This window comes from Phocoena phocoena, chromosome 19 (assembly GCF_963924675.1).
Source record: "Phocoena phocoena chromosome 19, mPhoPho1.1, whole genome shotgun sequence".
Classification (NCBI taxonomy): Eukaryota; Metazoa; Chordata; class Mammalia; order Artiodactyla; family Phocoenidae; genus Phocoena; species Phocoena phocoena.
The window spans coordinates 4247165-4391343 of record NC_089237.1 but is presented as its reverse complement, the minus strand read 5'-3'; positions in this window follow the sequence as shown (position 1 = coordinate 4391343).

Below are 144179 nucleotides of genomic sequence, written 5' to 3'. Positions count from 1 at the left end.
CCTTATATACCTTGCCAGTTAGATGTTTTACCTTGTGACACCCTCTTTCAGCATGCAATTTCTTGCAGTATTCAAGGACTGCAAATGTGTACTGCAGTCTCCACACCATGCCTGTGAGACATGGCTCCGAGCAGTTTCCTACAGGGAATAAACTTTCATTTTTCACCGCATTAAATTTTATAAGTTTCAAGCGAATGGAAAATGGATTTTATTATTTTTTCTCTCTCTCTCTTTCTCTTTTTTTGCCACAAATGTTTTATGGCTGCAAAAACAGAATTTGTGGTTTCAACTGTTCAAGTTTGATGCAGAAAAGCTATGGAACCTCTTATGTAACCTGATGGCCTGAATAATTATCAAAATATTTTGCTTTCCACCCTTTCTAAGCTTTAGCAGCAGAAAAAAAAAATAGTGTATGAAACCTTTTGACCACAAAATAATGAGAAATCCCCTTTTACAAGATCTTCTCTTATACCTAAACACTAAAGGTGCTGTAATTGGGGGAAGGCCGGTGCTCCAGCAGCTGCGCCTGCGTTCCTGCTCTTATCAGGTGCTACCTTTTGCAAGGAAGAAAACAGAGCCTATGAGAAGAAAAGCCAGAGTTAAGAGTAAAGAAAAGAAGTGGAATATGGAGATCCAGAGCCATATGGAATCTTATACCTTCTGAATCCAGATATCATGTTATGCTGATCTAAACATGGGGTATAAGAAGTGTGTGTGTGTGTGTGTGTGTGTGTGTGTGTTTCTTTTGGATTAAATCAAATACCATTTCTCAGTGTTTACTGAGAACAGAATGTCCTCTTAGTTGATTCAATATAGTATCACCTCGGACATCATTTCAATAGAGATGAGCTTCACTTTGTGAAATCTGGGATCCAGAACATTATGCTGGTGAATCAGATTCTTATAATGAATTCTGTAATTTATATATACACATATAAATTATAGTATATATATATACACATATATAATTAAAAAATTATGGTTCTATTTCTTTAACTTCAGAAGTTTTAAAGTTGCTTTTTTTCCTAAATTTATTTATTAGTTATTTTTGGCTGCTTTGGGTCTTTGTTGTCGTGTGTGGGCTTTCTCTAGTTGTGGTGAGCGGGGGGCTGCTCTTTGTCGCGGTGCGCGGGCTTCTCATTGTGGTGGCTTCTCTTGCTGTGGAGCATGGGCTTTAGGCGCGCGGGCTTCAGTAGTTGTGGCTCGTGGGCTCAGTAGTCGTGGCTCACGGGCTCTAGAGCGCAGGCTCAGTAGTTGTGGTGCACGGGCTTATTTGCTCTGCAGCATGTGGGATCCTCCCGAACCAGGGATCAAACCCGTGTCCCCTGCATTGGAAGGTGCATTCTTAACCACTGTGCCACCAGGGAAGTCCCTAAAGTGGGTTTTAAATGAGTAGTAGTTGTCAGTCTGTATTATTCATGTTTCCTTGCAGTAATATTTCTTCATGAAGTTGAAGATCCACATATGTCAACGTGAACTGTAAAGAGTCCTGCTGTAAAATAGATAACATCCCCCACTCCCCAAAATGAAAGAAAAATTATCTGTTTTATCTATTTCAGTTTTGATTATTTTCCCCTTGGTCACATTCATATATTCATAAATGCCTTTTTTAGCATGATATGCTGCTTAGGGAAAGAAAAAAATATCTAGCTTACTTTACTTGTAACCAGAAAACACTAACTTATTTGCCATTAACTTTCCCACAGTGTTACATAATATAGCAGGTGTGTGCAAAGTGTAAACGTTATTTGTAAATGCTCTTGCTGCATTTATCATTAGAATATAGGGTCCGTGAGAGCAGGGACATTGTCTGTCCTTTTCTAAGACTTTAGCTGTGGTCTGCTGTCATGCTACCATGCTGGTATGCAGTAGAAACTCAAGAAATCTGTTTGCTGAATGATTGAATGAACCAACCAAGCTCTACTTCTAATAAATGGCATATGTTTAGCAGATACCAGCTCATTTTTGTGACCCAGAGACTGAGGGGCAATAATAAAGTGCCTGTCTTTAAATTTATCAGATACTATAGGGATATGGGGTTTCAGTAGGAGAAATGACACCTAATTTTAATTCTAAAGATAGTATTACCAGTTATTCGAACTTTAGAAGTCTGTTTCCTGATGAAGTGTGTACCCACTTAATGGAGTGTCTTCTTAAAAGAGATGGTGTAAGGGAAACATCTATATCAGATTTGGGATAAAATATAAATATATAATATTATCTTAAGAATCATATAAATCCACTAAATTTGATCTAGCTGTAGTCCTAAAGAGGATTAATGGAAGAACAAATGATATTAGAATTGACAATCACTACCAAAGATTTAGCTATGACCCAAGACCTTGCAAAAGTGGCTCTTTGCAAAGCCTCTGCACGGTTTTTAATGGATAAGGTCAGGCTTTTGAGTCTGACAGACATGGTGTGGATTAGAAACTTCATTTACTAAATGAAGGATATCTAAACTTGAATAAGTTGATTAATATCTCTGTGCTTCAAACTCCCCACCTAGAAAGTGATGAGAGTATCTCCCGTTTTGGGGACTTATGAGCGTATGGAGTGATATAGTTTATCAAGTGGAGAGATTTTAGTCTTTTTTTAAAAAATTTATTTAATTTATTTATTTTTGGCTGTGTTGGGTCTTCGTTGCTGTGCACGGGCTTTCTCTAGTTGTGGTGAGTAGGGGCTACTCTTCATTGCGGTGCACGGGCTTCTCATCGCGGTGGCTTCTCTTGTTGAGGAGCACGGGCTCTAGGTGCGTGGGCTTCAGTAGTTGTGGCTCGCAGGCACTAGAGCGCAGGCTCAGTAGTTGTGGCACACGGACTTAGTCGCTGTGTGTCATGTGGGATCTTCCCGGACCAGGGATCGAACCCGTGTCCCCTGCATTGGCAGGTGGATCCTTAACCACTGTACCACCAGGGAAGCCCCAAGTGGAGAGATTTTAAATGGTAGGCTCTGAAGTCGGGTCACCTGGGTTCATATTCTGGCCTGGTTACTTGGTAAATGTGAGCAAGTTATCCGATTTCTCAGTGCCTCAGTTAAGGACAGTTTTGAGGGGACTGAGTTAATGAAAAAAAAGTACTTAGCATTTCCTGCAACATGGTATAGGTTGAATAAATTTCAGTCACTGTTATTATCATGATTGTTATGTTATCACCTATTACATGGAAGCTATTTTGACCTTTCTGCTAAGCCATTCAGAAGAGGCAAGTCCATTTGGAGAAGATGAATAATGGTTGTTTTGTTTTATTTGTTTTTGAAGAGATGCTTTATCATACTTAGAAAATTATTCTAATGAGGGAATTGGTTTACTTTCATGGTAGTTTCCAAAAAGGAAGGCTCCTTTCAATACTGAGTCTTGCTACATTACAGCCAGGGAAACTTCAAGTAGGGAATGGTACTGTACTGGAAAATTCTCTTTCTTCCTATTGGATTAACCCCATGTCCATCAAATGTGAACTCTAGTGATTAGCCATCCATGCTGCTTGGTTACTAACAGTCCTTCTATTCAGGGTGTATTGAGTTTGGGGGCTGATGGAGTTTCCTTTTCAAATCAACTCTTTTGGAAATCCTTCCTAATGGAACTTTGTTCCTATGGCCAAAGAACAATGCAGCCAAACAAGCCATCAGCTGGCGTGAAAGAGATGGCAATGCTAAAAGGCATACCTCATTCTGAGGAAAATTAACCTCCCAATTTTGCTCAGTAATTGATTCCATCTGACTGAGGAGTTTCAGTCTCGATTGTGACTGTCATTTGGATAGCTGGGAAGCGAAAGCCTGTAATTACAGTCAGGCAACCCTGTTATCAGAGCCCGGGAGGGCGTTCATCTCTTCCTACCCTGGGTGATCACAGGTGAGGCTGGACAGGGAGGGAAGAAGGAGAGAGGGGAAAGAGCCCCTAAGGCAACTGCGACCCTGGAGCAAAGGTCAGAGGTCTTTGGGAGTCCTCTTGAGTTTTCCTGAGATGAACATGAAGAGGCTAGAGCTTCCTGCTTGCTGCAGATTTTTCTTTCCAGGGAGATGCTTTGCCTGGAGATAGCTAATAAAGCCCTGGGACTGTTATGACTAATAGGTAGTGGGGAGAATCATAGCGATGCCATCTATAATATGCCATTAGCAGCTGCATAAATAATTTTATTTTGTTCAGATGAGATTTGTGAACTGACAGTATGAGCACTGAATTTTACAGAACACAGTAAATGAGGTAAATTAAAAATTGGATTTGTTCTCACCTTCCACATGTGTGTAAAGTGAATATTGTTGAAACTTCTAAGCGTTGTTTGTCATGATTAGACTAAGTGCAGTATCACTGTGGTTTGTCAGTATAAATGCTTGTTTTATTAAGGACTGAGAGGAGGCTAGTAAAAGCGGAATTACCTGTTTGAAAAATGTGTCTAGTGGGATGGAGAGGCATGCATATCAGCAATTTTTCTACAGCTAGGACCCTTTAGTAATGGAAGTAAGGCCCTTGAGTAATAGTTCCAATGTAAGGTTTCAAGTATCAGAACACGTGAAACTTGTACACTACCTTATTCATTTGCTTCTTTGATGAACAGAGACTTTTGAAAGAGAATTGGCACTGTTCTTTATACACCTACAAGTAATCCCAGAGAAATTAAAATGGTGGCCTTCATTAACTTCATACAACTCTAAGAAATAGGTTTCACTGAAGCTACTTTTACTATTGTGAATAGATTGGCTGCCTTGGCAGACTAAATCCTAGTGGCTAGAGAAGAATAACTCTTTTGATACTATTAACCTAATTGCAAATACAGACTATGTCTATAGTTATTATTAATATTTATACCTAATATGTGCATATTATTTTACAGTTGACAAAGCACATATATTGCTGGTATCATTTAAATATACTTTGTTATTGGTGTGAAATTGAAGGGTATGGTTAGATCAATGCAATTAAAATTAATTTCTTAGTTACCTACAAGGTGACAGATATGTCTTTGGAGATCCAAAGCTTTCACGAATGGCAGAAGTTTGTAAGAAGGTATAAATTTATAGTATGAATGTGCTCAGAGAGAACAATGTATGATAAAGATACATTTTTTTTAATGGTCAATTTCATGGAGGAAAGAGAACTTAAGCTTTGTCTTAAGAGACTCAAACATTGGTTGGTCTTCTGAATATTAATTCCATATATAAAGAATACTCTTCCACTTAAATATCATTCCAGATCCTCCAAAAAATTTTTTTTGGATTCCTAGTGTATGATGGATGAACCTATGTGAAGAACATAGTGAAAAAAATTTGCTTAATTTTTTCCAGGTAGCAGCTTAAGAAAAAATAAAATGCATAGGCTCTTTCATACTGTCTCTTTAGGAAAGCACAAGACTCCTGTCGAGGTTTAAAAAATGAAAAATAAAATGTAAGCCTTCATCTCCTTTCATTACAGAAACCAAAAGATTGCTGTTAATCTTGACTTTGGGAAGAGTAAACAAAACGTATTTCTTACATCAGAAGTATAAAGGTAGTGTGTGTGTTAGCTACTATGTGTCAACACACAAATACTTCTGGTATTAACCTAATTTCTTTTGCTCAATAGATTTATTTGTTAAAAATGAGAGACAGGGAGAGAAAGGGAGAATGATACTTAATTTTCAGAATTGCTCTGAGTGTTAAATGAGGATATATATGGTTTGATGTGTAAAACATTCTGTAGCTGTAAACATAACATTTCTCATATCTTTTTATTGTTCATGCTGTATGAATAGACTACATGTTGGATCAAGAGACCATGCTTTATTTAACCAATCCAGGACTGCCGTTAGGTTGAAACCAACTTTTACTATTACAAACTAGGTTGAATATATTAACCTAACCCATTGTTTTCAGTATTTCCTCATGACCGCTGTTTTATCTTCTGAAAATAAAGGCTGCTGGTCATTGGAGAAGGCCCAGGTAAACAGCCTACATGGCTATTTTCCATTTTACTAAAGGGAGTTGGAAGGGAAAGTAGGCCAGAAAGCCACCGCGTGGGTACAGGGGCAATCTAATTATTGAGGTCGGGCAGCTCATTGCTAGGACCCCTGGAAGGCTGAGGGGCTGGAGTATGGAAAAATCCCAATTAGATGATTAATTTAGGTTCTGGGTGTGCTTTTAGCCTATGGCCATGGAGTTGGGCAAAGAAACAATTACGTCTCCAATTACCATGCTGGGCTGATTAATTTTTAATTGAGTCTTGTTAAAAGCATGGAAAATTGTGACACATATCACTTGGAGAAATGGTCCTGAATCAGTGGGAGCCACTCTTCTCCCTGCAGGAACCTACAGATGTAACCAGAAAGGAAAGTGATTCAGATAGAGCCCGGAGGCAGGGGTCAGCAGTGATGCAGAGAGAACTCAGCTACCTTGGAGAGAAAGCTGGGCTTCAAAATAGTGTCAGAGGGATGGCCAGTTCTCCTTCTTGCCCCATACAGCCAGGCTGCCCCTGCAGGGGCCTTGCGGTACAGCCAACTCTTCTTTTCACTGCCTGAAATCTCATCGCTGAACGATAGTGACTGCAACTTCTTTAAATCTCATCGCTGTCTAGAAAATCCAGGTTAGACAGGAGCCCTAGTTCTTTATGTTTCTTTGGCTCTGCGTAGTTTGTGGAGAGAGAGAGAGGATGAAAGGGGGGGGGGAGTGAAAGAGAGGAGGGGGGAGAGAGAGAGAGAGAGAGAGAGAGAGAGAGATAGAGGGAGAGAGGGGAGAGAATGTCTCATCCTCAGTGAATATTATAGCTGGAAATTTGGGTCTAGGTTGAGAAATTGAGTATTGGGGGAGAATTGCAAAGGTAGCAGGAAATGACTTTAAGGGGAATGTAGATTTATACCAGGATGCAGCAAACCAGAAAGAGTCCTCATGTGGCATCCTGGAGTTTTTGAGTTTTCTGAGGTTTTATGGAGGTAGAACCATTAGTGAGCGGGAGCTCATCTGCAATGAGCATCAATTTGCTGAAGGTATTTCACGGCACCTTTTATAGATACCAAGCGTTCCTGGTTACTTGGAAATCTCAGGGATTAAAGAGTGTCTGTGAATAGACTCAGAAGCCGAAATTCTTTACACTGATCTACCATATACAATTTCATCTAAATTAATGGGCATTATTTCCTTATTAGGTGATTTAAATCTCTGATTAGCATTTTTAATTTGGTATCAAGGAGATACACCCTTCCAAGCCAGGGATCAAGCCAGCGGTCCAGTAGAAATTACAGAAGCATGTGAAGCAGCCACAGTGTAGCACACACAAGGTGTCTGAAATGTTACTAATGATAAAGTGCTGACGCTGGTAAATTAGAGTATTGTTTAAGAGCGTTCACTCCCTTCTCTCCCTTTCATGGGGATGTTGCACTGCCAAGGAAATTGATTGGGGGCGTGGCCATGTGGCTTTTCAGCTTCACGGTGGCGAGAGTGTGCTTCTCCACGCTTTTATTCAAGCTCAGTCACTGACTTGCTTTGGTGCGTAGGATTAGTAGAAACGGCATGGTTTACTCGTATGGTTGGGGTTTGTTCTCTTGCTCCTCTGCCACTGCCGTGAGATGATCTTGCCCTGGCTAGACCCCTACTCCATGTGGAGTGAGAGACATGGGGAGAAGATCCAGACTTAACCTGCTTCTCAGGCTGCCCAGCTGAACTCAGCCTCGAGCTCAGCCTAGACACTCGACTCCCAGCCCACCAGCAGATACGTGAGCAAGAATAAATATTTGCCAATATACACCGCTAAGCTTTTTTTTTTCCTTTTTTTCTTTTTGCGGTACGCGGGCCTCTCACTGCTGTGGCCTCCCCCGCCGCGGAGCACAGGCTCCGGACGCGCAGGCTTAGTGGCCATGGCCCACGGGCCCAGCCGCTTCGCGGCATGTAGGATCTTCCCAGACCGGGGCACGAACCCGCGTCCCCTGCATCGGCAGGCGGAGTCCCAACCACTGCGCCACCAGGGAAGCCCACTGCTAAGCTTCTGAGGTAGTTTGTTCTGCAGGGTTTCCGTACAGACAAGTGGTATACTAATGAAAACAGTACTAGATGTATGACAGTTGTACAGCCCACGTTAGAATGCATCTCTGGTTTTATAGTCAAATAATATGGGCTTTAATCATTTAAAGAAAGTGTCTCTGCATTTTCTTTTTTTGTGAGCTAATTTGCTTGAAGCTGGGGATTGCCTTGTGTCCTTGGACAAGTCACTTGCGCCTCTCTACATCTGTTTTTCCATTTGAGGACGAAAGATATTGTCACCTACTTTTCCCCAGAGGTCATAAATTAACAGTTGAAAAACTCCTTGAGATCTTCCATGAAAGGTGCAATTTAAGCAGAAGCATGCCTATTATTTATTTTTATTATCCATTTCAAAATTGAATACTTAGGGCTTCCCTGGTGGCGCAGTGGTTGAGAGGAGTCCGCCTGCCGATGCAGGGGACACGGGTTTGTGCCCCGGTCTGAGAAGATCCCATATGCCGTGGAGCGGCTGGGCCTGTGAGCCATGGCTGCTGAGCCTGTGCGTCCAGAGCCTGTGCTCCGCAACGGGAGAGGCCACAGCAGTGAGAGGCCCGCGTACCTCAAAAAAAAAAAGGAAAATCGAATACTTAGAGCAAATAGATTTTCCAGCCACCAAAAAGGAAGTCTCTTCTATGCCACAACGTATTATGTATTGGGCACTCTCCAACTATAGACTATATTTCCCATTTCTGGCACTAATTTAGTTGTTTATGGGTCTGTAAATGTATTCCATTTCTCCTGGGGCTTCTGAGTACCTATAAGAGTCTAATATTTTGGAACAGTAAATGATGCCTTGAGCAAAGTATAAAATAGGGGAACAAGAAAGACAGGGAGAGAGTTGGGTAACAAGGGAGATACTTTAAAAAATAAAATAATTTTAAACTCCCAGAATTACTCTGCACTGTAGTCTAATTTGTGATTATTGTCTCCCTCATGTTACAAATTATCACTTTTATATTGAGCTTCTACTGAGTGCTCAGTACAAAACTATTTGTGAAAGAGGATATAATCATACAAATAGCTCACACAAGTCTTCAGTCTGTGCCAGGCACTGTGCTGGGTGCTTTTTAATAAGTATCAATTTATTTCTCTCACTAGCCTGATGAGATAGGCACTATTATTATGCTTATTTTAGATACTCAGAGAGGCTAAATGACTTGTCCAAGATCACGCAGATGTGGGTAGAATCAGTGTCTGAATCTAGGTTCTTCATTCATGGAGTAAACCTAAGCTCTTCACCATCATGCTGTACTTCACAGTGGCTGATGTGGTTCTTGTTCACAACCTTTGAGGGTGATGAGACCAATGTAAAAATAGCATAAGATATTTTAGCATCTATAATGAAAATCATTGCGATGCCCTCAACAGGACTGTAGGGAACGAGTGGCGTGGGGGAATACGGAAATCAAAGCCTGGTTTGACGTTTCCAGTTCATCTGCAGCTTTTGTTTACTTTTGCAATCCCCGTTCTAACGCTGACGTAGCTAATCAAGTTTTTAGTCTAAACACAACTAAAACAGCTCTTTCTTGATAGACTCTATGGAATTTTCTACTCAGTAATGTACAATAGAATGATTACTTAATTATTGTTCTCACTCATAAAGACTCATTGTTTATAATTTGAAAGATGGTTAGCATTATGAAGACTAGTTGAACGAGCAAACCTATACTAACATAAAGTTCAGAATCGGAGGGAAAACCATGGATGAGGGACTGTTTCTAACTTGGATTCCTGCACGGGGCCCTAGTCTATGTCAAGCCATGAAAGCTAGTCTCTTTCTAGGAACTGGAAAATTCAAGTGGCATTTTCAAAAACATCTCCACGTTGTTGAAATCCCCAAGTGGAGGAGTAACATTTTCATCACCCTCATCTATCCAATAAAATTTTTGATTTGAAGGGAGAAGAAGTTGCTTCTAGGCGTGGAGCTTCCAACATACTCAGGAATAATTCAACTAATTCTGAACTTGGCTTCTTTAACAATGTGCCCTGGAGGCTCAGGACACTATTAACTATTCTTCTAGTTTTCAGGGACTGGGCTGAGGCCAACAGGCTCAGGCTTCCTGTCAGGGTGTGAAGTTCTAGCTTTGTCAGTATATTCAATTGTGGTATGTACCACTTCACGTTAAAAAAAGGGAGACTCGTTTTGAGGAGACATTTTAAATTCTCCTATCAATCAGCCATTTATTAGTTACCATCTCTACACTAGATGTATAAAGAAATAGGGGCCTCGACCCCTCCTTGATGTTGGTCTCAACATTCAAGTCATTCAAAGCAGGTTTTCCAAGGTCGGTTAAGCTGTGGCCTGATGTGGGCTTGCAGAGGCAGTGTGAGAGGATGGTTGAAGCTGGGGGTCTCTTCCTTCCTGAGCTTAATCCTGTCTCTGCCACTTGCTAGCTATGTGATTTTGGGCAAGTTACTCAACTTCTCTGGGACAGTTTCTTCAGTTATATAACCTGGGTATAATACCAAAGTGTGTTTTTTGGGGGGATATAATAAATCATTGAGCACACAGAAAGTGGACAATGCATTCTATCTATCTATCTATCTATCTATCTATCTATCTATATCTATCCATCCATCCATCCATTCATATTCCTGTTGTGCTCATCATCAACCTTTTATCAAAATAAGTGCTTGAAGAAGGTTGTGCTTAGACTGGAAGATCAATGTACCACCAAGAGAGTTGTTCAACCCATCACAGAGCATCTCAATTTTTATAAATTCTTCCCAACATTAAGGAATACATATTATATTAACATAACTCTATATATGAGAGAACATCTTTTGAGAGTCTAGAGGTTTACTTTATGGCTCTATAGGGAAGAGGGGCAGAGAATATGTATGATGCAAAAAGAAAGCTGTATGTTTTCTTCTCTCTCACTTCCTTCTGCTAACCGGATCTTAAGTTGATTTTTAGATCATTCAGTGCAAGAATCAAATGCAAGGATCCTCCCTGTACTACGCCTTGCAGGTGTGGCCCAGCCTTCACTGAACACCCAATGGGGAGCTTAATATCCATCTTACATGGGAGGCTTATGCCCAGCTTCAAGCATGACAGAGTCTTCCCTGTGTTAAGCCCACATCTCTCTCACAGCATCTTCCTTTCAGTCTCAATTCTGTGCTCCATGGCCACAAAGAACCAGTTACTTCCTTAAAGAAAACCCAACGTCTCATAACTAATGGCAAATGTGGCTCTTGAGAAAGAAGACTTATTTATGTTTCTGCAGAAAGTAATAAGGGTACGTAGCCAGATTTCTTTACCAGACACCTTAGTAAATTGTGCCTTCCAAGGGCAGACAGCTAAATCTCTTGGTCGAGGCCAGGTGGCGTTGGTGCCACAGTGGAAACCACACGTTTCACTGAAAGGGGTGATCTAATGAGTTTATTTCTCTGCCTGGGTTCTAGCGACAGGGCCCTTGAGTGACTTCATTGCAATCAGTATTGCTGACTAATGCCTGTATCAACACCTACGCCACCACGACCGGAGCTTCGGTGATTTTACGTTTAGTTTGATTTCTCCAGACAGAACTTTTCCACATCATTGGAACTAATTGAGGTAATGGAGAAATTATTCCGGTGCCAGAACACTCTGACTTTCTTTTGCCCACTTCCCCCCTTGGTATTGAAAGACAGCAATGCTCAGTCTTTCTTTAGTGTTTCTTTACAGCAAAAAGGGGGAGTGGGTCACGTTGCCCTTGCACCCAGCCTGCTCTTGGACAATTAAGGCTGGAAAACACACCCTGAGCTCCATCTTTGCTTCCCAAGGCTGCGCACTCCAGCACTGTCGCCATGCCATACTCCTGAGCTGCTTCTCAGGGGAGATTTGGGAATCCCTCCTCTTGTTATCCAAACTGGCCACAAGAAATCTCCCCATACTTGCTAAAACAACTAGCAGATGGAAGCAAACATTTATGAGAGCGTACTCCACCTTAATGATATGCATTGTCTGCCAATGTTTATAGTGTCTCGGAGGGAGTTTGGAGGTAAGACCGAGCTGGCTGAAATATGGTTTTGATTATAGGGATTTGTATCAAAGGTGGAATGGTGCTTTTTACCAACTCCCCATCCCCCTGCTTCACGTCCTTTACTCAAGAAGGTTGACCAAACCATTCTTTAGAGAGCGTGACGTACTGGAAAATCCCTGGGTTTGCCCCATGTCAACAGTTAGGGGCTCAGTAAGCATTTGGGGTTTAATGTTGGTAGACCACAGCGAACCTCTCCACTGAGGGGCCTGTCTGGTTTGGATTTAGGGAGCTCCTTGGCAGTGTGGGAGGGTAGAGTGGCCTTTCAACAGTTCACAGAGTCCCCTGCTTGGCACGTGAAATGTTGGTTCATCTGCAGGGTTGGCAGGGCAATTAAAGATGAGTAGGAAGTGTGCATATTTATTTGAGGTTGGAGGAAAGAATCTAATAAATTCTGAATAATAATAACTGTAAGAATAATATTTAGCTTTTGCCTGTTACTCCCCTATCCCTTTTTTCTGCTTTTATCCTTCTGTCTCCAGTTGTTAGTCTTCCACATCTTCCCTTAGCGATCTGTCCACCGGAGGCGGGTCGAAGAAATGATGCGATTTTTGAGCAACAGATTGCGAAATGTATCTGAGTTACTACTGGCTAGCAGCTCTGGTCAGTGTTTGGGAAGCAGTGGCCATTAGAGCTCGGAACTGAAATGGGTGTTTTGTGTTACTTGCTGATTTTATTTCTCCACATCACCTCTGACCCCTTTGGCAAAGTTAATTGAGAGTTGGCCTTTTTCAAATTGACTGCAGGAAATTGACCTTTGTGTTCACGCTGTGTTAGGAAAGGCCTGGTTGAAGAGCAAATCAGGAGGCAAAATGGGAGTGATCTGGCCTTACAGTCATGCTCCAGCACCACGTGAAATGACCACCGATTCCTTGGTGCGAGCCCATAGGCAATGGTGCCCGCAGAGTTGTTTCCCCACAGAATCAAACCATCAATCAGAAAATCCCGTTTTAATTTGCAATATACTCTGATGGCTCAAAAATGCAACAGTCTGTAAGTAGCTTTTAAAATAACCTTTATTATGCTTATCCTGCTTTAACTGAAGCCTGTTTCCTCAGTTTTTAATCACTGGTAGAGATAGCCCTTGAGGGCAAATATTTTTTCTTTTTTTAACTTATTTTATATTGGAGTATAGTTGATTAACAACGTTGTGAGAGTTTCAGATATTCAGCAAAGTGATTTGGTTATACATATACGTGTATCTATTCGTTTTCAATTTTTTTTCCCATTTAGGTGGTTACATAATACTGAGCAGAGTTCCCTGTGTTATACAACAGGTCCTTGTTGGTTATCCCTTTTAAATATAGCAGTGTGTACGTGTCAATCCCAAACTCCCTAACTATCCCTCCTTCTCACCCTGAGCCCACTTTTTTAGACTCTAACCCTAGTGGTTGTCTGACAGGTAAGCATATCTGTTACTCTGGGGAGATTAGGAAAACAATGCATCCATTTTGACCTCAACAATCCCGGCTTGGAAATCTGACTCTACCACTCATTCTCTGAGTTATTTTAGGAAAAGTATATAAAGCCCTGACTCAATGCTTCATCTGTAAAATGAGGAAATTTGCAAGAAATAAGATTGTGTGAGGATTAAATGAGTATTTTAAAGAAATTAGTACCTAGATTCTTAATACCTGCACTTCTTACTCCGTGTCATATGCCTCTTCTGTGGCCTGGGGATCCAGTGGCAAAGGAAGTAGACAGTGGCCTACCTCCTGAAGGTTATTACACCCTTTGGGGGCTGGTAGTTTCCTTACGCTTTCTGGAGACAATGAAGAATCTTGGTTAAACTAGCAGTATTTGAAATGCAATGGGAAATGAATTGTTATTTTTAACTAGAAAGCCAGCATGTGAAATGGCTCCCTAAGTCTCACAGCTGGATTAAATAATTCTGGGTCAGAAGCTAGATTTTATGGTCTGGTGGTGAGGTCAGGCTGAGCTTGCAGGCAGGGTGTCTGATTCACTGTTTGATCCCAGACAGGGGTCTGCTATATCTATCTCTTGTCTTGAATTTTGTTTGTTTTGTTTGTTTTACCTGTAAAATTAGTATAGCGATACTTTTTTTAACCTCGTAGTAATATAAATACAAAATCAGATAAAATATGTGAAGGTGGCATACAAAGAAGTATATTCTTAAGTTTATTCTAATTTTATTAGTGAACCAAGGTGTGGAGACTCTCCATTCCAGCGACGTAATTATATTGATAAATTATTTGAAACAGAACAAAACAACACCAGGCAGTCCTGGAGGAGTCTTTAAATTTAAATAACAGCGATCCAAAATAGATCTCGTGTGGAGACAGAATGAGTGCTTTCCTATGAAAAGCACTTGGAGAGAGGGACAGGGAAGGAGAATTCAGTGTAAAGCCTATAGTGAGGTCACTAAGTGCCTTGTGGAGACAGAGAAGGCTTGAGGACACACGGAGAAGCCTAGACCTGGGCTGGAGCCACAGCTCTTCCACTTCTATTGTGTCAGTTAGCTATTGATGTGTAACAAACTGCTCCAACCTAAGTGTCTTAAAATAACAACGACTGAATATGGGTCAGTGGGGCAGTTCTGCTGGTTTTGGCCAGTTCACCTGATCTTGGCTGGGTTTGCTCTGGAGTCTATGTCAGAGAACAAGTCAGCCAGCGTCTAGCTGGTCTAGGATGGCCTCACTCCACGTCTGATGTTTAAGGGTCAGCTGGCTGTTGGCTGGGGTGATGGACGTGGCTGGGATGCTGTCTCTCTCTCATCCAGCGCTCTGGCCTGTCCTTATTGATGTGACAGAGGGTGGACTGCAAAGTGAGAATAGAGGTGTCTGATGCATCTCCAAGCCCAGGCTCTGAACAGCCGGCCACCACATCACATCTTCCACATTCTCATGGCCAAAGAAAGTCACAAGACCAGCTGAGATGCAGGAGGTGGGGAAACAGACTCCTTGATGCGAGGGGCTTAAAAGTCACACGGCAAAGGGTGTGAGTATAGAGAGGGATGGAGAAATGAGTTGTTTCTGTAATTACCACACTAGTCTGTGCACTTGGGCTTGCTCCTTTTCTACTCTGAGGGTAGTAAGGACCTCATAGGACTGTGGTGAGGATTAGAGACGCCTGTGAAACCCCAGCTATTGTGTAAAAGCTAGTGGTAGATACTACAAATGGTGGCCATGATTATCTTCCCCTTTATTTTTAGTTGCACAAGACTGACATTTTTGGTAATATATATCACTGCAGAATAAATAAAGATACATATACAATAACATTTATATGACTTATAATATAAAATAAAATACATATAAAAATAAGCCAGAAAATAAATCACCGAAATCTCACTTGTCCAGCTCTAAGCGCTGTAAACATGCAGGCAACTTAAACATTTCTCACTATTAGCTGTCACTTTTCATATTGGCTTGCATAGATTGCTCTCGCACATGTGACACTTGTAGGTCAGGCTGTCTTTCCCTATAACTGGCAGGTAACTGCAGTGCCTAAAACTGCACTCTTTATCTGCCCCTCTGCCTCTGTCCTAAGCCATGAGGACGCATCTGCCCACTGACTACAAGCCTCATTTGTTTACCCATCATTTCCTTTGTCTGTTTGCTAATAGATCCACCTTTACCTGTAACTCAGGCCTCTCGGACCCCCACATTCCAGTCGCTAATCCACTCTGTGGCTGGTGCCACAGTCAGTTTCAGTTCTGCTGCTCAGATCATTTCCGCGCTTCTGGTCGCCTTCGGGAGCCATCTGGGTGGGCTTCTTGGCACGAGGAGCCTCCACCTCCTGCTTCTTTCCAGTCTTATTTTCATTCACTCATTGACTCTGTGCTTCAGTCTCTTTACGCCAAACAGTGCAGACCGTCTGAAACACACTGTGATCCTTCTGCCTGGAAGCTGCTTGCGCCTCATGTTCATGGCCAGTCCCTTCTCGTTCTTTAAGGTTTAGCTTGATTATTGTATTATCTGTTACAAGTAAGCCTCAAAATGAGGCTTCTTGGATATGCGCCCAATCTATTACAGCACTTCTTATATATTTATATAAGTGCTGGTTTACATATTTTTATATTTCTGTTGCTAGGCCGTGCATTTATCGAGTGAGGGGACGGAGTCATGGTCATTCAGTCCCTAAACAAGCACTCGCCAAGTCCCTCCTGCACAGGAGCATGGCATCTGAGAGTGAAAATAAAGTCAGTGGGTGGGGGAGTGATGGGCAGATCTTCCCATCCAGCCTCCAGGGGCTCCGCAGCAGCAGCACAGAGGATGAGCGTTAAAATTGCTGTTTGAAGCCACAGAAGAGAAGGAAGTTGGTTCTCCCACACGGGTGCAATGATGCCTTTTCCTTGTGATATTCTTCTGTCTCTTGGGGTTTATGGGGAACATAAATGAGAGCTCAGCCTTAGTCTCAGCAAGGACTCAGCAAATAAACGATAAGACCTGAGGAATGGTAGATACCCCGAGAAAGCCATGCAGTCAATGTCCTATCTAACCCATTCTGACTCTTTGAAATATGAGTTATTACCCGAGATGCAAATTGTGAATGGATATAGGGAAAAGATCTGGTGAAGAAATGCAAATGAAAATATTCACCTCCTTTGAAAATAAACAGTTTTGGAATAGACACCACTCAATGATGACAAGGCTGCTGTGAGAATGGTTATTTCACACATCATTTGAGGGTGTGAATTAGAGCACTTTGACACCAGGTACGGGTTTCCTTAAGTGTTATAACTACAAGTCAGCATCTCCATCTAAGAGCCTATAATAAAGAACGCATAAAATATGCAGACAGCAATGTATGTTCAAATAGCATATTTATGTGAGATTATACAATGGATTTAGTCATGAAAATAGTAATAAAACCTATGACGTTTAAAGTAAAAATAGTACACAAGATATATATGTATATATGTGTGTATGTTTATCTGTCTAGATATATCAATGTCAATATATCTAGATATAGCAACTTTAATATTAATTATCTATCTATCTAGGGAAAGAAACAGGAAGGGGAAAAATAAATAGGTTATGTATATATGCTTATATATGACTTAAATAATTATATTTTATTTTTAATATGTTTTAAATGTTTCACATAGAGAAAGTATTATTTTAATGTAAGAAAGTAGCTAGTAATCAGTGTAAAAGATAATTGAAGAAAGAGACACTATTATATAAACTAATATATTCTGTCTTTCATGCTCAGATGTGGGGACTATAGGACTACATTTATACATTTTTTAAAAGTTAATTGATTTATTTTTGCCTGCGTTCGGTTTTCATTGCTGCGCACGGGCTTCCTCTAGTTGCGGCGAGTGGGGGCTACTCTTCATTGCGGTGCACGGGCTTCTCATTGCGGTGGCTTCTCTTGTTGCGGAGCGCGGGCTCTAGGCGTGCAGGTTTCAGTAGTTGTGGCTCGCGGGCTCTAGAGTGCAGGCTCAGTAGTTGTGGCACACAGGCTTCGTTGCTCTGCAGCATGTGGGATCTTCCTGGACCAGGGCTCGAACTTGTGTCCCCTGCGTTGGCGGGAGGGCTCTTAACCACTGCACCACCAGGGAAGTCCTATATATTTTTTTAGCATGGCTACTTTTATGCATAATAAGTTGCTAAATGGCCCTTTGGATGCTTTTTATTTAGGAAAAATAATATTGCTACTGCCTCCTTCCATGGAGAAAGCTCCAGAAGAGCATTAAAAAAAGGCAAGTATTAGAAACAAATGATGTAGTTTTCTTTTAGAAACAAAACCTGTGTTTAGAATCCAAAAGTAATGTAATCGCTCTGGAAACTATTATCGTAAGTAATTCCATGTCGACTAGTTCACGCTCCCAAGTCTCCAGGACGTGGTAAAGTCTAGCAGAAACAAAGATTTGGACAGGAGTGAGAATAATCTTAGATTCTCAGCCCCATCCATGCCCCTGAGTAAGTCACACGTGAGCGGTGACAGAACAGTCTTGACAGCCTTGAACTTCTCTTAAATGTAGGCTTTTTCCATGACCTCTGGGTCCGCCCACCCTTACTCTGACTTCCCAGTTGTTCCCATTTTGGAGCACTCTACGTTTGGAGGAGTTGCCTTTTGGTCAGAATCCACTTCTACTGTTTCCCATTTTCTTAATAATGCGCCTTCTTCCTGTGGCTCATTTGAAACCCTCAGGCTCCAGTGGGTCTGAGGAAAGGACTGGGTGTTTGTGGACTAAGTGGAGGGGGCAAAGTGCGAGCCTGGCGTGTGTGCCAGCCCCTCTCTGTGGAACGTTCTGGCCGTGGTGGCCATCCAGATGGAGCCTCCCTTGGGGATTCCTCCATTTCTCCGTGCTGAGATGAAAAAGGGTGGGATAAATGGCTGACATGTCGCAGTGGCCTCTTGGGCTAACTGGTTGTGTGCTCCTTCACAGCCCATTACCCACCTACCTAAGAATAATACCAGCGAGAGCCTTCAGTATATTGCCTGGGATACTCTGTCCTTCCCAGTTTTGTTCCTCATATACTTAGTTGCCACTCTTGGTTGAGCTAAGCTCAGTGTGACCCCCTGAAGACAAGATGGAATTTGGATCCGAGCACACCTGGGTGGGATGTTAACTCTGCCACTCAGCAGCCTGTTGCTGAACCAAACTCGGGTCCGCTTGCCCGTGCGCAGTAAGGCCAATCAACTGGCACTGCGTGTGGAGAAGGAAGGTGCAGTGTTTATTGCAGGGCACCAAGCGAGGAGTCCAGGGCGGCCAGTGCTCAAAACACCCGAACTTCCTGATGGGTGTCAGGAAAGCATTTTTAAAGGCCAGGTGAGGGGAGAACATCGCGGAGTATGTGATCAGCTTGTGCACGGTTCTCTGCTTGGCTGACGGTGAGGGAACAGGGCCATGTTGCAGGGGTTATAACATCATCAGTCCTTAGGCTCCAAGAGGCCTGGGGGCTGTGGGGCTTATGGTCATCTAGTAGTTAACATCTTCCATTGGAGTGGGTTTTAGCATCTGTCAAACAACTCAGGAATGCGCATCAGACACTGTATCTAGGTACTACTGAGAGGAGCTAAAGCAGAGGATATGGGGGAGGGGCCTGTCCCCTGGAGGGGCCCTGCTCGTTTGCAACCAGATGACCCTGAGCATTCTGTAAAATGGGAATAAAAATGCCTACTTTCTCTGGTATTCCTGGCTTTTCAAGCCCAGGCGGCTCATCTACGCACCAGATCCCAGTAGTGGGCCTCCAGTGAGGCTCCAGTGCTGGAAAATAGATAGAATTTCTGCAACTCCTTCTCTCCTGACTAATGGCGCATCAGCTCCTCTTGGCTTCTTGTTAAAAGCCCAGTGGTGGCTTCTGAAGAGTTTACAGGCAAGTTGTCACATCTCTGATTCTCGTTTGATTCCGTTCTCCATCTTGTGACCAGTATTGAGCCATTTAACACAGACCGGCCTGATCACGCCATTCTCCTGCCTGAAACCCTCTTGGGTCTCTCCTCTGGTCCAGCTCTCTCATCCTGTTATTCAAGACCCTTCATGCTCTTTCTTTATCTTCTGACCACACATGCTTCACTCCAGGGAGGGTGAACAATCTGAGGTGACCCCTAATCATTAGGCTATTGTTAGGGGAACCACTGACCAAAACTGCCTGCCCTGGCCAGACCTGGTAGTAACCAGGCCATCTTACACGAGTCCTCTTACAACAGGAAGTCCTGGTAAGGAACGCAGACCTAACAAGCTACCACCAACTGGAAGAATTCGGGAAAGGTCAAAAGGAGAGAGGAGTTGCCAGTCCGTATGTCCTGCCAACCTCCCAGAATCCTTCCCGCTGGAATCCACCTCGGCTGAGCGACGCACGTGCCACCAGGAAGGACCCTGCGTCAGAGTGATTGGCCAGAGCCAACCCGGAAGCTAACCCCATCACCATAAAACCCGAGACCGCGAGCCACATGGCAGAGCCGTTCTCCTGGGTTCCCTTACCCCGCTGGCTCTCCACCTGGGTGCCCCTTCCCATTAAAGTCTCTTGCTTTGTCAGCACGTGTGTCTCCTTGGACCGTTCATTTCCGAGTATTAGTCAAGAGCCCGCTCTCGGGTCCTGAAAGGGGCCTCCGTTCCTGCAACATTATCACTGCCGAAAATAAAGTACCATGGCCGGAGTCTATTTATCCTCCAGACACACCTGGAATGTCTCCTGCTGGACCTACCTCAAACCTCATCCCCTGTTCCCAGATCCCTGCACCTCCCTCCTGGGTAAGGTTTTCTCCTTCTTTGTATTCCGAATTTGGAGACACATCCTACTGTCTGGAGCCTATCAAGCGTGGGATCTTTGCCTAAGAAATCTGATTCCTTGGTCAAGGTGAAAATTCTGAGACTCTTAGGCGAGCTAAGTCTTTCATTCATATTCTGTTCTTTGTATTCCCAATTCATTACAATGTCAGGTATTATGCAAACTTTCCCATGTTTCTCTGTCTTGAGGCAAGTGTTCATAACCACCTGGATGATCTCAGACCCATGGGCTGGTGTACAAGGACCTCTCCTGGGGATGGGGGCTGAGGGGGGCACAGCAGCACCTGAGATCTTGTAGTTGTGATTTTAGGGAGCGAAGGGTGTTAAGTGAAGGTCCGCCTTCCTTTATTCTTTCATTTCCAATGGAAGTTATAGGCCCGTGGTGACACTGAATCCCAACACTTCTTTACCTCATTGAGGTCACCAATGAGCAAGTCATACTTTCTTCTATTTTCTTCCTTCTAGATCAGAGGTATAAGCTGCAGGCCACCTACTCCTGTTGCCTGTTATAGAGCAGCGTGTGAATTAAGGATGATGTTTACGTTTTTCAATAATGGAGAAACATCAAAAGAAGAATGATATTTTAGACGTGAAAGTTAGTGGAAATGCTATGGCTGCTTGTGCATAATGGCAGAGCTGAGTAGCTATGACAGGGACGGTAAGGTCAGCAAAGTCAGTTATTTCCTCTTTGGCCCTTTACAGAAGAAGCTTTTTGTTCTAGGAAGCTTATTCCTTGGGCTCTAGTTTGCGTTGTGCTGTTTTATGATCCCAGAGTTTGGGACATGCCTGGCACATAGCAGGTCCTCAGTAAAGACTGGATGAACATATGAATGAATGAATACGTGGATGAGAGGTGGTTGAACTAACTTGTATTCCAGTATCCATTCTGATTTTAACATTCTGTAACTCTAAAACACACTGGAGGTCACTAGCTTCTGAACGTTTTTTCTTGCATGCAGTCGTTTTATATTTAGATTCTGATCTCCGTGAGCATTATTTTGGAAAAGGAGAATTATGAAATATGATTAGCACCTCTTCAACAATTTATCCTTTTTCTAGTTGCTATTTTTTAACTAGTATATTTTCTCTTTGTTTGATAAACAAAGTAAATAAGGCAAGATAAAGCAGCTTCAATCTACTAGCAAATGAAAGAAGCTAAGTTATTCAAGATGGTAGGAAATGGGGTGGGAGGGAGGAATGAAAGTTGGGGATGGAGTAGCAGATATTTTTAGGATCTGTCACTGTTTTAATAGCTCTGCTGTTATCACTTCAGAAAGGTCCACATTTGGGACCATTTACAGCTAATGGACATGTGTTGAGAGGTGTATGCAGGATGATACGTCATGCAAAAGTGAAAGCTGAATGTTTGATTTTGCCTGACCAGAATGTGGACCGAAAGGGAGAGTCTATGCCAGTTCCTTTAAGCGCCTCTCCTCATAGCTAACAGGTGTCCCAAGTTCATTTTGGGTGTTTCTACGTATACCAAGATTGTTCCTTTGAAAAGGAGTTTGCCGAGAATGAGAGGTCAAGATGCTGTTTTAAATCACTCAGGTTCTACAGGGTCCAAGACTTGGCCTCAAAGAAAGCCACTGTCCTTTCAGCTCCAACATTTAGACAGCCTTCCTCCAGATTCCCGGTCTCATGATTTGGGTTCATCTAGTTCTTGCACGTAAATTCTCATGTCTCTAACAAGTGCCTGAAATCTGAGAATTCCTTATTCTAGTTTCTGCTTTCCAGTGAAATTATTTCTCTGGATATGCTTGTGATTTAACTACTTGTGATGAAAAGAACTCAGAGGATCACCCAGGGAGTTCCGTGAATATCTCCAACTTTGTTCCTTTCATAGACTGTATTGGTAATACTGACAGCTTACTGTTCTCATGCATATTTTGGGCACTGCTCTAAGAGCTTTTCATGTACTAACCCATTTACTCCTCGGGACAACCCATGACATAGACGTAGAAACAGAAGCACTGGTAACTTGTCCAGTAGTTCGTTTACAGATTTTTAAAGATTGCACATCTGTGTTCTGCCAGGCGCTGTTCTAGGCACTTGGGATATCCTTCATAAGCAAAACACACATGACCACCTGCCCTTGTGGAGTGTATGTTCTCTTAGCTAATGTCACAGAGCCGGTAAAGGGGCAGAGGCAGGGTTTGAACTGGGCACTTAAGACCACTGCAGGATAATGCCACTCACAATTCATCTCCATCTTCCCCTTTTGACTCTCTGCTTGACTCCAACACATGCTCGTGTTTCAGCTCCCTCCCAAGTTCTGCGCTATCCTGGTTTGATGCCATCTAATTTATTTTAACTCTTGTAAGGCTCAGTTGCCAAAATTGATTTTTCTATCAATGGATTTATCTCCCTTCTCTCTTCATAACCAGATTTTTCTTTCTTTCCTAATTACTGTAAGTCATCAGAGGCAAAGAACGAAAGCAAAGGGTTACAGATGAATGCAGGTGAGGGTAGGGCTGGGGCACGGAATTGCCCTCATTTATTCGTCCTCCCCCTCCTTGATGACGTTGTCCGCCTCATTCTCACGCCTTTACGCTGGTCCAAGGCAAATGTGCGCTAAGATCCGTGTTCGCAGCCTTGTTCTAGACCCTGCCCTGCTTCCCCATAGGGCTTCCCTGCCAGTCCTCTGCTCATCCAGGGTTGGCCTTTAGTTCTGCCTCTCCTCTGATTGGGGAGTTTGCATGTATTTCTGATGAGCTCCTATCACTTACATCCCTTCAAGAACAGTGGATTCAGAACTGGGGTTACAGAACAACCATAAGTCTCAGCTTGCCTGTTTTACTTTTGTTGTTCTAGCATGATCATATATTGCACCCTTTCACTCTCACAAGCATCCCATTTTGATAAGTTCAAATGGTATCATAACTATAGGTCATACCTTTCCCTGTCTCAGGATGCCCAGAATGATATAGCGCACCCCAGGAGTTCCTGGGTCCCCAGCAGTGGCTTACAGTGTTGCAACTCATCCTGAGAGGGAACTGGAAAAATGCCCCCTTAATCATTTGGATCCACCATTTCTCCATTCAGAGAATAGAAGTAAATCACATTTTCTCCCCTTTTTCTTCATACATATGTTGCTATAATGAAGCTTGTGCATTTTCAAGAGATTTTACCCATATCTTTCCTCTGTCTCTTTGCTGAAAATTCCATCATTTTTGGCATCTATATTAAAGATAAAAAGTGAGAAATGAGGGCAAGGGAACATAAACTCTGTATACAGTCACTTAGAAGTTTTTGTAAAAGTTTGAAGGGAAATGTTATTGAAATTATTGTGTAAAATGAGTCTTTTTTTTTTTTTTTTAAGCTGGTGATTTCATTTGTCTTTGTGAACCCAGCAACTGATAGGTGCTCATGATTTTCAGGGAAAAGATTTTAAGATCATTGGAGTATAAACAAAAGGTCAAGCCAAAGCTATATTCTAACAATAAATAACTTTTAGAGATTTATTGAGATTTATCTGCATCCAAGGAGATGCCTCAGGGACACTTCTTAGGGTGGATCAGCCTGAATTTGTCTCTGCTTAACTTCTAACTAGCAGTGCAACTATAAACACGATGCTTAAATTTTGAGTGTGAGTCCTAATCCATTAATTTGGCACGCACAGACTACGATGAGATGTCTGTCATGTAGCTTTAACTATCTCAGCATAGGTTTTTTTAATTTAAAATTTTTTTAAATTTATTTTTTAAAAAATTCTTGGTTGCATTGGGGCTTCATTGCTGAGTGCGGGCTTTCTCTAGTTGTGTCAAGCGGGGGGCTACTCTTCCTTGTGGTGCGTGGGCTTCTCATTGTGGTTGCTTCTCCTGTTGTGAAGCACGGGCTCTAGGTGCGCAGGCTTCAGTAGTTGTGGCATGCAGGCTTCAGTAGTTGTGGCTCGCTGGCTCAGTAGTTGTGGTACATGAGTTTAGTTGCTCCACGGCATGTGGGATCTTCCCAGACCAGGGCTCAAACCCGTATCCCCTGCATTGGCAGGTGGATTCTTAACCACTGCGCCACCAGGGAAGTCCCTTAGCATAGGGTTTGATATTGTGTGTGTGTGTGTGTGGGGGGGGGTATGTGAGTGAGCTGAACTTACATCCTATATACTGTTATTTTAGTCAGAGAGCCACACCCAAAGATGGTTGATGGAAATATATCAGAAAATTCAAATCCAGATGTGATTCCAGATGTAGATTTTATAAGCAGGTTGGTGGCACAAATCTTTGCTCAATACCAGACTTTAGCTAATTACCAACCTGTCTGTAAATGAGTAGTTTGTTAATTAGTGTCAAGGCTGTTTGGAAGGGATGTTGATTTAGAGCATTAGGTTAAAATATTTTAGAGACCTCCGTACTCTGCCGGTTAGAGGGTGTAAGAATCCAGCAAGGGCTTAGCTTTTACATCGTGGGTTGACAACCAAGGTTTAATATTTAGAACGCCTTACGTCCAGTCCTTGGCTTTGAGCAGGGTTTCTCAACCTCGGTACTACTGACATTTGGGGCTGGATAATTCTTTGTCTTGGGGGGTGTCCTCTGCCTTGTAATGTTTAGTAATATCCTTGGTCTTTATTCACTAGATGCCAGTAGAAACTCTCTTTCTTCCCCTTCTGTTTTGTCAACCCATGATGTCTCCAGACATTGAAAAATGTCTGCTGGTTGGGCGGGGGGGCGTGGGCGGGTGGGGGGCAAAATCGCCCCGGTTGAGAAAGACTAGTTTAGAGGATACGGTGACTTGGGACCAACTATAAGGACAAGAAAGTTCTGACAATGGGTAATCATCACGTCCATCTTGAGTAAAGCTTTCACAGAAGATGGATCCAGATCCCTTAAAGGACAGAGCCCTGAGGTGTCTTTGGGCTCCCAGAACAGGTCCTCTGAGCTTTTTTGTGCCTACTTTCTAATAAATGTTTGCATTCATATATACATGTTAACGGGGAAAACAGATTTGGTCTGCCACTTGGTTTGATTATAACGGGTTAATGAGTTTGTGGGGGAAATAATTAAACCTCTTCCACCTTGAACTTCTTGGTGCTTACCATTGTCTTCCATAACGAACCTAAGAATTGTGACCACACTGCCTCCGGTCAGGTCTCAGCAAGGCGGACAGTGGCAAGTAACTGATTTGGTTGATACGAAGAGTTGGTCAGAACCCTTCAGCATGAAGTTCTAGGCTCCCAGGGATAAGAAAGCAGGACACAGGGATATCCAAAAGGGAATGGAGACGCCTTCCCCCACCCTCCTCCCCCTCAGCACACACCTACTTGGGTCTCCTTTTATCACCGATTTGTCTAGAGATGCCCTGAACCATCTTGTAATGGCTTTTTCTGTCCAAGCCACTTGTTACTGTCTGAGACGCACAGAAAGGAACAGTCCTACAGAAGCACTTTTTTGCTGAGTTGAAAAGTCTTCAGTTATCTGACTGTAGGTTTCAAGAAGATACAAGGTTGAGACTTCTCTGCCGGCGCCCATGTGCCGCCTGCCCCCCCGCCACCCCCCAGAGTCTCTGTGGCAGAAATCTGGAGTTCATCCACAGCTTCCTACATAATGAAACTGAATGCATGCTCATCATAAAATAAAATGGCCATCTGCGGTTTTGAAGCACCGCGGGGACTTTATACAGACCCCTAAACTAAATTCAAATCGCCCAGTACTTGCTTAGCTCCGTCTTCCTGGAATCCTCCATGGGAGCTGCTTCTGCCCTCCAATAACTTGGCAGGGCAGTGGGGTTCTGCTTTTCTGAGCAGAGAGACCCCCAGCCCAGCGCCTCTTTGCAAATCATTCCCTTTCGCATCAGCTCCACCAGGTGGCTCTCAGCAGAGAGGACCACCACTGTCCCGTGGCCCCCGGGGGCTCTGCGGCTCTCCCGAGGGGAAAGTTAATGATTTCATTGTGTCTATGTGGGATACTTAATGAATGGGCCTGAATAATTCAAGACAGGATGTCAGGGAAGAGGACACAGCCGACACCTGGGCAGGACAAAGATTTCTTTGGCTGCTTCAGGGGCGGGGGAGGGGATGCGCAGTCTTCATTTTACCATATTGTGTTCCCAGCTGCAAACAGTCCAAACGACAGGGACAGGCTCTTTCTTTTTTGAGGAGACAACTGTGGCTGTCTGGATGTGTGTGTGTGTGTGTGTGTGTGTGTGTGCGCACGAGAGTGTGCGTGTGCGTGTGTGTCTCTCTGTGTGTTTCCTTGCCAAGGCAAATTCAGATGGTAAATCTGGCACTTTAAAAAAGACACTGGTCTTGTATCCCCCTTTACGCAACCTCAGACTTGGGTCTGAAAAAAATATCAAGCAAACTACATTCTTCTCCAAAGTTTTATAATAATGATAATAAAATGGTCCCCTACCAAGTTCAAAGAGGCTTTTCAGCTGGATACTGGGACGGGATCTTTGCAGAGGGGAGAGTAGGGATCCACTGAAATTCTGCTGCTTTACGAGGAGATGGGAGTAGTAAAGTCAGATGCCTGGCTCACCGGAGATAACCCTGGAACTGAAATTACCCGGTGACAGCGCCCTGGCTTTTTGCAGCTGGGGTGTTACATTTCTTTTTTAAGGGGCTGTGGATTTGATAGCTCCTGAGAGTTAATTATTTTGCTTTTCTTCTGTTAAATCTCAGAAAGTAATGAGATGAAGAACTGAAGTCAGTTCTGCCGATAATTTCCAGGAATTTATCTTGGGGGGAGAGATCACAGTGATTATTTCAATACTCAAAAGAAAAGATGACCATCCATATAGACCTAGGGTCTCTCTAACTTTATAACCCATGCCTCCCCAACAAGTTCTACTTTCCATCTTCAGATCGTTTATCTTAAGACAGTCACTGGTACCATGTAGTTAGCCAAATGGAAGTCCTGGACATTCTCCCCAGTAATATGTACGATACACATGTTCAAAGTGCATACAATTTCATGGAGCTCACAGACTCCCTGAAGAACCATCGCCCAGTTCCCCAGATCTCTTGGTGACTCTGGTCTCTATAAAATAAAATTTGTCCTGGGGGAAAGATGATGCCATACTGTCAATGACCATCAACTGACAGTGACTATGATTTCAAGAAGAAATCCACACCACTGGACCACTTAAAAAATTATTTGACTCTAGGAAACGCTTGAAGGACAATTTCATATCTCTCTAGCGGTCCTACAGAGGTTGGATACAGGGGACGATGGGACAATAGGAACTGGAGGCCAGGATGCAGGGACACTCCATTCTCAGGATTCTGTGCATACAGAAACTTCTCCTAAAGTGATGCTGTTCTTATTTCTGTTCATCAGCTGCCAGCCTTTCAGGTGCCTCAGAATCAGTACGCGGTGTCTTCTGTGGTCTGCTTCGTTTGGACGTAACATCCAGAAAAACAAAGAACCTTCATTTTAAAACTCGAGATTAAATATGGAAGTCTCGTTCTTTTAGAAAACTACTACATTGCAAATCTTCTGGCACCTTAGCACTTATGTCCCGTGTCAATTAGAAAAATGTGACAGTCAGTCATAAAGTGGCTTTATGACCACAGGGACCTTAGAAATGATTGAGTTCCTCCCTCCCGTTGGACAGATGAGCAAGTGGAGACACAGGCAGGAGAGGAGGACAGTGTCCTGCCCGAGTCCCTTACTGGGTTGGTGCCAAAGCTAAACATCCAGTGCCAGTCTCTCAGTTGGCACTTCCCCACGCTGCCGCCATTCTGGGCATTACCCCATCAACTTAAATGATTCAAATGCTCCAGCTTTAAATAAGCCCTCGTGATTTTTTTAAAAAAGAAAAAAAAAACCAACTAAAATCAGACTAACTTTCCATGACTCACTTTTCCAAAATGTTTTGTATCACTGTATCATGTACAAGGCAAAGGTACGAGCTGTAGCCAAGATTCTCCAAGGCAGAGAGCGCATTAGGGAAACCCTGATACAGAAGAATCGGTTGCAGAGTCTGTTTTAGTAAATGGTTGTTTATAAGTTCCATGTTTAAGAGAAAGAAAAAATTAAGACTTCATGCAAGCCCCGGAACAAAAGTTGATATTTCCAGTGAAGCAAGAAAGCAGGGACTTTTTAAAAATGGGAGTGTGTGGGGTGGGGGCGGGGCGGGGGGCAGTGGGAGGAAGGAAAGCTATTCTTAACGGTATATTGTTTTCAGAGCTCTACCAATTAGCAAACGTCTCTTATAAAAGGAAGAAAGAGGGAAGGAATTTCATGCACTGAAATAGCCCCAGTCAGCTGCAAATGCTCCAGGCTTCTGCTGCAAGGCTTTCATCCCCCCTCCATAACCCTGGCCATTACATCAGTCCAAGTGCATCCTGGGGGCTATTGTCATGCTGATGAGACTGGATTCTCCCACTGCCCCAGGAGACATTCCCACCACAGACTGGCTCTGGGGCTCATTCAAGCTGCGCTGAATTGCCCTGGAGAATAAAAGATGCAGCCTTAATTAACTACTGCGCTCAGCTCCCAATCACAGCTTGATTGTTGTGCTGGCTGCACTTTCTGCTGAAGAGGAAATGCCAGGGCTCCTCATGCAGGCCCAGTGCTGGGAAGTAGGGCTCTCCTTAGGGAGCTGCAGTTGGGTTCTGTCTTGTTTTGAAAATAAAATATCGCAGGGTCTTATATCTCTGGTGTCCTGTTTTTCGGAAAGAAACAAACCTCAGTGTCTATTGTTATTTCCCTGCACAGCCCCTGGGATCCACTCACTGCATGCATCTCCCAGTGAAGGGTCTTTCCATGCTTTTTGTAACTCTGGCAGAGAACTCAACTTTATTCTTAGCATGGTCTTTATTTCATTTTAATAGTTTCTTTTGATGCTGATACTGGGTAAAACACAAGATTCCGACTTTTTTAACCTATTAAATTTGGGATGAGATCTGTTTCTTTGCAAACTCTTTACCAAGAGGTTGGGTGGGAAGGCAATGCAATGGTAACATCTTTCGACTCTGTGGCATCTCACCTTTAATATCCCATAAAATCATAGCTTTAAGTTGACGGTGTAATGCTCAGAATGGCGGCAGCGTGGGGAAGTGCCAACTGAGAGACTGGCACTGGATGTTTAGCTTTGGCATCAACCCAGTAAGGGACTCGGGCAGGACACTGTCCTCCTCTCCTGCCTGTGTCTCCACTTGCTCATCTGTCCAACGGGAGGGAGGAACTCAATCATTTCTAAGGTCCCTGTGGTCAAAAAGCCACTTTATGACTGACTGTCACATTTTTCTAATTGACACGGGACATAAGTGCTAAGGTGCCAGAAGATTTGCAATGTAGTAGTTTTCTAAAAGAACGAGACTTCCATATTTAATCTCGAGTTTTAAAATGAAGGTTCTTTATTTTTCTGGATGTTACGTCCAAACGAAGCAGACCACAGAAGACACCGCGTACTGATTCTGAGGCACCTGAAAGGCTGGCAGCTGATGAACAGAAATAAGAACAGCATCACTTTAGGAGAAGTTTCTGTATGCACAGAATCCTGAGAATGGAGTGGCCCTGCATCCTGGCCTCCAGTTCCTATTGTCCCATCGTCCCCTGTATCCAACCTCTGTAGGACCGCTAGAGAGATACGAAATTGTCCTTCACGCGTTTCCTAGAGTCAAATAATTTTTTAAGTGGTCCAGTGGTGTGGATTTCTTCTTGAAATCATAGTCACTGTCAGTTGATGGTCATTGACAGTATGGCACCATCTTTCCCCCAGGACAAATTTTATTTTTATAGAGACCAGAGTCACCAAGAGATCTGGGGAACTGGGCGATGGTTCTTCAGGGAGTCTGTGAGCTCCATGAAATTGTATGCACTTTGAACATGTGTATCGTACATATTACTGGGGAGAATGTCCAGGACTTCCATTTGGCTAACTAGATGGTACCAGTGACTGTCTTAAGATAAACGATCTGAAGATGGAAAGTAGAACTTGTTGGGGAGGCATGGGTTATAAAGTTAGAGAGACCCTAGGTCTATATGGATGGTCATCTCTTCTTTTGAGTATTGAAATAATCACTGTGATCTCTCCCCCCAAGATATTCAGGTGAAGTTTTGGGGAGGTCAGAGGTTATGATGTGTTTTTGCCACTTAACCATCAGTCTAGAAGAATCCATTTGCAGGGCTGCTGTCAAGGGCCATTTGTTCCCTTTTGAGTATTTTGGCTACTATGGAACCTGCTTCTAGCCAGTAAATGGTCCCATCTTGTCATTCAGCCTGCAAGACTTCCCGTGGTTGTGGTCAAATAAGAGAAACCCTAGCACATTCCCTGTTCAGGGCTTAATTTTAAATAAAATAACAAAACATGTAACAAACAACTCAGCATAAAATAATTTTTAGCATAATGGATCAAATGGATTAAAAAATGATATAAAATTAGACCAGAACTTTAAGAAGTTCTGGGTATAACTAGGTGCTTTAGTCACTAATCTTGAACTAATTAAGCTTGACTGTCTTATAAGCTCGAGTAAAGTTATTTATTTCCCTCATCAAGAATCTTTATAACCCAAGACAAAAGTTTTTTTCTGAGTTTTAATACTTTAACAGTTTTACCAGGCATTAAACCATGCAGAGTTTCTATTCACATTTCTAACAATAGAGATTTAACTGTTTATGTTTAACAAAAAATAAGCATAGCATATCAAGCTATACACTTTGGAATCACACAAACCTCTCTTCTAGTTATAGCTCAGTCTCTGTGTAGCCTTGGGGAAGCTAATTATTGTCTCAGATCCTAAAGTTTGTCCTCTCTAAATTGGGTATAATGATACCTACCTTAAGAGATTGTTGTGAGGATTGAATGGCGTAAGATGTGAGAAAGTATCATTTTGAGTGTGGACTGGACATCAAGTAGGTGACCTGTAAGCACCAAGTCATTTTTCTGCCCTCTCCTGTGCTCCCACAATGTGCATTTTCTAGACCGCTGATTCCCTTCTCTCTTGTGTCCACTCTATTCATAGACAGAAGCAGAGAAGGACAGCAGAATTCATGGAGCCTAGTTTTATTCTTTCCAGAATGAGAAACCCTGTGATGCCGAATGGCTTCCTGATAGTCTAGTCAAAAAGCCCAGCCTGAGATCACAGAATTTGGGGGCTGGAATGGAATTTAGGGAAGTAACCCAGCCCTTTATCTCATAATCTTGCTCCGTTACTCTGTGGCAGTGGCCAAAAGTTGAGTCTCAGCCCTGAGCTTAGGTTGCCACCCCAGTTTACCTTAACATTTTCTTTCTCAAATTAGTTCCTCTGTTATTATGCAGTTATTTCTCTGCAATTATTATTTTTTTAAAGATTTTTTTTTTGATGGGGACCATTTTTAAAGTCTATTGAATTTGTTACAATATTGCTTCTGTTTTTCATGTTTTGGTTTTTGGCTGTGAGGCATGTGGGATCTCAGCTCCCTGACCAGGGATTGAACCCACACCCCCTGCATTGGAAGGCAGAGTCTTAACCAGTGGACCACCGGGGAATTCCCTCTCTGCAATAATTAAATATAAAGAACTTGATATAAAATGTAATGGAGTAAAAAAAAGTCAAGTCCAGCAGAGATAAACTTAATACACTAACACAACAACTTAAATAGAATTGAACATACTTAAAATAGCTTTCTAAGAGCACCACCAGTAGCATCACTATCTAACAGCTATCTAATCACTATCTAATCTAATCACTATCTAATCACTACCAGGAAACATCGAGTGAAAGGATGGCTCCATTGACAGAAGCAGGCATGTTGACATGGGCAAAAATATGGCTAGGAAAACATGGTAGTGTTGAACTGTGTTTTTTTGTTCGGCAGACTTTTAAAAAGTGAAATGTTACGTAGAATCCCAGTGTCATGAAGGGGATAAAAGGAAGATGTTCGGATAGGAGCAGAGGTCAGTGGTGTAGAGTTTCAGTTTCTCTGCCATCTAATCAGTCTCCCCTCATCCCTCAACTCCAACTGGTGATGTGCTTCCAAAAGAACATTGGACTTTATGGAAACCAGTTGGAAAGACAACGCAGTGACACGAAACTATGAGCCAGAGGAAGGACAGGAGGTTTGCTTCCTTCCCTGCCCACTAGGAGGTGGAAACAAAGCTGTAATCAATACAGCCTTGTGAAGAATGAATCATTCCCAAACTAAGCCACTTATGTAATTAATGATACTTAATGTTGGTAGGTTGGGGAGAGGATAAATGGTAAATTCGGTAAAGTATCAGCCGCACGTTACTTGAGATACTTAAAAGATGTTGAAACCGATATGGAAAGATATTGGTTAGATGGATTTACAACATCCGGTTGAGCCATTAATCACATTTTCTGTGGATTGTCAGGTGAACCAACGGAAGCAAGAAATCAGACTATTTTAATATGCTATTTGAATTCATTAAATTGAAACCACCGCATGAGAGTAAAGAGAGGCATCCTCCCAAATTAGGGGAAGATAGGTTAAGTGATCAAGTCAATTCTATTTAATTAGCGAGTGACTCCTACCATGTCATGGTTTCTTTAAAAGGTGGCTTCACACTGTAGTCGTGTGTGTATCCTGGGGCTTAGCTCAATTTAGGTCTAAATATTTAATCCTCCAGCTCCATCTCAGCTGTTCTGTATGTGATCCTGTTTGCAGGGGTTACGCTTCCCTACAGAGGGGAGTGAAATATGTGCCTGATGGTGGTTGGGTGACTGTTCTCTCTGCCTTAAATTCCATTCTAATTTTTTACCTTTTCACTTTTTAAATTTAATTCATTAAGTTATTTAAAGCTAATCTATTTATTTATTTTCCTTCATTTCTATTGATCTTTCAAGGTGTAGTTCAATTATTTCTTCCAGGAGATCTCCCTGAATCCCCAGCTTGGATTCAGTACCTCCCTTCATACTTTATACATACTTGGTCTTCGTACTGATGATGTTACAAATTTTGTGTGTTTTAGTCCTTGGATGTAAGGTGCTGATAGTTAAATTCAAAAGACAATGACCTACCCATCCATGTACCATTACTCTACCATCCCTGTACCATACATATTCTGCTGGAATATGTATGGTAGGTGTTCAGAAACATATCTGGGAATTGTTCAGTTTAATGAGACGAGCACAGTTTGTGCATTAGACAAGTTTTCTGATATTTTCTCTTTGGGGGATACTCCTTTGTCTGCCAGTAAATGAACACAGGATGATTTGGTTAGCAGGTTAAATGTAAAATAAGGGTGTCTTATAAACCACAAAACAAACTAATTTAGAGCACCAGATGCTCCCCCCCATGGAAAATCAGTTTCTCTCTCATTGTCTTCCGATAGTCCTTTGAACGTACCTCCCTTAATGCTAGGGTGACCATATAATTTACCAAATGGGACTATTTCTGAGAGTGGAAGGTGACACTATCAATAAACAGCAGACAATGACCTGGTGTTCTCCCTGCTGATCCAGAATGTGTGGTTACTCCACTAAGCACTGAGCTGCCCTACACAATCAGCGCTAAGGTGCCTATTTCTCACCACACTGTGTGTCCCTTGGGCGTTAGAGTGGCACCCGGTTTATGCTTAATAGCATGGCTTCCACGTGCTAGAATTTTGTGTCCTGTATGTTGAATGAATATCCTTTCTAAAGCTATCACTATAGTGTCATTTTCTTCACCGAAGTACACGCTTAGGGTGCCTGGCTCTGCACTCTCCATCATTCGGCTGTGGCGTAAATGGATGGAATGTCAGAATCTTAGGGACAAGAAAAAAAAGTGTTTTTTATGGTCAAACACCCCCATAGGGCTTCAGAAGGGACTGATAGAGACTAAATAAGTGAAACTCTCAAGTCCACAGGATACAGCATTAGGATCATGGCTGTGACTGTGACTCTAACTGAATCAAGGGGCAAACGTGGCTGTATTGAATTCCTTCTGTAATTTATTTGTTCAGTCTCCTATTGGTACAGTAGAGAATGGAGGTTACTGTGTATGCTGAAGCCCAACTCAAGCCTTAGAATGTTCGTCCCACTAATTACAAATATCGTGTACTTGGATATGTTCCTTTACCTTTCTACGCCTACGTTTTGTTATTTGTAAAACGGGGATAATAATACTTCCTTTCTTCTCCTGCCTATCTCCCTTCTCCTCCTCTTCATAATTATGATCATAGGATATTTAGATTGTCCTCAAGGACCTCGGCCTTCATCTGTGCAGCATGAGTATCTCAAGTGGTAGACACGGTAGGTGCTCACTAAATGATGAATACGTGAATCAACGAATGAGTGAACGCCGTCCTTTATACGTGAAGTCTGGTCTTATTGTGTTCTGCTTGGATTGTATATGTTGTAAGTAAAGCCCTGGTTGTTCAGTCTTTTCAGGTGTCTTGATATGTATGTACTTTTAGGAGTCCTCAGAAAGGTCCACTTAGAAAGTGATGAGGTGCAGTGGTGAGGGTTTTCAGGATGACAGGTTACGATGTTGCCTTTGTCATCTCCTCTACTGACAGTCCCAGAATCAAATAAAATCCTTTAAAATTTTCAGAGAACAAAACAGTTTCCAACATCTCACCAAATCAATCAGTGCAATTTTAATGCTCTTTTAAAAGTAGAGATTCTTGCAGTGTTTGGTTTAGAGTGACTCAGACATTTTTAACCAAGGAAGTAAAACAGGCAAATAAATCCACTAGGGAAGATAGCTTAGTGGTCTAAGACTCAGGTTAGAAATGGGGAGACTCCCTAGAACTGTAAAGTTCAAATTACAGCCACATTGACTCACCCTTTCATCTTTTTTGAGATAAATTGAGTTGCAGTTGGTTTATGGTGGGAGAGTCTTTTGGATAAGGTCTCTAAACACCCAAGGTTTGTTTGCTCTGTTTGGACATTATAGAACTCTAGAGGCTTTTTTTCTTTAGAAAATGGTTTGCTGTAATTTGTTTGGCCCCAGATTCTGGTACTCGGCTGAAATGTTGGGAAAACAGAGAATTGGCTTTCTCCTATAGTCTGTTAGACACTTAATAAAATACAGATGATTAAGAGACCTCTTTCTGCTTCCCAGAGGAGTGCTTGAGACTGGGTAAGAAATAAAAGCAAAGGAATGGGGTGACAAATTTCAAGACAGTACTTTAAACATAAGGCTTGGTGTGGCTAGAAAAATAGCTCTTCGAACTTTTAAACGGACATTGAGAAGCATAAAAATATTTATTTCCAGTATATTTTCAGATAAAAAGGTAACAGCATCAGTGATTTGGCACCTAGGCAAATGAAGTAAATAATGAGTATAGTAGTGATTATTAGATTATTGAAGATATAAAAGAAATGATTCCTGCTTTTAAAAGGAGGTTCAAATCTATAAATAATGAGACTATTAAATTTCCAGGTAAGGTTATTTGAAAAATACAGTAAAAAGAGTAGGAATTGCACATAAATGTATAAAACATCTGCATTTCACGGATTTTTTTTTTTTTTTTTTTTAACATCTTTATTGGGGTATAATTGCTTTACAATGGTGTGTTAGTTTCTGCTTTACAACAAAGTGAATCAGCTATACATATACATATGTTCCCATATGTCTTCCCTCTTGTGTCTCCCTCCCTCCCACTCTCCCCATCCCACCCTTCCAGGCTGTCACAAAGCACCGAGCTAATATCCCTGTGCCTTGCGGCTGCTTCCCCCCAGCTATCTACCTTACTACGTTTGTTAGTGTGTATATGTCCATGACTCTCTCTCGCCCTGTCAAAACTCACCCTTCCCCCTCCCCATATCCTTAAGTCCGTTCTCCAGTAGGTCTGCGTCTTTATTCCTATCTTACCCCTAGGTTCTTCATGACATTTTTTTCCCTTAAATTCCATATATATGTGTTAGCATACGGTATTTGTCTTTTTCTTTCTGACTTACTTCACTCTGTATGACAGATTCTAGGTCTATCCATCTCATTACAAATAGCTCAATTTCATTTCTTTTTAAGGCTGAGTAATATTCCATTGTGTATATGTGCCACATCTTCTTTATCCATTCATCCGATGATGGGCGCTTAGGTTGTTTCCATGTCCTGGCTATTGTAAATAGAGCTGCAATGAACATTTTGGTACATGACTCTCTTTGAATTTTGGTTTTCTCAGGGTATATGCCAAGTAGTGGGATTGCTGGGTCATATGGTAATTCTATTTGTAGTTTTTTAAGGAACCTCCATACTGTTCTCCACAGTGGCTGAACCAATTCACATTCCCACCAGCAGTGCAAGAGTGTCCCCTTTTCTCCACACCCTCTCCAGCATTTATTGTTTCTAGATTTTTTGATGATGGCCATTCTGACTGGTGTGAGATGATATCTCATTGTAGTTTTGATTTGCATTTCTCTAATGATTAATGATGTTGAGCATTCTTTCATGTGTTTGTTGGCATTCTGTATATCTTCTTTGGAGAAATGTCTATTTAGGTCTTCTGCCCATTTTTGGATGGGGTTGTTTGTTTTTTTGTTATTGAGCTGCATGAGCTGCTTGTAAATTTTGGAGATTAATCCTTTGTCAGTTGCTTCATTTGCAAATGTTTTCTCCCATTCTGAGGGTTGTCTTTTGGTCTTGGTTATCGTTTCCTTTGCTGTGCAAAAGCTTTGAAGTTTCATTAGGTCCCATTTGTTTATTTTTGTTTTTATTTCCATTACTCTAGGAGGTGGGTCAGAAAGGATCTTGCTGTGATTTATGTCATAGAGTGTTCTTCCTATGTTTTCTTCTAAGAGTTTGATAGTTTCTGGCCTTACATTTAGGTCTTTAATCCATTTTGAGCTTATTTTTGTGTATGGTGTTAGGGAGTGATCTAATCTCATACTTTTACATGTACCTGTCCAGTTTTCCCAGCACCATTTATTGAAGAGGCTGTCCTTTCTCCACTGTACATTCCTGCCTCCTTTATCAAAGATGAGGTGTCCATATGTGCGTGGGTTTATCTCTGGGCTTTCTATCCTGTTCCACTGATCTATCTTTCTGTTTTTGTGCCAGTACCATACTGTCTTGATTACTGTTGCTTTGTAATATAGTCTGAAGTCAGGGAGCCTTATTCTTCCAGCTCCTTTTTTCGTTCTAAAGATTGCTTTGGCTATTCGGGGTCTTTTGCATTTCACGGATTTTTAAAAAAAATTCTCTATGTATTCAAGCAGAAAATTTAGGTTATGTAAAAGGAACAAAAGGAAGTCCTTTCTTCTCAGTAATACTTAATGCTAAGGTAATTTTGGAATTCCTAGAGTTTGGAGTGGTAAAAGGCAAGATTCAAACAGTCCATATCATGTTATGTAGTCACTCTTGAGCCAAAGCCAAAGTAAAATGTTCTCAGATGTGAAAATATAGAAAATACGAACTATTTGTATACACTTTAGATAAAACTACTTAGACTTACTCTAAAAATATTAGAGGTAAATGAAATTGATGGAGAAAACATAGTATACAGGCTGGAAATGAGAATTGAAACCAGGTATTTCTATCATCTAATACAGATGAGAGTAGGACTTTAGTAAAGTCTTATTGAACGAATTCTATGTAAATATATATTACCTGCATATATACACATATATGTGTATCATGTACGAAATGATGCAAAAGCCGAACTGAACACTTTAAAAATATAAAGTAAATAAATTATGTCAAGCAAAATTCGGGAAACGTCACAGGTATATGCACGTGGCTTTGGGATCTTTATAGCATTCACAGGAAGCCATGCTTTCCCTGGGCTGCATCCAGCCAATGACTGAGCAAAACAGCAGGACTATATTTGGGCCATTTCTGCCCAGCTGTCTTTGCTCTATGGCTCTCCATTGGCTGGCTGAGATGTTCCAGAGATGTAGTGCAATCTGAGCCTCTTCCTTCCTCCTTTCCTTTTGTAGGTGTCAGAACTGTATGGAAATGCTTTTCCCTGCTTTTTATCTCTCTTTTGTCTTTCAGTCAGTAAATCTCTCCACTTCTAGTTCCACCTTGGTGTCCCCTACCTGGAGGACCTGAATTGGCATAGAGTGTTTATGTGTATGCTTCCTTGTGATGAATTGGTAGGTGGAGAAAGTAAAGTGTACTCTAAATTCTCATTTTGTAGCAGGGACTCCAAGGTTAGGGAAACTAGTAAGACAACAAACAAGGGGGCTAAAAACAGGAAGCATGAGATAAAACGGCAGAGAAGATCAAACTGTACAAATGTAAGACGCTGCAGCACCCATCCAGTTACATTATCTTCAGTTTACTTCTTTGTATCAGAGAGAGGATCTTCAACTAAGATGGAAGTCCAGAAATTCCTGGGTTCTAGATTTAGAGCTGTGTGTCTTTGGAATGTTTTGGTAAATCCTTCCATGAAGGTTTCAGAATGTTTTTCTTTCCCTCTGGGTACAGAGTTTCATTCTAGCTTAGGGGAGAAGGCCTAAAAAAATTCCTATCAGGCTCTGAATATCAGCTTCCAATTGTCCAACTTCTGACCATAGAGCTACTTAAAAAAAAAATATATATATATATTATATGTTTTATATATATATATATATATATATATATATATATATATATATCTCCTTTCAAACATCTTGTCAAGGTTTCAGCCATGACAACCAGTAAATATTCCTGGCACTATCAAAAAACCCCGTGGACACAAGAGGTGTCTCCAAAGGTGTGCAAAAGACACAACCCTCCCAAGATCCAGAGCCACTCCCAAAGATAACCAAAAGAAATAAAGACAGTTCCCCTAAAAGCTGGCAAGAGTTGGTAGGATCCTAGCTGAAAACGTACTGCAACCCACATTCCTGTCCAGCCATGTCCCCCACCTCTCCCCACAACCTCATGGCACCAAGCCAAGTTCTCAGGACACAAAAAGAGACAAACGAGAAGGCATAAGCTACCCCCGAGAGAGAAAGAATCAGCCACCGATGGGCACCCAACAGCAAATTCACAAATCACGATTCAGATCAGATTCTCACACTTTTCTCATGCCAATCTGAATTTGTTCAGAAAGGGACAACGTAAAATCTTATTTTCCTCTTTGACCAGGCACCACAGATAGAGATCTGGGAGAGCTGAGTTTGGTAAGGATGCTCATCCTTTGCCGGTTTCTGCCAGTTTTCCCGGGATTCCGTGTGCAGGCTCTGGAGCAAGTGGGGTGTCCCGGCAGGTTTCAACCTGCTCACCAGAAACTGTGGAGGAGGGAAAATAATTTTCCTTCTGCCCTTTATAGAGAATGCTTGGCTGAGACCTCTTGTTCTCTAGGGGACCTCATTCACTGATAAGCTTATTGAAGATGGTTAAAAGTTCTCCACCCTGGCCCCGTATAATCCAAGATTATCTTTGCTAAGGCTATTCTACTTGTTCAACCTTAATACGGCATTTTACTCATGTGAGGCCTTACACTGGACCCAGTCCAGCTTAAATTGGACCCAGTCTGACCTAAATCCCCTTCAGTTTGTAAGTCAGACCAGTCTGACTCAAATTCAGTCCGCTTTCTAAGTTGGACCCAGTCTGACGCGGGACCAAGTCTGACACGGGACTACGTCTGACGCGGGGCCCCAGCCTGACGTCGGAGTCAGTCTGACGCGGAACCAATCTGACGCGGGACCCAGTCTGACGCGGGACCAATCTGACGCGGGACCCAGCCTGACGTCGGAGTCAGTCTGACGCGGGACCCAATCTGACGCGGCACCCAGTCTGACGTAGGAGCCAGTCGGACGCGGGACGCAGTCTGACGCGGGACCCATTCTGACGCGGGACGCAGTGTGACGTCGGAGCCAATCTGACGCGGCGCCCAGTCTGACGTAGGAGCCAATCGGACGCGGGACCCAGTCTGACGTCGGACCTAGTCTGACGCGGGACCCGATCTGACGCGGGATCCAGTCTGATGTCGGAGCCAGTCTGACGCGGGACCCAGTCTGAAGCGGGAGCCAGTGGGTTTCTTCAGTCAGGCCTAGTCCAGCTCTGGCGCGTTTCCAGAGCCCCGCTAGAAAAAGAAACTTGCAAAGTCTGGCAGCTGATAACGCAGAACCTGCGGAGTCCAGGACCCGAGGGGCCGCGTCCACCACCCCAGGCGGAGAGGAAGCACCGGCTCCAGGGCTCCACAGGTACCTGGGCCTGGCTGCTCGTTGCTCTTGGGGCCCCGGGGTCTCCTTCCGTCCCCTCTTCTGACAGCAGTGCTGTTAAAAAGGAAACTGGGGCATATTAAAATTGTAGGAGTTTATTTGGGCAAAAATTACTTTAAATCACGCAGCATCTAGTCTAACTGGAGGAACTGTATAGACAGAAGGGGGGAAGGAGGAAGCGGTACGGGCTTTTGCAAAGTTACTTTCCTTTAGGTGTTGGTGGAGTCTATCAGGCAGAGGACCTGATTAGTGCTGGTTGACTGGTTTAAGATTCGTTCCTGGGAGAGCTGAAACTGTAATTAAGTCTCGGTTTGGTAACCTGGGGCTTAGCATCAGTGACTCCACCTGGGGCTTGTTGTCTTGTATGTAACACGCAGTTATATTAGAAGGGCCGTTTAAAAGCCCTGCATATTCACTTACCTTGGGTGCTTGAAGAGCGAGGAGAAGACATTTAAAGAGAGAGTGCTTTACCATTTGTTAGAAATGTGATCGTTGCGTTTTCTACTGGTGATTTATATTTACTGTTCAATAAATCAGCCTTTGACAGTTGTATTTTGGCTTGTCCATTTGGCGAATTCTTTACCCTTTAAGAAGACTATGTGCGATTTACAAATATCCAACAGTTGTTTAGCAGATTGTTTGTAGATGAAATACTGAAGCCAGCAGTGTTCACATGTCAGGGTCCCTAGGCAGTCAGGTGCCATTTAAACCGATTCCTATATGTCTGTTACCTTTTTCAGTCCTGTTCTATGTGGTCTCTCTCACTCTCTCTCTGTCTCTCAATCTCTCCACCTGTCTCCTTTGCCTGAGTTTATTTACGGACTCCAAGATGGCAGGGCCAGAGGACGGAAGGCGTCCAAATCCATGAGCCACTTAGGGGAGGGGCGCCCAGGACCGCTTACAGTGAACTCGACGTGTGTGAGGAATAAGTCTTCCTTGCACTAAGCCACTAATACTCAGAGGTTGTTCATTTCAGAAGCTAGTATTAATTATTCTAACACAGGTCTCAAAACTGCTGCTTAATCTTTCTGTTGATGCAAATAAAGGAATACACGTTTTAAACATGACTCATTTTTATAGTTTAAATTTTACTCTCTTTTTATAGGAATATGATGAGATCCCATTGCCCAAGTCTCTCCTTAAGAGATATTTGGCTCTTTGGATGGATCAAATCTAATTTGATACCAATTTTGTCAGATACGGTTCTCACAGCAGAATACCATTATTGGACCAGACATTAGGGAATTGAAAAGTAAAGTTTGTTTTACAACAAAATGTTAGCAGTTAAGATCAGATAAGTCTTCATGAGAGCATATTCTCTTATATGAGTATGTTCTGTATGAATATATTTTAATGGACAGTTTTAGACTATCCATCAGTAAATACTCAAAGAAAATAGAGAAGATTAGTTAGTGGCTGGGTGAGATTTTTCCAAATTCTTTAAATTCTGTATTAAAAAATATTTGGAATATTTATTAAAATTTTCAGTTTTCTGTCAAAATTTTGGAGTAGTATACACAGTGCTCTCACTGGTCACTCAGGTAAGAGCTGAAAAAAAAATTATGTCACAGAAGTAATTTAGGTTTTTTTTTCCCTTTTAAAAACATTAGTGCATAAAACATACAAAGTCGTCATTTGTTGTGTTGTTGGTTGCCAGAAATTATCTTTCTTCCATTTAGGAAGTTGATAACTACCCAGAATAATCAAAAATAAGAATTGAAATGCTGAAGAACTAGGACACTGTATAAACCATGGGATTCCAATCTCTTGTTGATGGGAACTCAGTTACAAGCTCAGGTGTTCTGGTTAAGTGAGCTTGCATCTCACATGGCTGCTTCTACAGGTTATCTCTTTATCCTATAGGTTTTACATAGAAACACGCCGTCACATCCTCTCTCAATCCTGGTGTACAAAGTTGGATTAACACCTACGTGAGTTAGTAAAGATTTAGCAGGCTCACTTATCTCTACATGGTATTCTGTACCAGATGGGGCCTTGCAAGATGCTTTGGTAGAACTTGGCAGGGAATATATATTCTTTAAATGAATTAAGGAATAAATTACTATCTCACCATATTCATGCTTGGTAAATGCTGTATGTGAGGAAATAAAAACAAAAAACTTATAGACTACCCAAATTATTGTTTGCCAAACATGGTGTGCTGCCATGTGGAGCTTGCTGATTGTATAACAGCTACTAACTAAATGTAAAGGTCATCTCCCCTTCTGCCGTAACATTATGATCAAAAACATTCACCCATGCTTTTAAAAATAACTCCTCTGGCACTGAGAAGGACAGAAGAGAGAAAAAGAATAAGAAAGTAGAGTCATAAGTTTCACTGCTCTTCCTGCCAATATATACAAAGCCACGTCCAAAACACATCTCATTTACATGCCTGTTTATTTTGTTTTCATGGCTGTCTGGAAGCTGGGACCTTTCTTTTTCTCCAAACCGAGACAAAGAGATATAAAGATAAACTCTGACCCTGCTTAGCTCCCCGTAATGTCTTTGGCCTTCCCATTCCCACCTTGGCAAATGTTCTTATCACTGAGGGACTTTGGTGTATGTGTAGATGGGTCACCAAAGGTTTGGAGAGAATATTGTGAATTCTTTTGTTTATTAATTTTGAATTGGAAGTTTTTGCCCTAGGAGTTACAAATTCTACTTGGTTTTAGGAAGATTTGAAGTAGGTGTAAGGAACATAGCAGGAGACTAAATCATTTCATAGAAACGGAAACTGAATTTACAGAGATTTTAGAGTGGGTTATAGCATCCCTGAGCAGCAGTTATTGATAGATTTTTGTTCCTATTGTTGTTAACAAGCACTTTGCATCAGAGATTGCTCTGTTTACTTTATAAATATTTACATGTTTAATCTCAATAACAATCATATGAGGTAAGCATTATTATTATCCCCATTTTACAGACAAGGAACATGAGGCTCAGAGAATTTAGGACACTTGTCTGGGGCCACACAGCATGTACATGAAAGAGCCTGCTTTGAGCCCAGGTAGTGTAGTTCTCAAGCCCTGTGTTCTTCTGCCACTATTTGCTCATTCCCCATATTCTTTTCCTCATGAAACCCCCTCTTTTTAAACTAGGCACTGTTTTCTTCCTTAGATATAAATGTATACTTGATATAAATCTTTCCTTAGGAAGGTTTCTTTCCCAACATTGAGTTACTGTCATCCCTGTAGGAATGGAAGTACCGATTCCTCAGGCTGTACTCCACATCAGGCTGGCCTTACTTCCAGGGGATTTTCAGAAATTGATCCTCCTAAAATCAGTTCCTAAAAACAGCATGGTTTTCTCTCATTGAGTTACTGGTTTCTCTCTCACATTCTGCTGATTTCAAAAGGGTGCCTTCAGTTGCCATTCCATCTTTTAGAACCTGTCAGGGGCTAATTTCTCTGTTTTCACCTACTCCCTTCCTTTCTTAAATAAGAATGATATTGATTTGAGTGGAGATAGAAAACCCTTATAGGGAATAACAACAAGGAGGTCCAGCACTGCCTCACTAAGTGAGAAAAATACTCTGGTGAAAGATTTTATATTTTTCAAGGAGAACGAGAAATCTCCCCATAAACCTCTGCAAACTCAGCCTTGAACACAAAGTAGAAAGGAGCTTCGAAAATGGGCTTTAAACCGGGTATAACCAACAATGTGTGCACGCAGCAATTCATTCTGGGATTGTTCTGCTGAAACGTAAGCTCAGCGGCGAAATGGATGCTGCATGCTTTGGGGTTCTTAGCCAGTTCACATCTATGCTCTGAAAGAAGAATGCCATGAACGAAGTGCTATTAATTTGTTGTGAAGTCAGCAGTTCCCCAAGGGCTTTCAAATAAAACAGGCCCTTTATTCTGCAGGTCTACAGCTCCTTATGTTCATGGTACTTTCTGCCATTGCAAACTCTAAAGTAAATGGAACCACCTTCCTTGGCTTTTTATTGCCCTTAAAATTGATTGGTCCAAATTGTCTGAACCCTCATGATCTGGCCACTACTGATCTATCTTGTGTCATCCTTTGAGCCCTCATGGTCTGGAAACTACTGATCTATCCAGTGTCATCCCTTGCAGTTTTCTCCTTTGAACTACATGATCTTACTGTATTTTAATTTCTCTCTGATTCTTCATACCCACTGTGCTTTTATCTTTGCACTCACTCTTCCATCCTTTTGGAATTCGTGCTCCTAACCATGCTTCTGCATCTTTTTTCACACAGCTACTTCCAGTCATCCACCTGGGTCTTACCTAACCCTAGGGAGCTTTTCCACCCTGCTTCCCTACATGCATCAGGTACCTGGCATATGTTTTGCCTCTCAAAGGTTTATCCCACATGTGGCCATTAATGTATGAGCATTTAATTGGTCAAGACGCTCTTCAGAAAGAGGGAGCTATTAATAAGTATGCTGGGACAACAGGGGTAAATCAGGGATGTCCAGGGAAAACTGGTCTATCTTGTCAACAACTTTGGCATTTTTTGTTGAATCGCATACTTCCCCCACCGTTTATAACTTTACAGGAAAGGAAGAGCCTCATTTGTGTGCTGTTTTCTCCTTATTTCCTAATTTGCTACGTCTTATTGCTTAATGCGTAATTGGAGTTCAAAAGTAATAACTATTGTATGTAACAGCAAGTATATGTATAAATATATAAAATGGGTATACATACAGAATAGTAAAATAATGTATTTATAAACGAGTGTATAACAGCAAAGTACAAAATAATGTGCATATATGACAACTGTCTGTCGGGCAGTGAGCTGGCTACCATAAACTGAAATGCTGACGTTTTTGGTTCTCATCTTATGGGTGAGGAGTCTGAGGCATGAAGAGGTGAAGCTAGGGTGAAGCTTTTGCCAAACTCCTTGGCAGTTTCCAAGAGTCATCGTAACATGCTGTTCTCTTTGATTTGTCCTTTCAACTCTCCATTGGGCCCAGTAGCCAATACGGGTTATTATTCCAAACAGGAAGGAGCCTGAGGAGAGTACAAAAACAAAACACAAAACAAAATATTTCATGTTGGTAAGGTTAGGGGAGATATTGGGGGAAAAGAGGGAAAAAAATGCTAAAAATACTGGACTCGATGTGTTTGAATGAGAGAGTCTTTCTGGCCATGAACTGGCAATCAGGATCAAGCTAGTTGAAATTCTTCATAGAGTTTGAGCAGATGTCATGCAACTTCTGACATTAAACATCATTGATATGTCTTTTATTTCTGTTTCCAGCTGAAAGGGTCATTACTGTGATATGTGGGATGGTTCTGCACACGAGCCGGTATTTCTCTTTCCTCTCGTCAGACTTGGAGGTAAGATAAGTTCACAGAGAACTTTAACAAATCTAAACAGTGGCATTTATGTCAAGTAACTTTTGCCTCTGTAACTTCTAACTTGGGTTGCTTTCAACATCTAGGGATTCCGTTTTGCTTTATCTCCTTCTAGTTTGTGTTGAATAGTATCCATGCTCTGATCTTAAGACAAAATACATACCTGAAGCCTCCTTCTTCATCACTTGACATAGTTATATGCATTCCATGCATTAGAACATTTTTGGGTTTCCAGCTTTCTTAATATATCATGCTTTCCCATTATAGCACATCACAACCTGACTGGTAGAAACTATGATTGTCTGGTGCCAAGAATAACCAACAAGGCTCAAAATACCAATCTGATATTATCCCAGGGTAAGCTAAGTTGGAAACTGAAGACAACTGAACTCATAGCCCTTTTAGTCTAAGGGGAATATGGTGAAGGTCACGGCAGGGGGCAGTGGACTCCCTACAGTGTCCCCGAAGTAAGAATTTTCCTATAGAAGTAGTATTTAGAGGGCAGTTTTGGTTATTCAGCATTAGTGTTTCACAGCTTCTAAGCTACTTGCTAAGTGTGTGAATGCTCATCCATTTCTGCTGAAGAACTGAATGAAATAGACAATATTAAAGAATAAATGACAGAGTTGAGAAATTCCATGATATCTTTCAAAGATGGGATCATAGGTTAGAGTTCATATTGGTTTTTAAAGTATTCTACTTTAAGACCTATGGAGATATTTTAATTATATTAGAGACTTAATCACCATTTTGGAATGAAAGGCCCAATTTTAAGTCCCTGGAGGTTTGTGTACTAGAGTTATTCTTCTTCTTTCCAAAACAGTAAGTTTTCATTTTGCTACAATTTTTAATTCTAATCTTTTTTAAAAAAATTAATTAATTAATTTTTGGCTGCGTTGGGTCTTCGTTGCAGTGCACGGGCTTTCTCTAGTTGCAGCGAGTGGGGGCTACTCTTTTTTTTTTTTTTGCGGTACGCGGGCCTCTCATTGTTGTGGCCTCTCTCTTTGCGGAGCACAGGCTCCGGACGCGCAGGCTCAGCGGCCATGGCTCACGGGCCTAGCCGCTCCGCGGCATGTGGGATCTTCCCGGACCGGGGCACGAACCCGCGTCCCCTGCATCGGCAGGCGGACTCTCAACCACTGCGCCACCAGGGAAGCCCGGGGCTACTCTTAGTTGCCGTGCATGGGCTTCTCATTGCGGTGGCTTCTCTTGCTGCGGAGCACGGGCTCTAGGCGTGCAGGCTTCAGTAGTTGTGGCTCGCGGGCTCTAGAACGCAGGCTCAGTAGTTGCGGCGCATGGGCTTAGTTGCTCCGCGGCATGTGGGATCTTCCCGGACCAGGGCTCGAACCCGTGTCCCCTGCATTGGCAGGCGGATTCTTAACCACTGCGCCACCAGGGAAGCCCTCTAATCTTTTTTATATTAAGATGTTGAAGTTTATGTCATCATCAGTGGGGTATTTATTTATTTAGTCAAAGAAGGAACATTTTGGAATTTTTAAGATTAACAAATTGTTACCTTATAGAATAAAGGGGACTCTCCAGATACTCTGTTTGGTGCTCTGATTTCATGAACTTTCTCTCTTTGCACAAAGTCACTGAACCCTTCAGGCAAAGTTTTCCAATTATTATTATTATTTTTAGTACTTCTAGCTTCTGGAAATCCAAGATATCCACAGAAGTTCAGACATATTTAGATGTTGATCAGAATCAAATAGGTACGCTCCATGTAGGTGTATTCCTATTCCTCTAATGCAACTAACGTGAAAGTTATCATCTGCAAACAAAACAACATAAAAACAAAAACAAAAAATGACAGTTATTAAGGCTTAGCGTGTGTCAGAAACTCACTGGAGAGCTTTGGATACAAGCATGAATAAGGTATAATTCCTAACCTTGCAGAATTCACAGTCTAGTGGGAGACAAAGATAAACAAATAGCTATAACTCAGTGCACTATGTTCTGTAAATGAGACATACAGACTTCTGTTAGAACACTGGTAAAGGAGTGGTTGATTTCTCTGAGGGAGTTTTGGAGAGTTACAGAAGAAAAGATAAACTTTGAATTAGATATTAGAGGATGAGTTGATTCCCCAGGTAGGCAGGTGAGGCAGACCATTCCAAGGAGTGGGAAAAAGTCCCCTGAACGTGTTGGGAGGATGGGAAGTAGTCCATGGACAGAACACTGATCAGAGGGCAGGGAAAGCAGGACATCTCAGCAGGAGCACATGTGCCAAGGGACTTACAGATGATGTGGAGGAGGTTAAACGTGGGTGTCCCTACCAGGTCAGGTATCATGGGATGGTGAAGAGACACCTGACCTGAGAACCTGGCCACCTGTGTGCAAGCCCTGATCCTGCCATTATCAAGAAAGTATCACTCAAAGCAAATTCTTCACCTTTCTTACCTCTCAAACGAGGCAGTTCCTGCAGCACTAAAATTCTGATTTTTTAGATTGAGGATAATGTTTCATCTGAAGAAACACTAAGTTAGAAAAATGAGTTATGTTTGTCTCCAAAACTAGAAATATATTTAATTCCTATTCTAGTAGTAGTTGCGTCAGCTTATAAATAGAACTGAATTTATATGGTAATCAAGCAGGAGACTTGATGTATAGGCTGATGATCTACAAATACCCTCAGTGAAATATTATAAATGAAGAATGGAACATCGCATCCTCCAAAACTGGTAAGAGAAGAAATAATGGCCTGAGACAAAGGACAGGACTATTTTTTAGACTAGACTTAAAAGCCTTCCTAATCTTTGAGAGCATCTGGGCTGCATTGCAGACTCCCTAGAGGGGTTGGGAAGGGCTACTCTAGGCACTGGAGGGCAGGCAAGTGAGCTCTTGACCTGCAGAAGAGGAAGGAGGAATTGAAGTAATAAGACGCCAGGACAGTAATTTGCAGGCTGAAGTGGAGGAATGATGGACTTCAGGAAGCTCAGACCTGATGCTGTCTTACTGGCTTTCAGCTATCCACTGGCAATCGGCACAAGGATACCACTCCAGCAAGCACAGTACCCAGGATTCCTCACTGCCTTTTAGGGAAGTTCCATTGACTCAACATCTGCTGTATATTTGGCGCCACTGCACTCACTCTACACACAGGGAAGCGCTGAGGGGGAGAAAGGATATGTTGACATATACTGAACACTTACTGAGCACTGCAGGCTGTGCTGTGCTCTTCAGGTAACAGGGTCTCGTTTAAATCTCAGAGCAGCCCTCCCAAGTAAGTAGTATGTAATTATTATAATCTCTCCTTTGTGTAAAATGAGGAACCTGAAGCTCAGCAACGGTAAACAAAGCTGCCCACAGTAAGGGGCAGAGTCAAGCTTTGAACCTAGAATTCTCTGATTCCAAAGGCCATGCCTTGTTGCAGCATCCTAGGAGAGTATTGTCAACCGATTCCTGATAGGATTGGTTTCTCACTGGAGCATTGCTTATAATCTGCTGGAAGATTTTCCTTAATAAAAATGTTCCATTTGAATCTATTCCTGCAGGTGGTAGAGACACAGTAATGGCTGACACATGACCAGTGGAAGGGTGACCATTTTTCTTTCTTTCTTCAGTTAAAGCTCTGAATTGGATCCAGCTGTTCTTTGATGCAGCGGCCAAAAGACCCCAATATCCTGCTCTTTGTTTTCCTGGAAATTATTGGCTATTGTTAGCCATGGAGGCCAGGTTGGAAGCCCTTAAAGAACTAAAAAGTTGGTCAGTGGTTACTGGGGAGCAAGGTCATGGAACAGTGGAGATGATGGTATTTTAAGCTCAAGCCTCAGTTTCAGGTCTGGCCAAAGCCATGTGTTGACCCTCATAGGGTATCATCTATAAATAGACCTTAACAAAGAAGCCAAGTGGACCCTGTTCATTCTTTACTTAGAGCAAATAATAATGTAATGATTTTAACAATAATTCTCATGACTTCTCAAGTCATGATTGCATGCTAAATCCCGAGCTCAGCTGTTTATGCACACCATCATCATCATTTTTATCTCTAACATTTACTGAGCACTTATTATGTACCATGCTCTTGTACCAAGCACCTCAGTCTTCACCATCCTGTAAGGTAAATGCTAATATATTCCTCATATTTCAGGCAAAGGAACTGAACCCTAGGTTAACTAGCTTTTTTAATATACTTTGATTAGTTAATGACAGAAGCAGGGGACTAGAACAGAAATGTTTACTGAGATTCTCAAAGAGCTAGAAAGCACTTGCAATAGGATTAAAAGGAAGGGACAGAAAATAGCAAAACTATTGAGAGGACTGAGCAATTTGTCAACTTCTTGTACGATGCCAGCATTAACACAGTGCCTCTTGTAGTGCCTGTTCTCTCTTTCTATCTTCTGGTTTTGCAGCCGGAGGGGGCTGACCATTTGGATTGGCACAGTCTTAGGATGTCCAGAAATGGGATTCCCAGATATCCTACTGAAGTGCAACTCCACTGAGATGACCAGGCGTGCGCTTGGTCGGGCAGTACTCTCATGGATCAGCTTGGTTAGAATAAGAAACTCACTCACGATTAAACTTGGAACTCAGCAGGGATTTTTGTCTTCCAAATGTCAGATGTGATAGAGGGCTGTTGGTGAGTCACTCACTTTTTCAAGGAATACAGGCATAATTCCCAGCGGAATAATGAGCCTCAGCCCACTGGCGCCCAAGGAGCTAACACAATGGGCAGATGTCCGAACCCTACTGGCCACATCCCAGATGCAAACAATAGAACACTGGCCAACTTCTACTAAAGAGAATTTCTGAAGCCATGGTATTGCCTTGGCCGGCCAAAGATGCATTACGAGACCACAGTTATCCACAATAGTCTCACTTCATAAAGAAGGAAAGGATTGGGGAGGGGAAGTAATGTGAGCTTACATTCTCCGATCGAGTTTGAGGAAAAGCGCTCAGAGATTTTGCCTCTTTGCCCTTTTGGATGATGGATTGCTTCAGTTTTATGAAATGCTGGGGCTAAATCCCTTCAGGGTTGGGACTACATGAATATTAATTGGTCCCAAATAAGAAGAGTAAGGCCTTGCTCATTGCCGGTCTGGGACAGTCATCATCATTGGTCTTTTCCAGACTCACTCTTTGTTTTAAAGGAGATCTTTTTAATGGAGGAAACTCAGAGAGTTAGACTTAGGAAGGAGATTTTATTAAGCTTTCCACAGTCATCAGTTATTTTATTCCTCAAAAATTGCATCATGTTAAAGAACCATAATGACATTGAATTATCTAAGCAGATCCTATTTCATATCCTCTAAAATGGATGCAGATTACAAAATTTAGAAAAAGCACTTTTTACAGTTCCTAGAATTTTGTGTATTTGTGTATTTATGTTAAGTAGTACTTTCATATATATCATCTTCCCTCAAGGTAAATAAAGCAGATATTATTCTTCCTCTTTTACAGGCAAGGTCAGTGATTAAATAACTTGCAAATGATAGATCACAGTGAGTGAGTGTCAAAACTGGGAACTTTAATCTGGGTCTCCTGATTATAGGCTCCCTCTATTTTCTATGTATGTCCTCTCCAGTCCATATGGGTCACTTCCTGCTTTCTACCACTCATTCCATTAATGGGTTCAGCCCTGGTTATGACATCTTCTCCATAAACAGGAGGAGAGTGAGGCCAGAGAAAATTATATTTGTAAAGTTCACCTGGAGCCAAGAAACAACTTTTGCTTTCTTGGACGTATTCAATTTGGGCACAAACCATTTGTCCGGGAGGAGCGATTTACTGCTAACTTTAGTGGGGGAGAGGAAATTGTTTCCTAAGGCATGTTTAGAGGTGAGTTTTCTCCAATGAATAGAATTCTGTAAGTCACACTAAGACAATGAAAAATAGGAAATACAGATGCTTTTGGCTACGTAGGCTCAGAAACATAAACATTAAAAATCACATTTAGTAATTTAAAGGAGGTTTTCTCAGAGCCACTGAATATCTATACACAGTTCCCTTGGGACATAATTCTGAAAGCTAAGAAGACTTTTGCTAAATTAGGGGAAAATAAAACAGAACAACTCCCCCTTGACTTCCAGAAGATTCCAGCCAAGCCTGAGTTCTAACCCTCTTAGATTTGGAATGGGTTCTAAACTTGGCAAAAAAGCACTAACCCATCCCTACTGGAAATCTCTCCAGAGAGTCGGTTCCAGCTTTCCAAAAACTTGCGGCCCAAATATGTTTGGCTCCACATCTGAACCTTTGTAATATTTGACATCTATTAGCAATTACCAAGTCAGCTTCAGAAGCCTAAAATCAAGCTGAACTCCAATGGGTGTATGAAGTCAAACTGATAAGATTGCCATACAATTTAAGCAAACATCGAACCTGACTTGAAAACCCATGTGAAGGCTCACTCACACTTTTGGCAAAGGCTCACAGATCTTCAGAGATATTAATGAGGAGGAAGAAGAGGGAGATCTCGGTTGTTTTCTCTTCTCATCCATTGCTTCCATGCAGCTACTGGATTCCATGACCTCAGAGGACGGAGATCCTGTAACTAGCATAACAATGGCCCCTGTGAAATCAGAGTTCTTTAAAAACAAGGTGATAATTTTTCCCAATCTGAGTTAACCCAGTGGAGCTGGTAACAGAATAAGAAAACGACTACTTTGACTTCACCAAGAGATTGGCAGCTTTTAAGCTGGGAAAAACCGGATAAGTTTGCTAAAAAAGACAGAAAAGCACTTACAGATCAGATAAGGTATTTATCCAATTTGGAACTCTCTAGAGAACGGAGAGGAAGTGACAGATTAGAGGAGTCTCATCTGGCCTAAAAGCTGAGAAGACCCTCAGAGTGGCTGATGGACTTTGCAGTTTGTTGGGTTGGCTGCTTGTTTCTTTAAAGGGTGCTTAGTGTAGGAAAGCTGCCCATACATTTTGTCTCTTGTAAGCTTTGGGGCTTTCATAACCTTGCAGGTTGTTTGCAAATGTCTAAGGCTCATGGACACGCTGTCTAAGAAGTAACATATGTTGTATGCATTTGAGGCAGCAGGAAGTAGCTGGGAAAGCCATGGGCCCAGCCCAAGCGTTCTGCCACTTAAACAGCAGTGTGACCTTGAGGTAAATCACTTAATTCCTCTCAGCCTCAGTTTCTTCAGCAGTAAATGGTTATTATAATATCTTTTTCAGAGTGTTGTCATGAAAACTGAATGAAATAATGTATATGGAATCACTTAGCACTGTGTCTACCATAGAGTATGGTAGAAAGGTTATTTAAATCTATACGGAAATGCAAAATCTGCCTCCCCTTCTACTCATTCATCCCTTCCACCTCCTCATTATTTCTAGGAAAAGGAAATCTAAGCTTCTCTCTGGAACACTATTTCATGATATTATGATAAGTACTGGACTCCTAGCTTATGGCAACCTTCCACCTCCAAATCAAAGCAGAGGAGGAGACATGATAAGTACTGGACTCCTAGCTTATAGCAACCTTCCACCTCCAAATCAAAGCAGAGGAGGAGACATGATAAGTACTGGACTCCTAGCTTATGGCAACCTTCCACCTCCAAATCAAAGCAGAGGAGGAGACAAGACAGAATGTGTATTCATTACCATTCCTGTCCTTTCCTTTCCCTTCTGCCTATCTTATTATCCATTCTGCCTGTTTTCCTTAAATTCATCGTGATTATTTTTTCTTTATTTTAAGATGGTATATTTTACCATGCTTACAATAAATGATTAGAGTCTTTGAACAGGAATGCTGTGAGGTCTAGCTTTTCACTGATATGATCCACTGAAACACTGATTTCCTCTATGCAGCACGAAAAGCTTTCATAAAAATGACAGAGAATTCCCTCTCCCTCAACCCCTGTGTCTCCCACCCTATACAAAGGCTCCACCATCTCTTACAGGTCCCATTATCAATAGGATAATAACATGTTTGCTTTTACTTTATTATGCTTGTATTTTATAGGTATTGTGGCAGCCAACTGAGTGCTTGATAGGATTATAACAAACTGCTCATGAATTGTAGTTTTAATTGTGTCTTAAAAAATAGCAAGAAAAAGTATTCCTTATAATACCACTCTCTAAACAAATGTATGGACACCACACAGGGAAAAGAGGGGAGGGGGCGGGTGGTGGGGGTGGTGGTGGGATGAATTGGGAGATTGGGATGGACATGTGTACACTGATATGTATAAAATAGATAACTAATAAGAACCTGCTGTATAAAAAAATAGATAAATAAAATTCAAAAAACAAACAAAAAGTAATACCACTCTATATTTCTTGTCATCATAGTTAACATTAATTGCAAAGCACAGAGTTAATGACAGCGTTCGTGTCAGTATGTAATGACTGTCTCAAGTGAAGTAGTTTTTGTTTCATCACTATAGGACTCAATCTTTGAAAGACAGCATCAAGCAAGGTACCTAGGGGGTTGCAAGGCAGGACAGAGAAGTGGCTTTGGAGGTTTTGACATTTGGAGTCTGACAGCCTCTTTTCCCACCTGGCTCTGTTAGGTACCAGTTGTGTGAAATCAGGCAAGTCATTTAACCTAAGTGTATTCTGTCACCTGTAAAAATAGGATTATAAAACTTACTTCTCAGAGTTATCCCAAAGATTAACTGAGATTATAGTGTGTGCAAGTGCTTGGTAAAGAGATGAGAACAGTTAGTGTTAGAGGACTGGTGGCCATTGGCGAGGTTGAGAAACATAGTGAAGATGACGAGCGGTGGGCGAGACTGAGGACTGGCGTGAAGTAACTGCAGCAGTGATCTTCTGTGTAGCGTCAGTGATCCGCTTGCAACTGCTCTGCTTTCCCCACGCTCCATCACGGAGGTGATGCATTTGAGACCTTGTGGAACCATCGGCTTTCTGTTGCTGTAGCTTGCAGGATTTTCAAAGTGAAGCTCATTTATCTGTTGCAGAGGCCGTATCTGTGCATAAGAGGAAGACTGAGCCTGGGTCTGGGTGAAGTCCTTTTAAATCGCTGATCCTCAGGTAGTGAAAGTCTCTCCTACCTCCCTTCCTACCCTATCTACTGCTCTCATTCCTTTTTTTCCTTTGTCCCATTCATTTATATATTCAACAATATGTTTGAGTACTAATTGTGAACCAGTCGTTTGTTGAGACTTTATACAAAAAAGCAGTAAACTGTGTGCTGTCCTTGCTCTCACAGAGCTGATATTCTAGTGGTGGTGGGAGGAGGGGCAGCAAGTAAGGACGTAGTACGTACGTAGAGGTGGCAGTAAGCACTGGGTGAAATATGACATTGCGTGATAGGATAGAGGCTGATGGAGGGTTAGGCTAGGGAAGATGTTTCTGATAAAGGATGATTTGTTGGCAGAGGGAACAGCCATTGCAAAGTCTGGACGGAGGCACAGTGAGGGAGCCCAAGATGGCGGAGTTTACTTGGAGTTGGATGTGAAGCCATCGGAGGATTTTGAGTGGATGAGGGACATAATAAATTGTAGCTTTTTAGAATGATCTTCTGGATCCTATTTGGGACATGGCTGTATAACACTGATTAGCAAAGAACAATCAGAAAGTAAAGCATATTCTCAGAATGGAAACTTCTGCTTTTCTGTTGACTAGTAATGTTTAGCTGAAAACAAGCAACTGAAATGCTAATATTTCTATCTAGAGATGCAGATTCTAGCTTTTCCCTCTTTCTTTCTCTTTCCTTCCCTTCTGTGTTCTCCTTGGCTTATGAAGTATTATTCTTCCTGCCAGGTAGTTCACTTGAGTCATGAATACTCATTTATTTCAATAATCGATATGAGAAAAACAAGCCTATGTCCTCTTCGGTGTTCCACACTCATTTTTGAGGTTGCCCATGACTCAGTTTCCCCAGCAGTCTTCTCTGAGAACCTCCAAGGAAGGCTGCAAGGAGAATGTGTTCTTCCTGATAGTCAGTTTGTCCTGTGTGTCATTCCTTTGCTTGGAAAAGAAAGAGCACTAATTTGAGAAGGAAGTTACTCTTCTCCTTCGGTAGGAATGTGGATAGAGTCGGGAACAGTCACCTCTGGTACTTTTGATTAATTTATGGGCCATCACCCTAATAATTAGTGCTAAAGTTATCGAAGACTTACTATGTGCCAAGCATATTGCTAAGTGCGTTGCATGCAATGCATTGACTTCTTTAAGGCTCACTGCTATGATCATCCCATTTTTGTAGATAGTAAGACTGAGTCTTGAAGAGGTTCAGCAAGTTTCTCAATGTCATATACTTAACAATTTGTATAGGCAAGACTCTACCCAGGTCTGTCTGATTCAAAGTCTACACGCTCCACAGCCATGCAGTATTGCTTCTCAGTCACTCACTCACTCACTCTCTCATGGAAATAGTTATTAAATGGGGAATTATTAACTGCACCAGCTTTTTTGTTAGGGCAGGAAGTGGAATGCATTTGTAGTTGTATAAGTCCAATCTAATGTAAAATGGTATTTCTTCAAAATGTTGAGCTTATTTTATGTCCACCAAAATCTTGAACTAGGAAAACGGAGACTTTTCCTATAATGGAAAATTGTGCCCCTTTTTATAATTATTAAGGGTTGGAGTGCAACATTAAAGAGTCTGCACTCCAAGAAATATCTTAGGTCCATTTTTCTCTGAATAGAGACAGTCTCACATTCAATTATTTCATGCCAAGTGCTTTACTTATTGACAGAATATGTTTATGAGTGACCCTCCCGTCCTTCCCACCAAAAGGAACCAGTTTTCAAGAGGAATAAGAAAGATTTCAATGGCTAAAGCCACCACACACCTCTGCCTTGGTAATGATAATGCAAGTCTTCTGTTTCCAGTCAGAGCTGAAAGGTTGGTAGGTTCTGCTAGATGAAGCCATAAGGCTGCTTTTCTTGGTGCACGGATGTGTCTGTGGTGTATCATTCTAGGATCTCCTTGCAACTTATCTTTTTATCATCTCATTAGCATGGGAGGCATTTGATCATGTTTTGTCCCAAGTTACAGAAGGAGAAAAGGAGCCTGAGAGAGCTTGGGTTTCATGAATCACCCAAGATCTTGAAGATCCTTGACTAGAACCTGAATGCATTAGCTAGGGTTCTCCAGAGAGGCAGGAACCACTTTTATATATTTATATGTGTGTGTGTGTATATATTTTATACACACACACACACACACACACACACACACACACATACACATATATATATACACACCCATACATACGTAAACTGGAATTGGCTCATATGATTTCAGAGGCTTCCAAGTCCCAGGATCTGCAGTTGGCAAGCTGAAGACTCAGGAGGGCCAGTGGTATAGTTTCAGTCTGAATGCTGCAGGCTGGAGATGCAAGAAGAGCTGGTATTTTAGTTGAGTCAGAAGGCAGAGATGAAATGACGTCCCTGCTCAAGTGGTCAGGCAGGAGAACTTTCCCCTTGTTCATGGAAGGGTCAGGCTTTTTGTTCTGTTCAGGCCCTCAGCTGCCTGGATGAGGGCCACCTCCATTAGCAGGGTAATCAGCTCTACACACTCCACCAGTTTATATGTTAATCTCATGCAAAAACACCCTCACAGACACACCCTGCGTACTATTTGACCAAGTATCTGGATACCTCATGGGCCAGTCACGTTGACACAAAAATTAACCATCGAGCTGAGTCTCTGGCTCCATGCCTGTGCCGTATGTGTTTGACTGTGCTCCCTTTTAATGCCCCCCCCGCAACACACACACATACAGTGCAGTAATATAGTAGCCGCAAAACAAACATAAGAGAGATAAAAACAAATAAGCAGATTTTGGGGGGAAGAATATTCTCCTAAATGAGAAAGGAACTCAGAAACAGGATTGCATCTAAACATATGACTTTATTGAAATTATTTGTCATAGCTTAACATTCACCTGAATATCCTGGCCATACACAAGATACAGACACAGGCGTTTTAAAAAATTGGCAATGGAAATCACAACAGAGATTGCTTGTACATTTTAATATGTCCCGAATGTGAATCAATACTTCAGTAAGTTCCTGATTCATTGCATACCTTGCAGTGACCCAGGGGCCTTTCAGCACTCCAAGTGGCATCCAGCCCGCTTGCCTTGGCCTGGCTGAGAAAACCACAGCTCACGCCTTGCTCCACACACTGAGCAAGAAGAAGAAAGGGGACTGGGTGAGAGAAAACACTCTGGGCAGCACCGACTCCGTTTAGAAACCCCCGGGACAATTGCGGGGTAATGTGTCTTGACTTCTGACACTGTTAAATGCTCTGCTACTACTTTTCTTTCCATTTCTCACCTTCCTGAAGTAGGAGGGAAATGAGGGGAAAGGGAAATTTGGCAGAAACTACCTCAGAGAAAGAAAATCTTCTTTGAATCAAGGTCCTACACTGAGGAGCCCTCATTACATTTGCTTTGATAACTGGTTGACTCTTTTTTAACTAGCCCACAAAAACTTGCGGAGGTCGGTTGGGAGGAGGGGCTAGGAATGTGTAGTTTGCAAGACGAGTGTAAGGAGGGAAGCTAAACTAAAAGAAAAGCCAGTGCCTGTATACGAAGGAGGGAGCAGGAGAGAGTCCCGTGCGCAGGACTAACAGAGTCCAGTGGTTTTAGGCAGCTGCGTAGAAGAGGGCATTGAACCTGACGTCTAATCTAAGAGTTTAGGCCGTTTTCTCTTGAGGTCCGTTGAATCCTAAAGTGCTTTGGGTTTGCACTAGTCTTGGGAACCTTTCATCTTCTCTTGTTCTCCTCTTGGCTAAGAACATGAGGACATAGAGGTATTTGAAGCTAAGTTGAAAACAAGACTTACTTCCTGGCTATAAGAAGAAACTTTTTTTTTTAACAAGGATACGTTTATTTGACTGCAAGGAGGGGACATGAAAATGGCGTCAGAGATGGGAGGTTACACTGAGCTGGACTCCTCACTGGAAGTTGGGTGTCTTCAGTGATACCTCTGCCTGGGGTTGAGAGTGTGCGTGTGTGTAGATGTGTGCTGATAATACGCTAGCAAGTACCAGCTGAGATGGGTTGAATCTTTATTGGTTTAGTAATCCAGTGAGACGGGGGATCTATTACAAAATGGGCTGAACAGTTCTGGGGGTCTTGCCATGCAGCAGAAAACTCCCAAGAGCTCTAAGCCTCCACCTATAATGCTTTGTTTTGTCCAGTTGCCACCTAAGTTTCTCTGTTTAGGAAACTCATTTTGTGGCACTAAATTTAATTATACATGATAGGCCATTGTCGCAAAATAAACTGCCCACGGGAAGAGTTTTATTCTCTTCCTTTTGGGGAAACTAAGGATTTTTAAAGTACTTAGATGATACTTAAGTATAAAGGTCAAAAATATGGGTTCTTCTTGATCTCCTGAAGGAGTAGGAGTTTACCAGAATAAACTTGTATAAGTGAGTGTGTGTGTGTGTGTGTGTGTGTGTGTGTGTGTGTGTGTGTGTGTGTGTGTTATGGGGAGGGTCTGGAGTGGGGAGGAATCCTCGGGATTAGGGGAAATACAGCGGTCTGTCTGGGTTACTTTTATTCCACATTCCAGGGAGGAAGCCCTGGTATCTGTGTACATGTCTATAGGGTTGCTGAGAAAACAAGACTTAAGCCATGTTGAAAGAAAACTCAATAATGCGTTTTTCCAAGACTTGGTGTTCCCAGTTTTAGAATATCTGGGACTAGGGTAAAGCTGTGTGTCTTCCTGTATTTTTATCCCATGACTCACATCTGTGATTTGTTCCTTTAACTATTGAAAACTGGGGGTCTGGTTGGCAGACCTTTTTTGTTTGTTTGTTTATCTCTAGTGATGGGTATATTTGTTTCTAACCCTGCTCGCAGTGTTATTTACTTTTAGTAATTTTTAAAAATTGAAGTGTAGCTGACTTACAACATTACATTAGTTTCAGGTGTACAACATAGTGACTCTTTATTTGTATGATTAGCAGTGTTATTTTAAATTTAGCGTTTGTCTCCTTCTGAAGGAGTAACATCTTCTAAACGGAGTAATAACAACAACAACAAAAACATCAAAAGCAGTAACATCTGCTGCCATCTGTGGAGCCTTAATTATGTGCCGGGCACAGCGTGAGGGGCTTTGGGGTATGGTAGTCAGCAACCCAGACTCCGTCTTTAGACTGCTGGATTCACATCCTGACTCCATGTTTTACTATGTATGGAGCCATGGACATTTTACCTAGACCTTAGTCTCTTCATCTGTAAAATAAGTTTAATATTACTTTCTAGTCTTATGAGAATGGAAAGAAATGATGCAGGGAAACAGCTTGCACTGTGCCCTGCACATGGTGAGCATGTTATACATGTTAACTATTTACTGTTTTTCTTTATTCTTAGTGTTTTATTTAACCCTCACAACCACACTGAAGGATGTATATTATTATGCCCATTTTACAGATAATGAAGCAGAGACTTAGAGAAGTTGAGTAATTTATACAAGTTTATGCATCTTGTAAATAATGGAATTGGGGTTTGAATTTGTGTCCATCGTTACAGTGGCTATTTGCCCTTTGGCTAGACTACTCTATAGTCTGATCTCCTGTGATCTGACTTTTGAAGGCAGCACACATCTCTTGGCAAATCAGCGCTATGGCAAGAAGAATATTATTTACTTACTCCTATGTATTGGTTACTAAAAATCCAAGCACTTTTCCTACACTAACTCTAATTATTATACAGGAGTTCTAGGAAGTTGACACTCTTATCCCATTTGGGAATACATGAATAAATGAAACTGAGAACATTATAAAATATTCTGTTAACTGTAGGCTCCTCAGGAATGCCTGTCAAGCTCCTGCCTCAGGGCCTGTGTACTTAGTGCCAGGAATATTTTCCCTCCATATAGTCATATGGCTCATACCCTCAACTTTCTCAAATTAGTGATGTCTTCCTTGACTGTCCTATTTAAATTATGAACACTATACCTAACCTTGTCAGTTCCTAAACCCCTTTGTTGACTTACTATATTTTTTACATCACTTAGCCTCAAGTGACAGTCTATATGTTACACTTATTTGTTTACTGATGGCATATCTCTCCTCATTACAAAGTTAGCTGCACGAACAAGGGGCTTTTGTCTCTTTTGCTCACTGTTGTAATCACTTTACATAGAAGAGGGTCATGCAGATAGAAGGCACATGACATCTGTTTCTTTAATTAATGGATAAATAGATGTTACCTCACATTTTCCAATGGTGGTAAACTCTAGGACCTGAGTTTTCTAGTTGCTGTACCAGCATATTTTCTATTATATGTAAGAACTTGGGATTTTAAGTTATTTGATACTGGAGTCTTCAGGCAGTCTACTTGTAATTATCCGTGTAATGAATTTTTTTTTTTTTTTTTGCAAAAGGGTGCCATGGAGGGCCAGGGGGGCACAGCTAAGCCATCATTTGAAGCGGACCATTAAATACCTGTAATCCACACAGAGCTGGGTGCCTCCGGTTCTGTTTCCACACTGTGCCACGTTCAGATAAACACCAGTCCAAAACTGACATTTTTATCTTTAATGGTATCAAAAATTGCTATAGTTTTTACTCCACTTAATACACACTCCAGGATTTTCTAAAATGTTCCACTCTTACCTCAGATACATACTCTCTGCCCACCAAATAAATTCCTTCTCACATTGCCCCAAAATATTCTCCCTAAAGCTCTTTTTCCTTTTTTTCCCTCTGCCTCCGTCCGCCCTTCCAGATGGAATCTGTTCTTTTTTTGCGAGCGGTTCCTTTCTCTTCCCACTGAATTCCCCAGCAGGTCTGCGCTCCTCTCAATTATCTCCTCATCCATTCCCTGGTCCTCCACAGCAAAGAGTCAAGACATCTGGGAGACCCAGTATCTGTAGGAGAGTTCAAGGGAGTAATAGTGATAATTACTCAAATTCATTTTTTTTTCTTCTGTCATATATACTGAAGCCTATTAGATTTCCTTGAGCACTTCCTCTCCCTTTATTTAGAAGAATGCAGTAATTTGTTAGGTCTCACCAAGACTTGTGCCCACCAGCTTGGTGATAACCTGGGTAGCAACCGAAATGCTTTGTGGACATACTCCTCCGACAGATGGGGAGGGCAGGTGGGAAGAAGGTTTGGAAGTAGGAAGTTGGAGAGAAGATTATATGTTTGTCTTATAGCATTCTCCTGTTCTAGAAAACTTAAAATGGTTTATGTGAGCTCAGACTAACCTAAACATTTTAACCTGTCAATCATAACATGTTTGTTGACCTAAGATGGACAGATAGTAAGATAATTGTTAGAGGGAAAAGTTCTCCTCCCATCTCTGTTATCTTGGCATTAATTTCAGGGTTTTGTTTTCCAACTTGGCTAAATACTGCTGAAAAAATAAATGCACTCTGATCATTTTAGCTCTTTAAAGGGCATATATGTTTTTAATGTTCTTTAATTTGTTTATGACAGGGATTCCTGACTCCTCTGGCTTATCTCCTTAAACAGCCTCTTTCCCTATCCTATCTCACTGTTTGGTTTCTTTGTCTATGTTTTCTATTTAGCAGTCCTCATTTCTGAAGTTGTCTTTGTGTGGCTCTTGCTTTTTTTGCAGAAAATGAGGAGACAGCAATTAGTAAGGAAAGTAAAAGGCACAACCTCTGAATATGTCTTAACTCCTGGGATGGCATGGACTGAGGCCCCTGTCTCATGAAGTTCCCTGATTTTATCTGTCAGGCCAGGGGCACCATGCTGGTGTTCCTAAGGACACCTCATACCCCTGACAGAGAAATGGCCCAGAGTTGAAAACACCTGTGGCCAATATAATTTCAGTTTACAAATCTCCTAATTCACCATATGATAGGTTTGTTATGTATCAGCTTGGGTAGGCCGAACTATATTTCCTATAATTCCCTTTCTTTTAGGGTGGCCACATTAAGCAAATAAAAGATCAGGGAACTCAGTTAAATTTGAATTTTACGTAAACAATAACTTTTTGTATAAGTTTGTCCCATGCGATATTTGAGACATACTAAAATTTTTTTTATTGTTTATCTGAAATTTGAACTTAACTGAGTGTCCTGTATTTATCTGGCAACCGTACTTCCTTGTATGTCTCTGGTTAGGTTGGACCACAAGGAAGATTCTGGGAAGATTTGGAGGGTGGAAAGGAAGCAGCAGCCATTTTGTATTCACATATGTTTTTGCTGATCTGCTGACTTGTCTCATTGGTGTGAAGCAGCAGGGGCATCTGAAACTTCTCTACCTCTTCTTGGATCCTCCTTCAGCTTCCCTAGCTCCCAGACAGTGTTATGTGTTTAGCTCTCCAGTCAAGGGCCCTGACTTCTACAGGATAACCTCAGCACCAAGGTCAGAGACAACAAGAACTGACATGGGTTGCAGTCCATCCTGGTGAGGTTCCTGGTCATGCTTGTGAGTTCGCACCTGACCTTGACCTGCCCCAGTTTATACCCGTTGTCCTGTCCCAGCTGCCTGCCCAACGTCAAGCTCCAGCACCAGACCCAGAGATAGCAGCTTTATAGAGACTGCTTAGCCAGCTCTGACCATTGGGTAAGGCCAGTCCCTTGCAGCAAATCAGCCGCTCTCATTGGAACTTCAGAAAGAATCCAGGTCAAGGATTTTGCTAAGTGTCTTTGGCCATTGCGTACTTCTGTTCCACATAATCAGCCTCAGTGTCCAGAAATGATTCTTTTTCATTAGCAGTCATCATACTAACATGCCAAGATGAGTACTGTTACCTTGAGGTGTCATGTATCTCTGAGGGTATGAGGATTTTTGCAAGGGAAAAGGGGAGTAACAGCAGACTGACCGTGTCAGAGTTCTACCTTCTTTTGCAGAATCATGTGCATTATTAAGCCAACTTTGTTAAGTCTGTCTTTCCTTGTAATTTTCTTCAGGCAGATGATTACGTCCTGCTCTTATTTGCATGTTTGTCACAAAGGAACCGTAAAGGTAAAATAAGAAACTGGGAAACAAATACACAGGGTTCCATTTACCTTGCTCACTCATAGAGGTTGATGGCCGTTCCTCAAGGCAGTTTCATATTGAACACAGCAACCTGTGGTCCCTGTATCATTTCAGATCATGTCACCAATGTGAGGTACGGAATCCTGGGTGTTTTGTATATATGCCTTAGGACATTGTTATATTCGGGTACACAGTATGTGAATGGTGTTGAGGGAAATGAATACTTTAACACTAGAGGCATAGATCCAGCATATTAAAAGGAGACTCAGCTGTTAAACATGTGAAAAAACAAAACAAAACATGTATACTCTATGGTTATTTATCTTTCTACAAAACCACTGAAATGCTGCTTCCGATTCAGAGGTCTCTGATCCTTTCCTTCCACTTTAAAGTGATGGTATGTGTTAACCATTAAACCTTTTCTCTCCTCCAATTGCTGACTTACATTTGCAGTAGTCTTCTTTCAGATGTCTCCAAAAGTCTGGGCCAAGTCCACATAAAAGTTTCAGAAAAAGAAAAGATATACAAAGGGAGGAAAATAAAACCCACAAAGCTACCTTGAATTCCAGAGAAATCAGAAAGTATCCCTTTCCCATATGATTTGCTATTAACACCAGGTGCTGTAATTACCCTGTAGACCTGTACATCATTTGCTGGACCACAATATTTTTCTTTCTTACAGAACCCTCTTTCTTAAAGACACATTTTTCTGTTGATGACGGCATGAGTTATTCATCCAGAGACTTTCCAGAAAAATGCTTTATTTCCAAGAGTTAGGGAAAAGCCTAGGTGATTCCACCATAACATACTTTTTTGTTTTAGTCTTTCTCCCTCCCCTCATAAACATGATGTGAACTTACATTTAACTTGACTGAAATTGGGAAATCATGCAAACCTTAATGGGGGCAGGCAGTGGCTCTTGTGTGGAAAGAAAGATGACCCAAGAAGTGAGTTTGCAAATTTTCAGCTTTCCATGTTCAGGCATCCAGTTGTCCATTTGGCTTCACTTTTCCCATTCTTTCTGCTTCTGTTCTTAGAACCTGAACCTTGGGTTTGGAGAGAATCCTTACTTTAAATTCCCCAGAGTCAAGTAGCACAAATAACACCTTCTTGGCAAGGTTGGATTTCTCGACCTTGATTATATCACTATTTACATGTTTTAATTAATAAGAGGTTTTTAAAAAGCCAGTGTAGGCTTTAAAAGCATTGTATTCCCTTTAATTTGTTTATGCAAGAAGGAAGCATTAAGGTACTTCTGAAAGGTGAATTCTGTTGTTTTAATTAGAACATTGTATGATCTGTCAGAGTTGCATTTTCCCCATCAGGTTGGCTGTCAAAGGATCGAAAGGAAGAAACAAAACAGAATCACACCTGAAACTGATAGCAATGGATTATGAATAAAGAAAATGTAATAAACTAAATAGAAACTACCTTCGAAGTCTCGCAAAGACGTGATTGCAAGTTTCAATAGAATTGGTTTTACAGGGTTTTGTGCTTACGCATCTCTGTAGTTTCACTTTGACATGGGGTAGTGTCTGTGGTCAGAGCCTTCATGCAATAAGGAATTGAGAGAATGAAGGTGAGGAAGTCTCGATAAACTAGAACTTGACCTCAGTCTTTGTGGAAAGGAAGCAAGGGAAATCAGAAGAAGTGGGAGTAAAGGTGGAGAGGGAACTGGAGAGAAAAGCCGGACTCCCCCTCAGCCCTCGACTTTGTGTCTCTTTGCGGCCCGCAGGCAGGTGGCGGGGGGGGGGGGGGGGGGCGGCATCCTCACTACCCTCAGGCTTGCTTAGTCTTCCTCTCCCTGCCGGTGTGAGTAAGGGCGAGTGTCTGTGTGGAGGTGTCTGGCCCCACCATTGCCCACGATATCACTGAAAAAGGCTATCTGCAGGTTTAGATTGGAACCTGACGTGCTTTATTTGGGTCATCAAAGTCAGTCTGGGTTAATTCTGACTGCAGGAGGAGTGCTCTGGCCCTAAGAACTCATCGCACAAAGAGCGATGCCTGGTACGATGCCCAGTTGAGCCTCTTGGCCTCTTTCTTCCAGTGAAAATTGATTGTGTGATCTTTTCAATGAAATAATATAATGTATTCAAGGTTTACATACCTGTTGCCACAATCAACAGATGATACTTTTTAAGTGACATATTTGTTTTTTAAATAAATATGTCAATATAATTTCAACCTGTTGTCCAAGAAATGGTTACTTCTCCTTGCCAAGGGTTAAGGGTTAAATGGAAGCTGTGGAGTTCTTACAGTGGTATTAGCATGGCGTTTTGGCAAGGGTCATAGGTATGCCGGAATCCATCCTAAACCACAGCCACCATTCACCGTGCATTTTCTAATACAGGTATACACATGAAGGGCACTAGTAACTGGAAGAGTACTACTTCACTGTTGGCCCAGCTCACATCTGAACTCCAGCTCACAATACTCTGCTAAACTGGATTGTAGAATGTGATCTAAGGGATATTTTCCATCTTCCTAAGCTCAAACTCGAATCTGTTAACTGCAGATTACGTGATGAGACAGAAGGTAGGCTGGACGAGCCAGTCTCAAGTGGAGAGATAAGAGATACAGGCAGTACTTCTAGGTCATCTGTGCACAAGAAAGAGGAGAGCCCCCGTGCCCCAAGAGAGAATTACATCAGTTTGTTTGACCATTTATACAGTAGTGACTAGATAGCTAGACGTTTGGGCTCAGTTAATCCCATGGAATCTAAGTCATAGTAAATTCTCCTCTCAGAGGGGATAGGGAGAGAGTACAATCTTGAGAGTCTCATTCTCTGGAAGTCTATATGACATGGTTCCTCAGAAAATGTGCTGGATGTGACCATTGACTAATTTTCTTGTCTATATAGCATATATACATACATATATATATAATTACATACAATATGATTAGCCCTGTGAAAAATATTTGAAAATAGAAAGAACGATACTAACCCACAGAGTGTTGATAGTTTATCATAAGAGACAAAACATGAAAGATAAAAAATAAAAAGTTAAATGAAATTTCTTAAATTTCTCACAAGCTGTACTTTGATTCTAGGAAGTCTCTCTTAATTTTTCTCATTCTTTCTAACTCCCTAGTAGCCACTCTTTATCCTTTAAGATTTTCCATATTATAATTTAGCCTAGAGGTTCCCAATAGAGGACAGTTTGTCCCCTTGGAGACATTTGAGGATGTCAGTGACATTTTCTTGGTTGTCACAACTGTGAGTATGTGTTAAGGGGGTATTGCTACTGGCATCTCGTGGGTCCAGGGCAGGGATGCTGCTCCACATTTTACAATGTACAGGACAGTTTCCATAACAAAGAATTATTTGGCTTAAAATGTCAATAGTACTGAGGTTAAAACCCCTGATTTTTAACCTGTGAAATAATCTCTCCACTATGGCCTCTTTGGATCAATATCTCTCATAGATAAATCTCTGGTCATTCTTTTTATTCATAACTCCATATATTTGCTTGGACATAATATAAATAAATACCCATTGATACATACATATACATGGATATGTAAATATATGTGAGTATATGTAAGAGACTATATTTGACTTTAATTTATTAGGTCAGTACTGTGAGATGGATGTATTTTCTTTCTAAAAGGGTACACCAACTTTATACTTGGGCAAGGGGGAGTAGAGGTGAATCAGTTATTTCAGAAATGCACTTGAGCACTAACTGGACAGTGACAGCCTCCCTTCTCATCATACGGCACATCTTCCCTGGATAGTCTTCTAGTCATTACGAAACCCTAGTTTTTATTGCTGTTTTAATTAGTACTCCTGGATATCCTGTCCATACGTGTGAAAAACAACATTATTCCTTCTCTGACAGGGTAAGCTTAACGTTTATCCTGTCACCCTCACCCTCCAGTGAAAGGTTAAGAGACAGACTTGTCAATAGCCATAAAGTAAGTCCTGACAGGCTGAGATTTCCATTTACACTTTCAAGAATTAAATCATCTGTTCGTACTAGGAACTAGAAATATGCACGGAAAATCCAGTTTTACTTTGACATTATTTGCCTAACTTCCTTTCATGTTCTTAAGCTTTATTTTCAAAAATGTACTTTTTAAAAATTAATTAATTAATTAATTAATTGTGGCTGCATTGGGTCTTTGTTGCTGTGCATGGGCTTTCTCTAGTTGTGGCGAGCGGGGACTGCTCTTCGCTGCGGTGCACGGGCTTCTCATTGCGGTGGTTTCTCTTGTTGCGGAGCACAGGCAGTAGGTGCGTGGGCTTCAGTAGTTGTGGCACGTGGGCTCAGTAGTTGTGGCACAGGGGCTTAGTTGCTCTACGGCATGTGGGATCTTCTCCGAAAAGGGCTCAAACCCGTGTCCCCTGGATTGGCAGGTGGATTCTTAACCACTGTGCCACCAGGGAAGTCCCTCAAAAATGTATTTTAAAATTATTTTATTGTCTTAAAAATGTGACATGTTCATTACACAAATGCCAAACAAAAAGAGAAGTCAAAACAAACAAAAACTGATTTTCCCCAAATTAACCATTTCACATGTGTTCCTGACTGTTCTCTCGACTTATATACAAAGAGATGGACAGATAATGTATAGATACAAGGAAAGAAGGAATGTTACTATATAGGAGACATCTTCATGGATTACCTTTAATTTTCCTTGACTTTAATAGAAGAAAATGAAATAAAGCTGATGACTTTCTAAGCTACAGGTAAATATTTCATAAACACTGATGAGATGAGTTCTTAGAATATTTCTCTAAGACAGACGTTTTCAACTTTGACTGTACACTGGGATAATTTGAGAAGCCTTTAAAAATCTAAATACATGTACCCCCCAAAAATCTAAAGACTTTTTTTAAGAGCAATTAAATCAGAATCTCAGGGGCGAGATGCAAGCATTTAGTGTTTCTTACAGCTCTCAGGTGATTCCAGTGGGCGGGCAGGGCTGTGAGCCGTTGCTCTAAGATTAAGAAAAAAATGAAAATATTTCAGACTTAAAATCCGTACGTCTTTAAAAATGTTTTGAACTTAATCAGTTGAGGAAGTGCTAGGTAATACAAGGAGCTTAACGCTCTGACACTTTCTCCTACTGTTCCTGCTGCCTCCCCATTTTTGTGGTCTATAGCATTTTTGTCAGGGTTTATTGCATTTATTCTGTATGCCACCAAAATTCTCTCAGTCAGAGGAGTAGCCAGAGAGGTTTCCAGGATGGGGAAGGATATTCCAGAACAAGAAAACAGCTACCTAGGCATAAAAGAGGGTATCATGGAAGAGTGAGGTCAGGCAGTGGGTTGTACATGCAGGGAGAAGTCTCAGCCCAAAGAGACTCTGTGGGGCTTCTTTCTCCATTACCGATGAGTTAGTTATGTTTACTTTGTGAAATAAGAAAACTGATCATTAGCTACATCTTAGACATCTCTCAAATTAATTATTTTAACTTTGGGAGATAGGAAAATTAATCAATGACTTCATCGTAGATATCTTTATTTGACAACTTTTAAGTGGTCATCACCTATGCTCTTTTCTTGGACAGGTTATTTTTACCTATTTTAGGCCTCAGACCCCTTTAACTCTCGATGAACGCTATAGGAATTCTCCTGATTGACGGGTGGGGTCGAGGAGCACTTGTTCACGGAGTCCTGAGCCAGAGTCAAGTTTAAACGGTTCACAGACCTCAGGTTAAGAATTCCAGCTTTAAACATTTAGCTTTGCCTGTTCTCTTCTTTGTTTATTCACTAACCAAATTGCATTAAGGTCAATGGGACCCTCCGAGCGTAGGAATAGGTTTCTCATTGAGGGGAAAACGTAGGAATATATTACTATGTGTGCTATTTGCGAATGTATCTTTTTCTTCTCCTTTTTTTTTTTTTTTTTGAGCAATGCTAACTTGTTCTCATCACAAAATATTAAAACACTCACAAAACGTGGCTGGAGGACTTTCCTGGTGGCACAGTGGTTAAGAATCCGCCTGCTAATGCAGGGGACACGGGTTCGAGCCCTGGTCCGGGAAGATCCCGCATGCCGCGGAGCAACTAAGCCCGTGCGTCACAACTACTGAGCCTGCGCTCTAGGGCCTGCAAGCCACAACTACTGAGCCTGCGTGCCTAGAGCCCGTGCTCCATAACAAGAGAAGCCACAGCAACGAGAAGCCCACGCACCGCAATGAAGAGTAGCCCCCGCTCGCCGCAACTAGAGAAAGCCTGCGCACAGACAAAAAAGCCAAAAACAAAAGCAAAACGTGGCTGGGTGGCTCTGGCAATTAGAGCTGCAACAAGACAAGTGGAAAGGCCTTCTCTAGAAATAGCAACTAAAATACAGCTTAGGATCCCAGGTAGTTATGTCTAGAAAAGCAAAGATGGGCCACTTGTGGGGATCCAGTTAGTCCAGGGAATTTTCAAAGCTGTGCAGGTCTTTCCTGCACATGAGAAGTTATTCACTTCATCTTCCTGAGTCACCTGTGACGCAAGTAGGTTGTGATCTGTGGAGAGTTGGGGCACAGATCTCTGGAGTGTGTCAGAATGCTAAAAAGCTTCCAAAATTAAGGCTACTAATACTTCTATTCCTTTCTTTCATTACTGTCCCTTTCACTCCCACCTTGAACCACTGAGCAAGACTAGGAATTGGTGCATTCAGGCTCCATGGCAACTTGCAGACAACTGTCCTACCTTTCTTGTTTTGAAGATTCTGCCACTATTGACACAGCATTCTTCCAACCTTGAGGATGTTATCATACCTTCCTTTGTAACTTCAGAACAGGTCAGTCTTTCTCTTAATCATAACCACTAAAATCATCCTTGGTGCCTTTGTAGCATTCTGGGCTCACTGTTAGTTTATTTCTTCAGGCCCAATGCTCTCTCCATGAACCATTCCCAAATGCGGCTGCATCTTAGATCCCATCATTGTCAGAATTGCCCCACTTAAAATATCTCAGAATATGAAAATCCCTCTCAGAGCATGACCTCCTTTCCATTTGTATTTTCCACCCCATCACTCATGCTAGGCCATCTATTTATTCTTCGAATAATGAAATCTCAGTGGCTTAACACAGCAGAAGCTCATTTCTCATTCGCACAAACCTAATGTGGGTCAGCAGGGCCTCCATCTGGGATCCAGGCTCCTTTCACCTTGTGACGTTGTCTTCTCACTCAATACATGGCTTCTAAGGTCACCTCAATAGTGGTAGAATGGGATGGAGGAGACACAGCAACTTTTTCGCTGCCTCACCCTGTAAGCGATGCACCTCATCTCAGCTCAAAGCCCATTGAGTTGAGCTGATCACCTGGCCTCCAAAAAGGTGTGGTGGAGGCTGAGAGATGCACTGAGCCTGGGGGTATTTGGTGGGCACTGGCTGTCTCTGCTGCTCCCATTATGCTTTCCAGTCTCTTGAGGTTTTCCCTGAATGTCTCCTTCATTTTAGCTCCACATACCTCCTTTATCAGTTGGACTCCTGAGGCCCATTGTGTCATGAAAAAGCTAACTCTTCAGAATCCATCAGAACTTCCTTCACAAATTTCCCTGTTTTTGCCTTATCATTCCCATGTCCCACATCTCCAAGCAGCCTCCAAGAGTGCACGGTCTCCTCTTCCTTCTGTGATCTTCCAAGTGGGGGCGATGTAATGAAATCATGTTGATTTGATCCAAGGGAGATTAATTCCACGCAATTTCAGGTAGTTCACAATTGTTCATTATTCATCTCTAGTTGACTACTTATTCTGTGACTGTGTAGACCTTCTTCATATCTTTAAACTGCTCTCTAATCCATGTCTCTTTAATTTTAGCCTATGGATTAGTAGTCAATGTTAACGAAAGGCAAAAGGTCTGTGGCCAATTTGATGTGCTCTTCCTCAACCCTTGTATTCTCAACATTTTCTGTATCTCTGTCCATCTTCTCTTCTTCTGCCCCTATCATATAAGAAATATTCCTCTTTCCTTTTGCTAAAACAAGTCCCTTCATTTGTCCTTTTGATCAGCTTCCATACCTTTACTAATCCTATGATACCTTGTTCTCTTCGTATTCAGACTGTCTTAATTGTTTAAGCTTTTGCTTTCCATGGACTTCTCTAGCTGCACGCATGCTGAATGTTTGCTTACTCTTGATTTTTTTCTTTGCTTTTTACTTCAGTATCCCTTTTAGCTAGTGCCCTGTCTGTCACCTCTTTACCAGTGTCAAAGTTTATAATAGAGAAGTCTGTACCTGGTACTCTTGCAAAATAGCTTTACCTCTAGTTGCCAACACCTCCCCTATGTGAAAACTACACATTCAGATGGTTCTTAGTGGCCTCCTAATCACCAAATCCAACAGTGTTTCGCCATTCTTGATATAATTCAAGCTTTAGCAAAGTTTAATACTTGTTTTTAAAAAATTTATTTATTTATTATTTTTGGCTGTGTTGGGTCTTCGTTTCTGTGCGAGGGCTTTCTGTAGTTGCGGTGAGTGGGGGCCACTCTTCATCGCGGTGCACAGGCCTCTCACTGTTGCAGCCTCTCTTGTTGCGGAGCACAGGCTCCAGACGCACGGGCTCAGTAGTTGTGGCTCACAGGCCTAGTTGCTCCGCGGCACGTGGGATCTTCCCAGACCAGGGCTCGAACCTGTGTTCCCTGCATTGGCAGGCAGGTTCTCAACCACTGCGCCACCAGGGAAGCCCAATAATTTTGATTATTCTATTATTCCCTCTTTCCCTAGCTTTTGTCACACTGTGTATGCATATCTCCCCTTCTGCTTTAGTGATGAATTCTATTTGTAGTCTTTTTGGATTCTCTAATTGCTTCCCTCCTTTCTCCTACTAAAATAATGCCAGTGCCTTTGAACTCTGTTTCTCTCAGATAGATTGAAATTTTACAGAGTCATTATCCATACTGGGCTGTATTTCAAACTGTATGTTTCGTAGAGGATACTCCATAAGGTATCCAGTGCTTCACTGCCTGAAGCTAAACAGAAATTCCTACCTTTTCTGTTTTTTATTTCCCTGAAACATGTGGTCTTCAGCTAATTCGTAACAGTCTGAGGAAAATGCCACCATTGCATCCTGGATCTTGTGACCTGTGACCCACAAGGGAAACTTTGGAACCGTGATGTTTTGATGTATGAAAACCAAATCCAAATAAAATAAAACTGAAGTGAAGAATTATTATCTGGAGGTTAGCCATCAGCTAGTCTGCTTATCAGCTCAAAATTGTTGGAGAAAGATTTGTCATGGACCCAACATCAAGTCTATAGAGTTGAAAGGAAACAGAGAATTGGCTATTGTGTTGAAAGCGATAACTAATCAGTATTAATCCAAGAAGAACAAGTGGAAGTGTTGGTCCTTTGTGACACTTGAGAGCTCCTAATAAGAATGGTTTGGCAACATCTTCTTGAGGATTTTTATTTCTTTCCAGGCACCTTATCTGAGGTTTTGGTTGCTATTAGGACAGAATCTTTTGTGAAATTATATTTTTCTTCATAATTCAAAATTTTGTCAGAATTTATCCATCTGTGGGTTTATTTCCATTAGTAGCCTTGAAAATAAGTTGAATCTGTTTAATCTCCATTTTAGGGTGTTTAGTTTTGAGTTCCAGTAAGTTTTTCTTAATTATGAATTTGATTACTGTTTCTTTTGCTAATGTTGAAACTGTGCATTTTTTCCATTCTTGGAAATAACTGTAAATCTTAGCCTCTGTATTTGTCATCTGTCCTTTCACTAGATTTGGTCCTTTGTCCTTTACCTCTTTATTGTGGAAGAGGTTACCAAGCTTGTTTTGAAATAACTGATTGGAAATCTCTGCTTTTAAACCTTCTGTCGTGAAGATTTTTGTTTCGCCATTGTGATTTTAGTTGCTGTGCTTTCCTTCCTTGTCTGTCTTGTTTTTTGTGCATGTGTTTTTTTGTTTTATTTTGTTTCAGCTTATTGCCTTTATAGCTAATTTTTTTGGTCTTTCTGATTCATCCTATCCTTTAATATTATTCTGTCTGCTACTTATGGATTTTAATCTTTGCTTTATAGAAGACAATGCTTTTATACTATTGAGTATTAATTTCTGGACGATATCTTTTTCAGAAGTATGTATCTTCTGAGTTTTCATGAGCTTTTCTTTTATCTTATTCTAAGGTCCCCCGGTCCTTAGGTCCCGGTTAGTTGTTTTCCTTTTTATTCTCTCCCATCCTTAAATGAAGAGAGTCTGTTCTCATTTAGAGTTTGTAAACACACGAGGTGTGTGCAGTGCTCTAGTCTATTCTCTCTGATATTAAAAAGAGAACTTCCAGCCTAGGACCCTGCCCTAAGTGAGCTCTCATCTAGAAGCTCTGCTATGCAGAGGTAAGAGGTTCTTCCCTGCTTGAGTCTCTAGAACACACATAAATTTAATGTCTTTGAAATAGGTACCTTTTCCATCAATACCTGTGGTTCCCTAACTGTGAACATATTTTGTAGGATGCAGCGAAGAAGTCAGTCGCTGCTCTGTGTACTCCTTGCCCCATTCTGGCCTCATTTCCTTGGAAATACAGTCCCCAATGGATGCAATAATGGAAGAGTTTGTGGGAAAGAGGAAAAGAGGACACAAACAGATTTCTTAATATTTCAAAAAGTAGTATTACATAGTGAAATTATGACTTCCTAATTTTGAAATTGGTAGCTATTTTTCCACTCAGAGAGTAGCGAAAATGGCAGAAATACAAAGTATATCCATCCATTCCTTCTTTTATTCAGGCAAGGAATCTTTTATCACATGTAAAGAGCCAATTTCCCCCCTATTTTGTCTCCGTTCACCTTGTGTTTGATAACATTTCCTTTCAAATTCAGAAATTTTTTGTCCAGCAATTTGGGATTTCTATGTTAATTGTGAGCTCACTACCTTTTAGTTGGGAGGGGATAGAGAGTCTTTTTAAATATTTTTACAAGAAAGTTGGTAGAGGCAGTATCAAGATGGATACATGTCATTTAGAAACTAAAATCCAATATGTTTTCAATCACATTAGACACTTCTGTAAAACAGATTATGGTTTCTGCTGTGGAGCTGCTCACTGGAATCATCAGAATTTTGGTTGCACCAGAGATGATCACATCCATCTTCCACGCTCCTGGAAAAACCTGCCCTAAGTTGCCTTATGGATATATCTCTATAAAATCGAGAACACCAAAATGACTGACTCCCTCTTGGGCAGCTGCTCCATCTCCCACATCCCATTTCTTCCCAGGGCTTGGTTCTAGGTCTGCAACCGTGGTTAGATGGAGACGAGGCCCATGCTCTCTGGGGTAGCACATGTAGATCCAAATGCAGGGAGGCCCGTCCCCCACAAGCTTGGAGGCACTTGAGGGCTCCAGCCTTCCCACTCCACCCATAGCAGACCATTAACTCTGCTAATCCCCTTGTCTTTCAATGGCCTGGGTGCTGAGCAACCTGTAATAAGACCTGGGCTTTTGTACAGGGCGCTCCTGAGAAAGGCCCCAATGCTTTTAGGAATAATGGGGGATTTATCCACAGGCTCACAGGCCTCATCAACCCAGCCTAACCAAGGTCTGAGAATCAGGCCTTGGAATAATATCCAAATACAAAGATTTCATTTACACTAACGGAGTTTCTAGTACTTTAATAAATATGACTTTTCATTTTTCTCCACACTTTAAAGAAGGCTTGCAAGGATCTATGAAAAGATAGGCTGTATTAATAACTGAAAGAGATAATTTTATATCCCCATATATAATATATCTAGGTAGAGCTTGTGTATGTATGTTTTACGTTTTCTAACTGAAGATCCCGTATAATCCATTGAAACCAACCCTGTTTTCCCATTTTCTCAGAGGGAGAAATGATTTTGGCTGACCCAATAGCAAAAAAGTATTTGCTTGTGTGTATGTGAACTTTTTGGAGTTTCGGAAGAGAATTTGTGTGTGTGTGTGTGCGGTACGCGGGCCTCTCACTGCTGTGGCCTCTCCCGTTGCGGAGCACAGGCTCCGGACGTGCAGGCTCAGCGGCCATGGCTCACGGGCCCAGCCGCTCCGCGGCACGTGGGATCTTCCTGGACCGGGGCACGAACCTGTGTCCCCTGCATCGGCAGGCGGACTCTCAACCACTGCGCCACCAGGGAAGCCCAGGAAGAGACTTTGATAGTCGTGATATTGGTAGTGGTTGGTGACAGCTTTTCTGCAGGCAAGTCAAAGTGGGATAGTAATTTCCAAGACCAGATATAGAGCACTAAGTAATCAACATTTTTAGGAGGAATTTGAGGAATCACCCACATTCTTCAGGTAAGGTGGAGGTAAGATGAGGGATGGCCTGCAGAGATCTGTCACTGGGGCAGGAAGAATCAGCACCTTGTAAATCACCAGTGAGGCAGCTCATTTGCAGACAAGAGCAGCTCATGTGTAACCCAATGGAATTGGTTTTATCATGCTCAGGGATCTGCTTCTTGGAATAGGAGGGTGCTTCTCAGAATCCTTACCAGGACTGGCAGGGGCTTCTATATATTGCAGCTGAGCCTGCTGGCAAGAGCGGTTTTCAGCTCAATCTTCTGTGACATGACCAAGTGGGGCTGGATGCTGAATGACCTCGAGTCATTCTGGCTGTATAGTGGCTATAAATCTTCCCTTTTTTTTTTTTATACTTTTTTGTTTGTTTGTTTGTTTTTATTTTTGGCTGTGTTGGGTCTTTGTTTCTGTGCGAGGGCTTTCTCTAGTTGCGGCAAGTGGGGGCCACTCTTCATCGCGGTGCGCGGGCCTCTCACTATTGCGGCCTCTCTTGTTGCAGAGCACAGGCTCCAGACGCGCAGGCTCAGTAATTGTGGCTCACAGGCCTAGTTGCTCCGCAGCATGTGGGATCTTCCCAAACCAGGGCTTGAACCCGTGTCCCCTGCATTGGCAGGCAGATTCTCAACCACTGCGCCACCAGGGAAACCCCCCTTTTTGTTTTTAGTAGCCAGCTCCTTACTTTATCTTTCTCTGTCCTTCACTGCCTGTGATTTTGAGGGCATCTCCCAATGTCCTCTTGTGTTCTGAATTGATATGATGAATATTGGTAAAGAGAACATAATGGAGAGATATAACAGTGCACCTGGACATCAAAATTTGCTTTTCATGTTCCTGGGCCTTTAAAAGTTCTAGTTAGTACAGGTCTCAAGAAATATTACAGAAGATGGCCCAAATATAAAACAACACACACACATACACACACACACACGAACAAAACAAAAACAAGACAAAAACAAAAAAGCCCCCAACTTTTCTACCATTTTTTCCCCACCATTTGTATCCACTGGAAAACACGTTTTCTTAAACTTCAAGTCACCCCAGTAGTTGTACTAGTTAAATATTAAGCATGTTTTATTCGTGCTTTTAAAATATTATCTTTGATTTTATATTTAATAGACAAATGCACATATGTGGATGGATATGTGTGTGTGTGTGTGTGTCTGTGTGTGTATATATATATATATATACACACACACACACATATGGATTAACTGTATTTTTTTTTTTTTGTGGTACGCGGGCCTCTCACTGCTGTGGCCTCTCCTGTTGCAGAGCACAGGCTCCGGACGCACAGGCTCAGCGGCCATGGCTCACGGTTCTAGCTGCTCCGCAGCATGTGGGATCTTCCCGGACCGGGGCACGAACCCGTGTCCCCTGCATTGGCAGGCGGACTCTCAACCACTGCGCCACCAGGGAAGCCCTGGATTAACTGTATTCTTAATAGCTCTCTGTCTTGTATCACCATTTAGGTTTTAAGTTCCAGGTCTGAATCTTACTGATTAACCCCCCCCTTTAGCCCTTTCATAGTGATTAATATAAACAATACACCAGCTATATAAGAAACTTAGAGAATGTAGCAGATATTGTTGGTTAACTATGTTGGTTAACAATGATTTCCACCTCTTCCCTACTCCTTTTAAGCAAAATTAGTTACATTTTTGTTTTGTGTGGACTGTTTAGGAAAGGACGTGTGGTACCATTGTGGCCAATGAGAAGTGAGAGGAAGTATGCCTAAGGAGCTTGTAGGAAGAGTTTTGTGGCTAATTAAGTGAAGGCATAAGCAAGAGAAGCCTTGCCTTCCATTGTTGGTCATTGCTGTGTCTGCTTGTGATGGTTGGAACCTCAGCAGCCATCTTGTAACACTGAGGGGTACAAGCTGAGAACAGAGCCAAGCCAGCATGATAAGGATGGTAGAGCAGCAAGATGGAAGGTGACATATCTTTGATAGCATCTTTGAATCCCTTAATGGTCCAGTCCTAGATCTTCCCTGAGAACTTCTTTGACATGTATAATAATGAAGTTTTTTGGCTTAAGTTTAGAGTTTTATTTTATGGAAATTGAAAGCGTCCTAACTGGATGAATGAAACTTACTTAAGCCGTGTGTGTGTGTGTGTGTGTGTGTGTGTGTGTGTGTTTGTAGATAATAAAAGAAGAATCTTGTGGTTACTTTGTTCACAAAAAGTAGGTCATCCAGAAATTAAAATATGAAGTTCTATATAATGATTATAACCCCTTCTCCCAAAATAGTTTATGTTGCTGGTGGCAAACAGGTTAAGGAAAATAATGATGTTCTTTATGTGGAATACAGCTGGGATTTTAAAGCAACAGAGAACTAGGAACTAGACTAGAAAGAGAAGCATCTCTTCTCTTTTTTTACCTGCATACAGAAAACTACATTTCTGCTGCTGTCCAAGAAAGCCCGAGTTAAACCAAACACTTCCATTTTCATGGTGCATATTAAAAAGTAGGAGTATGTTTAGCTGTGGTAATCCTTGTTATCTATGCGTCTCTTTCTTCTTGGGATTTTTGCAGAGTAATGATCTAGCTCCTTAAGACATAATACCATGTGAATGAATTTGTGACACACCATAACTTTGAATTCACTGGGGTGAATCACAGAGGTCCTAATGGAACTCAAGAATTTGTGTCTAGTTTCTACATTCAGAGTAGAAACAGTGAGAAGTCACCCACCAGCGTTAACACACCCTCTCTCTAGAGTCCTTCTCAGACCCCAAGTCATCTGTGGAAGAAAAAAAGGTTGCTACTCAGTGATGCTGAAAACTGAGAATGGTATTTTAAGGGAGAACTAAACCCAATTTGAATTTACTTTCATTACTTTTACTCTACTACTGAAATGTACTTATACCTATATAGTTTACCTGGGAGGTCTGGCAACGGTGAAAGGTAAAAGACATTTGTAACCACATGAATCATTATTTCTCAATTAAGTGTCACAAACTCAACTGTTTTACCATAGCACTGTTCAAAGGGCAGTAATTAAGTTGTATCATAGTTACCATGAAAGTCATCATAGGAAATATGGTCTTCCTGGTGATTAGATGGATTTGGGGTTCAGGAGGTGGTGATCTTTATCAAAGACACCTGACCCCACTAGAGTTACACATACAGAAACCATGACTCACACTCTCTAATAATCATTAATCTACATTCTTTCCTTTCTTTGCATATGTTGGACAAATAACTTTTTTGGCGGACAGGAGAGGCTGTTGTCCATACTAATAACATGAAAAATCAATGATATCAATAATTTAGTCAGGAAAATTATAACCGCATTTGAGTGTAATAATGATTAAGCATAACTTAAACCCTAAATAGAGTTATAATTGTGGCTGTTTCTAACCTCTGTCCAACCATCACAGTCTTTCCAAAAGGTACAAAATGATGAAAACATTTCAGTATTACTAGAGGCACAGACACAGTAAAGATGCCAAGAGATAAAGCAGAGCAGCTCTTTTATATGCAGGGGGATGTGCATATGCTCAGTTCAGTATACTTACGACATTTAATATTGCTGAGTCGTATCACCATTTGTCTCCCCTGGAAGCTGTGAGCTTTTGTTGCAGAGACCACTGCTTCTTCAAATCTGTATTCTCAGAGCTCAGCAAGGCCATGAATAAATGGGTGCCAGGTAAAATGACGAGTGGGTTAATGAATGAAGAGCTGTGTGTCACGAAGGGAACTGCGAGTACCGGCTTGGAAAGAAAGCTCTATTTTCCTGTAGGGCTATTTTGAGAGTTTTTGATAATTGCTTTAAAGTAAGATTCTAGGTCAGCTCTACCCTAGTAATGTAGAACATCAGGAGGACATGTAAATTTATTATATAAATTAGTTATTTCATTTTTATTTAATTTGTGATCTTCATTTTATGAGTTGTTAAATGTCTTATGTATTGGAGTTTCTCATTTGTTTTCCTTTTTAAAAAATTTTGTGTGCTTCTAATGGTAAAGAACAAAAATAACAGTGAACACTGTTTATAATTACTTAAAAAGAATTTTGATTATGATAATGACATGGGCAATGTGTATTTTCCAATACCACCAAGCAGTTCTCCAATTCTCAGAAGAATTGGGTGCCCTACTGACTGGGTGTCTTACAATTCAACTCACTTCTGACACTACCTGGGATTAACATCAGATCTCACAGGTAAGGGCTCAGCCCCACAGACTGTACCCACTTCAGTCACCAGTCTCAAGTCCAGGCTATAAATAGGAGGTTCCCATGACCCCCTCCTCAGATTTGATTAATTTGCTACAGTGGATCAAAGAACTCAGAAAAACATTTACTTACATTTACTAGTTTATTTTAAAGGGTATTATAAAGGTTATAGATGAACAGTCAGATAAAGAGGTACATAGGGTGGAGTCCAAAAGGGTCCTGGGCACGCCCCTGAACTGGGGTGCACCACTTTCCTGGCATTTGGATGCATTCACCAACCCAGAAGCTCTCAGCCCCATCCTTTTCGGTTTTATGGAGGTTTCAGTACATAGGCACAGTTGATTAAATCGTTGGCCACTGGTGACCGATTCAACCTCTAGCCCCTCTTCCGCTCCTGGAAGTGAGGGTGTGGGACTAAAAGTTCCAATCCTCTAACCACGCTGGGTTCCGCTGGCAACTGGCTCTCATCCTTAGGAGCTTTCCAGAAGTCAGCTGGTTAACATGAACTCAGGTGTGGTTGAAAGGGGCTTGGTATGCATAACATGATAACTTCATTGCTCTTATCACTTCCAAGGGTTTTAGGAGGTCTGTGCCAGAAACAGGGACAAACACCAAATATATATTTCTTATTATAAATCACAGTATAACAATATGATAGTGACAAGAAATGAGAACTTTATTGTGAGGAAAGTGGATGTCAGTAGAAATGAGTGTGGTTTACTTCTTAGCCAAGTGCTTTCTACTTCGCTGGAGACTTCCTGCTGAGCTGTGCTCACTTTAAGGAGACTTCATTTCAAATATGTGTATGTTTCCAAGGGACAGCGGAGGTTGAGCTCTAAATGATTATAGTAGCTGACATTGAAATGAGCTTTAGAGCTCCGAAAGTCTTTTGAGATCCATTGCTTTGTATCCCCTTACGGTAGCCAGGCGATAGAGATACGTCTGTGACGTTCCCCCAGACAAGCTGTACATGTAAAGAGTCAGAAGTCAAATTAGCATTTTGGCTAAGTATGCAAATTGTAAAATATGTTCATTTTTCCCTCAGAAATGGTTATGTTTCTTGCAAAAGCTCTATACTTAAAAAAAAAAAAAACTTTTCATGGAGTTTCTTGAGCACTAAGACCTCTTAAATGGCTTCTGAATCAGAGTTGATTTGCCATAATTTTTAAGAACTGAGACTACTATATTAAAAAAAAAAGTTTTATTACCTCTTAAAGGACCCCAAAGCCAAGAAAAAAATACTTCGACCTTTCACTTTGATGGCTACGGGCTGAAATACGGAATAACAGAATCTAACAGAGTTTGGAAGTCATTCATATTCAATAAGCTATGCCACTAAATTCAAATCTACAAATACCAGGAAGCAGAAGAATTTTTGTTACATCCCTTATCCTCTCATTGATTCATGTCTTCTTGAAGATACTAGTCATTAGTAAAAAGGAATGCAAAGTAAATATGTAACTTTTATGTTTTCTATTCATTTTGGGTATATGTTCCACTCTCATAAAATGTAAGTGGCTGGGTAGAGATGAATTGCTGTTCTTGAAAATTCCTTACGTAAAAGTACATTTTTCGATAAAGGCCAGTTCAGTAGTGGAAAGTTATCTTTGAGTCTAGAGTCCCCATGTAGTACATCCAGGTGTGAGGATATGGGAGAATTGTTTGTGCCGAACTGTAGCTGGAAAATGTAAGAAATGTAATTTCAAGGAAGAGAGGAGTACGTTGGTGAGGTTACGAGTTTTCTATCCTATTGGGATTTCTTTGTCATACGTAGAGATATGCACATTGCAGTGAAATGCAAATTAGTTCAGCACAACATAGAGTTTAAAAGTGAGAGCTAGGGAGCAGGATGTCTTGGTTTGCATTTTGGCTCCACAGCTTAGTTTCTTTGAACCTCAGCAAGTTATTTAAACCTCTCAGCCTCAGTTTACTCATTTGATAAATGGGAGTAATAATAGTACCCGAGGAATACATGAGATAATGCTCGTAAAATGCTAATAAGAGCCATTACCATTACTATCGTTGTTGTCAATATTTCAAATTTTTTTACATTTCCCTGATGGGAAATCAACATAGGTATAGGAAGTAATGATTCCCATTCTATCATTTTTTTCTACACTTTGTATTTCCTTTTCACTCTAAACAAGAAACCACCTTCTGCCCTTTTAGTTCAATGTAAACATGATACATACTAAGAATCTCATGGTAAGTAAGTTTTAGAGCAATCAGTACAATTTTACCAGGTAGTAAAAAACACAGCCTAGTTTCAGTGGGCATCATTTGCCTAATAATTGACTTTTAAAACCATTTGTAACATAATTTTGGATTCCACCAGATGTTCCGCGTGATGATAGAACACTTTTTCCTTCCAAGTTAGGTATAGCCCGTGTTTGAGACACACCACTTTCCCTCTGCCTTCCCTCATCACAACAGGCCTGTGGGGAATGCAGTCATAGTATGATTAAGGTTGCCCAGATGGTCTGAAACCCATGACTAAGCATTTACTGTGGGAAAAAAAATAAGGCTATCGACTTTCAAGAAATGCAAACTCCTTTCCAAAAGCTAAGCAAAATGAAAAGGGGAGTAAACCATCTGTTAAAGGAGAGGAGAGCAGAATGTGCCTCACTGCACTTAGAAAGTGCAGCAGTAAGAAGAAATGCTGAAGTGCAAAGGTATGTCTCATTTTCGTACTTTGAGAGTTATACTTTGAGGAGATTTCTGTGTAGTTGCCTTCAAGTTATACTTTGGCTCAAAATGGGTTTTGTTCTTCCTCCAAATCTTATTTCTTTTGCATTGCTTTTGGTGCATCTGCCTTATACATCTGTCATGAATTTAGGAGATTTTTACCAATATTAATCCATCCTTAAGTCTATCCTCAAGACAGCAGTCAGCTTAATCCTGTTAAAACTTCAGTGATATTATGCCACTAGGGTACTCAAACCCTTTGAAGGCTCTCCATCTCCTTCAGTATAAAACCCCAGTGTCTGATAATATCCTCGTAATGTGGTCTCCCAGTACCTTACCACCCACCCTTCAGCCTCTCTCTCACATGACTGCAGCCGCAGCAGAGGCCTTTGCTGTTCTTCACACTGCCAGGTATGCACCTGGCTTTTACCTCTGCTCCTGCATCTCCTTGGAATCCTCTTCTGAAAGATACTTGCTTTGCTCAGTCATTGACCCCTTTATCTTCTCAGTGAGGACTTCCCTGAACACCCCATGTAAAAATGCAACCTCTTCCCTCAACGCTTAACCCTATAGTGTGCTTTATCTTCCCATGTTTAACATACTGTATATTTCATGTTTCCTTTAATTTTTGTCAGTATCACCCTCTGAAATATAAGTGCCAAGATGGCTAGGATTTTTATATTTTTTCCCACTGTATCCTTACTAAGTAGAATAGTTCATAGTAGGTGCTCAGTAAATATTCGCCATTTTAATTGATTAAATAATCACTTATTCAGCCAAGCGGTTTCAGGGAAAATTGCTTTTCTCCCAAGTTAGCAATTGAACAGTGAGCGGCCTATGGGAGTGATCCTTTAGGTTTGTGATAGATAGAAGTAGCTGTCTATCCCCAGTGTTCAGTGTTAATGGGTCAACATTACCCTCTAATCTGAAATACTTTGATGAGAATGATAGGGATTAAATGACTTTCAACTTTGTGACTGCTCATTGCTGCTCAGAAAATGGATAAATTTCACTTTATGATACTAAATTTCTCAGTAAAGTTTAATTTTTCTTTCTTATGTTATCACTCCTTTATTTTGCACAGCGAATTTATACTAACTGTTCATGGAGTGGAAGAGGCTAGCTAGAGATGCTCTTAAGTTGCATTGCAAATGGAATTCTTCTCCTTTCTCACCGTTAAGATTTACTCCTCTGTTTTGAAGAGAGGGCCTGGAAGTTGATGAGGTCTCCAAGGAACCACTTGGAAGGTAGACAAGAATAATATTCCAAGTCTCAGAACCCAGTCACTGTCAGGCCCACATTGAGGGGCGGGAGAGTGGGAGGTGTCATTTGAGGTACCTTGTCCATGGTTGGAAGATTGTCTGGAAGCTCCTGATGAATGAGATGCTAGATTTCATCTGCTGCATTTCATCCCTGGGCCCTGCTGCAGATCCCGCCACAGCTGTGACTGATGGGAAGCAGATGTTTAACTTTGCAGGGAGAAAGCATTCAGAAATATGGAGCCTAGGACTCAGACGCCCTTTCTCTTTTGTTCCTCCTCAAAAACAAATCGAGGAGGGAAAATTACACCCAAGTAATGACCCTGCAAGAGGACTTAACTACAACAGGTTGAAACCAATCCCATGTTTTAAGGATTTGTGTAATTTTAAAAGAAAAAAAATAATATGCTTTAAAGTTAAATTCAGCCAGTTGGATAGTTTCGGGAATTATTTTTCACGTCAAGTTCTATTACTGCCATTTCCGTAATATTTCTTTGTCTCTGTCTCTTCATGTTAATTCCTGTTGTCACTTAGATTCCCTTGACCTCTTTTCTGTATTTTTTACTATAGCTTTTTAACTTGCTTCCCTGCCTCCTCTTCCCCATTACAAACCATCGTATGCTCTGCTGCTAAATTCTGCTTATGCTAGTCTCTTCTCCAGGCTCGTTCATGGACATGCTTCCTGATGGAGTCCAAACAGACGTTAGAAAGATCCTCAGAACTTGGTTGAGTTCCAGGCCCCGGTTGCTGTGATCCCAGCTTCTCCCAACTCCTCACCTGTTCAGACCACCTTAGTATTCTCTCTGGAGCAAGAAAGAAGTGGTCCTTTTGGGCAGCATTCTGCACAGCTGGAGAAGCTAAGTGTGCACTCACTGTGCTCTCATTTTCTCCCATGGGGGAAGTTGCAGGCTGAAGGGGCTCTGTCTTGACACTGAGCTGTGCCATATTGCAGGAGAAGTGACACAGGTAAAATGAAACTGTTCTCCTTACTTTCTTCAATGAGTCTGTGTTCAGATATTTTGCTAAAAGTATGCTGGAACTCTTTCGCTGGACTTCTGGCTTCCCACAAATATACTCTCATCGGTGAGTGGTTGTCAAAATCAGTGTTCTGTCGGGGGATGACAATAGAAAGCTCCTATTCCGCCATCTTTTGTGCACCTTCTTTTCTTTTGTACGTGGGTAGGATTTTTCATGTCAAGTCTGTATCTTTGCTATATTTGGGTCCTGGACAGGTCTGAGACCATAATAGCACAATAGAAGACACTTCATAGAAACTTGAATCAATAATGATTACTACACATTATACACTGAAAATTTATCTTAAATAATTTTGAACACATAATCTTATATCTACTTTTGTGATATGAAATAGTTAAACACAGATGTATTTCTTGATAGAATATACTCTGGTACTCGTCGTTTTTGTTTGTTTGTTTTGCTTTGTCTTGCTTTGATTTTATAGAACTGATATGGGAGGTCAAAATAATGTTCAATAGTATGAGAAGCCAAAAGCAAACAGAAGCTCTCTGCAACCAGGACACCTGATCCCTCTCTCTGCCATAGCACTTGCATGCCTCTCTGCTTCTCAAAATCAGGCTTCTCAAATGTGGAAAGCTAGATTCTTTTAATTTCATATTTCTAGGTCAGGCAAAAAATGTACATATAGTGCCTATACATAGTAGGTGCTTAAAGTATGACTAGAAAAGAACTGAATTGATCAGTGCATGACAGGACTGGGCTAAACTTGCTGAATTTCACTTCAGGAAATAGAGAGATTTTGAAAACCTATCAAGTCCCGTTATTTTGTGGATTTTTTTTCCCCAAAGAAATGATATGTCTGAATGGCTTCACTGTGGGTTTTCCAATTTACCAGTTGTTTGACCAATCTGTCTTCTCTTACCCCACCTTCAGGAGTAAATGGGAAAATGCAATTGAAACCCTTAGCACATGACTTAGCAGATGGTAGCTATCCAGTAAATAGAATTATAAATTATGAGTATTGATTTCGTTCACAAGCGTTGTTGCACACCCTGCCCTGTTCATTGGTACACGCATAAGTGCACCCGTACCGCTTTGCAATCCAGTAGGCAATCAGTATGCATTAATAAAATGAATGAATGGCCCCTGCCCCTAAGACATTTACCATTCTGAAGTTAAGAATATTTACAGGCATTAATAGCCAATGAGCTATATCAAAGCACGGCATTTAATCAAGAGAGAATGTGTGCTGGTATGCCAGAGTAATTGAAAAATAGTTGGATGTCCCTTTCATATTAGTTCTTGACCGTTGTTAGCTTAACACTCAAGAGGGGATGAGAATGAGCTTCTAAATTTGCCTCTTGTTGAACTTTATGGAAATATATGTAAGAGTTGGGATTCACGGTTATCTTTTGGCAAGCAAGGTTGATAGGTTGATGATCAGCAATCAGCAATCACTGATGATGTGTTAAACCAAAGTAAGTCTGTTCATGTGAGAAAAATAATGATAGTAAATGAAGAAGGAGAAGAAGAGGAAATGGAGGGGGAGGAGGGGGAGGAGGAGAAAAACAACAGGATCAGTAGAAGCTATTACCTCCCAGGTGCCAAAATTCCTGTAAGATATATCAGATGAGGGTAGGTTAAATTTAAGAAGAAAGACCTGGAAAGGACTTCTCATCTCCTTGGTAGCTAAATATTTGATAGCCTAACTTCCCCGACAGAGGTGGTCTACCAAACCACCTAGGGAAGCCAAGGGTGTGTTTCTCTACAAGAAATATCTCAGAGGATAATAAAACCTTGAACCAGCATCTCCAAATGGGTGAGGTTTTCAAGGCATGCTAAGATTGGCGAAGGGTATGGGCTGTATGGTACTGGTGTTTATATTGCACGGCAAATAGCTGTCTCAGTTCTACATGACTTAGAATCCTAAACTGTTATGGGGGAAAAGACATTTTCAACATTCTTTTTCCAAATCCCACACATTAAAAAAAAAAAGCACAACTCCAAGACACATACACCCTGCTGGGAATCCATCCCCTATGTGTGGGCACTGACTACTCTGTCTGGAATTTGCTTGTGTGTAGGAAGCGTGAAGTATATTAGTTTTTGGAAATTTGATAACAGACATAGACAGGTAAGGAAACACCAGTCAGGTTAAACTTTATAAAGAAGTGACTTTGTGTATGTTTGGGAAAGTTAAGGATTGTTTTTTGTTTTGTATTGTTTTGCTTTTTGAAACTGAATTTTAAGTACTTAGAACTAGAGTAAAGCTTGTCCTGTTTGATTTCTGTTATCTTCATTCCTCGAGAAAGCCATAAGCATGCCCATAAATTTTGAAATGGAATAAGCACAGAATTCTAACCTCCTCTTTAAGTGTCAGAAAAGGAGAATTTTGGGAGTTGGTGGTGTTTAAAATTTATTTTTAGAATAGCCAATGTAAGATCAGAATATCTTCATTCTAATTCCTGATTTGCTGTGTAATCTTGGAGACATTACTTATATACTATGCAGACCTATACTTCTCTGTTAGTAAAACAGGAGCAAAAATGTCCATTATAACCTGTGTTATAGAGAGTGGAACACAGAAGTCAAAATGACAGACTTGGGCCAATAGTATAGGAATTTTATGAACTAATTAAAAATCTATTCATGGACAAGAAGTGGAAGGAACCACAGGTGGGGAAATCATGAATATGTGAATATTTAGGGTGGTAATATTTGGATAATTTTTATCACTTTTAAAAAACTCCATTATAGATTTTTATTCTATTTGAAAGATGTGGAATTCTATTTCCAGCAAGGCTGAGTAGTTCCTGCCAGACCAATCCTCTAATAGGTAAAAACAGTGAATTCTGGACAAAATACAAATACATGAAGGCACCAAGAGTAAGCAAAGATAGGTAAATAATGAAAGGAAGTTGATGTTGGAAAGATGGTAACAGCATGGGTGAGTTTGCCATTTTTCAGAGCTTTTAGCCTGAGGGCAGGCCCCAATCCATCTGCATTATGTGGAGCAGCTGAAGATTAGACACAAAACCTTAGTCATATTAGCTTGCAAAACCAAAGGAGAGAGTCTTGGGTGATCACAGTATCTGGAAAGTAGGAAGGGGAAGCTTTAAGTTCCATGTTGAAACTCTTTCCACATCTCTGGTTGACTCGTGGACTACACATGCTCAGGGAAGACCCCAAATGGCCCAACTAAGGCAAAACAGAAGAAAATACAACACCAACAAACTGAACTTGTATTTCAGAGTTGAAGTTTGAATTTAGTTAAACAATGCCTGCTTTAATTTTTTTTACCCTAGCTTGGCCTATCCCAGGCCCCAAAAGGAGTTGAGTACGTATCATGATGAGGAAGGTGATGAAGGGAGAAGGAAAAAATCCGTTCTGTCCCACAATATTTTGCCATAATAAAAATGCTTGCATTTTCTTTTTAAAGTCAGTATGCTTCAGAGAAACATAACTGAATCTAGAGTCTCTGTAACATATTTTCAATATCTAGGGTACAAATCAAAATTTCATATGAAGAATCAGGAAAGCATAAGCCCTTCCCAAGGAGGAGTAAAAAAAAAAAAAAAATCAATGGAGACTGATCCCAAGATGATCCAGAAATGGGAATAATCAGACAAGAATTTTAAAGCAGCTGTTATACTTATGATAAAGGACTTAAAGGAAAACATACTCATAATGAATAAGGAGGTAACAGACCTTACAAGAGAAACTATACCAAATTAAAAGCTATATAAAAAGAAAATATTGTAATAAAAGGGGGAAAACTGGGAGTAAATCTCACGTGTCTCCAACAAGAAGCTATTTGTGAACTTATGACATTTTAATATATATTTGTAAATGTTTACACAAGGTGGGTACTCAGTAATGTCTGTTTTCAGGACATGTGTAGCAGCGGAGAAAGAGAGGCAAGAAAAGTAAAGTGATAGAACAAAGTAAGGGTAATACTACTGCTAATAATAACAACGCAAACATTTATATAGTGTTTGCTACATTCCATGCCCCATGCTCGGTCCTTTACTTATCCAATTATTTATTAGTTAATTTAACCTCTTGTGTACTGTTATTTTTCTCAGATAAAAAAAAAAAAACCCGAGGCTTAGAAAATGTAAGTATTTCTCCCATGGTCCCATTGCCAGGAAGAAATTGATTCTTTTAAGCATCGCACTGTTGCAGAAGCTTGGTCAGAACACAAACTAAAAGTGTAAACAGCAAGAGTGGATTTGTTTTCTTATTAGGACTGTGCTGACCAATTGTGTCTATAAAGGTGAAGGAGGCAGTTACTGGGGAGGGAATGATTGCAGCTGTTGGATGGGCCCACTTTCCAAAAAGAATGCCTCTTCCACCTTAGGTTTTTTTTTTTTTTTTTGCCACAAATTTCTCTAATATTCAGTGGCAAAGTCTGTCATTTCATCCTTAGAGGTAAGAGTGAAAAACAAATATTTCTGGGAGAGGAAATCATCTGACTTTAAACGATATAAAATATTTTTTTCCTGGATGGAATTATATTAATAACAGTTACTTTTTGAGAGCTTGTTCTGTGCCAGACACACTGCTAGACATAAATACTTTATGTTTAAGTATATGTACATTTTTTAACCTTTCATTTAGACTTTATTATGGACTTAAAATAAATAGAGTACCTCGGATCCTTCACCTAGCTCCCCACAATGGTGACATCTTACATAACTGTAGTACAATGTCATAACCACAAAATTGACATTGATTCAATACTGTTAATTAGAACATAGACCTTATTCAGTTTTTACCAGTTTTAGACAATTTTTGACAAAAGTACAAATGTAATTTAGTGGAGAAAAATAATTATTTTCAACAGATATTGCAAGAACAATTGGGTATACATATACAAATATATAAAAACTAACTAAAATGGATGGTAGACCTAGAAATGAAACCTAAAACTATAAAACATCTAGGAAAAAAAATAAGTGACATATATTGTATCCCTATGTATCCCTATGGAATATGCACTTTTATCCTAGTTTACACAAATAAAAACAGGTTTGGTTATGGTTTGTAAGACTTCACCAGCTCCAGAGAGCAGTGGCGTCTAAATGTAAAGGAGGAGAAGAACTTGAAGGAGGATGGAAGCTAGTTCATAGTAAAGAGAGACTGGTGACACTGAAGACAGACTTTTCTGTTTGATAACATTTCCTAAGACTGTGCTGTGAGTGACATAGGTTCACACAGAAAGGGCCCTGAAGAGAAAAGTTATAGAAAGACCTTAAAGTGGTATGATTAATGTCTGACTAGTGAGAACTTTCTCCCAACTTCCATATCCAATCAATCACTAAGTCCTTCCTTAGTGATTCTTTCTCCTTGAAGTTCTCAAATACATCGCTTCATATTCCCCCTCATCACCATAATCCAGGCCACTAATATTATTCACTTTTCTAAATATCATCTCTCTCCAAACTGTTCTCTTCATTAGCAAAAGCTAATCTTTCTAAAACAAAAGTCTGATCCCAGAACTCCCTGCCTGAACATTTTGATGACTTCCCAAATTCCTCATGTTAAAGTCCAAACTCCTTTACACAATTTATTGAATCAATCGGTCTCCTAATGTTGGACATTTTATTCTAAATTTTTACTGTTACAGTCAACCCTTTGATGAGCATTTCTTTATATGTTTTTATGTACATCCAAAACTGTTTTATTGTAGGGCTACAAGTCATAGAGCTTGTAGGGCTACAAGCTCATTATTGAGGCTACTTTTCAGTTAGATGATTCCGTTATCTTTACATTTCCTTGGTTTGGCTGAGGATCCAGGGCTGGTCCAATATGGTGACAGTCACAGCCAGTTTCTTCCCAAGACGCACATCATAACAGTCAACAAGGATGAAACTGTGAGGAGGCAAGAAGAGTAACTCAGCACTCTTTGGTGTAGAGGCCTATTTATCCTTGCCTCTATTATATGAAATCGAAAGGATATGGAGAAAGAAGTAGCAAGTGTAACCGCCAGAACTTTGCTTGCTTTGCCCTCAAGAAAGACATCTAAGTAGACCTCAAGAAATACTGTGAGGAAAGTGTTTTGGAATAGATAGAAGGGGCAATGGAAACTAAGAGGAGCTATAAATGCTGGAACACAAATAAAGCTAAAATTGAAAAGATAGAAAGAAACTCAACCCACAGCGTCTTAAAACTGACTATAGAAAGAACCTCAGTCATTCATCTTTTATAGCTTTCTGTTTAAAGATGATGATCCTGAGTTCACAGAGGCCCAATGTCTAGCTGAAAGTGGCACAGTAGGGTGTAAAGGAAAGAAGAACCATATTGAATGCATTTCAGTAACGCTAAACTTCTACTCCTTCTGGAAATAGTACAGTGGAATATAGCTCCTAGGAAGACTGACTGATGCAGAAGGTAAAGAGAAAGGTATCACCTTCATTTTCTGAAAAAGTTCCTTCATATAAGCATCCCTACCATTTCAACTTCTCTTCATCGAAAGGGAAGAAGTAAATAGAAGCAAATATATCAGGAAGATGTGCATGGGATTTAAGAAAAACACTACAGATGATTTAAAATAATCAGTAGAACTGGGCATTTGGTAAAACAAAGATAAATGGTTTTATTAGAAGCCCAATCAGAAGTTAGAAGTGCTAGATGTTAACGATATTAAGAGCAAGAAAGAAATCTAGGGATATAGCCTACATGAAAGTGAAAATGAAAAAGAAGCAGAAAGTCTACTGAGCTTTAAAGAAGAGGCATGCATATATATATTAGGAGAAGAGGTTGAAGTTACACTCTAAGACTCATTACCCTAAGAATAAAGTCAAATGGAATGTCGCCTTCTTGCTTCTCCCTTTTCTTTCTTTCATTTCATTTCACTTCCTTGGAACACCTTGGCCTTTCCCTTCCCACCCCCATAACATAGTGTTAACTCATAAGTGTTTTGAAATTATAGACGGATGATAAACAGAGAGGAGAGAATGAGACAAATTTACCCAAGTTGGTAGAAGCTTTGAAGATTTAAAAGCAAAACCAACTGCAGATGCATCACTAAAGCCTTAATGGCTTTAATGGAATAGAAGTGTTCTTGAGTAGATGAGCTCATTGCTGAACTTAATAGGGAACTTGCAGATTTTTAAATAAGCTGTTGGCTGAGAATTATATTCAAGTTTATGAAACAGGGCCTATTGGTTTGAAGAAGGGGAAGGATAAACACCCTAAGCTGTATTGAACACCAAATATGAAATATTTGTGGGAATATTATTATAAAGTCTAGCAGCAGTAGGTGGCAGAATGATGCATGAGACTCAAGCAGCAATGAAAGGAAGATGGCGTGCTACTTACTTACTTTAAGAGAAATGGTGAAATAACTGCAAGAAGGAAGATGGCCAGATCACCCAGGGAGCATGGAGCAAGACCAGACGAAGTCTCCTCTAGAAGACAAGGACGCTTGTGTGCAGGTCAGGGAACTGTGTGGGCAGGACTCAGGAGTATGTGCTTTTTCCATGTTTCCAAAGAGTATAGAGAGAATATTAGGAGAATAAGCTCCGATGGCTTGAAATCATAGACCTTGTCTTGTTTTCCTTTGTAGAATAGGTCCAGGCCCATCCTGGATCCAGGGCAATTTTTCTAGACAGTTTCTTCCCTCTTACCACTACCCACCACCCTCCATCCAGCAGTTTACAAGTCCTAGCCACTTTCCTTCTTTAAAATATTTCAGATTCACTCAGCAGTGTTACTGCTCTGATTCAAGCTTTTATTATCTATCATCCATATTGATGCAGTTCTCACATGTAATGCTGCAGCCAGACTAATCTTTTTGACAAGGCAAATCAAATTAAATCTTACTGGCCTCCGACTTAAATTTCCCCAACAGTTCCCCATTACTTTCAGGATCAGATTCTCCATCATGACATATAAAGTCTTCTATGATCTAGCTCATACCTAGTTCCACTTCCATCAGGCACGAAATCTTGCCCAAACCACATACATGTACACGTGTCCACACACTTATACACATCTAGTCCCTACTATTTTGAACTGCTGAGCTACCTTCAGTTCTTTAAACACACTGTGAAAAGAGCATGCTGCTTTGGGCAGGAAAGCTGTTACCACTCTTTTCCACTCAAAATCTCAATGTCTGTGTAACCTCTTCCTAGGAACTTTCTCGTGGCAGAATATTCAGTGATTATCTCTATCACAGTATTGATCATAGTCTATTAAAATTAAAGGTTACTTCATCCACTCTCCACCTTGTGGCATGAGTGTCTGGAGAGTAGAAATGGTCTCCTTAACTCTCTCTACAGGTCTCCAATAACTGTTAAGTGAATAGATAACATCAAATACAGCTCAAAGCAAAATGTTTTTCTTATAAGTTATACAGTTTTATGTATGATCCTGAGTTGGATTTGTACTGGGATAGAGAGGAGAAAAGCTATTTAAAAAACATTACCGGGAACATTGGTAAAATTTTAATATGGACTGTGAGTTAGATATTAGTATTGTATCAGTGCTAAAATGGATTTTGATAGTTTTGTAGCTATGTAAGAGAATATCCTTGTTCCAAAGAAAAACACATATAATAAAGTGGTGTGATATCTCCAAAGGTATATATGTATTCTCAAAGGTACATAAAAATGATATAGATGTACCAGTAGAGAAATTGCTGCTTTTGCTATTGGAATTTTATCATATCTCCGTTGCTATAGTTGCCTGTAATGTTATCATTTGTCTTTAGTTTATTGTGCCTAAGGACATGAACCATTTTTGATGTTTCCACATTGACTAGTTAGTTCTGATGTAAAACGTTCTAGACCTGCTGAGAAGCCACTGACAGCAAAAAATATTGTTTGGTTGAATGGGTGAGCAGCAGTTTGTAGTGGAAAGAACAAAGGACAGGGAGCCAGGAAACTCAGGTCCTCAACTCTGCTCTTCACTAAGCAATTCTAGGCCCCTGGGCAAGTCATTCACGTCCTCTTGGTAGTGTCATAATTTATAAAAAGAAGACTGGAGTATACGACTTATAAGGTTCTGTTAGTCCTAAAGCTCTGTGCTTAAACATACAGTGCAGAAAGATAATAGCAGAACACTCATTCATAACACAGTATGGGAATAAACCAAAAGGAAATAAAAACGTGAATTATTAGCCAAAGCAGACAGCTGCAAGTGGCATTCTGTTGCTGCCTAAGATGAAAGGGACATATCAAAGAGAAAGCACTGGAACCAGCCCATAAAAGTCTTAAGTGATCATAGATGAAAAGAAAGAAAAACAATGATGGGAAAGGAGTGCAAATGTTCATCAGAAATAAATTAGACAAACTGTCATATATACATTGGAACACTATACAGTCATTACAGTGAATAACTTCAGTCTACATGTATACTGATGAGGCCCAAAAGACTGTTTTGCATAAGCAACCAAACAATGAAACAAGTTACATAAGGATATGTACTGTGTCATACTATTTTAAAGTATTATCTAGAGATAGCCTCATCCATCAGAGGGCAGAGAGAAGAAGCAAGAAGAACTACAGTCCTGCAGCCTGTGGAATGAAAACCACATTCACAGAAAGACAGACAAAACGAAAAGGCAGAGGACTCTGTACCAGATGAAGGAACAAGATAAAACCCCAGAAAAACAACTAAATGAAGTAGAGATAGGCAACCTTCCAGAAATAGAATTCAGAAGAATGATAGTGAAGATGATCCAGGACCTCAGAAAAAGAATGGAGGCAAAGATCTAGAAGATGCAAGCAATGTTTAACAAAGACCTAGAAGAATTAAAGAACAAACAAACAGAGATGAACAATACAATAACTGAAATGAAAAATACACTAGAAGGAATCAATAGCAGAATAACTGAGGCAGAAGAACAGATAAGTGACCTGGAAGACAGAGTGGTGGAATTCATTGCCACAGAACAGAAGAAAGAAAAAAAAAATGAAAAGAAATGAAGACGGCCTAAGAGACCTCTGGGACAGCATTAAACACACCAACATTCGCATTATAGGGGACCCAGAAGGAGAAGAGAGAGAGAAAGGACCCGGGAAAATATTTGAAGAGATTATAGTCAAAAACTCCCCTAACATGGGAAAGGAAATGGCCACCCAAGTCCAAGAAGCGCAGAGAGTCCCAGGCAGGGTAAACCCAAGGAGAAACATGCCGAGACACATAGTAATCAAATTGACAAAAATTAAAGACAAAGAAAAATTATTCAAAGCAACAAGGGAAAAATGACAGCATACAAGAGAACTCCCATAAGGTTAACAGCTGATTTCTCAGCAGAAACTCTACAAGCCAGAAGGGAGTAGCACCATATATTTAAATTGATGAAAGGGAAGAACCTACAACCAAGATTACTCTACCCAGCAAGGATCTAATTCAGATTTGACAGAAAAATCAAAAGCTTTACAGACAAGCAAAAGCTAAGAGGATTCAGCACCACCAAACCAGCTCTACAACAAATACTAAAAGAACTACTCTTAAGTGGGAAACACAAGAGAAGAAAAGGAACCCAAAACAAACCGAAAACAATTAAGAAAATGGTAGTAGGAACATACATATCGATAATTACCTTAAATGTGAATGGATTAAATGCTCTAACTAAAAGACACAGCCTCGCTGAATGGATACAAAAAGGAGAACCATATATATGCTGTCTAGAAGAGACCCACTTCAGACCTAGGGACACATACAGACTGAAAGTGAGGGGATGGAAAATGATATTCCATGGAAATGGAAATCGAAAGAAAGCTGGAGTAGCAAATCTCATATCAGACAAAATAGACTTTAAAATAAAGAATGTTACAAGAGATAAGGAGGGACACTACATAATGATCCTGGGATCAATCCAAGAAGAAGATATAACAAGTATTAATGTTTATGCACCCAACATAGGAGCACCTCAATACATAAGGCAAATGCTAACAACGATGAAAGGGCAAATAGTCAGTAACACAATAATAGTAGGGGACTTTAACACCCCACTTACACCAATGGACAGATCATCCAAACAGAAAGTAAATAAGGAAACACAAGCTTTCAATGATACAATAGACCAGATAGATTTAATTGATATTTATAGGACATTCCATCTGAAAACAGCAGATTACACTTACTTCTCAGGTACACATGGAACATTCTCCAGGATAGATCACATCTTGGGTCACAAATCAAGCCTCAGTAAATTCAAGAAAATTGCAATCATATCAGGCATCTTTTCCAACCACAATGCTATGAAATTAGAAATAAATTACAGGGGGAAAAATGTAAAGAACACAAGCACATGGAGGGTAAACAATAAATTACTAAATAACCAAGGTGTCACTGAAGAAATCAAAGAGGAAATCATAAAATACCTAGAGACAAATGACAAAACATGATGATCCAAAACCTATGAGATGCGGCAGAAGCAGTTCAAAGAGGGAAGTTTATAGCAATACAATCCGACCTCAAGAAACAAGAAAAATCTCAAATAAACAATTTAACCTTACACCTAAAGGAACTAGAGAAAGAAGAACAAACAAAACCCAAAGTTAGGAGAAGGAAAGAAATGATAAAGATCGGAGCAGAAATAAATGAAATAGGAATAAAGAAAACAATAGCAAAGATCAATAAAACTAAAAGCTGGTCCTTTGCGAAGACAAAGTTGATAAACCTTTAGCCAGACTCATCAAGAAAAAGAGGGAGATGACTCAAATCAATAAAATTAGAAATGAAAAAGGAGAAGTTACAGTGGACACAGCAGAAATCCAAAGCATCGTAAGAGACTACTACAAGCACCTCTATGCCAATAAAATGGACAACCTGGAAGAAATGGACAAATTCTTAGAAAGGTATAACCTTCCAAGACTGAACCAGGAAGAAATAGAAAATATAAACAGACCAATCATAAGGGATTAAATTGAAACTGTGATTAAAAATCTTCCAACAAACAAAAGTCCAGGACCCGTTGGCTTCACAGGTGAATTCTATCAAACATTTAGAGAAGAGCTAATACCCATGCTTCCCAAATGCTACCCAAAAATTTCAGAGGAAGGAACACTCCCAAATGCGTTTTACCAGGCCACCATATCACCCTGATACAAAAAACTGGCAAAGATACTACAAAAAAAGAAAATTACAGACCAATATCACTGATGAATATAGATGCAAAAGTCCTCAACAAAATACTAGTAAACAGAATCCAACAACACATTAAAAGGATCATATACCATGATCAAGTGGGATTTATCCCAAGGATGCAAGGATTTTTCAGTATACACAAATCAATCAATGTGTTACACCATATTAACAAATTGAATAATGGAAACCGTATGATCATCTCAGTAGATGCAGAAAAGCTTTTGACAAAATTCAACACCAATTTATGATAAAAACTCTCCAGAGAGTGGGCATAGAGGGAACCTACCTCAACATGATAAAGCCCGCAGCAAACATCATTGTCATATACGACAAACCCGCAGCAAACATCATTGTCAATAGTGAAAAACGGAAAGCATTTCCTCTAAGATCAGGGACAAGCCAGGGATGTCCACTTTTGCCACTATTATTCAACATAGTTTTGGAAATCCTAGCCACGGCAATCAGAGAAGAGAAAGAAAGAAAAGGAATACAATTTGAAACAGAAGTAAAACTGTCACTGTTTGCAGATGACAGGATACTATACATAGAAAATCCTAAAGATGCCACCAGAAAACTATTAGAGTTAATCAATGAATTTGGTAAAGTTGCAGGATACAAAATTAATGCCCAGAAATCACTTGCATTCCTATACAGTAACAACGAAAGATCAGGAAGAGAAATTAAGGAAACAATCCCATTCACCACTGCAACAAAAAGAATAAAATATCTAGGAATAAACCTACCTAAGGAGGTAAAAGACCTGTACTCAGAAAACTATAAGACACTGATGAAAGAGATCAAAGATGACACAAACAGATGGAGAGATATACCATGTTCTTGAATTGGAGGAATCAATGTTTGAAAATGACTACACTATCCAAAGCAATCTACAGATTCAGTGCAATCCCTATCAAATTACCAATGGCATTTTTTACAGATCTAGAATAAAAAATCTTAAAATTTGTATGGCGACACAAAAGGCCCTGAATAGCCAAAGCAATCTTAAGGCAAAAAAACAGAGCTGGAGGAATCAGACTCTCTGACTTCAGACTATACTACAAAACTACAGTAATCAAGACAATATGGTACTGGCACAAAAACAGAAATATAGATCAGTGGAACAGGATAGAAAGCCCAGAGATAAACTCACGTACCTATGGTCAACTAATCCATGGCAAAGGAGGCAAGGATATACAATGGAGAAAGACAGTCTTTTCAATTAGTGGTGCTGGGAAAACTGGACAGCTTACATGTAAAGGAATGAAATTAGAACACTCCCTAACACCATACACAAAAATAAACTCAAAATGGATTAAAGACCTAAATGTAAGACAAAACACTATAAAACTCTTAGAGGAAAACATAGGAAGAATACTCTTTGACATAAATCACAGCAAGATCTTTTTTGATCTTTCCTCCTAGAGTAATGGAAATAAAAACAAAAACAAACAAATTGACCTAATGAAACTTAAAAGCTTTTGCACAGCAAAGGAAACTATAAACAAGACAAAAAGACAACCCTCAGAATGGGAGAAAATATTTGCAAATGAATCAACAGACAAAGGATTAATCTCCAAAATATATAACAGCCCATGCAGCTCAATATTAAAAAAACAAACAACCCAATCCAAAAATGGGCAGAAGACCTAAACAGACATTTCTCCAAAGAAGACATACAGATGGCCAAGAAGCACATGAAAAGCTGCTCAGCATCACTGATTATTAGAGAAATGCAAATCAAAACTACAATCACCTCACACCGGTCAGAATGGCCATCATCAAAAAATCTACAAACAACAAATGCTGGTGAGGGTGTGGAGAAAAGGGAACCCTCTTGCACTGTTGGTGGGAATGTAAATTGATACAGCCACTATGGAGAACAGTATGGAGGTTCCTTAAAAAACTAAAAATGGAATTACTGTATGACCCAGCAATCCAACTACTGGGCATATACCCAGAGAAAACCGTAATTCAAAAAGACACATGCACCCCAGTGTTCATTGCAGCACTATTTACAATAGCCAGGTCATGGAAGCAACCTTTATGTCCATCGACAGACGAATGGATAAAGAAGTGGTGTATATACACAATGGAATATTAGCCATAAAAACGAAATTGGGTCATTTGTGGAGACACGGATGGACCTAGAGACTGTCATACAGAGTGAAGTAAGTCAGAAAGAGAAAACAAATGTCATATATTAACGCACAGATATGGAATCTAGAAAAATGCTACAGATGAACCAGTTTGCAAGGCTGAAACAGAGACACAGATATAGTGAACAAACGTATTGACACAAAAGGGGGAAAGTGGAGGTGAGGAGGTTGTGGTGGTGGGGTGAATTGGGAGATTGGGATTGACATATATACACTAATATGTATAAAATAGCTGACTGATGAGAACCTGCTGAATTTTAAAAAAATACTATCTAAAAATATAATACATATGAAGGAGAATAATAGTAAATACAAAATGTTAGACAGTAGTTATCTCAGGAAGAAGAGGTAATAAAGAAAAGGGAGAAGCGTGATAATTTTGGAGACTAATAGACAAGAAACAACAACTTTAGAATAATTTCTTAAATTTGGACCAGTTTATAAAAATGGTAAGATTTGATAATAATGGTAGAAAGAGAAAAAGTGGTGTTTCTTATGTTATTAGTTATAACGTTCTGAGTTTTCTGAATATTTTATAATGGAAGACTACATCCCAAAACAAGAGAGTGTGTAAAAGTGGAGGATGAAGTTGTCCTAAAGTGCTAGGAATAAAAACTTGGAAAAAGGTACTTAAGAAAAAGAGTGATAAGAAAATAAAACTAGACATAATACAAGAAGTGCTTTTGCAAGTTTCGTCAAATAACTTTGAATGTAGAATAGAGGGTCACCCATTTGTATTTTGAAGTCAGATAGCTGATACCTTTCTGTGTATTCAGAGAGAATTGAGCTGCATATTTCTGGCCCATGCTGTCTGAATTCCAGCATCTAGATTTTAAGAGTATAAATCAAGCTTTCTCTTCCCCATCCTTCTTTGCTTAAGTTTTATAAAAAGATGTAGCTTTATTTGGGATATGGGTTTTTCCTCTTTGGGGAACAGGCGCAAATGTGTTGCGAGGCCATTGTTTCTGATGGTTCATTTATGCAGATGAAACAATCCATTCATTTGGCGAATCCATGGAGTCAATGGCTTCTACTTTGTACTTCTTGAAAAATATACAGCATTTCAGGCCCCTGGATTTACATTCCACAGACTTTCTTGTATAATGGAATAGTTTTGGGTCCCTTGAGGGTAGGCATATGGCTCCGCAAGAGTGTTGATGGCTTTCCTATGACATGGGCATGTGTATTTCTAAATGTTCTCACTTGGAGCAGTTCTTTTAAAAGTTCTTTGACGTATAACGTGGTAAGAAATGTTCCTCAGTGACCGTTTATGAGGAAAGTTGCTTGTAGGCTTAGGTTCTAGGGCTAAAATGTGGCCAGCTCATCCTCTTCAGACAGGGATGTTTCTAAATTGAGAGTATCATTTTTAAAGCAGTTTTAGTTAAACCTTTCTTTGGAACAAACGTCTCTAAAACTCTATTTTTCCCTTCTGTGTCTAATTGGGTATTTCGGGATATGAGTATTTTAGCATACTGAGAATTAACAGAAAATAATCATAAATGGGGTGGGAGAGAGTTTATCAATTAGCCACTGTCACACATTGTTCCACAAAGATAAGATAATTCCCTATTATATTTAATAATGATGTTATGGTTGGGGTTATTCTTATATTACTTTATCAGGGAGATAATTTCATTGCTACTTCCAGGGTCCTACCAGGTCTCTGCTGTCTGGTAGCTATGAGCAGCTTGGCTACTTTGCACCATGAGTAAATAATTCGTGACAGATCTGTAGCATTTTTAGATAAAAATTCAATATCAAGTTCATGACCTTAAAAGATATTTGCATGTGTATAGAAGACCTTGAATACCAGGATTAAAAATTTGTTTAAATGGCTGATTAATGAATGAGGTAAAGATATTGCTTTCAACTCCAATCTGCTTGCAGTTTCACAGCCAAAGATATTAGACAAGCTCATCAGTTGATTGAAGGAAATACACTCCATTCCTTCCCCAGGATCCTTGATAAGACGCCATGATTCCTCATCCTTGGAGATGATTGGCTTGAACAAAGATTATGGAGAAGAAATAAAAGATCAGAAGGCTTAATTGCATTTGCAATTAAGGGACACAGAAAGAGGTGGTACAGAGAGAGGTTCATGACCAGCCTGAGCCATGAAAGGGGAAAATGGATAAAGAGATTCATCCTCTGTTGGAATTAATTACTCTTTGCTGTGCCCTTAAAGGAAAGCAATTATACAGCCATTATCTTAAAAGGCCTCTTTAATAGTCAATTCTCTAATGTCTCTCTGCTTTACTATGAAGCAGGGAGCCCAGAAGCCTTGCGGAACAGTGCCCCATGTGTTCAATGACTGACTACCTAGTTGAATTATTGAAACAATTATGTAGGGCTCTCCGGAGAGCACCAGCCACCTTAATCACTCGAGAGGCTCAGTGGCTCACAGTGCCCTGTCGTCTCCTGATACTGCTCTAATTTACCCATGGAACCAATCTCAGGCTGTTTTCTTTAACATTATTAAAGCATGGCATGGTGGTTTGAGTAATGAGTTTGGAAGTCTGATCGTTTAGTTCAAATCACTGCTTCACAACCCACTAGCTTGGGAGACATAGAAACTTATTTTACCTTTATGAGCCTCGATTTCTTCACCTGTGGAATGGGGAAGACAATGTTATTTATTAAACACATTGTGTATTAGTTGCAGGAAACCCCAATTCAAACTGGCCTGCCTAGTAACGAAATTTATGATCTCGCACAAGTGGAAGTCAGGGTGAAGTGTAATCATTGTGCCTCTCAGGACTCGAATGTTTTCTATTATCCCCTCGGCCATTTAATGGCGGCAGTGTGGTTGCATTAGCTCCAGAAATATTGACGTAATGTGAGAAGAAAGATTGTCTCATTCTTACATATCCTTTTTAGGAGTAAGAAAATCTTTCCTGAAAGTCCCTCACCAGATGTCCTTTCATATCTTATTGGCTAGGATTTGGTCACATGCTCACGCCTAAATCAACACTGAAAGGAAGAACGACATTACAATGGTTATCGTAAGATAATCACTTAGGATAGATTTCAGAGAGCAACCACCGTGACCGCTGCACAAAGGATTTTGTTAATATTCAGTGAGGTACTGCACATAAAACACTTCATACAAAAAAAAAAAAAAAAAAACACTTCATACAATCCCAGGCACAAAACCAAGCAAACAAACGCAACCTCTCAGTGAATTGTTATCTATTATTTGTTATTGGTCAGTTGACTAATTGGTACTAATATGGAAGTACAGATACTACTTCTCTAGGAACATTTTTGTTCTAACGAGCCATGAGACTTTAAATGAAAATAATAAATATTTAATGGTGGATTTGTAGACATCAATGAGCTGAATTAGGAATCTATTTTGTGGGGCTTGGGGTACTTTTATAGAAATGCATACATTTGTGTAAATAGAGGAGTTACCTCCTTAGAGTTTCATCTACTGTTGTGACTGGGAAGTTAATGAAACTACCAGGAAGAAGAAAAATAAGAGCAGAACAAAATTTCTCAACCACAGCTTGGCCGTAGCCCCTTCTCTTCCTCTTAGCATAGTAAATTACCTGATCTTTATGGTGCCTTCAGCCCAAAGGCCTCTAAGGTTTCTCCCAGCAACCCTCACACTCTCCTGCTGTCCCTTGATTTCCCTGATGTAACTGGCAGATTCAGAACAACATCAGGTGGAGCACATTTAGCTCCAGGCAGTGGGGAGGTGTTCCTGCACATAATCACTGTTGTTCTTGTATTGTCTACAACTCCTGCAGAAATCTAACCACATACTAGAGAAAGAGAAGGAATAGGCCCGAGGGTTTAAGATCGCTTGGTGTGGACTGAAGCAGGACTATAAGTGAGCTCCCTCACAAATCATTCCCTCACAAAGCTCTGAGGTGAAACAAAGGATCTGTTCATTAGACTAATGAGATGTCATGAGTTTTCCCTCCTACTGTATGTTTTATTTGTTAAGAGGATAAGTTCTGAATAGGAAACAGGTTATAGTCTGACCTCAGGGTTTAAGTAAGGGTCCTCATTCGACTGCAAGCTTTAAGATACTTGATAGGCATTTTCTACATTTTCTCATACAAACCATGTGCAAGGTTGGTTGGGGCAAGCCTTGTAGTTTTTGCATGACCTCCCTCCACTCAGGATCACGGCTAATAAATAATGAGGGGAATTTCTCAGGCTTAATGATGGGAAGTTTGGTTGAAAGGGGCAGTGCAGGTGCTTCTAAAACCCTTACCTCAAATGTGCCAAGACTCTGGTGCCTACAGGATGGGTCTGGGACTCTTACAAGGCCAGCCATTCTCTGGGAGGTTTCCAAGAACTTCCTGTTACTAGTCAGGCAAAAAGAGAGAGATGAAGAAAAAAGTAAGAACAACTTCATTTCTTTTGGGGAGTTCAGCATAATTTTTGTGGTTCAAGACAGATTCAGAAAATGCCAAGCTTGCAATAAATGTCACCTTTTTGGTAGTGCTGTGGGTAGACAGATGGTTCGTGGTCCTGCTGCTGGGGGCGATGAAACTGTGGGAGTGGTATGGAGAAAATCTTTCATCAGACTTTTTCATAATACTTTCAATAACTGTTCCTTGACATCGGCAAACTCCTGTTGATTCTAAATTTAATTAGTGGCTTCTCTTTACGGCCTTGAGCTTCGTTGCATAATTACGTATTGATCTTCTTTCTAATATTTAAATAGCATATTAATAAAATAAATATGTCTCATACATACTCACGGAATTACTGCTTTCAGTGCTTTCTTTGGGACCTTAAAAAAAAAAAAGATATAGAAAAGGCAGCTCCTTTTGTTATTAAAAAGTCTCTTAAAAACCTTAAATTTTTTTTTTTGCCATGAAGGAAAGGAATATTGTTAAGTGTCTTAGCTGCTGCTGGTTGCTACAGCTCAGGAAGCACTTATCCCTCCTTTTTGACAAAGTTAGTCAAGACGTGTTGTCTTTTAGAAATGAATGTTTTGCTTCCTTTCTTAACCGCAGTACTGCATTTCAGAACTCACAGGAGTATTTAATGTATAGGAGTCTCACTGTATTTCAATGTAAAAAAAAAAAAACAGAAAAATTATTCTAAAACTCTGTTCAAGACAACATTGTATAATGCTATTTATTTATTTTAGATTTTTTTATTGAGCTAACATTGGTTTATAATATTATATAAGTTCCATGTGTACGTCATTAAAACAGAATCCTCTTGGTAGTTGGGCTATCAGGAAGAAAGAAAACAGATATTGTTGACTTTGGTGACCAAAAGTCTATCAATACCATTCTGTCTGTTTCAGAGCCTCCTCCCTTGCTTCCCCTACTTCCCCAAACACACACACCTTCACACACATTATCTAATTGTAAATGAGTGGCCAGTTTATTTGGAGGTCTGCTATGGTCAGCCAGACACATAGAAAATAGGGCTTTGTAGAAAAGAGAATGATCTTTGCAGGGCATATTTATAATAGCCTCCAGCAAGGACCCTCAGTGTGAGGGTGGCTAAAATCTAAGCAGCCCTTCATCCCCATGTAATTAGGAATCCCAGTTAGTCAATTAGAAAGTATGAATTCCAGTATCATTTAAAATGTTATAAATTACTATAGTCACAGCCAGTATTTACTCGTTCATTTATTTATTCACTTACCTATATATATACAGTAAATTTAGATGGAATTTAAAGTATCTCTAAGTTACTGTTCAAGAACTGGGGATGCAAAGATGATACATGCACTCTGCTCCCAGGTATCTCCCAGTTTCTTTCTAGGGGATAGAGAAGGGGAGATATAGACTCACAGTCATAAAAGAAAATAATAAATTCAGTGATAGAAACATGAAGAGGGAGCTCTCAGTGACTAGAAGAGGGTGAGTAGTCATCATAGCCTAGGGGTGATCAGAAAAGAATTTCTGCAGAAAATGCTGTCTCAACTCTACAGTGAACTATGGGTAAAGAGACAGTTGTGCAAAAGAAGGGAATCTAAGGTAAGAGACTCCAAGATTCTGGGATAGTTTATGCAAAATCACTGAGTCAAGAATAGCCTGATATATGGGCAATTACAAGTAGTTCCATGTTGCCAAAAAGCATCCATCAATGAGGGGAAATGTTAGCAGATAAGGTTTATAGGAGGAGATGGGAGTAGATCTCAGAGAGCCTTCCTATGACATTTTAAGAGCTTGGGTTAATCTTATGGGAAATTAGGAGCAGAATGGCTTAACTCATGGCATGACTAAATGTTTGTTTTTAATAAATTATTCTCTGTAGAAGATAGATTTGAGCAGTGAAACGCTTGTAAATGTTTAACAACTGCCTGTCCGAAAACAAAAAGTCTTGATTATAGCATTTGCCAATTTCCATGGTGTACATACTCCCACCATGGCCCGTGGCAGATTTTAAGCTACCAACTTGAAGCCACTGAACCAGGAGCTGGGAGGAGAAGAGCACAGTTGACTCTCATGAGCCAATACAGCCAACTCCAGCCCACCACAGATTGGAGGGAATAGATTGGAAGAAGTGAAACCTGTTAGGAGGCTTATATAGTTCAGGCAAAAGATAACATGGGCCCGAACTAACAGTGAAGCAGGAGACGTAGAGGAGAGATGTAGAGGAGAGAGCGTGGCTTGGCTAGACTCAGGGATTGTTTGCGTTATGGAGGATGTGAAATGAATAAAGAAAGATGACTCCTGTGTTTTTAGTTTGGATCACAGGCTTAACTGCCACCCAGAAGTGCAGAATCTGGTGGAAAGCACACTTTAAGGGGAGGATATAGTCAGATGTGGAACATTCTGATAACATGTTCAATGTCAGTGGTGGTGCATACCATCCTGAGCCCTGGGAACTAAGAAAGGGGTAGATGTCTGGGGAAGAGGCATGGATATGGGAGTTATCATTCTCTAGGTGCTGATTAAAAGCATGAGTGGGTAGAATTCACTAGAGAGGTACAGAAGAAGAAGAGTAGAACACAGCTTCCCAGCTACTGTGCTGTAGTATCCTGGGGTGCCTTGGATGGGTTACAAGTTTACAGACATATTGATTCCTTTAGTCCTGAGGCTGCCACTGAGTGTCCTGAAACCACAGAGCAGGGCTTGGGCCAGCAGAACCCCAGGACCAATATCCTAGGGCCACTAGCAGCTTTATCATTCCCCTTTCCTTCGTGTACTGTACAAATGTTATCATCTTCTAAAGTGTTTCCTGATATGGAAAAACAAGTGAAATATTAGTGTATTTCACAACCACTGAATATATCTTCATTTGAGGGGAAGGTAAATGAAAATAATCTTGAGAAGGAGACAAGAGGGAAAGATCAGGGAGGGAGGGTCAAGGAGAACCTGGAGAGAGTAAATATCAAGGAAACTAAATGTTTAAATTTCCAGAATGAACCTTCTTGCTGGTGGTCAGTTACCAAAGCATGTCAGTTCATTTGCTTATCATCTGTGTCATTCATTTATTCATTCATTTATCATTCAGATGGTCACATGCATGTATCAAGCCCCTGTGAAGTGTCAGGTGCTGGACTTTCTGAACATTACTTATTCATTTGGTTCTGACTTACAGCATAGAAGAAATGAACATTGCAGCAAGCGACAGGGCAAATCAGTTCTTGTTGATTTAAAGATTTACATATCACCTTAGTATTCCTGTTATTTGGAGGAAAGTCCAGATGTACTCATGAGGCAGTTCCCAGAGATCAAGGGGATTCTTTCTGGCATCTTGTTGAGAACCCCCTTGAAAGGGTTCTTTATTCCTTCGGGAAAACTTGAGTGCATACTGTGGGCCAGACAGTGGGCTGAGAATTCAGTAGACAAAACAGACAAAATCCTTTCCCTTATGGAGCTCACATTCTAGAGCTGAGAGATAGACTATAAGGAAATGAATAACTACAACGTATGGGATGTCAGATGACGATGAGTGTTACGGAGAAAGCTAAAGCCGGAGAGAAGAAGTGGCTGGGGAGAACCTGCAATTTAAAATAGTGCGGTCAGGGCAACTCCAACACATACTAAATGATAACAGGGAGGTCTCCTGAGTCAAAATGACCAAACTCAGCCAGTAACTCACGTGAAAAGCCAATGCATTGTTCCTTTCCCAAAGGAACTTATTTAAGAATGCTCTAGGGCCTGATTTTATATCCCAATGTTGGCCCATGAGTCCATGAGCTTATTTTGTATTTGTATTAGTTACTGGCTAAACCTCTCTTTGCTCAGTATTCCAGAATTAATGCCTATCATCAAGCTGCCATGTGTTGAGCAAACGGAACATTAGAAGTGTCCCTAAAACAGTCTTAGGTCTCCTGTGGCTTTGAAATGGGATATTTTGAATATCTTAAATTTTACCCTCTGTACCGTCTCACCCATTTTGCATCCTTTTATTTCTGAAAAAAGGCCCACTGGCAATTTGATTTCCCCTGCTGACAGTATTCTCCCAGAGCCTGGTTACTTTCCTGGATGAGAGCTGGCTGAAGCTAAATCCTAATGTGTGGGCTTCACTGTTGCCTGAGTATCCTGGGAACTGGCTGGAAAGCCGCTGATGGGAGCTGTGCTGTGGGGCGTCTGGGGCAGAAGGAGCAGCAGTTACTATGAGGTCCCTCTGGTCCTTTGAAAATTAGCCTCCCTTGGGTGGGATTCAAGACAGATTTGTATTGGACCAAGTTTGGCAATACAGGTGTACCTCATTTTACCTGTCGTGTACGTTCATGAAATAGTGAATGAAACGAAGTTTGGCAACTCAAATCCCATCTGAAATGGTCTAATGAAAAGCACTAAGTGAATCCTTTTGGAAACTGAATAATGAACTTCGAATTTATATTCGTACAAGACACAGATTTGTGTATTCGGAGTATGTCTGTTAGTGTTATATCTCTAATGAAAAATTTGGGAGCACCCAAATCGTGGACTGATCAATGTGATAGTTAAGGCTTTATTGCATGAGATGTTTCCTAGAACAGGGTTGTTGGCTAGAACGGGGGTCAGCAAACATCTAATGTAAAAAACCTAATAGTAAATATTTCTACTTACTATTTGCAGGTCATAGGGTATCTGTTGCAACTATTCAGCTCTTGCACTATACAAATGAATCAGCATGGCTGTGTTTCAATAAAACTTTATGGATACAGAAATTTGAATTTCATGTAGTTTTCAGATATCATGAAATATTCTTCTTCTTCTGTTTTTTTCCTTTCGACCATTTAACAATATAAAGCATATTCTTACTTTGCAGGGCATACAAAAGCAGATGGTGAACTGGATTTGGCCCATAGGATTTAATTTGCCAAATCTTGAGCTGGAATGTAATGTTATTCAGGGTGCTGCTCACACATCATTTTCTCCAGGTTTACATGATTTTGTTGAGTGGAGGTTTGGGGCATTGTTTATATTTTTTATTTTATTTAGCCAGACATCATATAATTTCTTTTTTTTAAACATCTTTATTGAAGTATAATTGCTTTACAGTGTTCTGTTAGTTTCTTATGTAAACAAAGTTAATCAGCTGTATGTATACATATATCCCCATATCCCCTCCCTCTTGCGTCTCCCTCCCACCCTCCCTATCCCGCCCCAGTAGGTGGTCACAAAGCACCAAGCTGATCTCCCTGTGCTATGTGGCTGCTTCTCACTAGCTATCTATTTTACATTTGGTAGTGTAGATATGTCCATGCCACTCTCTGACTTCATCCCAGCTTACCCTTCCCCCTCCCTGTGTCCTCAAGTCCATTCCCTATGTCTGCATCTTTATTCCTGTCCTGCCCCTAGGTTCTTCAGAACCAATTTTTTCTCTTTTTTTTTAGATTCCATATATGTGTGTTAGCATACGGTATTTTTTGTTTTTCTCTTTCTGACTTACTTCACTCTGTATGACTGACTCTGGGTCCATCCACCTCACTACAAATAACTCAGTTTCATTTCTTTTTGTGGCTGAGTAATATTCCATTGTATATATGTGCCACATCTTCTTTATCCATTCATCTGTCGACAGACACTTAGGTTGCTTCCATGTCCTGGCTGTTGTTAACAGAGCTGCAATGAACGTTGTGGTACACGACTCTTTTTGAATTATGGTTTTCTCAGGGTATATGCCCAGTAGTGGGATTGCTGGGTCATATAGTAATTCTATTTTTAGTTTTTTAAGGAGCCTCCGTACTGTTCTCCATAGTGGCTGTACCAGTTTACATTCCCACCAACAGTGCAAGAGTGTCCCCTTTTCTCCACACCCTCTCCAGCATTTATTGTTTGTAGATTTTTTGATGATGGCCATTCTGACTGGTGTGAGATGATACCTCACTGTAGTTTTGATTTGCATTTCTCTGATGAGTAGTGATGTCGAGCATCCTTTCATGTGTTTGTTGGCAATGTGTATATCTTCTTTGGAGAAATGTCTATTTAGGTCTTCTGCCCATTTTTGGATTGGGTTGTTTGTTTTTTTGATATTGAGCTGCATGAGCTGCTTGTAGATTTTGGAGATCAGTCCTTTGTCAGTTGCTTCATTTGCAAATATTTTCCCCCATTCTGAGGGTTGTCTTTTTGTCTTGTTTATGGTTTCCTTTGCTCTGCAAAAGCTTTTAAGTTTCATTAGGTCCCATTTGTTTATTTTTGTTTTTAGTTTTATTACTCTAGGAGGTGAGTTAAAAAGGATCTTGCTGTGATTTATGTCATAGAGTGTTCTGCCTATGTTTTCCTCTAAGAGTTTGATAGTGTCTGGCCTTACATTTAGGTCTTTAATCCATTTTGAGTTTATTTTTGTGTATTGTGTTACGGAGTGTTCTAATTACATTCCTTTATATGTAGCTGTCCAGTTTTCCCAGCACCACTTACTGAAGAGGCTGTCTTTTCTCCATTGTGTGTTCTTGCCTCCTTTATCAAATATAAGGTGACCATATGTATGTGGGTTTATCTCTGGGCTTTCTGTCCTGGTCCACTGATCTATATTTCTGTTTTTGTGCCAGTACCATACTGTCTTGATTACTGTAGCTTTGTAGTATAGTCTGAAGTCTGGGAGCCTGATCCCTCCAGCTCTGTTTTTCTTTCTCAAGATTGCTTTGGCTATTTGGGGTCTTTTGTGTTTCCTTACAAATTGTGAAATATTTTGTTCTAGTTCTGTGAAAATGCCATTGGTAGTTTGATTGCATTGAATCTGTAGATTGCTTTGGGTAGTATCTGACTCAGTTTCTTCACCTAATAAATGGCGAGGATGAAACTTGCCTCAAGTCGGTGGTAGGAAGATTAAATTATCTGAAGTCATAATGCAGGCAACACAGTTCTTATACATAGTAATCACTCAGTAAATTAAAATTCAGTGTATGATAGTAGATGCTTAATAAAAAGTAACATCTGCTAATTTCCCCTCTCGTTGGAAAAATGTGCTGCTCTTGGAGATTACACTGAGGGTTAGCAGGTATGTGGCTTACAAATATGAGGACGATTTGTAGGCAACACCATCTTCCTTCTTTCTGTTTTGGGTTGTCTCTTTCCCTCTGTTCCTGCTTCCAGAAAATTTGCCCCTTTTGAGTATTTCTGGGTATTCATGACTTGGCCATGGATCTGGCAGTATGCGTTGGCCTTCCCTGTCGATGTATGTTTTAACTTGCCATGCTGATTTAGGTCCCAGCTGCATGGGAGACCTCCTAATTTTATTAGCCAATTTATCAGGCAGCCAATTTCTCTTCAGCTGGGGACCACTTCGTTCTCTTTTACCAATCACAAGGCCTTCCGAACTTTTGGTTGCTGTTTGTTATCATTACATTATAAAGGGCACAGTTTGAAGGGCTGTTTCTTCCCTGACACTTTTCTTTTCCTCTTCCTTGAATATATATGTTAGGTCACTTTGATACATTTTTAAATAGGTAGAAAAACTTCACCATGGAGAACTCTATCCTAGATTGGAGACAGAAAATGAGTACATGGTGGAGCATACCAGTCAGTTTCACAGCAGGATGATGAGAGCAACTGTGGAAAATAGAGCTCATGCAGGAATCTACAGGTAGACTACAAAGTAGGAAAGTCTGAAGATCTCAAAGACAGTGACATCTGCCTAAGAGGAGACAAAGTGGAGCTTGCTTTTTATCACTCACTTTTGCAGGTGAGGTGCAGCTATAACAGCTGTGCTTCTACTGCGTGTGTGTGTGTGTGTGTATGTATATATGTATCTATTATCTATATGTCTATTATGCATATAATTTCTATATGCATAATTTTTAGTATAAGAAAAAATAACAAAAACCCCAAATACTTTATCTTTGCTATGTTAAATGTAAATATATATATATATATATATGTATTATACAGAATAGACAGTGAAGCCAATACCAAGGCGTAACATAAAATATTAAGTGTGGGCTCCCTACTCTCCAGGGGCCTGAGGCAATAAAGATGAGTGAGGAGGTGGTACTAGGGACTGCTGTTTTATGGCCACCAACAAGGAATTGCTTCACTTCAACATTCCTTCCAAGTTTGATCATTTCTTTTTGCTGTAGAAGTGGTTTTAGAGTAGATTCCTGTCCACTGATGGCTGGATTATCGTTAAGAATTATTTTCACCAAGCCTATAAATGCTGAACCTCTACTCTCAGATCATGGAAGGCTGTTTCAGGTTTAGTAATTTGGAGGTTACATTTGCAAGCTTCCTTGTGTTCTGTATCAAACTTCCAGTTCAACTTGGGAAAGAAGAATCAACTGAGAGTCCTATCTAGTTAGTGTTGGGAAAAAACTCTCAAGAATAATAAAAGATGGAGTTGCTTGAAACTTAGCAAACAAAAGAGTAGTGTTATGATAAAAGAAAAATAGTCCAGAAAATAATAAATGTTCCTGAGGATGTGGAGAAATAGGAACTCCTGTGCATAGCTGGTGGGCATGTAAAATGGCGCTGTTGCTATGGAAAACCAGGGTGGCTGTTTCTCAAAAAAACAAAACATAAAATTGCCATATGATCCAGCAATTCCATTTCTGGGTGTATATCCCAAAGAGTTGGTAGCAGGGACTCAGATATTTGTACACCCATATTCATAGCAGCGTTATTCACAATAGCCGAAAGGTGGAAGAAACCCACATTTCCATCAGTGGATAAATGAGTAAACAAAATGTGTTATATACATACAATGGAATATTATTCAGCCTTAAGAGGGAAGGAAATTCTGACACATGCTGCAACATGGATGGACCTGGAAGGCATATACTAATTGAAATAAGCCAGTAATAAAAGGACAAATACTTTATGATTTCACTTATATGAGGTACCACGAGTAAGTAGTCAAATTCCAAGAGACAGAAAGTAGATTGGTGGTTGCCAGGGACTGAGGGGAGAATACGGCGGGGAGTTCTTTTTTAATGGGTACATAGTTTCAGTATGGGAAGAAGAAAAGAGTTCTGGAGATGGGTGGTGTTGATGATTGCCCCACAATGTGAATATATTTAGTGCCAATGAAGTGTACACTTAAAAATGGGTAAAAAGGTAAATTTTATGTTTATATATATATATATATATATATATATATATATATATATAAAACCACAATGCAAGCAAATAAGAGAGAGAGAAGAAAAGAGAAGGAGGAGTGGGGGAGAGAGAGAGAGAGGAAGGAAGGAAGGAAGGAAGGAAGGAAAGAAGGAAGGAAGGAAGGAAAAGAAAAATGTCCTAAACCAGAAAATGTTTAGTCATACAGACAATGGAACAGGAGCATGATGTCCAGAATCAGGCTAAAGCCAAATTCCCCATAGGAAATTCTTTTTGTTTAGTGTTTTTGCAAGTTGGGATTAAATATTTCATCCCTACCTCCCTTCCATGGGTAGAGAGCTGGGTTTAGGCAGGGAAAAAAAAAAATCACTGTGCAACAATCCATTGTTAAAAAATATGTTCTTTTTGTTCAGGACATAGCATATATATTGCTGGATATAATGTGATACTGAATGCCGCTGTGCATGGTACATAAGAACCAGGAAATTCTGTTCTAGAATAACTTGGTATGCTGAATGATCAAGGAGTTTCCAGTAGGAAAAAGACTTGCCTGGTGCAGTCATGTTCTCCGTGTTGCCAATCTCCATTGCAAACACTCATCTCCCTCACTTCTTCTCAAATGTCAAACTGCAAGCCTACTCCCACCTACTTATCACCTGTCTTTAAAAACATTTTGTTTTACTCTAAGGTTGGTGTGGAATATCTGATGAGAAAGCTGTAGGTCTTCATTTGTAGTGAGAAGATATTATCTTCATGTTCAAAAAGCCTTTGATTTTCCCTGGTTGTTCTGACCAGTTGACATAATCATGAGATGCAGCCTCGCTCCCAGCTTTGAAAACAAGTGTCAGGAGGAGGGAAACAAGAGTGCACGCATCTTATGCTTTCTTTCATTACTTCCTCTCTCTCTCCCTCTTTCTCCCTCTTCTTTTTTTTTTTTTTAAGTAAAGATTGGTTTAACGGAAGAATAAATAAGAGTGAAAGAAATGGTAGTAAAGAGAAGGGTAAGGGTGGAGAAAAACACCAGGGTGTTTTTATTTCATTTTATTTTTTCTATTTAGCACTCTGGGAAGTTTTGAAGGGGAAAAAGAAAGATTTAAGAAGTGATACTTTTGAACTTCAGCCAAAAGTAAGCCATCAAAATGGGACACTGTCTCTTTAAGTGCAAGTCTGCACAAACGAAAGGAAATTAATTAAGTATCCGACGCTAGTATGGCGCCATGGAAAGAATACACAATCTGGGTCCAGCATGCCAAATCTGAAATGAAAATGAAGGTGATCCGTCATATTTGACTGTTTTTTTAAGACAGAATATATATTTTTGAAAGTTGACTAAGCAATTACCCAAATTAAAGAAGCTGGAAAAGCAAACAGTGGTAAAAATGCTTTAATTTTTTAGAAGGTAAATTAGTTTCAAAATGTGTGCCTTTTATTATCTTAATACCAAAGAGAAAGAAAGAAAAAAAGCCAGGGAGTTCCTTAACTCCTTAATGCAGCATCTAGGAGAATTTATTTACTGCCTCTGCCAATGGTAAATTTTCCAAACTTAAGGAAAACTTAAGAAGGCTCAGGCTCTGCTTCTAAGCTCTCAGGAAGAGACGCTTAGTATATGTTTCTGAATCTGAGATTTGTTAAAGGTATTCTTCCTTTATTATGCCTGGGTCTCCACACTTCACTTGCTTGCCTTACATGTTGTCAGCAGGCAGATGGATTCACTGCGCATCAGCAGTCCCTACCCTCTGGACCACTCAGCTTGGGCCCTGCCATTTGGCAGGTAAGGACAGTCTGGCATTGCCGTGTTTCTGTATTAGTCTTTGGTAAAGGCTAAGAGAAGGGATGAAAGGTCTTTGGCTAGAAAAGGCTACACCCAGAGGACAAGAGAATCATGTGCCGAGTGGATTGTGCCACCTGGTCTTTTATGTCCTTCTTCGGCTTGGAAGAGGACATCAGAGATCAGGCTACTGGGAGCTCCATCGTATTTCTCAATATCCCAGAGCTTTCCCCGATATAGTAGGTGGAAGTAGCTATCAGGAGATGCCTTCCAAAACAAATACAGTATTTACGGAGATTGTTGAAGAGAAGGCTATTTTAGGTTGGACTCTCTTGGGTGCAACAGACATGACAGATGGTCTTGAGACAAAAAGTAGTTTGTTGTCTTTGATAAGTTGCAAGATCTACCAAAGATCTGGCTCCAACCATGGTTAAATTCAATACTTAGCTATATGTGGTGTTGACTGGAGTCTCCACTTCCTATTTTTGGTGGTTCTTTCTCATTGTGGAGCTTTACCTTCCCTCCTGTAAGTCTAGTGAGAAAGAAGTTGTTTTTGAGATATCAAAGAAAGGCTTTGGAAATTTGCTGACCTTGACTGGTCTAACTTGGGGCATGTACCCACTTATAAATTTTTCACTGTGTCCAGGGACATGAGATGGCCACAGAGAATTACCTTTGTCATATGTTTCAGAAGCTTGGAGCAGAATTGGCTTCATCAAAAGTGCCTGGGGGAAGAGAGTTTGCCTTGACTGATTACTACAAGATAGAGGTAATATTAGGAGTGGCAAAAATAAAAATGCTTGCCTTCTAAGTGACCTTAGGCATCATTACATGTTTTAAATTGCCAATAATTTTTTCACAACAAGTTCAGAGAGTTAGGGATGGAGGCAACAAGCTCCCATCAGCAAACACAATGTGGAAGGATGGTTATTGTAGGGAAGTTGCCGGGAGCTGGCTTTGTGATGTTACCAGCCCCTGATTTAGAGCCAAGCAGGCCTGGGTTTGTGTATCAGCCCAGCACTCTCTAGATGTACAATCTTGGTCAAGTTATGTAGCCTCTCTGATCCTTGGTTACATCACTTGTAAAGTGAGGACAGCACTACCTACCTTGTTGGGTGGGTTAGTTTCCTAGGGCTGCTGCAACAAATTACAACAAATTGATTGGTTTAAAACAACAGAAATTTATTCTCTCATAGTTCTGTAGACTAGAGGTCCCAAAATCGAGGTACTGGCACAGCCATTCTACCTGAAGGCTATAGGGAATTAACTGCTCCATGCCTTTCTCTTAGCTTCTGGTGCCAGCAATCCTTGGTGTTCCTCGACTTGTACACACATCACTCCAGTCTGTGTCTCTGTTGTCACCTGGTATTCTCCCTGTGTGTTTGTGTCTCTTCTCTTCTTACAAGGACACCAGTTATATTGGATTAGGGTCTACTCTAATTCAGAATGACCTCATTTTTTAATATTGAGACATAATTGACATATGCCATTGTGTCAGTTTAAGGTATACAATGTATTGATTTGATAAATTTATATATTGTGATATAATTACCACCATAGCTTAGCATTAGCTAATACCACTATCATGTCACATAATTATTATTTCTTTTTTTGTGCTGAGTACAACTAAGATGTAGTCTCTTAGCAACTTTGAAGCATATATATAATACAGTATTGTTGACCGTAATCACTGTGCTATGCATTAGATCTCTAGGACTTACCTACTAGTTTTGGGTTTATACTCTTAAACAGTATCTCCCCAATTCCCCCATCCTCCAGCTCCTAGTAACCACCCTTCTACTCCTTATTTTTATGAGTTTGGCTTTTTTAGATTCCACATGTAAGTAATACTGAACTTCTGGCTGTATATCCAAAGGAAATGAAAACAGGATATTGGAAAGATATCTTCACTTCCATGTTTATTGCAGTATTATTCACAATAGCCAAGATATGAAAACAACCTAAGTGTCTGTCAACAAATGAATGGATAGAGAAGAGATATATGTATATGTATATATATGTGTGTGTGTGTATGTGTGTGTGTATATACACACACATACACATGCACACTCATAACGGATGTTATTCAGCCATGAGAAGGAAGGAAATCTTGCCATTTGGGACCACAGGGATGGACCCTGAGGGCATTATGCTAAGTGAGCTAAGTCAGACAAAGACCAATACTGTATGACCTCATTTTAATTTGATTATCTTTGCAAACACCCTATTTCCAAATAAGGTTACATTCACAGGTACTGGGGGTTAGAGCTTCAACAATTTTGGAAGAAATAATTTAACCCATAACATAAGGTTACTGTAATTATTTCATGAGATGATGCATTTAACCGCCATTATTAGCTGAGTTCCCAAGCCAGACATTCACAACTTGCGATGTTAGAATAGAAGAGGATTAAAAAACAAGTTTTATGAAGTATAACAAATACACAGAAACATGTTCAGAGTTTAAGTATAACCTCAGCAGATTTTCAAACTGAGTACAACCATGTAAATAGCACCCAGATCAAGAAGTAGGACATTGACAGGGCACATCCATGGGCCATAAGCTATGCATATGTTTAGCCTCAGCAGATAAGACTAAACAGGATACCAAAGAGACTGTACCACTTTATACTCCCACATCAAGGTGTGAGTTCCAGTTGTGCAACATTCAGGAGAGGAATCTTATAAGTGTTTCTTTTATTCTTTCCTTGATGTCTAAAAATCTTATCAAGATCTATGAAAAGTCCACCAAAGAAAATCTTTCTCTTAAGATATATATATATATATTTTTTAATGGAGAGGATGCCTAACACAGCTTCTGGAACTTGAGTCTAGTTGGTCTTTTGCAAACTTATATAACTTCCTCACATCACTACATGACTTACCCGATTTCCTGGGATTTAAGGTTCTTGGAGGCTTGGGATATCCTTTTTCTTTATCTTTGTGACTTTTAATTTAAATATAGATGACTCATTTTTATTTGGACCTGGGAAGAAGGGACATAAAATATATTGGTGCATTAATGGTTTATAACTAGAGAGTCTGAGATCCAGAGAAGACAAATATGTTGCCTAAGGTCAGCTAACATGTGTCAGTGACTGAACTGGGGTTAGAAATCTTGAGTGTAGCTAGGTGACTTTTAAACTTAAACACGCATGTGTTTCCATCTACTTGAGTCTTCTTGTATATGATCCAAGGGATCACACAGTTATTAACTCAGGAAAGTTTCTTCTTTTATTTTCATATGCTGGAGTAATGTATGCAGATAGTTGAAAATATAAGAAGCTGTATCAGGACTTTGCCATGCTGATTGCTACCATTCTCTTCAGGTCTGTGATTTGACATGCTACTGATCTCTTCTTGGTTTGCTTCCACAGTCCAGTTGTGTTAATCCTCTTTTCACTGCTCCAGAAAACTTAAAGGAACAGAATTGTTTTCACTTATCTTTTCCAGAACCTGTAGGACTGTGAAGAAAATCACAAATAGGACTTTAACTGGCTTTAACCATAGAAAGAACCACACAAAGAAGGAGATAATTTTAAATGGGCACAGGTACAGACTTCTGAGATGCTGCTTCTTACAAATTCAGTGTATGAAGAGGATGCCCATAGGCTTAATGGAAATAGCAATAATTTTGAAATCAATATAGGGGAGTTCAAATCCAGGTTTTGCACCTTGCACCTTTGCACAACCTCAATTTTGTCATCTTTATAATGGTGACAAAGTTGTAAGAATTAGAGATAGTGTATATTAAACAGCCTGATATCTTACAGTGAGTGGAAATCACTGAATTTTAGCCATCTTTATTACTATTATTATTATTGAAGTAAGGTATATTCCTGACACATTGATGTATTTTATATCATTAGAGCAATGTGCTTATTAAGCTTTGTAGAAACTTCCTAAAACAAAATAAAGCAGGTGCATGAACAGCCTTTTCCCTAAATGGCCTAACACTTAATGTGATATTAGCACAGATGTTAGAAGAACCACAAACTGGTTGTAAGTGTACTTTTTGAACAGAAATATGCTGGAACAGTGGTTCCCAAGCCCCGGTGAGTGTGAGTATCCTCTAGAACTTTTAAAAACATACAACATTCTGGGCACCTTCCCTGAAATATTGATGGATATGCCAGCGAGGTGCCCAGCTCTTGAGCCAGAGTGCCTAGACGTGGATTCCAACTCTTCCATTACTAGCTAGGTCACTTTGTGGAGTTAATTTAATTTTCCTGCCTGAGTTTTCCCATCTGTAGCATAGAAATAACACTTATATTTGCCTGGTACATAGGAAGAACTCAAAAAATGCTTGCTTTCATTAGGAGGCCTGAGTCTGTATTAAAAACAAAACAAACTTGTCTGACAGGTCTGGGATTCAGCCTTGTTGGAGAAACACTGACCTAGAGAATGTAATATGGTATTCCGGATAAAAATATTATACTTCAAACTATAACTTCTTAAATTCTTTGCTCTTTCTGAGGTCTAAAGAAAATTGAGGTGTTTGAAATTGAGAGAATGAGAGATCCCGTTGTCTTGAGGAAAGTTAAATTATATATGTAGTTTGAAATATATATATATATATGTGTGTGTGTGTGTGTGTGTATAAAATTTTCTATTTGCAGGATTATTTATCCATATGTAGTTCTGTCTTTATTTAATTACATTGAAATGACCTCCTTAAAAAGAAAGAAGAATGAGGGAGAAACAGTGATATATTTCAAGTTACAAGTTCAGCATTATACACTTTCCAGAATTCAAAAGTTGATTTTCCCTAATGGCAGAGGCCACTTAACCCAAATGTCAGTTGCATTAGTTTTTAGGACATGTCCTGACATTTGCATTAGGGATTAATGAAACTTCAGCTTAATATTTGAAGTATTAGCATCATTTCCCTTTTGTGGCTCTCTGGCTCAGAATTTTTGCACTGTTTCTGATTACTAGGTTCTGCCTTTTCTCTTCCTTCGGTGCCAGCTCTGGAATAGGGATTCCTGTCTCGGTTTCCCTGTTTGAATCCTTGTCTTAGTTTTCCTGCCCCAGAGCGTATAGATTTGCCACAAGTTGGTTTTCAAATTTCCAGTGCTCTTTCCTGTACCCCACCCTCGGGTGGAGTCCTCAACCTATTTAGATTTCCCTGTCTGCCTGAATATTTGACCATTATCTGCTCTCACATCCACTGGCTTCATGTTTTGTCTACATTTTATGATTTTAGTTTTTTGAGTCTACTTTTTTTTTTTTTAACTTAATCAGTCTACCTAAAGTTCTTTCAATCTTGTGTGTCTAACTATTAGCCTTATTGATTTTCTTGACTGCTTTTCTATTTTTATCAATATTTTACTTATTTCTGTGCTACTCCTTATTATTTCCTTTGTTTTGTTTACTTTGGGTTGAGTTTATTCCTCTTGTTCCAGTTACTTAAAGTGGAAGATTCAATTATTAATTGAGATTGTTCTTTTTTAAATATAAGCATATACAGCTATAAATGTCTTTCTGCTTTAAATTTTCCCTATATGCTATACTATGTTGTAACATTTGCATTCATCTCAAAGTATTTTACAATTTCTCTTTTGACTTCTTCTTTGACACATTGGTTATTTATGTTTGTTACTTTCGACATATTTGTGAGTTTCCTAATTTCCATACGTTATTGATTTCTCATTTAATTCTGTGTGGTCAAAGAACATACATTTTATGATTTCAGCCCTTTTAAATTCATTGAGGTTTGTTTTATGACCTAGCATGTCCTGCAGAATATTCCATACCGTTTTGAAAGTGATGCGTTTTCTGCTGTTCTTGAGGGCAGTGTTCTAGTAGGTCTCCTAGGTTTATTTGCTTCATGTTGTTGTTCAGGTCTTCTATACCATTGTTGATTTTCTGGCTCATTGTTCTATCCGTTATTTGAAGAGGGTGTTGACATCTCCAACTATTATTGTTGAATTGTTTATTTTCCTTTCAATTCTGTCTTTTTTTTCCCTTGCTTTATGCATTTTGAGGCTCTGTTGTTAGGTGCATATATGTTTATGATTGTTATATCTTCCTGATAGATTAAACTCTTTTCATTATAAAATCTCCCCCTTTATATCTAGTAATGTTTTCACTTTTAAGTTAATTTTTGTCTGATATTTGTATACCAGTATATATTAATATATCACTTCAGCTCTCTTATGGCTGCTATTTGCATAGTATATCTCTTTTTCCCCCCATTCTTTTACTTATATTTTTGAATCTAAAGTATATCTCCTATATACAGCATATAGTTGAATCTTGTTGGATTTTTGTCCCAATGTGATAGTCTTTGCCTCTTGATTGGACTGTTTAATCTACTTATATTTAATGATATTAATGATGTGATAAATTACTTCCTTTGCTTTTTGTTTTCTGTATGTCTCAAGAAGTTTTTGTTTCTCTGTTTCTCCTTTATTGCCTTCTTTTGCATTAAGTAGATATTTTCTAGTAAAATTTTTAATCCCTTTAGAAATTTTAAACTGTTTAAAAATTTATGTATCTTAATGTATCAGAATTTACTCCAGATTTATAATCATTTAATTCCAGTGAGATATAGAAACTTTACTTCTACGTAGCTTTATTTCTCTGTAATCTTCTTTCCTTTTTTGTGCTGTTATTTCACATATAGTATCCTTATATATGTTACTATGCATTGTTATAATTATTTCTAGACTAGTTCAGGAAAGTCTGTTTCCTCCACAGCACGCAACCACTGATGTTACTTCTCAGAGAGGGCAGCTTTGGGAGATTATGGCATAATCTCCCTGACAAACAGGGTTAACTATGGTTTTACCCAGGCTATCCCCTTCCCTGACCTGTCCCTTCAGCTTCTGGCTGGTCTGCCTCTATTGATATCACACCCAGCTGTTAGCTTCCCCTCACTGGTTGATTGTTTTATTGTTTTGAACAACATGCTCTGCCTTAAATTGATCCAAAGTCTAATCCAATAAATTCAGGCGTTTCTTCCAGGTTAGTGTGTTGCCAGTCTTTGAGGCTTGCTCCAACTGGAGGAGAAGTCTTCTGAACTATTTTTACCCTGGTTCTCTCTGTTAAGCTTCTAGGGTTCTACTGCTTCACTTTCTGCTGTCACTCATCTATCAGTGTCCTCTTTATTGCCCACTGCTAACATCTCCATTGTTCTAGACGGAGTCCTTAGGCATAAACTTCTCCGTAGTCTGTTCCATATAATGTCAGTCCCCTTAGAAGATTTACAGAGCTCTCTATTCTTATGAACTGCCTATCCCTCCATCCGCCCCCACCCCCTGGGAAGAATCTTTGCATGCCTGCTCTGGAGTTGGGAAAAGGAACAGCAGCCCGCTTCTTCCACTTCTGCACTTGCCAGGTGTGGTCGCCCCTGGTCATCTTGACTAGCCCCTCCATGTATGGAGCCTCTGCTCCGTGAGCAGGTGATGGGAGGGAAGATCAGAGCCCAGTATTCTTATTAGTCTACCAGGTCTTTAGTAGACCTTCCACCTGTTGCACCCCAGTTCTTTCAACTCTGTCTTCCTGGAATAGTTCTGAGATATGGTGCTAGGGAGTTTGAGAGATGCCAGTGACCTGTCTCTTCTGGGGTAAAACTGCAGCAATAGACTGGGAACTGAAGGGGAGAGGAAATTCCATCTTCATGGCTACCACTGTCCAGAGTATGCTTCTGTCACACTAAGATGCGGGGGAGGGGTGTCATGGCTCAGATGCCACACGTTTTCACTGTTTTGCTGAGATTCAGTAAATTTTTGAATAAATTGGTTTCAACTTCTGGAGATTTTACATTAAAAAATAATTTTCACCAATTAAAATGGTTGTTTCTCTGGGGAGAGAGTCTGCCAGCTCTTCCCACTGCCATTCTAGAAGGCCTAACCCTCTCGTATTCTTTTTCTTACATCAACGTAATTTCTTTTTGACTTGATGCCACTAATTGCCCTTTGCCAGGTCTAATTTTCTTTTGAGCATGTGCTGTGAGAATAAGAATGCTGACGGTAATCACAGCACTGTGCGTTAGCTCTCTAGATCTGAGGCCCTTCCTGCCTGATGTAGGGGTGAGGTTTCCCTACTCAAGCTCCGCTAAAGGCCTAAACAGGAAATGCTTACTATTACCCAGAGAAACATGCCATAAGCTGAATCCCTATCACTAGGCTTGTACTACAGAATTTTCCAAGCAAATAGCTTCCCTGACTTTCTCCAGGCTTCTGTCTGTACAGTGTCTGTGTTACTTTATTTCTTGACTGTGCTCAGATAGTGAAGGGACAACTCAGGGGACTGTCTGTAGGGAAGTTGTTCAGTAATGTGTTGGAGGAGGGGGTGCATTAAGAGGAATCTACTGAGAAGCAGTTTAAAGTCACTGGCCCAAGCGCACCACAGATCTGTTCCAGATCTGGCCTCTTTCCTCTCTAGGGACCAAAGGAATATATAAAATATATTCTTTTTAGTGTTGCCATCCTCCCCAGTAGCTAAATACCACACAATTGATAGAAATGGAAATAAATCAGTGGATTACGAAGATATTTAGGGCCCCCCTGTAATGAAATGGGTATGGAGGGATGTGAGGAATGGGGATGTGTCAAGAATGACTCAGTTGTAGGATTGTGCAACAGTATATTAAATATCCTGTGGACAGAATAGAGAGAAAGGGAGGGAGGGAGCAGGGGGGAGAATACACTAGATATTCCCAGGAGCTAAAAGCTGTGGGGAAGCCGATGAGCCCACGAAGAAATTGAGAAATGGAGATGGAAGAAAGAATTTCAGGAGGTTCTGGGGTAAGATAGTGTTTTACATGAGGAAAGTGGTCAAAAGTACGATTTGCTATTGAGAAGTTATGATAGAAGAGGGCTGAAAAGGACCATCTGATTGTGTGGCATGGAAGTACTCGGTGACTCTGCTAGGAATTGTCTGTGTGAGGGACGGGGAAGACTTGTATTACAGAGGGCTGAGGAATGAATGGGAGTTGACTTGGTGGGATAGGCAGGTGTAGGCAAGAGATGACTGATACAAACTCCTCTTCCTTCTGAACTCAGGGGAGACATTTAGAGAGCAGGAAGGAGCTGAAGGAGTGAGGAGTTAGGTCTTAACTGTGGAGAGAAAGTTCATCCCAAGGTAGGGCTACGGGTATTAAAGACTAATTCATCTACTGTGCATGGGCTGAGCACAGAGTAAAACATATTGGAACTAGACAGGTATCCTGGCCCTGACATTTGTTACCTGTGTGACTCTCTGTAAGCAAGACATTTAATCCCCATGTGCCTCGGTTTCCTGAGATGAGAGGTAGTAAACCTACTCTGAAAATTTCCCATGACAAATGAAATTGTGTATGTCCATCAATAGGTGCATAAGTGTTAATCAGTGTTTCCTTCCTTCCTTGCCCCATTTTACTTACCCTACTTAATTTCAAATGTATATGAAGATATTATTAATATTTTGTTCTGTACACAGCCACCTTTGCAAGAACACAGGTTATCCAGACAATAAACAGTATTTATTGAGCATCTGTATGAACAAAGAGAAACTTTGCATGCGTGGTTCAAACATGGAAGTGACACAGATTTATATTTAAATACAATTACTGCATTTCAGTTGTGGGGGAAAAAGCTATATAAGAGAGAGTGTAGGAGCATATGCAGTGATCTAGGCTACATAGGATAGTAACCTGTGGATGAGGATTGTTGTGGAGAAGAGGGAGGTGAATTGATTTGGGAAATTTTATATGGGAGAGTGGACAGACATGGAAATTAACTAGGACCAGTGGGTAAATGGAAAGAATAAGACAAAGATGATGCTAAAAGTTTTGACTGGGGCACCTGGAGGGATGAGCAAGTAGTGTCACTCACTGAGAATCATCTTGACTGGCGACTGTTCTGACAAAGCTGTATGTTGAGCAGGACAGAGCATCAGCGACACCCTCCGTGTAACTTCAGAGTATTTCTAACAGTGAGCGGTGTAGAACTAGACGAATGCTTGATGTAATCTATACAAGAGAATGTGAAATATATGAAAGGTCTATACAATAGACAATAACGCACTAAGGTGTTCCAGAGCCAATTATGGCCATATTCTGTTTCACAGAAAATTTTTCTATGAATACTGCCAATCACGTAAAAACTCCATGCGTTTTGACACGTGTCACTTATAGAAAAAGTTACTACAGGAAGTTAGCAGCCTTCCCCATGTCTCTCCAGACGTTGAAAGCTCAGCTGTGGCTCAGACTGGGGGCAAACAGTAGGAACAACATAAGATTCCATTGAGTGCTTTTTCTTCTGTCTGTGTTTTGACTGTCATCCTTTCAGCTTGTAACAAAAGGAATGGGTTTTCCTGTGGTTAGATGGGCCTGGGAGGTTTGAAAAGTAAATCATTAAAGGGTTTCATGATGAGATTGGAATATATTATTGATATGCTGAACACCACATGGGTATAAAACAAAAGCAAAGCAAACAGGGAATGTCTCCCCACTGACCCAAGTGAGGAATTTCCAGATGCTGTCACAGCAGGCTCCAAGGATGGAACCTTTGCTGCTTCCAGGAGGTCAAATTTGTGACCTTTCCTGGAGACACACACACACACTTTTAAATTTGGTGTTTTAAGCTTCTAATAGCATCTGTTGCTTTCCTGCCTTGATTGGACTTTGGACAATTAAATTGAATTTCAGACTACATAGGTGATTTGAAGAGACAGAAGAATTTCCTTCTGCCAGAGGGAGAATAATTTCTACATTAAAATCATGATAGACAACATTGAGGGTTTTTTTTGTTTTTTTTGTTTTTAATGGTTCACAGTCTAAGAGAACATCAGAATTAGAAGGGAAATCTGAGAGCAAACCCTCAATTTTGCAGATGTAAAGTAGCAGAAGGTATAAGTGACTTATCACTCCCAAGCTCAGGCAACTGCTTAGTGGCAGAGCACAGATAAAAAAGTCTTCCTATTTCCTTTCTGTATGCATTTTATCATATTGTGTTATCTCTTTTTCATTTTTTCTTAATGATGATCTGAAAAATGGTATAAATACTCCCAGACAGAGAACAATTTGGGAGTTATTTCTTCATTCCCTTTGTTTTCCCTATAAAAGTTTTATGCCAGGTTTTGCTTACTTTAGATGATTTCACATTCTGGGTAACCGATCATTGATGGGATCCATGTTCTACAAGCATACCATGTGACAGAGGAAAAGCCATCCAGGGTCTTAAAAATGGATTTCTACCTATGGAGTTCAGTGGTTTAGTTATCTGGGATTAAACACAATTGCTTTTCTGTTTTATTTGCTAGAATATGCAAGCTTTAACGTTAGAATATGCATGTTTGAAGGAGGGTCATTGTACCTTAGAACTGTGTTCTTTCCATCATAAAATTTTCCTTAATTATATTTATTTCTAAAATGCATGAAGTATATTTATTTTCTAAAACATAGTTTATGGCAAAATACACAAAAATAAAATAAATACACACGAGGTAGAAAGAAAGAACGTGGGTTTTTGGATAAGGATAAACCTGGTTTCAAATCCTGGCTCCTCTGCTTCCCAACTTTGAGAAACTGAGTAGGCAAATCCACATCTCAGGATGTGGACCCCATAGCATGTTGTAAAGATGAAATAAAATAAGGCATTTGAAGGACTCACACATTGTAGGCAGTTGGTAAGAGGAATAATGATACAGCTATTTAAGCAGTTCATTCCTTTGCTTGGTTTAATATTCCATCACAGTTCTAAGAGCTACATTTGGGTTAAGTCATGCTGTGTGAGAAATTAATAATAAAAGTGCTTTGAAAGGAAAAATACTGTCTAATATAAAGTAAAATTAAATGAGGTAGTGATGGTCATCCTTTTGGCATTCATGAAATATTTAGATTATTTTTCAGCACTATTCCAGTCTGGAGAGAACATGGATGCGAACGGAACTTCTAAGGAATCGTAGTTTCCCCGTTTAACTCTGTTAGACATTTCAGTCCCTAACCTCATGGCTTTAATGTAGGCTGGTCAGTTCTGACGCTCTGTCACAGCACATCTCGACTGCACAAAGGACCATAGTTGCCTTTCAGAGCTTGAGGCACGTGCATGGCCTGTCAGTGTCGGTGAGGAAAGGGCTCTAAATCGTAAGAGCTGGTCAGCACTCTCAGTGATTCAATCTGAATCTCTCATTTTACAGAGATGGACATGAGCGTATACAAGTTCCACTTGAGAAGTCAGTGAATAGATTTGGGATCTAGCAGATAGATGTTGAATAAATATTTGTCCAATTAAAGAAAGTGTGTATCTTTTGGACCTAAGTAGATTGTTTTGAGGTGAAGCAGGTTAAGCAAATTATCAAAAAATGTGAAATGACAATGTGTTCAGATTTTTAAAAATTCCTGTCTTTAGTTTTAATTTCTCTGGGCATGTACCTTTGTTTTCCTTGACCTTAATTTTCTTTCAACATGCAGATGATAGATAGACAATTCCAAAACAATGGCAGATCTTTTTTGTTCGTCCCTTACTAACACAACTGCACCAGACAAATGCCGCCCTGTTTCTCCCCCAGGCCCCCACCACCCTGCCCCATGGGTGAGTAGTTTTTTCCTTCCACAGATAAAAAATTAATCTCAAGATTAAAGCATGCATTTTAGCTCTTAGTTCCATTGATTTAGCAGTTTTTTTTTTTTTTTCTAACATGGTCCAGCTCAGTATAATTTGCATTTTTTGGTGACTTTTCTTAAATTATTGATTCATCTGGTTTAGGATCTTGCTTTGGGTCTTTTCATGCAATAGCTTTTTAGAGTGGTCTAAGTGGGAACATAAAGGGGCTATTTTAGACACATTTTAATCTTAGCCCAAAGCATCTAGAAGCTTCTGAGTGAGTACATTCCCACAAGTGTCATAGTTTTTATGTAACCGTTTAAATGGAAAAAAAACAAGTAAATACCAGCCATGGGATACTTACACACCTAGACCTAGACTGTGTAAGAGAGGAAGAAATGGTGTTTTTTTCCGCACCTCGCTGAAGCTGCATTATCACTGAGGCACTACATAACTTCTGTCATGTGCAGTGAAACCAGGGCCTGATCCAGAAGCCAAATGTGAATTCTGATCCTTGTAGACATACAAGTTGTATCTCAGGAGGTGCTGGAGTTCGTTAACGTTTTCTTCATAGAATATGCTGTAACCGGAAAACTCATACCATTGTTGAATTTGTGAACCAAATTCAATAAAATGTCTTTAGACTTTTACAGTTACTTAAGAGGGGGGTTAAATTTTATAGACAGAAATGCTTGGATTTTTCTTTTCTTTTCCTTTTAATGATTCCAAGGTCATGCTAAACGATGCAGTTGAACCTTTAAAATGTTTATTTGTTTATGGAAGTTTTCCAAATATTAGTTGATGGGAATGAGATGAGTGAAATATCTAAACACATGAGTGGCTCTTTTACTTATTTATATGTTTATGTATTTTATATTTTTAATATTCTGGATATTAGGAATCACGGAGTCATGTCCAGCGTGTGTTGGCAGAGATTCGTTTGTACCTAGGACAAGTAATAAAAAATTTAAGCAGATTAATGGACACTCTATTCCTCTTTCTTTTTCTTTTTCCAATTTAAATTGTAAACAGTATATCCTATGAGGAACTGGAGAAGCAGTGAGTAGTCCAAAGCAAATAATTACCTTTTCTTTCTGTTTACAGCGAGGTTCAGAGAGCACTTCTTTTTCATTTTCATTAAAAAAAAAAATCCCTCTTCTTTCTCCAGAAAATTTTAACAGTAAGAAAGAATCCCCAGTCCCACTAACGTCGTTAATAAGAAAGGAAAGCACTGGGCATCAGCCTTGCTCCCCTGGTGCCTCCTTTTCCTTCCCGAGTGAGGAATGCTAACTGCATTGTGCTGTCATGAGCTGTGCCCAAACTACTGTTTTCTGGTCCACTGTTTATTTGATTTCTTTATTGTAATGAAACTCAGATGGCTGGTGTTTACACTAGCAGTGTGCTGGGAGATCACGCTGGGAACCGTCCTAATTAGCTGCAAGTGGGTCTCAGAATTAGAATGGAGGAAAGAACAAATTTTTAGTAACGACTTTAAATTGAAGCCCTCATTTATTTTCATTACGGCCAGACCTGAAGCAAGCTAATGTTTCCCAGGTCTTTCTAAGCAGGGCTTGTGGCTCAGTGCAGTGGAGTAAAACTCAACTATTTCAAATGTGCTTCAGCCTCCATTGCTCCAGGAGAGGGGATTCACGGCAAGATTGGAGCGAGGCGCCCAGCTAGAATCGTCAGAGCAGAAGATGAAGTGCACGGGGGTAGTGAGGAACTTCTGTCCAACTTTGAACTCTACTTCACATAGAGAGTTATGTTTTCTGAGTTCTGGGATCTGAAAACACCTTTTCCTGCCTGGGTATATTCTCGGAAATGGAATCTTTTGGTGTTCACAGCAAAGTAACCAGTGAATTACAGTTTACTATTCAGCACATAATAGAGACTTCAGTCTAGCAAGAACATGGCTTGCTTTAATGAGCCAGAGTTTCCATAGCTTCTGGATTTGTGGCATTCATTCTTGGGAAGCAACTTATTGGTCAGTCATATGCGATTTGAACTATCTAGTCATACTTCATGTAGAGGGTATCTCCAACACATTTTCTGTAGCACAGAACATCATTTTTAATGGTTACAGCATGTAGCCAGATGCCTTCCAAGGCTTATTTTGGGATGTAATTCTAGTATGTGAATTTGTAAAACATGATTTATAAAAGCTGCAACGGTTTTACTGCAGAATCAGACATTCTTCTCTGTAGAGACACCGACATACATGTCTCTGTGTACTTATTTTCTCCCCAACCAAAGCTGGAGATGAGCTTAATGAGAGTTAGGAAAAAACTGGGTGTAAAATATTTGATGATTAATATATAAAAATGAAAATGTGGTTTTGCAGAAAATAGTGCAGTATTTATAATCATGTACTGGAAAACTTTTGTCTGTTTCTGTTCTTTAAAATGTGGCAATATTAATAATCTGACTTTTCCTTCTGAATGGTAGAAAATCATATATCTGATAAGGTACTGGTACCTAAAATATGTAAAGAACTCTTACAACTCAAGAATAAAAAGACAAATAACCGAATTGAAAATGGGGAAACAATCTGAATATTTCTGCAAAAAATATATACACATACCCAGACAGATCAGAAGAAGATGCTCAGCACAATTAGTAACTAGAGAAAATTAAAACCACAAAAAATTAAAACCACTTCACACTGACTGGGTTTGCCATAATCAAAAGACAGATAGTAGCAAGTATGGGTGAGGATGTACAGAAATTGGAACTCATACTCTGCTGATGGGAATGTAACATGGTACAGCCACTGGCAGTTTCTCAAGAAGTTAAACATAGAATTACCATATGACCCGGAAATTCCACCCCTAGGTATATACTCAAGAAAATGAAAACATATGTTCCCACAAAAACTTGTACACGAATGTTTATTAACAGCATTACTCATTATAGCCCAAAGGTGGAAACAATGCAGATGTCCATCAGCTGATGAATGTTGTATATTCCTACAGTGGCATAGTATTCAGCCGTAAAGGGAATGAAGCACTGATACGTGATACAGCATAGACTAATTTTTTTAAATTTGTTTTAGTGGTTTAAAACAGCACAAATTAATTTTCTTACAGTTCTGGAAGTGAGAAGTCCAAAATGAGTCTTAAAGAGCTAAAATTAAGATGTCAGCAAGTCTGGCCTCCTACAGCTTCTAGAGGCTCCCCAATGGTCAGCATAATTTTGAAAATATGATGCTAAGTGAAAGAAGCCAGTCACAACCCAGGTTGTACGATTCCATTCATATGAAATGTCCAGAACAGGCAAGTCTATGAAGACAGAAGATCGACTGGTGGGGAAGTAGATGATAGAATTGGGGGGTGATGGCTAAAGGGTTTGGGGTGATAAATATGTTGAGAAATTGACTGTGGTGATGGTTGCACATATCTGTTAAAATACCAGGAAAACATTAAATCACATACTTTAAATGGGTGAATTGTATGCTTATGAATTATATCTCAGGAAGGCTGTAACAAAAACCATAATGTGATCTTTACTTGCTTTAAAAGGAAATTTTATATTTCTTCTTTCTATTAAGAGGTTGAGCCTACGGAAAAGTTCTTTTGCAGCCACCAGGCATGTACGATTCTTTGCAGTTCCAGGAAAGTGCAGTGTGTTTCCTCTTCTCAGCCTTTGTGTACCTTGTCCCTTTGTCTGGAATGTTTTTGCACTCTTTAAAATCTCATTCTCTGAAGTTCACCACCAATGCTATTCCTCCTGTGGAAGCTCCCTTGATGAACCTAGCTGGAACACTTTCTTCCTGGTGCTCTCACAGAACCCATTGGTAGCTACACCGTCCCCTGAATGTTGATCAGACAGGTCTCTTCAATATTGTTTAGTCCAAAGCCATCATTTTATAGAGGAGAGAGCCAACACACAGGGAGGAAGGACTGCCCGTCTCAGTCACACAACTACTTGAGATCAACATTTCAGTTCTTGAGGCCAAGAGTGAAGTGGCCCTCCCGCCTCAATGAACAAGAGGGAAAGAAGTCTATTTTATTCTTAATTTTGTCGTCATAAAACCATCTTCTTGCTTTGATACACTGGAAATTTCTAGCTTGTTTGTGGGACGGCAGGAATTGATATCTGAGGAAAGCAGGCCTGTCTGGGAGCCAGAAGGTGATGTTGGAAAATCCAGACCAATTTAAAGCTTGATGCCAGATTTGGATTTCAACTCCACAGGTTTATAACACATTTCCATCCTACTACAGGAAAAGACATGTACTTCATAGTGATACCGAGTTTAAATGGTGGTTGTTTCTGTCTGAGACAGTACCCCTGATCTTTATAACTTCTCTCTCGCATCATATCAGAAGCATGATTTATGCATGACGTGGCTCATGTAAAGAGGCCTTTGAAGTAAAATGTAGTAAAATGAGATAACAGTCAAGAGGAGAAAGAGAATGGCATTGGCTTTATAGGAATTCATTTTTACCCCAGTTAACCATTTAGATGCTGAGAGAATAAATTGAATTTGAGAAGGTCTAGTTCTTAGACCTACAGTAATGAACTTGGTCTTCTATACATCTCCAGAGGAGATGAGTATAAAGTAAATAATAGCTCCTTGTCTCATGTTACTGCTATCAAAGTGCATTATAAACAGTAAAGTTTTTGGAAATTGCAGTACAGAGTTTATAAGACTTACAATAGATCTGCATTTTCTCAACTTAGTTTAAAATTTGTTTTTCAGTTTCTACTGTACCCTTAATGCTGGACTAACCAGAGGCAGTTAATAAAACTGATACATGAGATGGTCTCTGTCTTTGAAAACACTCCACTTTCTTTTTCTTCTGCTGCCTGCTCCAGTGTGATCAGCAGGCCAGGGAAGTTGCTTCTCTCCACATGGGGCGTCCTGTCCTCCGTTTCTCCCCCTGCAAACGAAGGCAGAGGCATAAATTAGGCCAGTTCTCTTCCATTCTGTTTGCAATCAGAGAGCCCTGAGTAAATCTCACCCTTTGATCTTATTTGGTCTAGTAATCACTGCACCTCTTTTTTCTGTCAGATAAACTCAGAGAAGAGTCTTCAATTTGTCCAAACCTCCCATATACTGGGTTGGCCAAAAAGTTCGTTGGGAGTTTTTCTGTAACATCTTATGGAAAAACCCGAATGAACTTTTTGGCCAACCCAATATGCGTGACTCAGGAAGCTCCCTTGGGTAGAAATTCAAAGTGACATTGAGGCAGAAGTACAACTTCAGGGAGGCAGGCCCTGGGGAAGCCACCGTGGCCACCCTGGACCTGTGTGTTGCAGGAATTAATATTATAGTCATAGCTGGCATTTTAGGCATTGACTCTGGAATTAGATTATTAGATTTGAGCTATAAAAATCAACTAAATTCCGTGTGGGACACAGAACACGTGTGCTTGGCGTTTTGCTCTATGAATGTTTGTCCTGCCATTGATTGGTAATGATAAGTCAGGTGTTCCTAATTCTGTTCCGCTGTATTTTAACTTCATCCTACATCAAGGAAGACACTGCTGAGTGAATAACTGCTGGCTTCCTCGTCTCTTCTGCAGATTCCTGAAGTTACCACTCCGCATGCACACTTTCACCTTCCTCTAAATACTGTGTGTGTTTCTAATTGTCTTTGGATTATTAATCATGAGTGCTTTGGTCCTGGTGGTAGATTTCTAGGATGAACCTAATCAGGATAGTGGAAGGACCGTAGAAGACCCCAGAGGCTCTTATCGTAGAGGCTGTGCCACCATCTGGGCTTCAAGTACAGGTGCAGCTCAAGGTAACATTACAAGCTTCAGAGTTAAAAAGAGTATTTTTAAAAAGGACTGAACCACAGCACTATCTCTAGGACATCAGATTTCCTCAGAAACTTTGGAAGAAACAAAATCAATTAAAGATTTGGGTCATACACTAGGGAAGGTATGAGCAGGAGAATTTTTAAAGTGAGGGAAGAAATGGATTGAATTGGAAGGAGTAAATTTTACTTTGTGGAAAGTTTGGATCATAGAGGTCAAACTAAGGAGATATTCAAAAGCAAAAACTTACCTGTGACAGCTTTAAAAAATGAGACCAGGAGAAAGGACTATTTTAGTTATGCTTGTATTAGGAATGATAACAAGAGCTGTGGCCCAAGGGCATGGAACAAATGACAAAAGGCAAAACTTAGTAAGCAAACAAATGACTTCCTCAGAGAAGAATCAGATCTAGAAACTATGGAAAGTCCACCTTAAAAATAAAACCAGGGATTTAATAAAAGAAGCAAATTATGAGCCAATCCTTACAGACGGGAAGAGCTACTTAGAAAAAAGATGGACAAATCTGAGAGGACATGGCTGGGAGGGCCAGGATCAGTCCTGCTGGCACTGTTAGATGAGCTTGAAGAGGACACGATTGTTCAAATGGGGCAGCTGGCACAGTCCATACTGCAGGGAAACGTGCTCTTGGGGCTTATAGTGTGTGAGTCTAAGCCAGAAGTCTCAAATTGGCTGTCTTTGGGCTACATTGGGCCCAGAAATATATTTTGTTGTGCTAATACACTTTTTAAAAATATGAACTTTAAAATAAGAAAATGGGGGTTTCAAATAAAACTGAATAAAACATCCCAGGGACAGACACTCTGGCATCCCCAGGCCCAACACCTCATAGGGCTGCAGTCAACTGGAGCCCAACAATGAAGTCATCCCAGGTGGGGATTTTTCTCTCCAGGTAATGTCTCCCCTTGCCCTGTTTTCTGCTTTTAGGTCACCCACTTGGTCTCTGCAGACATTTTGGGGTTGTAACACCTGTTTAAAGGCAAGATATAGACAAGATGAGACACACCTAAGGGAGCTGGCAGATAAGAGGATTTTATTTAAAGCTCAAGCCAATTTTATTTAAATCTCAAATAAGAGCATAGACCAGACCTGGGCTAGATGATATATTGAAGGAAGGATGTCATGGGGTAAATTTAGCCTCCTCTGCCAGGTGAACTGGGGGCCAGCTTTGGGTGAACAAAAGATGCTCTTGGCAGGCCCAGAAATCATTACCTTCAGAGTTCGTATTAGGTGGATAATCACGAAACAGTCCAGAATATAGGTTTGGGAAAAAAATGTCATGGCTCATGAGTTAGGGGCTCACATCACTACAGGATAAATGGTTGAATCATTCCAGCTATGTGTCTGTAGGGAAACATCTGACCTGTGGCAAATGAGGGTGTGCCCTCTGTAAAGCTATTCAAACGAAAACAAACTATGGGGTTTGTCCAAAGACAGAACTGCTTATAGAATATTAGTATTTCGAGTTTATAGCATTTGAGAGGAATTGATGGTGAATATAAAGACAGAAGAGAACTGAAATGAAGAAATGAAATGAAGAAAAGTGAAAGATAGGTCAGGACAGGAGCCAATGGAGAAATGTGACGAGGGAAACATTTCAAAGGCCAGGATGTCTGAATGACTTTAAGATGAAGGATGATCAGTGTTCGCCGCTATTTTAAATTATGTGCCTTAACCTCCCTCACAGCCAAAACCTTCATGAAAATCTACTTACCACAGAAATGCCATGTATTTGGGGGGAAGAAAAGAAAAAATACAACAACTGAGTTCCATGTCTGGAGCAGAGGAAAGAAAATGCCCACAGGAGATGAGATACTAGCAAAATGAACTCAGATCAAAAGTTCAGCAGGATAAAAAAGAATTTGAATCTAGATATGACCATGAGAACATGAGACTTTGGTCTTTTGCAGAAATCTTGGAGAAGGCTAGGCATATCCCACAGGATGTGGAATAGGGGCTCTAGCCAATTTTATTTAAATCTCAAAGGATTGGGTGACCTTAGGTGACATTTCATTACAACTTTAGTTTGCCCAAGCAGAATACCTGATGCTCATTGAGTTTTCTTTTCTTTTAATAAGCTTCCTGCCGATCCAATAATAAGCTGGCCAGTGCAATGCTGAGACCACCTTGGAACACCACCTCCTGGTGTGAATGTGGGAAGAGGCACTTGAAGGGGCTGCTGATTCTGGACTGAGGGTTTTCCACTTGGAATACTGGTTCCAAGTTATAGTCCCATTAGAAGGATCCCTGAGGAGTTAGACAAATGTGCTCTAGTATCCAGTCACCTGTTGGCAGACTCCAAATAAAAGTGAAACAAGGAGCCCTCAGAATAACTAAGTTTATGGTAGTTGGCTGGAATAGGGTTTGAAAAAATAAATATCGCCTTCTTCCTTGGAATGTACAATTCCAGTGTGCCAGTTGATGAGACTGAAGAAATTCTTTTATTGGAAACATTCCTATGCTGAAATCTCAGTAGTAAATGAACAGGATGTGTGTTTGTGAAGACTAAAATCTGTAGTTATTTCACAGGGACTAATGACACCAGGATAGGTGAGTCTAGTAGAAAACTTGATTAAAATACTAGAGAAGTCTTCTGTGAGATACTGTTCAGCATGGGCAATTAATTTATTGAGGAGATTACTTTATAAGACCTTTAAAATTATACAGTTCATCTAATCACTTGGTTTGCCCGTCAAAAACGATTACACATTTCATTTTACTCAGCTACAAGGAGTTCCTCAAGAGAAGCAGGGGATGAAATGAAATAAAACTTGGCTTTTCCTTTTTTTTCCTTTTTCTTCACAGTATAGAGTGGCATACATCTTATCGTCTTACGGTAGTACTTGGATATGCTGTTTGGTAGTAGTAAAATTAATTTCTATTTTAAAAAAGATAAGGTTCCTGAGTATCGAATGAGCCAAGCTTGATGTACCTTTAAAATCTGGCTCAGGGAAGGGCCAGGAAGATTTTAAAATTCAGCAGTAGTTGCTATTCAGAAGGTTGTTCTAGTACCATTGCCAGTAAAAACTCAAAGTGAAAGGTCTAATGTATCCACATTGGATTTGAAAAACTATGTTCAGGGCAACTAAGCAATGACTTCTTGGTGTCTCTCTCTCTCTTGCTTTTGCTCCTGCTCTCTCTAACACACACACACACACACACACACACACACGGAGAAATTGCATGTTTCAAAAGTGTCCTAAGTTGCTATGGACTGATGACTGTTCTGATGTTGTGAGCAAACAGAGTTCTTGCAGACAGAAATGTCTGCACCTCCTTGCCTTCTCCTTTCCTTGTGCAAACACAAATAAAAAAAATTAATTTTTTAAAATTATTACTTTGACACTTAATGTCCTTCTCATAAGTGAAGTATAACCTGTTTGGGGAGGTTCAGTTCAAGCTATGAAATGCAAAAGGAAAGAGAGGGCTTGAGAGTTGGATTCAGGAAATATTTTGTTGAAACCAGCACTTAGTGATGTAACTCCAAGAACCATCTTCCAATGAGATGAAACGTGGCACTGGGGGAGATAGGAATAGGAACAGCAGGAGCCTCGGGTCCACTGCGCCAGGCTCATCTGATTGTTACTTTGGTGGTTTCTTCCACGTTGACTCCTCAAAGGACTGTCCATCGATGGCCCTATCAGACACTGAGAACTAAAAGTGACGTTAGTAGTAGCTGCCCTAACCTGAGGACCCATTATTTGCCAGCCTCACGATGAGCAGTTTAAAAATACTGCGTAACCGAATTCTTACCGCCCTGTGGAGCAAATGTCGCTATGCCCGCTTCACAGGTAGGACGACTAGCGAACTAGATGGACTGACTGTTTGCTTTCTACTTGGTATAATTGAAAGAGAACGAGTTTAGAAAAAGTAAGACATCTTTATCTTTCGCCTGACCTGGGATGTAAGAGAAGAAGACACACATTGTAAATTTATGGAAGGAGAATTTTCTTGAATGTGAACTTAGACATGACTGTTCTTACATGAAAATGGAGACTGCGTTCTTCCACAGAACACCCTGGAGTCAGTATGTTTTCCATGGTAGATGTAAGGGACACAGCAGGCTCTCTCTACTCTTCTTTCTAAGCAGAGTCAGACTTACGTTTTCTCAGCCTAGTGTAGAGGGAAGAAGCATGAGCCTGGAAAAAACCTGAGGTTTTTACTGAAACAGTCCTGAGAGTTAAGCCCTGCACTAATATTTACTTAATGTAAAGACTGTTACCAGTTGTTTCAACCATGATAAACTCATATGTAAATTTGTGTATTTAATTTAGATTGGAGATAATGTATACCAGGTGCTTCTTACATAGTAAGCACTCCACATGTAAAAGCTTTTTAAAAAAGTTTTATTTTAGTTTTTAAAAGATTTTTGTTTAGTTTTATTTTAGTTATGGAAGTTTCCCAAAGGGCTTTATTGTCCATTATGGTAGAATTAAATGCATTTGCTTTAACCATTCATTATGGATCAATAGTCTATAAATTTATTCATGAATTTCTGGACTCAACTTCTGTTCATCCTTCAGCCAGTATCTGCACCTGGGGTAATCAGTTTTTGTATTTTCACCTAATCTGTTAGATGGTTTTTGTATTTTCACCTAATCTGTTAGATGGGCTTCCTCTTCCCTCTCCAGAATTAGACTTCTAATACTAGAGTTTGAGGGTTTGATGCCAAATCTGTGTCTGAGCTAGTCTAGTTTTGTAATGCTGTCCTTTCAACTTTCATCTCTCCTTCTCCCTAATATTTAGTCTGTTCTCAAGAATACTTCTCAGGGTGCCTTGTCCTCTTCTGCCGGAAGATCTTTCTTTGTGAGATCAAGGACAACATGGGATTTGATTATTAACATCCATGCCAACTTTTGCTTCTCCATGTCTCCATCACCTGAAGTTTGTTTACTGGCTCTCTTAAAACTCTCTTGTTACTGTTTGACTTGCTTTAAAATTTAGATGGGCTTGTGGTAACCAGACAGCTTTCCAGATTTCTACTTCAACATACCAGGACAATTTTATTGGAAAATGGCCTTTGAATCTTCAGTTATGATCTAGGTTTCTGGAGTCTTTTCAGTTGTACCCATATAAAAATGGAGTTCTAGTACACAGACTTTTATGAGATATAATGTGAAAATGGGCATTAAGTACTTGATGTCAGCTCGGCATATTATAACACCTCCCTTTATCTGTCATAGTCAAAAGTTGATTTGTTTCACGTGGTAAGTGCCAATACTTTAAAATATTAACTCTTAACTGGGAATAAATCTAAAGAGTATAATGCTCTTATATATTTTTAAACAACTTTTTTTCTGATTATATAACTAATGGATATACATTATAAACAATTTAAAGTGAAAAGAAGCATAAACAAAAGTAAAAGTGACTCATATCCCACCTTTTGGATATTTTGTACTGTCCATCATTCTCTACTTTTTTTCTGTGCATTCAAGTATTTTAAAAAGAGGATCTAAATACACATTTTGTTTAAAATCTGTCTTATCAGCTTTTGACATACAACTGACATACAATAAAATTATCAATTTTTTTTTTTTTTTTTTTTGTGGTACGCGGGCCTCTCACTGCTGTGGCCTCTCCCATTGCGGAGCACAGGCTCCGGACGTGCAGGCCCAGCGGCCATGGCTCACGGGCCCAGCCGCTCCGCGGCACGTGGGATCTTCCCGGACCGGGGCACGAACCCGCGTCCCCTGCATCGGCAGGCGGACTCTCAACCACTGCGCCACCAGGGAAGCCCTAAAGTGATCAATTTTTAAATGTACAGTTCACTGAGTTTTAGCAAATGCACATTCTTGTAACCACCACTGTAGTCATGATATAGAACTTTTTCATCGTCCCCAAATATGCCAAAATATTCCTCATACCCATTTGCAGTAAATTCCCTCCCCCACCCCTGGCCCCTGACAACAACTGATCTGTTTTCTTAATTTCCTTTTTGGATTGTTCGTGGCTGGTATATTGAAACACAACGGATCTTTGCACATTGATCTTGTACCCTGCAACTTTGCTGAATTCATTTATTAGCTTGGCTATTTTCTTTTTTGTCTTTTTTGATGGATTCTTTGGGATTTTCTTTGTATAGGATTATGTCATCTGCGAATAAAGATAGTTTTACTTCTTTTTTTTCAATTTGGATGCCTTTTTTTCCCCTTACCTAATTGCTCTGACTAGAACTTCCAGTACACTATTGAAAAGCAGTGGTGAAAGCAGGCATCCTTGCCTTATCCCTGATCGTAGGAGGAAAGCTTTTAGTCTTTCACTGTTAAATATGATGTTACCTATGGGTTTTTCATAAATGCCATTTATTATGTTGAGCGATTTCCCTTCTATTCCTAGTTTTCTGAATTTTTTTGTCATGAAATGGTGTTTGATTTTGTCAAAATGCTTTTTCTGCGTCAATTGAGATGATCATGTGTTTTGTTTCATTCATTCTATTAATATGATGTCTTACATTGATTTTCTTATGTTGAACTATCTTTGCATACCTGGGATAAATCCCACTTGGTAATGTTGTATAATATGATTTTGGGTTTACATTTGCTAGTATTTTGTTAAAGATTTTTTCATTGATAGTCATAAGGGATATTGGTCTCTCGTTTTCTTTGTCTGGCTTTGGTACCAGTGTAATGCTAGCCTTATATCTTGAGTCAAGAGCTGTTCCATCCTCTTTCACTGATTGGAAGAGCTTGAGGATTAGTGTTAATTCTTTGAATGTTTGGAAGAATTCACCGGAGAAGCCATCTTTTCTCTGTTGGGAGGTTTTTGATTACTGCTTCAGTCTCTGTGATATAGGTCATTCAGGTTTGTTATTTCTTTTTGAGTCATTATTGGTAATTTGTGTGTTTCTGGAAATTTTTCTATTTAATTTAGGTTATCTAACCTGTTGGCACATAATTATTCATAGTGTTCTAATGATTTTTATTGCCTTAACATTAGTAATATTTCACTTTCATTTCTGATTTTAGTTATTTGTATCTTCTCTCTTTTTTTCTTATTCTAGGTAGAGGTGTGAGGTCTTTTCAAAGAACCAACTTTTGGTTTTGTGATTCTATTATTTGATATTCTCCACTTCATTAATCTCTGCTCTACTCTTAATTGTTTTCTCCCTTCTTTTTTTTAGCTTCTTAGGGTAGCTATGATCAATTGATAGAGGAAGAGAAAACTCAAGCCTGATTTACATATGGTTGTGCATGGTATGCACGCACTGTCTGAATGTGGTGGGTGCAGTACTTTCTGGGTCATCCCTGAAGGACAGTGGTGAAGGGAAAGCCTCCCAGTGGGCAGAACTTTGAGCAGTGCTCCTGGTTATTCACTTTGATTGGAAGGAACAATGGCCAGGTGTGTGATTGTAATCTGATTCGTGGGTTATGGCCAGTGGTTTGGCTGGATGGTTAGGGATTTGGAAGGAACGTGATTAGGAAACTGGCAATAAGGAAATTTGAGGAAGAGGTATGTAGATAAATCTTTCTGAATGAGCAGAAACTAAAGACACTTGTGTTCCAAGTGAATGCTCACTAAAGTTTGATCTCAGAAGAGACGGATTTTAATACTCAAGTATATAGGTTGATCTGTTTTGTGGATATCAGTCAGCCTCTTTCTCAGGCACCCCGTCTTTGCCCAAGGGCTTATGAACAGAGTGGCCATGGTGGCAAGGATTGAGGTTATGCAAGGGCTCAGCAACATGGACTTCTACTCACCGTGGTTGACCTAGCTCTAGCCAGCCCTGAGTGCCCAGTCTACTAGCAGCAAAGACCAACTCAACAGTGAGCCCCCAGTATGGCACCGGTCCCCAGGGTGATGGACAAGCTACCAGTGGCAGGTTGATTATATTGGATTGCTTCTGTCATGGAAGGGGCAGTATTTTGTTCTTACTGGAACAGACACTCTGCGTATTTATTTACCTTTCTTGCCTGCCATGCTTCTGCCAAAACTACCAGCCATGGACTTACAGGATGCCTGCTCCGCCATAATGGCATTCTACACAGCACTGCTTCGGATCAGGAACTCACTCACTTCACAGCAAAAGAATAATGGCAATGGACCCATGCTCATGGAATTCATTGGTTTTACTATGTTTCCCGCCAGCTTGAAGCAGCTGGCATGATAGGATGATGGAATGGCCTTGTGAAGACTCTGTAAGCTAGGCTGCAGTACCATGCACGGTCGGGAGAGGGTTCTCCAGAAAGCTGTATATGCTCTGAATCAGCATCCAATATATGGTCTGTTTCTCCCATAGCCAGACTTCATGGGTTCAGGAATCAAGGGGTAGAAATGGGGGTGGTATCCCTCACTTTAAACACTAGTTGCTAACCAGCAGAAATTTTGTTTCTCATGACCTTATGCTGTTCTGGCCCAGAGGTCTTAGTTCTAAAAGGAGGAATGCTTTGACCAGGAGACTCAGCAGTGGATAAATTGAACTGGAAATTAAGACTAATGCTCAACCACTTTGGACTCCTTATGCCACTGAATCAATGCAGAAAAGGGAGTTACTGTACTGGCTGGGGTGATTGATCCTGACTACCAAGGGGAAATTAGACTACTCCTCTACACTGGAGGTAAGGAAGAATATGTCTGGAATACAAAAGACCTCTTAGGGCATCTGTTACTAATACTAGTACCAGGCTTGTGTTTCAGGTCAATGGAAATAGACAACAGTCCAATCCAGTCAGGACTACTAGTCATGTCCCAGAACCTTCAGAAATGAAGGTTTGAGTCCCTCCACCAGGTAAAGAACCATGATCATCTGAGGATTTACTGAAGGCCAAAGAAATACAGAATGCGTGGTGGAAAGAAAAGGTAGTTATTAAAAACCAGACGACTGGTTAGAGATGAGAACTGTGTAATTGTCACGAGTATTCCATATTCCTTCTTACTTTCTTACATGTATGTTTGCATATGTATATATCAAATATCTTTATTTTCTTTCCTGTCTTATTCCCTTATGTAACATAAGATGCAGTCACTTTATATCATAGTATTTAAGTATTGTTTATTTTATATCATAGCACCTAAGTTACAGGATTTCAAGGAGAAGAGTAAGCATCACTTAAGGAAGTTTTCTTTTCTGTGGAAGGGGTTAGTGTGTTCCAGCTGTGTGCAGGATAGTTGTATCGAGTTAGGAGGAATTATGACCTTGTTACTGTCTTTATTTGGAGATTAAATATGGTGTAAGGAGATGTATATAGGTGTCAAGTTGACACGAGGTGGACTTGTGGTGTTTAATTTTATGTTTCAACTAGATGCTCAGATATCTGGTTAAGCATTATTTCTGGGTGTGTCTGTGAGGGTGTTTGTGGGTGAGATTAACGTTTGGATTTGCAGACTGAGTAAAGCAGATTACCCTCCCAAATATGGGTGGGCTTCGTCCAAACCACTGAAGGCCTGAATAGAATTAAATGCTGAGTAAGAAACAATTCTTTGTCTCTGCCTGTATTTGACCTGGGATATCAGTCTTCTCCTGCCCTTGGACTCAGTCTTGAACTGGAACTTACACTATTGGCTCTTCTGTTTCTTAGGCTCTCAGACTCAGACTGGAACTAGACTATTTGTACCTCCTGGTTCTATAGCTTGCTAATTTTAGATCTTGGACTTCTCAGCCTCCATATTTGTGCGAGCAGGTTCCTTATAGTGAGTCTCAATATAGAGAAAGAAGCAAAGCCAATATATATGGATATATATAGTCATATATCTAGGTCTTTTATTGGTTCTGTTTCTCTAGAGAACCCAGACTAATACACATACTGCAACGTGGGTGAAACTTGAAAATATTGTGCTGACAGCAAAAAGGCATTTCCCAAAGGCTCCATATTATCTGATTCCATTTATGTGCAATGTCCAGAATAGGCAAATCCATAAACACAGGAAGTAGATTAGTGGTTGGCTAGGACTGGGAGACTGAGGGTAAATGGGAAAAGATTTCTAGTGAGTGTAGTGTTTCTTTTGTCAGTAATAGAAAGGACTGAAATTGATTATGGTGACAATTGTGTACATATAGAAAATACAATTGAATTGTATACTTTGTGCATGTTGTATGGTATGTGAATTTTATCTCAACTATTTTACAAAAAATCACACAGCTATTTATTTGTGGATCTGTATCTTGACTGTCTATTTATTCCATCACTATATATTTCTATCCTTAGGCCTATATCACAGTCTTGATTACTAGAACCTGATAGTAAATATAATCAAGTAATGTAAATTATCCAATACTTTATTTTTTTCAAACTGCTTTGTCTATTCTACATCCTTTGCATCTACTCGTAAATTTTAAAGTAGTTTTGTCAAATTCCACAAAAGGATTTTGATTGGGATTGTATTGAGTTTATACATCAAGTTGGAGATAATTGATATTAACAATATTAAGACTTCCATACCATGAATTTGAAGTATTTATTTACTTAGATCTTCTTTAGTGTTTTCATCAATTATATTTTGTTAGATATATGCCTACATATTTCGTTATTTTTGTTACTCTTGTAATTTCTGTTTTTTTCACCTTTATTCATGAAAGTTATATTCACTGGATATAGAATTCTGAGTTGGCTTTTTATTTTTCTTAAACTTTCAGTATTTTAAAGATGTCTCTCCATTGTCTTCTGGCATGCTTAGTTTTTGGCCAAGAGATACACGGTAATTCTTATTTTTGTTCTTCTGCATGTAATGTGTTTTTACCCTAGGTTCTTTTAAGAGTTTTTTCCTTATCACTGGCTTTTTAGCGATTTGATTATGAAGTGCCCCTACTGTGTGATCACATGGGTTCACTGAGTTTTTTGGATCTGTGTGTTTATAATTTTCATCAAATTTTTAAAAATTTTGGCCATTATTCCTTCAAATTTTTTTTTTCTGTTTTTGCCACCTTCTCACTTTCTTGTGATTCCAGTTACACGTGTGATACCATATCTTTTTTGTCTCTAATTTTGGTTGTTTTTGTTGCTGTGACTTTAAGTTCACTTTTTTAATCTTCAGTGTTTAATATGCTGTTAATCCTATGTGATGCATTTAAAAATAGACTTAGCTTCTTCAGAATAGTTTTAGATATACAGAAAATGTGTAAAGCTAGTACTGAAAGTTCCCGCATACCGCCAAATCCAGTTTCCTCTATTATTAGCATCTTATATTTGTATGGAATGTTCGTTATGATTAATGAACCAATACTGCTATATTCTCATTAACTGAAGCCCATACTTTATTCAGGGTTCCTCTGTTTTTACCTAATGTCTCCTTTCTGTTTCTGGATCCAATCCAGGATACCACATTATGTTTAGTTGTCATGTATCCTTAGGCTCCTCTAGACTGTGACAGTTTCTCAGACTTCTCTTGTTTTGTGATGAACTTAATGGCTTTATGGACTCCTGGTCAGACAGTTTATTCAGTTCCCTTGTCCTGAAATTTTTCTGATGTTGTTCTCATGATTACACTGTGGATATGGGTTTTTGGAAGGAAGCCCACAGAGATAAAGTGTCATTTTTATCACATCAAGGGTATATCCTATAACATGATTTATCACTGTTCATGTTGACCTTGGCCACCTCAGTGAAATAGTAGTTGTCAGGTTTCTTCACTGTAAAGTGACTCCTCTCCCCCCCTTTTTCCATACTGTATTTCTATAGAGTGATGTCATTATGTGGCAGCCCATGCTTAGGCAGTGGGGAGCTGTGCTCCCCTCCTTGAGATGGATTATCTATAAAAGTTATTCGGAATTTTTGTGCATGTGGGAGATTTGTCTATTCTACCCGCCCCATTCATTCATTCATTCATTTATTTAATCATTTAT